This window comes from Enoplosus armatus, chromosome 6, assembly GCF_043641665.1.
Source record: "Enoplosus armatus isolate fEnoArm2 chromosome 6, fEnoArm2.hap1, whole genome shotgun sequence".
NCBI classification, from domain to species: Eukaryota; Metazoa; Chordata; class Actinopteri; order Centrarchiformes; family Enoplosidae; genus Enoplosus; species Enoplosus armatus.
Window position 1 is genome coordinate 6,894,727 of NC_092185.1, and position 121,896 is coordinate 7,016,622.

The following is a 121,896-nucleotide window of genomic DNA, read 5'->3' on the forward strand; positions in this document are numbered from 1 at the left end:
ATACCCTCTGTGTCACATCATATACTATGACAAAGGTCTGTGTACATCGATGTACGGAATAGGTAGAGGAGTATATAATAGCAGCCATAAATCAATATGACACAATGTCCAAAAGTGATTGGTTTTCTTTTTGTCCTTTAAATCCCCTTTACAACCCAAACATGGTCTCGTGGAGTATGTATTTCTCCACCCAAAGTGTATAATACAACACCACAATGAGAGGAGTGAAACAATGATTTATTTAAGTGAGAAACTTCTGCAGCCTGTGAGCAGAAAAAATCTGCAGACTGGGAAGATATCTGTGAATAAATAAGAGCAAAACATTAATCATGCACCAATTTAATCATATAAACAGAGAGCAAAGTTAATTTTTTCAAGAATAATTTGAGATTTATCTTTTTACCAATAGCTTATTTATAGTAAACACTGATACTGTGCTCTCTGTGTATGCAGCAGGTGGACAAATTATCATGGGCACATGTACAAATGAATGCATAATAAATACTGAAGCTTATTAAGTTATATTTGCCAGAGAGGTGTTGACTCACCTCTTTGGGAAGTTTTGAGGTTACTGCCATGCTATTGCTTTGGATGGCATTAGAAAGGATCCATGCAATGTTTTCAAAATGTCGCCTTCTTCTTTCAGTATTCTTCCCCTACATACATACATACCATGTAGGACAAAATGCCAGGAACACGTTATTGGCCAAGGCTGGTGATTTTCTATATTGTCTTAGTGTGTAGCCAAAGCCTGGAAGTCTTAATGTAGGGCAGTCAGAAAGTACTGAGAGGCTGACTAACACATTGTTGGTTTTGGTGTTTTCATGGGATACAACAACACCAGCCTTCTCTTTTAAAATACAATGCAATCCAATGCAACACCTCCACAAACTGCAGTCTTCAAAAATTACCAAAATTCACTTAACACCTCTCTGACAGAGAGAGATACACATGATATTGTGTCCATCCGAAATGAAATCAAGTGCTGTGTTATGTATGTACGGTAGAGTTTGTCTGGGGGGTTTTTTAATGGGGAGAGCTGTGGGAATGATTTAATGATTTCTCCCACAGCTTAGTGTATCCATCATGATATGCCCCCCTGACACATTGGTCAGCAGCAGCAGGTGGTATGATGTGGCTGAAGTGTAAGTGGCTTTCAGAATGCAGGATAGCCTGTCAGCCAGAGGCCCTTAGGGGAACAGCTTCACACCATGTCTGGTTGCAGAATGGCCTTTACACACTTCCTCTCTTATGCTCCCGTTCCCGGTGTGTGTGTGTGTGTTAGTGTGTGTGAGTGTGTCTAAAGTCGACAAAGAAGCTCATCTCTCTTATTTTGTGTGTGTGTGTGTGTGTTAAAGCGAGAAAGGGAGAGGGGGTTAGTGGGTGGGTGTAAATCTCTGTCCAGCAGCACGTTGGGATGGGTGTTTGGGGACTGGTTTGAGAGCTGGCTCACAGGAGCTCAGATTGATGAAGTGATGGTGATGGATGGAGGTAATAAAGGCCTGGATGTCCTGTCTGTTGTCAGTGATGAGGCTGGTATGAATCACCCGTCTGGGGCTGCTGAACATGACGTTGCTCAATCCCCAGGCCTTCCACCCTGCCACCCTACTCCGCCTCCGTCCCTCCATCTCTCCATCCCTTTATCTCTCTGCCTGTTGACTTACCATTAACATTCAATAGCATGCCATCACTGTATCAGTCTGTGCTGATGCATACTTTGAAAGATATTATGAAGCTTGTTTATCCATCTCAAAACACAGCGCACGCACAGTTCAAAGCGCCGCACGCTGTTCATTAATTTTGTGTCCAAACATCACTTGTTGAGTGATTGTGAGGCATGCGAGAAAAAAAATCCAATCAACTCAGTCAGCCACTCCTCATGGATAGGGTCATTTGAATAAAGAAGGGCATCTGAAATTGCAGTGTTTGTGTCAACATAACAAGTTAATGATCTCAGATGATAATTGGTAGTTGGATGCTGGGGTGCTGTGTTGTGGCCCGTGAGGTTCTGTGGCAAGGACCTCCTGTGATAAAAGAAGCAGCATGAGGGCTTTCAAAGTGGCACGATGCTGTAGGCAACACAATTCATCACCGCTCCATGAATATTCATCCGACTCTCTGTTTCCTCCAGGGCTGGTGAAAACACGTCTGTATTAAGTCTCCTCTATGTGTTGCGGTTTGAAGACACCTGAACCTTCTGGCCTCTCATTACCAGACTGCGGTCTTGCTGCCCCACACTCAGCTGCCTGCCAGGGAGGGAAGCCATGCTTCATTAAAATAAAAAGGAAATTCTCTCGCACCGTGCACTAACAAGGCAGAGGTCAGACAGTCAGATGATTGTGAATTCACCCCTCTGCACACGTTCACAGGGGTCAGAGCTGGTGATTGTGATTGAGCTTGCACCATATAGTGTGCACGGGGCAAGCGGGCAGATGGATTTGCCAGTCTGGGTTGTGTGGTTTCTGTGTGGAGTCTTGTTGTTAGCAATTTAGGAACATTTGCAGTGTCTTTTCCTCCCCCGCCCCTTCTCCCTGACAGGAGCCCGGAGTGCCACGGATTGAGTTCTGGGGCATCTTTTCAGCGCTTTATCAGACCTGCAGGCTTCTCAGCTCTGTCCCCAGATTACAGTTTAGGGAGGGGGCGCTTGACTGACAGGCCTTGGCCTCTGCAGTCCCTGGGGGGGAGGGGAGGGGGATTTGTGATGGCTGCACTGACTCGTACTTCTTTTACAATTTTCTCCAGGCTGGTTTCAGACTGTCAGGCTGAGAGAAAGCTCTCTCTGCATAATTCATTAGATCTCCTCTCTTTTTCACTCTTGGCTGCTTTGTGGCAGGCACCGTAGCCCCATTGTTTAAGAAGAAAGAGTAATGGAGCTTGTCACAATATGTTAACATAGTTTATTGTTCACAGCAACAGTTTGGAAACAACTTAACTTCATTTCAAACAGGCTATTCTGCATCTCCAGTGTAGCACAATCATGAAGGAAACAGAATATTCAAAAAGGGGTGTTAGGACAAAACAGCTAATAACACTTTATAAATCAATTCATAATTGGCTAACAGCACAAAAGGGATTAATTAATGATCATCATAACTGCAATGTCAATAAACAGCTTTGGCTATAAGTAAAAAAACAGGATACAGCTATACAGGTTGCCTCTACACCAAACATTGTTTCGCAGCCAATTATCCCAGCATTGCCTGCATGACACATACGGAGGCCTGTCCTTTTGAAGCTTGTATACTGTCTCTGGTTGTGATCTAGCAGGCATTTATTTCTTGGAAATCTGCAAGGGAAAATATCTCATCTTTGATGCTACATGACAATCCCGTTCACAGAATATGACTAAATAAGCACATCCTCCAACCACCAATGTTGAAGCTGCATGTGGAAGCCAGAGGACAACTTCTGTCGCTGTGGCAGTAAATAAGGGCTGGTAGGGAGGGACTTTATACAAAACTGTGCCAATACCGAGTCATGTTGATCTCTAAAACACCCAGCAAGGATATAACGTGCCAAAATATAGTACTATTTATATTCTTTCTCTTTGTGGGTGTGATTTTGTATTCAAAATGATACACAGAGCGGAAGATTTAAGGCAGCTTCAGTTTGAGGTTACAAATCACAACATTCAATGTACGGCTAAAATAAAAGGCAGCACTTTATACGTGTGTAAATTGTTTGATTTGATGAAGCTAATATTGTTTATTTGCTTTTATGCAAGTTAAGTGTGCAATATCAGCTTACTTGTAAGTACTAATAACTAATAAACACACAACTATATATATTTTGGACAGTTTTCCTGCACTTTTAACATTATCTTTATCTACTACAGGTAAAGGTCCGCCTTCCTTGTACTGTTGTTGTCTTTTAAATTAGATATTCTGAAAAGAAACACTGTCTGAAATATTACAAGTCATTCCCAGCAGAGATGAATTTCATTCATCATGAGTCTTGCTTTGCTTGACAGAATGGTCATAATGTAACCACAGCCAGCAACATTTTAATACAGAAATTGGACAAAAGATTGCCCCAGAGGAAGTTCTGTATGTTTGTTTACATGCAGGAAAAAGAAGCAAGAATTTGCACATTAATATGAAAGTGAACAGAACTTTGTAGCCTGATATTAGTATTCTGATGCTACTTTGCGAAACACTCTTCGCTTCTCATTCAAAGTTATGGATTACCTTCGCTGGCAGAATTAAACATCTCTGGAGCTGTTTCCTGTGTTGTTTAATACTGAAAATGAGTAAATGAGCTTGAGACGTTTTTGCAAAATAAATTGAAACCACGTCAGTCACAGACAGAAACAGTCAGAATGAAAGGCATGAGTTTTACTCCAAAGGGACCTTAAAACCTTAAATGTTCTCACACTTTCACAGAGGATTTCACAGAGGATACTGAACACTAGTTTCATGTTTCATACTAGACTGTCAGGGGTAAATCCCTGGTCATTAATGTTCACTTGAAACCCAGGTCTGCGACTGTAATAACACCACACATCACCTTTAAACCAAAGTAAACCAGATCTTGTATAGCAAATATCTATAGTAACATTAAAATAATACCAAAATATTCTTATAGTAGGTATACTCTAATAGTTACAGACATATTTACCCTTTCATACCAAGTTGGCGCAGTTTCAGACCTTTGTTAGTCCTGGTTCAAAAGCAGGGTCCCGAAGCCAGGTCAGATTATGCATGTTGACCCATTCAGAACAGCAACAAATGCAGGTTTATCTCTGCTCACTGCATCAGTCTGCACTCTTTTATGTCTGTTTCTGAGAGTTATTTGTACATTGGCTTTTTAGCTGATTTAGCTAATATCAATCCTTTTTGCACTTAACTAAATATTGAAATGATGAATCCAGCTATTAAGATATTATATGGCTATATTGAACCGTGTGCCATGCAGGCATAATAACATTAACAGTTCATCATGTTGAAGTTATACCAAAGAAGGACACGAGGTGCTTGGAATATAATATAAAGCTATGATGCATATAATTAAAGTTCACAACACAAACTTTCCCTTAATACCAAGGGTAACTTTAAACCAGCTGCTATTGGGCTTTTATTTTGAAGGTTATGGTCTATATAACTCAGACAGATTCTGATTTATCACATTATCTTACCTGCTGCATTTAAAGACAGTTCTGAATTATCTACCACCTGTTAACTTTATTTTGTCTCATTGTAATTTGTGGTGCAACATTTCAGGTCAAATATCACTGTTTTCTCCATCAGCTGGAGGTATTTAAGAAACAGCTTTTGCACACAAACAAAGATTATGAAAATGATGCACTAAAGTTACACTTCCATGGTTGCATTTAACATAAAGCTTATGTGAATACAGCTGATTACTTTTTTTAAGATGCTGAATCTCAATATCACTGTTGTTTTTAGGTGATCACTTTGTAAATATATGTTTAAACTGGTAATTTATTTGAATGGGTTTTGTTGCACTGGCTCCTGAATAATATTACAATTCTGGGATTTGCATAAGTTTAATGAGTCATCTAACCTTCAGTCCAATGATATAGCATTTATGACATATTGGTTAATCCGATTTATCGTTATCATGAAATTTAAGCTATTACAAACTTAAATGATAGTATTTAAAGGATTTTAACGTCTCAATAAATAAGTACTTTATCGGATTCCAGAGTCTGATTTTTCCTCTTTTGTGAAAGAGAGGAAGAGTGATTTATTTACAATAAGCCACCAAAAAAAACTGTCCCTTTGAATATCTCCTCTGGCCACTGTTATCCTGGTGAAGTGAAACTGTTACTTTTTGTTCATTTTGAAAATTCACAGGGATTCATTTCCTTTAAACCTCAAAGATAATCAACTTGACAATGCATTAAATTATTTCTTCACACCAAAAGTGACTGCCCATGCATTTTAAACAATATGAGCATTTCTGCTTAGTCTCTCTCTCTCTCTCTGTCTCTCTCTCAAATTAACATATTTTGTCCTGGTTTATTCTGGGAAACGTACATGACTTGTAAAAGCTAAATCTAGGCTCACTCTTTTCTGGAAGTGTGGGCAGCTGGAGAATAGCCCCTTCATACATTTGGTGGTCTTAAAGAATGAGCCCTGCCAAAGTGAGTGAGCAGTGCCACCTGCTGGGGAACAGTGATGTGATCCCCAGTGTCTTAAAGATAATTACAAGCATTTGACCTTCTTTAAGAAAGAAAGACAAAGTTAAGTTCCTCTTTACTTTGTTCTTTATTACACATTAAATAGGAGTGGTGAGATTCATGGCAAAAAATAGACTCATTTGAGATCACCACTCTACACTGCCCACAACAGGTGTGTTGTAAAGTGGTCATTCATTCACTTCCCTAGACCTGGACCCAGTCACACTCTCTAGTCACATACACAGAGCGGAGTGAAACTCCATTAAAGCAACATTCATTTAGACACACCAACGAAATGAAGCACAATTTACAAAATATGCACCTTTCAGTATCACAACTATACAAAGGTTGTTAAAATATGATCCAGGTATAAATGATACATTTCAGAAATCAGCTGTTGGCACGCAATAAAAGGAAGAGGAACATTTTAAACATTTCAGTAAAACTACTTTTGAAACAGTATTGTTAACAAGAGGGTTCCATAATTAAAATTGCATTAACAGTTATTATCTACTTCATGAGAAAAAAAAAAAAAAAAAAAAAGACTGGGTCAAAATTCATTACTCCTGAAAGCAAAATGCATCATGTCTGGATTTTCTGGGTCAATAACATTGCTCCCCGAGAACAGCATTTTGTGTGTCTCTTGAGCACACACACAGGACAAAGTAAATGTTGTCTCGGCTCTTTCTACCGTCTAAATGTAGCACCTAATGCAAACATAAAGGCAAATAAAAATCCCCAGGGGAACGGCTTGTAAATACAATGGAGAAGGTGAAATATGGGTTGACCTGGGAAAGAAACTAGGGCTTTTTCTTTTTTTTTATAAATTCAGACAATTTTCTCTAAAAACCAATTTTATGGCAATTATAGCCTCATTTATAAACATCAGTTCCAGTTACATCACCACGATACACAAGCTTTGTGAGAGAAAATGACAAATTATTTTGCTGGACAATCATTTCTGTTGAAAGGCAAGTGCACCAAACAATTTCAACACTTTAGGAAATGAATCCAAAAACCCTTTCAAAAGCTCCGTAAAAAAAGGAAGAATCTGAAGATCCATTTGGACAACATTTTTAACAACCTCTGTGACACCACACCAGGAGAAATATTCCTGAAAGCTGCTTAAAAGATGCATTCTGCTTTCTAGCCAGTCACAAGCCAAAGAGTCAACAGCTTAGGGAAAATGTGCAAGGCATGACACCTCTATGGCCGGCTACTAGAGAATCACGAACCCCCAAATTTAAAACCTAACCTAAAAAAAACACTGAATAATGAGCTGATAAAAAGGGTCCTCATACTGTTTAAATATGAATGACAGGGGAGCTCTTTAAATTGTTTTGTAACAAATAGCAATGACATGATTATTGTCAGCGTGAATTAAAAGCAATCCTGCAGTCAAGCCTTACAGTGAAGAAAAGCAGGAAATGTGTGACCAGTGAGGTCAAACAAGCTGATCGACATTAGATTGTGATGAGGCATGAATCCCTGCAACATAAAATGACTCTGGCCAACACAAAACCTGGCTGCTAGTCCCATTCGGTTATCATAAAATGGGTATCTTTGAATCCGTCATTGATCGAGCAAAAAATGGCCGATTTCTTTCTCACAGCAAAGAACTGATCACTTTACATAAACCTGAAAAACTAGAGTGTACGATGTCCACTTGGGTCAGAGTTCCTCATTGCTGGCTCTGCTAAAATGCATCAACCAGAGGCAGTTTGCAATACGCATGTCATCTAGGACACAATGCATGCAAAAAGAAATGACAAAAAAAACAAACGTCTCATGTAGGCAAGAAATCACTCCCCACACAGTACAAAGCATTGACATATTGCAAATCAATTAATAGCTAATTAGGGTGTTAAAACATTCGGAGAAGAGTAGGAGTTTGCATGCATACTTATATCAGTGACATAACTAAGTCATATCTAGAGATCATTAGAGATGGGGACATTACACAGTGGCTGGGACATTTGGATCTCATCTGGCTGAATGTTGGTCCTTTCTTCAAAAACTGTTTTGTCTACGAGAATTGGGATGAAAATTCATTCTTTGGCATCCCTTACTTAAAAAAAGGGCATTACAGAACTTTTGCAGGTCAAGACCTTTTAAGCAAAGGGGGGGAAAAAAAACAAAAAGTTGTTAATGAATAATTTGTCAAACATGAGTTGTGGTGCAATTAGCTCACAGCTCTGCAGTTGTATAAAATTACCCAAATCAACATCATCCTATAAAATCAAACAGGCTGTTGGACCAACACATGTGGGCAACTGGCACTAAACTGAAAATAAAGCTTATTGGTGTCCAGGTAGCAAATAAAAGAAAGGCAGAAAAATCAGGTCTGGTTTAGTATTCAGTATGGTGGGTATTGAGAAAGAGGCTAATAATTTAGTGTAATGTACAAAATGTATTACTTTAACTGTTCAACATAGTTCTTTTTTTTTTTTAGTCTGTCTTGAAAAGGGGTGATTATTCACATAAGTGTACACTTTGTCTTGGACTTCTTTTTCTTCTTTTTGCCCTCCTTGCTCATCTTCTCCTTATGCTTCCGGATTTCTCGCACTAATGTGTAAAAGGCATCATCAACGCCCTGGAGAAGAAGAAAAAAACCCAATGCATTAGTTACAGGTTTTCATTTTCATACCAGAATACCAAAAATCACATACATAAACAATAAAGACAAATACTATACAGCCTGGCAACATTTAAAAGGATTGACAATGTGCTTTGATTCTGAGGTGAAATTTCAAAAGCTGCTGAATTTAAAAAGGGTAATTGCACTCTAAAGAGATTAAAATCCAATCAACACCCCAACCTTTAATATCAAACTGATGTGTAGCCTTGACTTGTTCCACTGCCAAAGAAGCAAAACTTTGACCAAACATTTTCTATCTCTGGCAGTTTCATTTTATTATTTGAATTCTTTTTTCCCCAATTCAAAACCAGAAATTACACTTAATTCTCCAAAAATCCATTTGGATAATGTCAAAGTCCATTTTACATCAGTTTTAACCAAAGCTGTACTGTGTACATCAGAGTGCAGGTAAATTCATCAGTCCAGTTTAGGCTACGTGTGACACAGCTGAATTAAGTACAGCTCAAACAGAACTGTAATGTCATGTACTTCAGAGTAAACGTCAGCAGTGTTCCCACCGACAACACACAGACAGTAGCTGCAGTTAAATGAGCCAATTTCTTTCCCTCTGAATGTAATGAATCCTATTTACAACCCCAACAACATGTTTAAATGGCCACTACATAAAATGTCAGAACAAGTTGTCCTGTTTACGTTTGCAATAGTCTGTGCAGTCCGCCCACACAAGCAAACTGTAAAAAAGAAAAAGAAAAAAAAGATGGACCTGCATCGAGCACTTGGCACCAATACTGGTTTACTGCTGTGGGTTTGTACTGAAGCAACAGTTTTATAAAAATATTCTACTAACAGAGTTACTGAACAGAAGGCGAGCCTTCTGTTTATCTCCCTAAAACTAATAAACAAACTATTTGAAGATGGTTCCCCTGGGAAAGATGCAACACTCGGAAAAGTGGTATAAAACTCTCAAACAAATAAAAAGGAGAGAGAGTGACACGTCTTCCTCAGGTGAACTGCTTTGATTTAAGTAAAGAAGTGTGTGATATTCTGAAAATGAAAAGAAATGGAAAACACAGTTCATAAAAAAAGGTTTTTCATTTTTTTCTCCACCTTTGAATGGGCCAATTTATCCTGACTGGAGTTTTTAAATGAGGCTTTTATACTCTAACTGAGCTCTTATTCTTATTATTAGAGAATTAAACGGCTCCATGTAAATGCAGCTAGTGTCCGTTGATGCCAGACTGAGGCAAGTACACAAGTACTACAACAGTTTGTATGGTGCAATAAATGTGATGATGATGATGATTAATCTGCAAGGAGCTGCAGAGCAAAAAGCCTGAGGTCACTTCAGGTTGTGACAAAGACAGCAGGAAAGGAAAGAATAAAGACTAAGGGATTTGTGACCGCAAGAAAAACTCTCTCACCCACAAAACACACACAATTTTTGTTCACAACATATCTGCCAGTTCCTTAGACCACGTCCTCCTTGGAAACATTTCAGCACATGATTTGCTCCCAGATTCACCATAATCTCCTTTGATCACAAATGTTGGCTCACCAGCCCAAACCCCTTTCTTCACGTTGATTTCAGCAGATCAGGACGCTTTCACACTGGTAGTTTCGTCCGAATCCGGGAATGATTCGCTTTGATAATATGAACGATTTTTTCTGAACATGAGTGCAGACCAAGAATCCTTCGCCGAGTCAACCTGAAGGAGGTGGTCTGATTGGCTTTGGGCCAGCTGTGTTATTGCTTCCATACAGTCAGAACGCAATCCTGTTTTTCACAGTGAGAACTCTTCATTTCTCCTGTATTTTAATCAACAAAAGACGACGGATAAAATACCTCAAGGGTGCACGAGCAGCGAACAACAACAAGTTGTTGTCGTGTTATTTTTTTTTCCTCCAGTGGAGTTGTAATGAAGGTCTGCCTGTTTTTGGGGGTTTGTTTGGTTTTTTTCTGCCCGTTCAGATAGTTGCGTCGTACTTACGTGGCTCTGCCTGCCTGTACATCAGTTTCCATTTTTCTTGCATACGTCTAAATGCTCAGTCATCATTTCCTTGCGGAAACGAGGGTCAACGCCTGTGCCTTGATGAGGGAAAGAATTACGCAAACGTACGCCTGGATTAGAAGAAAACCAGACCAGCGGGGTTAGCGAAAGTAAACGAACCCAGTGTGAAAACGGCCTCAGATAATAATCAGCAATGATACACAGAGACACTGAAAAGGGAAGAAATCATCAGCTATTTCAGCCTCCTGTTAGAGCTTCACCACAGCCCCAGTAGAAACCAGCAGGTTAGCTTTGAGAACCCATGAAGCACCAGCTCTTATTGTGCGTCTCCTCCCATTGTCTTCTCCACAATCCCCACCAACAACACACACACACACACACACACACACACACAGATACACAGAGCTGGTGGGCACGCGGCTGCATACACTTACCCCTTTCACATCACAACACACTTTTTAAGCTTGACACAGCGAGGAGTCTTTTCTTCCTTGCTGAGCTTATTGAGCCGGTACAGCCTGATCTCCCGTACCAGAGTGTAAAAGGCATCTTCCACTCTCTGCAGTATGAGACACAACGTCCCTCAATGTTGAGGAATACAGGAGGACAAACTGTATGGGTGCATGTGTTACAGCTTACAGATACAAAAGGAGCAAAGCAGACCAATGTTTTGAGGTGGGTCTACCTGCAATGTCTGGCCGGCCCTGTCATCTACATAAACTGACACTCCACCCAAAATCTATGAATACCGAACACTCACCTAATGTAGACTTGAAAAAGTTTGTGGCTAGATTGAATTCCAATGGGGACGGTTTTCACGGCAGAAAAAAAAAAAGTATTGAAGCATACTTAAGAGATGTCCCACTCAGTATGTTCCAAATAGTCATAATTTTGCCAAAATGCAGCCAAATACACAGTTTCTGTGTAACGCTTTCGCCCTCGTTGAATCTCTGAAAGGAGCTGTGTATTTAGCTGTATTTTGGCAAAAAAGATAATTGTTTGGAACATACTGAGCACACACATCGACAGTGAAGAGGTGGATTATGGCGCACAAGTGGTTTGAGAATTATAATATTTCATTTTCATCATGTAAGTGTCAACGTTGAAATCAATTTAAACTGAACTATAAAAAAAAAACATGCTATAAAAACAGCCACTTTTTAAGCCTACAGTTGCAAAACAGATTAGAGTGGAGTATCTCTTTACCTGCCTAGCCTAATATAAAAAGAAGAAGTGCATGCATTAGGAGCATATTTTGATTGTGCCTTATTTCTTTTCCAGATTTCCAAGAAAAGCCAGATGAAATGAGATTTGGGAAACACTGAATGGTTTTGAATGCAAGAGACAGTTGCTGGTCCAACAGCAACAGCACCGTGTGGGATAGTGAATTATTGGTACACTCAGGTAGGAATAGGTGAACAGAGCTGTAAGAAATCAATCATTGTGGAATTAATTTCCCCGCACCAGAAGGAGCCGTGATTCACCCCAGGTCAGAGAGGCCAGGAAAGGGTGTGTTTAAAGATCACTGCGTCAGCCACCTAAGGCCATGCTCACAACACACACCATTTGATGCGACGGAGCCACAACAAATCTTCCAACACCCAGTCACAGTAACCGGTAAGCAGAATCATCAACCCCCCCCTGAGTAATTACCGACAGTTTGTCCTGTCATGCAGACTCCTTGACACACGTGTACTGATTTGCTGATTATTTATAATGCAGGATCCTTTGCAGATGGCCCTAATGACGATGTAATTTCAAATATCCATAATAAAGTAGCATGCAATGATTACATTATCACCCATAAATAAAACATTCAATTAACCAAAGAGGATTTAATGATGCGCAGCACATTGCCTGAGACATTTCCAAGCAATGTTATTATAAAAAAAAAAAGAAAGAAATTAGAGCCACTGAATGTGACACAAATCAACAGCACCACATGACTCAAGACTTTAACTTTTCTTGTGATCCAAGTGGCAAGATTATAAAGCCGTAGCAAGCACACTTAAAAATTACTATGAGCTTATCTGGAATCACAAAATTTGTTTTCAAAGTGAAATTTATAGAAGAACTGCAGTGTCCATCAAGCCAAATACCCCCTGAGACCACAAGCAACTTCTCACCATTCAGCATGCTCTACAGACCTGCAGTGGAATACTCCAGCAGCTTAGTGACAGACTGAAAAGTTCAACTGTTTGAGTCTCGAGGGCGTGGCCGACTCTGGCTGGACTCTCACCTGTCTGGTTTTGGCTGAGGTCTCAATAAAGGGAATGCCGTAGCTGCGTGCTAAGTCCTGAGCCTGCTTGGTGTCCACTGTCCGGGACGGGAGGTCACACTTGTTCCCCACCAGCACCATTGGGACGTCCTCAGAGTCCTTCACCCGCTTAATCTGTTCTCTGGACATTGACAGACACAATAGAAATTTCATTAGATTTTAATGCAACTGAGCTAATATTCTGAGGGCTTCTTACAGGGTTCGTACAACTTTTTAAGAGTAAAATTCTAGCACTTTTCAAGCACTTTCAAGGTCCCTAAAACTCTCCAGACTCTCAAAGCCTTTATCACCACATCTAAAATTGTTACTATAAATGCCATTGCGAAAAATAGGTTTACAGAATCCCTTTATACCCACAGCAATCAATGTACACTGTCACTTTGTTTATTTTACCAGCTGTTCATATTAACTTTGATTATATGTTTTGATCATTATCATTTAATGCTTGCTAAGACGCCAGGGGAAAAACAAACAAATATGACAACAGGGTTGCTTCATTTTTAATATTAAGAGATTTTTGGTTTACATGTGTGACAGTGAAGATGAAACACCAGATTATGTTAAAAATCAAGCATTCTTCAAGAAGTACATTCGAATTCAAGCTTATTCCTAACCTTGAAAACATAACTGTTAAAATTAAGCATTTTCCCAAACTTTCAAGACTTTGTACAAACCCTGTACTTAATGTGATGTTAAACCACTTTTATCTGTTCAGAGCAACTAGAATAAAAGGTCATAAACAGAGTAAGAATAAGGTCATCATTTATTGTGTGTTGCAGCCCCTTAGGCCATTTACACTTGCATATATTGCAATTATCACATATATTCTGAATGTTAAAATTCAGAGTTCCCATAAATGTCAAAAAATATAATTAAGAATTTAAACTTTGACCTTGTGACAGATTTTGGTAAAACTTATAGGTCACAGTTCTCATGTTTAAATAAATTATAAATAATAAATAAAAGTATTCTGTCACAGTAAAATTTTATGAGGATGCAATGAATGATGACATTTAATTATCACTCAGCTCTTCGTTACACTTTCCCAAATTGTGCGTGTCGAAAGGTCACATACACTAATCAAAAAAGGTCATCAGCCATGAACAACATGGCGCGGAGAAATAAAGTGACAAGGGATATGAGAATTAAACCACCACACGTAAAATCTTGTGACTTTTCTAATGTATGTATTTTTTTTTTTTAGTTGTTTGCCTTTTATTAGACAGCGGCCAGTAGAGAGCTTACAGGAAATGACATGAAACAAAGGTTCCCGGCCGGACTCGAACCAGGCATATTGAGAGGACATGGTCAGCACCTTATACCCTTAGGCCACCCCGAAATGGTATCCCTTCTAAACGTGATTAAATCTCTGCCTTCACACGGGGTCCAAAGACGGCAGACGTTTCATCTCTTAGCTCACCTATAGTGGTGAATGTCCTCGAAGGACTTGGTGTTGTTGATGGCAAAGACACAGAGGAAGCCCTCCCCTGTCCTCATGTACTGATCCCTCATGGCGCTGTACTCCTCCTGACCTGCAGTGTCCAGGATGTCCAGCAGACACGTCTCTCCGTCGATCACAACCTGCTTTCTGTAGGAGTCCTGGAAGAGGAAGAGAGTGACCAGAACTCTGGGATTAAGTGGGCTGAGGGTCCACATAGCAGCTTAATAAAAAAAATAATGGCGATGATTGTCGATGACATAATTAAATAATTATGAATTATACTAATTATAAGCATTTTTATATGTGGTATAATAGAGTGCAACATTTTTAAAGGTTGTTCATGATTTCATTTTACATGGCCCCTAGCTGTATTAGAATAACAATTAATATCACAAGAGATGGAATATTTATACATAACATACAAGAAAAACATACATGTTCAACAGAGTGAACTGTGGTTAAAAGTAATATCATAATGTAGTATAATGCCTTTTTTATTATTAATTCAAACAGAATTGTTTTTATCGTTCCATCATGACGTGATTGCATTGACATGATTTTCCTGAAAGATGCCACAGGACTGCATTTAATTGTTGCCCTACTCTAGCTGTAGTAGGGCACTCCATTTTCCAGCAGACCTCAAATTATAATGAGGTCCTAATTTCCACTGTGCCAAAGCACTCCAGCTTTCCATCACACTGATGGTCACACTCGGCCTGATCCAACACAAATAATTACTGTCTGATCCAGTGAGCGGCTATTGTTTCAGATGTTATCTTGTATTCAAATAATCTATAGTGGAGCTCTAACCTGCAACGGCACATCAATAATTGATTGAAATTATAGTGAGACGGTGTTCACTCAGCGTAGGCTGGCCCCCTGAGAAAGCAGACAGGCAGGCAGACACGCATGAAAAGTTATTAAAAACCTGTTTGGTGTCTTTTTAAGACTTAAACCAGAAGAACCTGCTGCAACTCCTTTTTTAGAAGAGTTTCTCCTTGTACTGCCCCCATACCAAAATACACACAAAACCATGGATACAGTCATGGACTTGAGTGCACACACATATTCACACATACGTGTACACACAAAGTTTCTTTACCTCAATGGTGGGATCATATTCATCCACAAAGTGATTCTGGATGAGTTGAATAGTAAGTGCGCTCTTGCCAACGCCACCAGCTCCCACCACTACCAGCTTATATTCTGTCATGATTCACCTGTGGGACCAAAAAAAAGCACATTATACTCAACAGACACAGACATCTCTCATCTGGCACAGCATCAATTCAACTGGGGCACCATCAAAGCCTTAAAAAGGTTAAAAGTTTAGAAGTGTATTTCACTGATGCTTAAACCTCTCTGCACTCTCAAGAGGTTATATTCTGTTGTGACTGGATAAAACTATTTCCAGTAGTGAAGTGTCACTTTAAACAATTTAGTCAACTAGCTCCATTTGCAGCTCCTCATTTCTGTCTGACACGCTGTCGGCTTGCTGGGAAATCTACGTCCTCAGGAGAGGCCGAATGAGACAATGTCAATGCATCAATATCACTTAGTCATAATGCCTCAACTATTCTTTTAATGACACTGCTGATTCAATGGAAAATTTCACACCATTATCTTTGCTTTCAATTTAGAAAAAGCTTGCAGTACACCTGCAAGAGATTATGTGTGCAAATGAGGGAATATAAACACTGAATGAATGAAAATGAATTCATCATAATTGAATTTTAAACTGTTCTGTGACACAAAAATAACTTCATATCACAAATGATCAGGTACTGAAGTAAAAAAAAAAATAGGATAGAGATAAGATAGTTGTGAATACCGTGTTTATGTAATCAAATGTCTAAATCCAGCAACACATTCAGTGGCATTTTCTGAGTAGCAGCCACAGAACAGAAACTAACCCCCGGCAGAAATCTATGACATTACATTAAGGCTCCAAAATTGACAAGCAACTGGGAGGCTCTCTGCTGTCTGACTGCTTTGTGGAGCAGCACCCATCAATAGTGGCAGCTGGCCTTTTCAGAAGTTACAGTACATACTGCTCACAGCTCCGCACAGCCTGCAGTCAGGGAGGAGCTCCACTGACTATCATTGCCTTTTCAAGACAAACAAAAACGAGAATGTGGTTTGATAGGTATTTGGCCGACAAAAGGTATACTTTTACCATGCGTGTTAGTGTTTGCAGCACTTTAAAATGCTCCCTGAAATGATCAAATTCTGTGATTTACACATATTACAGTGAGGCATTAGGAAACAGCCTTATCTTTACCTGAGCAGATAAGACTATGGACAATGTCACGGGCCGTTCAAGCAATACTTGTCTGCCACATGCTTGCCATGCCTGAAGAAATACTATCACTTTTCATCTTATAAAGCCATGAAAGTGCCTTTGAATAACTGAACGTAGTACAAGTGCAGTTAACTGTCAAGTCTATTCAGCAGCAGACAGGGATGTAATGGAGGAATACAGTTAATTAATGATGCAATAATAAGTAAACTGGTTTTCTAACCCTCACTGGTGTTGTAGCAGAGTTCAGACACACTGATTCATTCAATGTGTTGCCTCACACTGTGGTAAAGTTATGATGTTTAAATGGAAAAAAAACATTTCCTGACAAATAACTATGCCAGTCATAGTCGCCTTATGTTGACATCATCTGGATGGCATTGTGTATCCACCTTTTTATGTATTAAATCACTGACAACAGGGTTATACTCGAATAGCAAACTACATTTTTACATCAAACCATAGCACACCAGGAGAATCACCAACACGGCGAGGACTAATGGAGAAATGGGCGACTGATTAGCAGCCATATAAATATTAGCCTACTTTGTAACAGTGTGTCACCTATGTGAATTAGCCGAGATTAAAACAGGCCTCCACACTTTTCAATGAAAGCCCCTGCCCTGTGTTCAAGCAGGCAACAACACCTAGAGCTGGCTTAAAAGTCGACAGGAATTTGATTTAAATCCACTGCTCTGTGCCTGCGGGGGTTGCCAGATTGGTAGTGTGAAAACCTCCGAGCACTTGTGTTTAAATAACCAGGCTGCTGTGCTGTTAGCTAGCTTAGCATTGGTGCTCGCCCCACAGCCTCAAACGTAAGCTAACTAGCCCCTATGAGCTAACCCGGTGTGATTTACGAAAGGAATCAATTAAGGCAGCGTTGTCTGCACCGTGTGCCCCGGACAAACTCGGTATCATTCATTCAAAAGGGGAAGGGTGCAGATTTTGAAGCCGCCATTGACAGGCTAGCCCAAAGGTCTGCATTGCAGGGCCAGACGTTAGGTTAACAATTGGGCGTAGTTTGCACTCCCAACGAAAACGAATATCTCCACTATAATGATATTGCTCAGTGGTTACACAGCGGACACACCGACCTGTGCACTAAATTAGGGAGCACAACGTTGCAGCAAACCATAAAGCGAAACACACGTATGAATCGTATCCATTTGTTTTACCTTTTAGCGAGTGGAGTTCCGCGTCCGAAGTAGCGACCAAATAAGTCAAGCTGATAATCCTCTCGTTTCACACGATCTCTGCATTTCCTATTTCACACCAAAACGCCCGCATTTAAGTCGGTCTACCTCGTTTCAGAAGCCAAGCGGGAACATGCAAAAAAAAAAAAAAGTGGGCAAATTAATCGATTGAACTTTCCATTTGATCCAGCGTCCGGCCTAGCTGCTCAGGTTGGCCTCCTTAAAGCGAATATGGGCGGATACCGGGGCGCACTTTACCCAGAAAGCATAGCTGGAGACTTCAACCGGTTTGGGGTATATCTCTCGACTCCAGTGTCGCAATGTGTGCAGTAAAACCCCGTCTTTTGTCCTCTGTAAATATATTATTGCTGATTTAGACAGGTTTAATTTACAACTATAGATGTATATAAACCCGGATTACCACATTTAGTGATGTACAAGTTGTGTATGTGCAAATAATACTACTTTTCTTTTATTAAATCTCATTGGAAGCCAGACTGAGGTATTCCTGTTTATGCTTTAATGGTCACAAACAAATTTGTAACTATATAGGTCACATGGTGTCAGTTTCAGGACGTCTCCTTTCAGCATCCTGATCTCCTGCTCCTGCCTGCTGCAGAGTCAACAAAGCCTAGGGGGCGACTCCACTATATATAGGCTCTAAATATAACTGAACTGTGCTGGAGGGACGTCATTCCCAGGCAAGGAAATGATTTGCCAATCCCTTGTCAGTTTTCCAAAGTGTTCACTAGGCTGCGTCCTGCGCACTATATGTGCAGAAACACATGCGAGGCTGGTAACAAAACACCGATCCAAAACTAAAACCCACATTAAATAAGGATGAGCAGGAACATGTATACATTAATCTAATAGTTCACCCCCCCCCCCCCCCCCCCGTATATATATATTTATATTTTACTACGCGGGTCAGTTCGAGGGAATGTCTCTTTTAAATGACCCAATAACCCTACGATTAATATTAGACGGACACTATCCATGAAATCTAACAGCAGACAGCAATAAAACAGCAAACACAAGAGGTATAAAAGAGCATAAATACAACAACAACAACAACAACAACAACAACAACAAAAGACGATACACTATTTTCACTTCAATACAGCACAAACGCTAGAGGTCACTGCTGACTTCTTGTCTGGCAGCTCTCCAGGCTGCACAGAGACCACAGCATGTTTGTCATTTAAAAAGAAGAGTTGAAGGCCAATCTTACGTTCAGTGTTGTTTTAATTAGAAAGAAAATGTGGACAGGCCTACCACTTAGGCTAGAATTCATTTATCAAAGGTATTTAATGAGCACCTATTGTGTGCAGAGATTATAGTTTTTTAAGACATTGGTATTCACATTTTGTGAGAAGATACCTGCTTCTTTTATCTACATATCAAAGAAATGCACTAATTACATGCAAGACGACCAATTAATAGAATTGTGTATTATGCATTATTAGAGATCAAACTATCCAACAGGAAGCAAAAGTATGTAAAATAGAATGTACCATAAATGTTTTTACAGTTAAAGTGTTCAATTATTTCACATCAGGATGGAAATATTCTTCACAAAGTCTTCACAGACAGAAATTTATATCCCTATGGATATACAGTCCTTCTGTAGGTTTACCTGTAGATACAATGCACACAAAAACTTCAATGCAAGCAGGATTGAGTTCAAGATGTCTTCTTTAACAATAGTATTTGTTTGAAATTACTAAAACCGTCAAAAAATTCCACATCCTAGAATACACGTGAAAAATAATTGATTTAACAACAGTACACCTTTTATTACAGCAGACATTAGCAGTAAAATCACAAGTGCACCTGATAACAATAATGGCTGTATATCATTTAGGCAGGGTGACTCACTGGAATGGCTTACTGCAACAATAAAGAGCCATCATTAACGATAGTAGTTAGCTGTGGTTAAAATGTCTGCTGGGACAAAAGGTCAATAGTGGCATAGTTCTGAGAATGACTTGACCAAAGATTGAAATCGTAGTTATGAAAGTGATTATTTCGCTTTTGTAAAATGCAGACAGATATTTCATGTTCAGAGAATAAAACTGTAATCCTGACCTGTAGTCTTTAATCAGACTTGATGACTAAGAGCACTTAAACCTGCTGATTACGCCACCCCGAACTCCTGGAAACCCAGCAGATTGCTGAGAAAAGCCACATGAGGCACTACATGACAGTTCCAGCTGACATTTTAGCACAACAGGAAAGTCTGTTCTGTCACAAGAGGGCAGTAAGCCTCCATTTATACACAAACCCATTGTCAAAGGTTCATCAGATGTTCCAGTTGAATGTACTGTGTGTTTTAGTTCATCTTTTGTGAATAACTTTTGAATGCATTTCTGTGTCAGGAAATATATGTTTTTTGTACATTTTCACCTGTGTAAATCCACTGTTTAGAGTGGCCAAAGTAGTGACTGTTTTACATTAATTTCTTTCATAATGTGAAACAAAACAAACGGATTTTTATGTCACTATCCAATAAATTCACAATGAAAGACACTTTGTGTGTTCATTTTACATGGAAGTTATCTTACTTTGCCTTTCTGTGATGCCCAATATGATGTGAAACATGTCACTGTGTTTCATCTGCATGGTATTTTTTCACCATTTTAATTTCAGATGTATGTGTTGTAATTATGAGTCATAGTTTTTCTATTTTTATTTCTAAAGAGTAGTTTTTAGGCTGTTATTCTGCATCATCTTTGAATGGACGCACAACTGTCATTACTATGAACCACTTTCACAACATCTGCTGAAACAATCGTTCTTTAGATCCTACAGGAGATTCAACTCCTCTTGTTCATTAACTGTAAAAGTAAACTGCAAATTTATATTTAGTTTGATGTATTTCGTGATATTTCTGACTTTTGATGACTGGGTTGACTCTGCCTTGCTCACACATATCCACTGCTGATGATTTCCTATTCAAGTATTTCAATATTTTTAATAATGTCAGCATCTACATGGTCTCGTTCTGCTGTTCAGAGGTCCTGCATGTGTAAAAGTTGGCTCAAGGTAGCCCCCCCCCGTCGGAGTGTATTGCAGCTTTAAACAGTCCACAATGCCTTGCGGTGTCCCAGTTCCTCTGCGATGTATTTACCAGCAGGAGTAATGAAACGGGGAGAGGGGCTTTTTCCGCAGCTTGTTGGTGAGACCGCAGAAGAGTAGCGCACAGAGAGGGCACACACAAACTTTCAGACAGAGGACCAAAACGTCAAGTATCTGTTTTTAGTGGCGTCGGTCGCCATTTATTGTGGGGGGGGGTTTGTCCAGCAGTCAAACGTTACTTTGTCGCAGTTCGTTGGAAGTGATTTCCTGGGCAATGGTGAAGAAGGACACATTTTGCGGAATTCACGCCTTTACCTGTGCTTTCACCCTGAACTTCACTTCGGATAGGCAACACTGAGTAAAGGCACCGTAAAGGTAAGACCGTTACACGGACCTGGTGATGGCAGACTGTGCTGCGGCTGAAGCCCGTTGTAGTTGTGAGGCTGAGATAACGGAAACATTTCTGTAGTAGAAGAGTTGGGCTACTCTCTGAGCCCGCTACAGCCCATTATCGCCATTTCTCCAGCCTCGTCCCACTCTACACCAACAATATGAGGCAGAGGTGCAGTGTAATGCTTAAAGGTACTCGTGTAATATGTCTTTCAGCATGTAAAGTGCCGAAATGTCAAGCTAATGCTGCTTTTAATGATGTCTTTATCTGTTAGTTTGAGACAGAAGATCAGCTCAAAGCGTTTTTAGGTGCTCTCATGACTTTATTATCTTGCAGTGTTATCTTGGAAGGCCCAGATGTTTTGTTGAACATTCCTTTTTTTCTCCACACTAGTGCCTCTCATCAGGTTCAGCATCTTCTGTAAAAACAACGAGCTGTCGTTGTCTTAAAAATCGTGACACGTCAAATAATCATGAGAGAGTCTAGATATAAAATCACCTACAGTTCATTCTCTCTAAAGCTCCAGTGTCCTACACTGCTTACAAACACCAGGTGTAGCAGAACCAACCTGTGGAGTTGTTGCACTTCAGCCAAGGCTTTATGTCTCACAGTCTTCTGCTTTGTGATCTTAGACGACTGCTTTAGTCTAGAAATGGAAAAATGTAATTCAGTTATTTGTTGCATTTAATGTTGTCATTGCACCATGAAGACCAGGCAGCAAAGAACTACCTGCAGACGGGAAAAATACAAACGTTTTGTCACTTTTTGTATGTGGCTTCTATTACAGCTGCTGCTTTAAGACCATTTCAGTTCTATAAATGCTCATATGCAATAATGTGATTCAGCACCAGATGATGTTTTACAAACCACTATAACATGTAAACCTTGGTCAGAGGCCCCTTGTTGCCCCGCTGTGCTGCTGCTGAGCCTCTGCCCCCGCTGCAGGAGAGCTGCTGCCTGCCCGGCTGGCTCTTCAAAGCTGGCTAGTGAGCAGTGAATATGGCAAGGGAACAAAGGCGGCATTAATGCTGGCTGAACGTGCCGTCCAGATGTTCGAGAGCCTGCCAGCACTGACCTCCCAAATGGGGGAGGCTGCTCCAGCGCCTAATAGTTTAATATCAGCCAGGCAGAGAGAGAGAGAGAAGGAGGGGAGGCTTGCTCCAGGGCAGGGGCCACTGGAGAGCTCCCAGGAGCTGAGGGTGATGCCTGTAGCGTGACTGGACGAGGGTTTAATCCCAAACACCCCGATCTTCAGATTGGAGCTAAAGCGAACATTTGGAGTTTGAACTGAAATTCAGAGGAAGTGCTGAGCAGTGATTGTTCCATCTTTGTGTATATTTTGGGGTTACTTTGGTGCTTTAGGTAGCTGGGCTTCAACACACTTTCAAAACGCGTTCTCAAAATGGTTACACATAAAAAATGACTAAGATACACTCCCTTCTGCTAAGAAATGTTGCAACTGTCTGATAGCCTCTGATTAAGTGATGGTACAATGTCACCTTTAATTACTTATTGATGAACTGTATTGCAGGCATTAAGTCTTGTCATTGTGTAGAGACGCAACTGAGACTCTAAATTAAGGCTATTAAGAGACGTTTTTCAGATATGCCAACATAAGACTTGCACATTTCAATTATTCTGATTGTTGCAAACACACGTTTGCTGATCTTTTAATGATTATCCAGTGAAAGCACACTTCAGCTTGGATGCAGTTCGTTGAAGTGTCATTGCATAGCTGTTGCCCGTACCCATAGCTTTCTTGTTTCTTAGTCACGGCCCATTGCATTCTCACAGCCCAGGAATGCATACCCTGGATGTTATCAGTTTCCACTCTACAGGATCAAGGCAACAGTCTTTGCCCTGTTCTGTAATGTTTACATTTGCAGAGGGTATTGTACACGGTCAGCCTGGCATACTGATGATGAGGAACTTCTTTGTCTGGTTCCCACTGCTAGACCCTTAACCTTTAACCACAGGGGTCCCATCTTTTCAGTGTTGTGTCTTACATTAATGTTATACTGTTACCACCCCCAATGTGTTTTAGGCCCAGGGATTATACTGGGCTGTAGCACTTGATGACAATCTGGAGGAATTGAAAGCCAGGAAAGAGATTTCTCCAGTTAGTTCCAACCGAGTCACCACCAGTGCCTCCACAATAAACCAGCGTCTGTCTTTGGCTCCTCACCGAGATCCATTTCACAACAGATCTGTTACCAATTACAGCAGAGTATAAATCGCAAGTAATTACATGTTGCTCTACAGGGAGCGCAATTTGAATTAAAGTTTGGTTAGCAATAGGCAAGGAGGTTTAAGTACTAGAACAGACTGCTGTCGCTCCAGTCTGCAAGAAGTAGCCCATTGTCTTTAATTAACAGCAGTGTGGGGGAGTTTTGCATGTCAGAAACCTTCTATAATAAATTAGTCACTAGTTTTAATTAGCTACTTGGATATAAATTCCTTCAAACTCACAATGCCTAAACTTCCGAGCTTGGTTAAATGGCTTTATTGTTTTCCACCTTACTGAACAATGGTCAGCAACTTTGGAAAGGAACCAGGGTGTAATAGCGTCCATTCTTGGAGGTAGTACTTGTGGAACATTAGTGTTTTCCTGTGAGATCATTTCTCTCACTTGCTGCCCTACAGGCTTTCTCCTAAGTCGGGCTCAGTCTTGGTTTTGTTTTAATGTAATGAATGCCCATTTTGTTTTCCTCAAATACCCCCCTTGTTCAGCAAACTGCTAAACTGCGCGATACTCAGGCCGGTTCGTGATGCTTGACAGACTGTAAATCCCCCAAAGAAGGAGTGCCACACTGAAGCTCCTACAGTAAAAAACTCCTATAGTATTTTTTCACGGTGTTGGAACACCCCCAGGAGCATATGGTAGGTTGTTTACACCAGCAGCCAGTCGAAGCCTTTTTTCTGCCAGCTCGGTGTGCTCTTGTAGGCCTGGAGGATCGTCATCAGCAGCCGGGCGGGCAGGCTGCTCAGTCCTGCTCACACACCCCACTGCTCTGAGAGGAATGCATCTTGAGTCAACACCACTGAACCAATATGAGACCGAAACAAAACGTGCTCTGGACTCATGAGGAGTTTGATGTTTTGCTGCAGTTGATCATCTCTCAACTGAGCTTAAATAGAATTCGCAGGAATTTAAGGCCTCGTCCGTCCCATGAAATGCCTTTCTGGCACAAGGCGATCTGCACAAATCAGAGAGCGGGCATCTCCCCAGGCTGTGGCTCTGACAGGCCCGAGGAATGGAGCTTGCAGAGCTCAGATGGCACGCTGCCCTGCACCGCTGTGCCTGTATCATCAGTTGGGGTTTCTGGGTTAATGTTAATGAATATAAATGTTACGAGTCTGGACCAGAGCAGGTGACATTTATGAGTGCCCCGCTGAGTCTTGGTGAGCTTGTGCAAGGAAGACGCATTGAATCAGCCTGTTTGTTTTGTCTTCACGCCACGTGAAATGTTTTGGTTGAAAAGTTGTCACTGTGTTTTGATTAAACACGTTTTTTTAAATATACAGTTATACAGTTTTACAATATACAGTGTTCCAGGATTTACACGTGGTCCTTGTAAATCCCTCTGAATCAGTGTTATAGGTAGTATTTTTTTTAGGCACTTTCCCCTTCCCCCTTCAGAGTATCCAAACCTTCTCCCTGGCTGATCCACTCGGCCTGCTTTGCATCAAGACCTACTCAGTCCCTATTACTGTTTCCACATCCTGCTGGAAAAAGGGTCAAACAAAATGGTGACAGTGTTTTGGGTCACTGCAGAAAAATCTCGCAGTGTGCTTGTGTGTGACTGTTTTCCTGTTCCTCTCCATCCTTCAGCCCTTAATGCCATTTAAGGGCAGTCTGAATGAAGGACAAAAGCACTTTCCAACCAGCTGTGAATACGCCAAGAATAGAGTGATCAAGAGCCAGGCCACTGACAATGATGACTCACGCACACATACAAATGCACAAACTGTACATATTGGATTAATACAAAATGAGACATGCATACATTGCATTTGTGCACTGAACACACACTCGGATCTGAGTCCCTAAACCTCCAATAACCGCCGGAGGTTTTGTTTTGTTTGTAGAGCTAAAATGATTTATCAGTTTGGCAATTGACTGGAAATGAGAAAACTATTTTAATACTCTATTAATCCTCATTTCATTTATCAAGCAAAAATCTCAAATGTGAGGATTTGCTGCTCTTCTCTGCAAAACAAGCTATTGCAGATGTCACCCTGGGCTTTGGGAACTTGTAATGGGTATTTTTGACCTTTTTATGAAGTAAACAATTAATCAGTCAACTGGAAAAGTGATAGAATAACCAATAACAACCAGAATCATTAATTGCCTCTCCATCTGTTTGTCTAACTCGACAAATGTTACCTTGCAGCACAGCCTAATGTCTTAACCATATTTAGAAAAGCAGTTGGTGGAGGGTAGGACAGGCTGGTGTGGATGACTTTGTGAATGAGGATGGGGAGTACGTGGGCTGGGGGAGGAGGTGTAATTGGTGGGGGGTTGGCAAACAAAAGGACCTTTTGACTCAGTAGTGGAGGTGCAGTGAAGGTTAGATCCATGGAGAGTGATACAGATCTGGGGACATGCCATTCATTCTCTCGCAGTACACTGTCCTTGAAGAAGGTTTTGAAGGATCGCTCCCCTTAGATGGATATTTCATGTACTGTGTTTATGTCAGTAGTAGTAGAAATCAAAAATAAAACCGTACTCTACTCCCTCGTGTTAGGATACATTTTCATGCCTTTCATGCCTTTCATGTCCTCTCTCTCTGCGTCGCTGAGGCAATCTTCCTGCTGCTGTCTTCGCTGTTTCCATGTGATCCTCTGTACAAAAGCAGGAACTGGACTTGGGAATGTCTGCTGGCAGACTCTTCCTGCACCCCCAACAGACATGTACCTATTCATAGAGAAGAACAAAACAACAGCATTATGGCCAGCTGGTCCTGGCATGCCTGGTTGTACGAGTCCGTTCTCAACCGGACAATCCTTTTTTCATAAGCTACCGCTAAAATAGCCTGACTATATCTTATATTTTCTGCTTATTTGACTACTAGTAGGTGTTACCACTGGTGGAACTGCTGGCATCTCTTTATCCTTTGAGGCGACTGAGCATTATAACTGTGGCCTTGAGCACATCCTGACTAACTGCTTCCTGTTTCCACTTGTGTTTCCTCCATAGTGAAGTAGCCAGAGGGGCTTCAGCTGCCCTGCACCACTGGAGCCTTCAATAATGTCGGGGCCAACACACCACAACCGGCCCCCTCGCTTCTGACCCAACATGGAGCTCAAGGTCTGGGTGGATGGAGTCCAGAGGGTCGTCTGTGGGGTCACTGAGGCAACAACCTGCCAGGAAGTGGTCATTGCTCTGGCACAGGCCATAGGTAGATCATTCTCTACTATGAAAGCACACCTGAGATACAAGCAGACATGTCAGAACTTTCTACTGAGTTGTGTTTTTGACTTCCTCATGCTGGGAAATTGGATTCAGGTATTATTAATTCCAATAAACTCATACCCAGGTGATTTAAAACGATGCATCAGTTACTGGATTGACTGTTACACACAAGAATCACCTCATAGGTTTCGTTTGGTTTTAGTAATCCTCGTGTTTCCTGCTCACATGTATGAATTAATCAACTGCTGTCAGTTCAAATCCAGAAATATGTTCAGAACAGCTGTGTTTAATAACATTGGTAGCTAGCTATCAACAACAAGCAGTATTTCTTGTTGGCAAACAGTGTTGTATACTGTACACCCAAGGACTGTATACCTCTGGTTTGGTGGTTAAATTACACCACTGATATAAGATGACTTTCTGGTGTTTTGGTTTCACAGGGAACATTAAATGACATGTCTGACATGACATGTTTCCACAGCTGCCTTGCTAAAGTCCTGATCCAAAGCTTGAACTGCTTCTCCACATCACACTCATGGAGTGCCGGTGAAATTCAGGCAATGCATGTGTTTAGAAAAAGGAGCAGACAATCCAGGCTGTTGGCATAATTTAAACTGGTGAAATTCAGGTAGAGCGTAGATTTTTGTGTGCTAACTCTCTGTGTGTTGCCCTACCAGTGTGGACAAAATCTGCTTCATGTTATTAACACTGTATAATACTTCCATGTTGGCTACACCTCCATCTTAAAGTTGTTTGTACAAGAGGACAAAAGTCATTTGTTAAAAAGGACAGACTGCTAATCTAAAGTTGTCTCTTATGTAATGCTTCACAAGTTCTTTGTTAGTGAGCATGTTATTCACTTTCATTGCATTCTGGTAGTCTTTTACAGTTTTCTTCACACATAGACAATTTGAAAGTATAAAACAGTTGAGGCATCAAGTGCTTTTTTAAGCATTCACCACAACTGTAATAAGGCTCACCATAATGCCAAATTGCCTTTTGTTACCTGAAAAGAAGTCCTTTTGAAGTAAACAAGTATCTGAGTCTCCTGCCTACATGTTAAGCTCCTGCTGACATACGGTGGGTTATAGTCAGAGGCTTTATTGGTACTTTCATAGATACAAGCAACCCCCCTTTCCCATATGGCTCCTTCAGGAACGGGGTCTCTTGAGCAGACTGTATTGACATCACTTCCCACAAAGCGCAGGGAAGAAGGAGGGAAAGTCTGACTCATCCCTCAGTCTCCTGCCAAACTGAGAAAGCAGCACTTCTGAGCCCCCTCCTCCTCCTCCTCCTCCTTTTTCTATTAAAAACATATATACCATGTTAAGTGATCAGACATCAATATTGAATTAGTACTTTGGCATTTTACAAGGGTTTCTGTCTACACATGACCTCAAGTGTTTGGGTGTCTAGGTTTTCTCTAAACAGCATTAAGCAATGTATTTCTTATAAATATTGAATCAAATGTAATGTGAACGGGTTGCTCGGAGTGCTGAACTTACTGAGAAACACCCAACACTGCAGATCTATGCAGCTTTTAGCTGATTGTTTCCAGCCGGCATTTTTGCTGTATGTTTGAGACTTAAGGCTCTCACCTCACTTGTATAACTGAGCTGTTTTCAGAAACCACACTCAGACAAGCTGGTTGAAATGTGAACTTCTCAGTTGTTAGGTGGCCAGAAACATGAGTCCCAACAGGATGATAATGTTGCTCTGTGTTTGATAAATGTATAAGAAGACAGTTGTTTGCTAACACGTTATCTTAACAGTTTCATAAGTCTATCATGGCTGTTTCTGTGAGCTCATTTCTGAAGCTTTAAATAAAAGTCAACATCCATGGGATTTAGCATAAGAGTGTTTTTAATAAGTGTGTTGATTTGTTGTGTTGTTCACAGGTCGCACTGGGAGATACACTCTGGTAGAAAAATGGCGGGACACTGAGCATCACCTAGCCCCTCATGAAAGCCCCGTGGCTTCTCTGAACACCTGGGGCCAGTATGCTGGTGACGTGCAGCTGATCCTGCATCGCACAGGCCCCTCCCTGACCGAACGACCCCCCTCAGAAGGACCCCCTCTCAGGGGGCCTGAACGTGGGCTGCATCGGCAGAGCCTCCCTCCCCTTGCAAAGCTTCGCCATCCCAATGATCGTTCCCTTCGCCGCCGTGAACCGCGCCGCAAGTCTCTCACGTTCACCGGTGCACCCAGAGGCCTTAGAGAGATACTGAGCGGAGGCCGAATCGGCGAGGCTGAGGCTAAACGAAGACTCCTCCTGGGAAACGGTGGAAATCACCACCATGCCGGACCAGCCATTGGAACTGCATCGCCTGGCCTGTGGGCCTGTCGCATGGAAGATCTGGTCAGACTGGTCGGCATACAGAGAGAGACTCTCAATGTGCTGGAGAAAAAGCTGGAGGCCTATGAGGCCGAGCTCCAGGCCTGGGCTGAGGGGCGAGGGGGTCGAGGTGGAGGGGGCGTTGGGGACCCAGGTGGAGGAGGAGGGCTGATAGAGGAGATCGTGAGGCTGGAGAAGCATCTGAGGAAGAACGAGGTGGAGATGGAGGAGGAGGAGTTTTGGGCCACTGAGCTGCAGATTGAGCTAGAGAGTGAGAGACAGCTGGAGGAAAGACTGCAGGAGCTACGTGGACGCCTGCAGGGCTGTGAACTGCAGATTGATGAAAAGCTGGCAATGGTACAGGTGTGCTATGTGTGGGAGGTTTTTGGGATGTCAAATAAAAAAAACAGTATTTTAGTAGCAAGTTTTGGGAAAAGATAAAAATAACCAGCTAGTAGTAATAGTTGTTCAGCTATTACCAGTTGTTCTAGTGATGTTTGTATATTGTAGGAGGTGGTTTCCTTCTTTTGCCATCTATCCATCATCTATTTCTGTCTTTGTCCCTTCAGGGTGTAGAGGCAGGCCTGGAAGAGGAACGGCTACAGAGGGAGCGGCAGGAGACCCAGTGGGTCACTGAGGCAGAGGCCCGGGCTCAGGTCCTCAGGGTCAAAGCAGAATTGAAAGCCCAGGAGAGACAGGCTGTCCAGCTGGAGAGCAGCTGCAGAGCTGTGGACCGGTCGCTTGGACAAAGCAGCAAGAAACTGCAGGTGAGACATATGCATGCATTCGAGTACATATGTTTCATTGCCCCCAGAGTGCTGCAGGGTGAATTGTTCCTCACTGTGATGCTGAATCTCTGCCTGTTTAAAGGGCAACTCCACCACTGTTCTTATTTTTTTATACATCAAAGTCTGTTTACAGATCTTGGAGAGTGCTACTGCATGTGTGATTTAAAAAGTTTTGTGCCTCCCAGAGGAAGCTGCATGAACTCTGATAAACTGGTTGGGTGAAATGGAAAAAATCTGGGGGGTGTGGATTTACAAAGAAGTGAGTTCACCAGACCTCTTTAGCCCTCTCCTCACCTCTATTTGAGGCTACATTAGCAGCTACTAGCATAACACACCCTAATCTCAGGCAGAACTGTTGGTCGAGTTGCACTGTGGGAAATGTAGGTGCCAGGTTTTGACAAGGAAGAAGACTACATGGAATAAAAAAGACAGACTGAGTCCAACAGTGTTATAGTAGTGCAATGCAAAATTGGTGGAGTGCTCTTTTAAGTATCAGTCAGTTTAGAAACAATAGAATATCACAGAAAATGATAAGGTAATGGTCAAATAATGCTCATAATTTGCAGAGGTTTATGTCCGATTTGTTAGCTGTATGTAAAATGGGGTGCTTTCTGGTGCGTTTTTCAATTATTCAAACACTAAATTAGCTAGACAAATGTAAGATGCTCAGTTTGTTTTTTCAATCTGACAAACAGGGTGAGACATGGGTTAATAAATGTATGAGGTATGACACTGTATTGTAGTTGGGACTACGAGTGCCAAGTAGTCGATTTGTGTCTCACTTACATCACAGGCGGTGTCACGTGGGATTCAACAAAATGATGATAAATACAGTAGGTCATGTTCATGCCAGATGTGTTTTGATCATGTTCGTGTCTGGACACACGTCTCATACAAGCTGTTCCTGTTGATGTCAGTCAGTTTCAAGATGCTGGTAATGCTTTCGTGTTTCCTGAAGAATCACTCACTCACTCTCTGCTGTTTCATTGAAGGACATGCAGCACGAGCTGGAGCTGCTGACCAAGGAGCTGAGGCAGGTCAACCTGCAGCAGTTCATCAAGCAGACCGGCACCAAGGTCACGGTGCTGCCGGCCGAACCCACTGAGGATGAAAGTACTCACAACAGTCACGGTATAGGTAATATCATTTTGTAAACATTGAATGGGTGGATTTCTCTTGAGGAATATCCGTTGGAGTTAGACATTAACTCACGCCACAGGACATGCTTCTAATATAAGAGTACAGTCACATATAGCGTTATGTATCTCTTGCTCTTGACATAAATGACGAGTAGGGAATTGACCTTGTCGCTGCAGTATGTAGCCGGTGACATAGGGGTCAGTTGAGTCTAACTGATCTGAACTGGAATTAAACTTAATCATATGTCAAAGAACATGCTGTCTGAGGATAAATGTTGCTCTTTTGTTGCCGTTTCATGCAGTTTGTCAGAGTCTGTCTGTGCATTAGTAAAGTCATTCTGTTCCATCAAGGCGCTTATTATTTTTCTACCTCACGTCTTGACAGCCTGCTGAGAGAAAATGACTCAGCTTAGTGTTCAAGTGTCACTGTGTGTGTGTGTTGTGTGTTGTGTGTGTGTGTATGAGAAAGATTGTGATAGAGAAAATGGGGAGGGGGTGGGCGTAGTGGAGAGTAAAGTATTAGTTTTTACCCACTCCAGTGGCAATTATAGTCTCCATGCCAACAGCTGCCTGGATACTGGCAGACCTGGCGTCATTCATTCACCCTACATCTCTGTCCATCCCTCCCTCCTTCCATCACACTGTCCCTCTATCACATGCTCAGCAGTTTCTGTGATGGGCTCATTGGACCAAAGCTCTGTCACCCTACAGGAGGCTAGCAGAGAGCTGACACATAAACAAAGGGCGCTGGATAATGGGAGAGCTGTAACAATGCAGTCGAGGCTATCCACATCAACTATTGGCCAGCTGGTTGTTCAAAAACTTAACAGTAATATAGTACTAATGAAGTATTTAGTGACAAATAGTAATTAAGATTGACTTTCAGGAACAAGTTTGAGGTGAAACCACAGCAGTGCTTTATGTGTTGTAACCAGAGACATAACCACCAGCTTGTAAAATAAAGCTTGGAAGCAAAGAGCTGGATATCCAACTCGCAAAAAACAAAGTTTATAGGCAGAAACCAAAATGTACAAACTTAAAAAATAAGCCTGCCATGAATGTGAACATCCAAATGTACAAAGACTAAACATTTGAACATTACAAGTTAAGCCTGTTTTTCCAAGCGCACCTGTGAATAATTTAGTATTCCACATGCTCACTGCCTTAAAAACTGGTAACTTGTGCTAATAAATGAATTTTAGTGCGTAAACGCTGTATATTGGATTTCATGTTGCACTTGGATTTTAGAAAACAAAAGTTCAATCCAGTCTACTCCTAAATGAAACATGGAGAGGTCTGTGGAGAAACAAGTGGTAGCAGTAACCGTGATGGTTAACAGTTTACGCCTCCTTGATTGATTTTGTGTTCAAATCTGTAACCGTTAACACAATTGTAACTTTAATATTTAATACTTTAATATATACTCTCCAAAGATGACATGTACTTCATCATGGTATCGGTTAAAGCAGTAGTCTCTTTATTAAACATAACGGTGATAGATTTCAGTTGTGAAGAGTCATGAATTGAGTGTTGATGTCCTTCTAGTAACCTTCCAGTTCATGAGCGGAAAATCAGCAAGCGCTTTTGTGCCTGGCCATAAAATTCAGTGTCTGTTGATTCTCTGCATGGCTCAGTACTGCCCCCTGGTGGCGGAGACATCATGTAGCATGCACAGGGCTCTGTATTTAGATTATGTTTCTAATTTTCTCTCTTTCATGCGTTTTCTCAGATTTAGTTCCCCTGACTGGCTCCCTGAAGCGCCCCGTGTCGTCGCACCCGATGTCCAGTCACCTCCGGGTCCTCCACAGCCCCCACAGTTCTGGCCTGAACCCAGAGGGGATCTATGTTTGAGACAGTTCTGCTCGGAGGGGGCGCATCACGTGCCCCTTACAGAGCCCATTTCACTCCAGAACACATTTGTAAGTGGATATCTTTGTACAGGTTACCTCAGTAGCACACTTCTATGCACTGTTGTCTCAATTGCCTGAAGGAAAACGTTGAGTGTGAAGACTCAAATAGTGAAGGAACGGTGTTGATCTTTAAATGGAAATCATGGAGCACTTGATGGGAATGAAAGATGATTAGAATGAAGACAAACACATGGCAGCGGCACCACGTGTCATGGGTGCACCGTCTCCGAACATATTAGGACTCTAAACATCAGGCTGTTGTGGACTTACATATCCACTTAATGTACTTTTACTCTCACTTTAGTACCTGCTGAATGATTTGTATTGTTTTCTCACTAGCATCATGATTCAAAACTATTGCCTTCTGAACAGTATCCTTGAGAATCTTGGTATGTGAATCTATGAAGTATATCTCTAAAGTCGTATGTAATTTCTGCAGTGAATTCATTTTACCCAGCGTAATGACTGGCTCTTATATAAGTAATGAAGGATCCACTTGTGTCTATAGTCAAATCGTCTAGAATATATCATTTTGCATATCAGAATTTATTCCTGTAGCTCTGACTGTCTGCTCATGTTAAAACTATGCACAAATGGTTAATAGTTTTGTTACTGAAGAATGTTACTGTCTGTACGCACCAAAATGATGGCTTACTGTAAATATGTTTTCTTACTTTTCAGCTTTATTTAGTGAATTATTCTATTTTATTACAAAGCAGTGCATTCACAGTTACAAAAATGCAATGCCCTCATTCCCGCAGTAATATCTGCGTAATGAAACAGTGTTGATTATCCTCTTAAGCTGATTTTTTTTGTTGTTGTTAAGATGACTACACAGTATATTTTTGCCAAATGTATTATGCTTGTTTTTCTGCAAGGATCGGTGGCCAAAGATTAGCAGGTCTTGTTGCATGATTGTGTTTGTTAATATAGCCATATCTGGATGTGCAGAGCACCCACAGTACAGTAAATCAGTTAGTTGAGTCTAAAAATGGTGGCATGTAATAATGCAATGGGTGGCTTCAGCTACATTGCGTATGAGAGTGTGAGTGAGTCAGCGATTAAAGAGACTTGTGTGCACAGTCAGAATAGCCAAGGTATGAAGCCCCTCTTAGGTTGTAGTTCAGCTGCTAATCACATCAAAGTGCCTTATATTCATTCCACAGTTGGTGTATTCAAATAATGTACAGCGCAGCTTTAGTAGAGACATTGAAGCAACGATCGTAGTCACTTTAGATCAGATGACGCTAGATGTATTAGTGCCACATTGCCGCACAGAGAGAAATTGCAATAGCACAGCAACAAAGAGGAAACTATAATTATGTTTTATCCGTCAGTATTTTGTAGAAATGTCAGTGGAAAGAACATTATTGATAGTGCTTTCCACTTTGCTACTGTGTTATTGTCACCGTTATACTATGTGCTGTAAAATGCATTCACATTTAATCTGATTTATTTCATCATGCAACACATTCTGTATACTGCAGTCACCAGTTTTAGATCAGTACTGTCACCCAGGAATAAGTAGTTGATGTAATATAGGAGGGAAGTCCACCCTGTAACATTCAATATCAACAAAATAACATCCTCACTGCAGTTTGTCTCTCTGCCTTTCAGTTGAAGGAGAGACCTGTTTTAAATTTCTTCTATGATAGTCTATATACTGGGGTGGATTTTCCCTTTAAGAAACCACTTGTGTGCATTTTCCACCCTGGGATGAGGCGTAGCTGTGGTCACTGTTTACAACCGTATATGTTCTAGAGAACTGTAAGATGTCGACTGTACATAACCTGTTTTTATTTTTTTCCTGCCTTAATATACTGCAAGGTGTTGACAGATGTATGGCTGTATCTGGCTGATGATATGACATGGATTGCATGATTCAATAAACCATCTGACAAAATTAGACGTGTCACAACTGGTGCTCGTGGTAACTGTCTGTACCTGTTTGCCTGTGGATGTAAATGAGAAGGAACTTTTACTGTATTGCACTGCATGTGCGGTAAATGTTTTTCAAGCTTTTCACCAGCAGATGGAGACCTTTACCCAGTAATGGTAGAAACATGTACAACATGGCTGGGAGACAATAAATGCAAAACAACTTCTTTTTTTTTGCCCCCATAGAAAAATGAAATGGAGGTAGAAATGGGGGTCTGGACTGCACCTTAAGGCAACATGCATGGTCTCTCCAAACCTTGAAAGGCATGCGTTGGCAGTAATTAGACTTCATTGTTGCCAGGATCACTAGAAAGCATGAAGTCTGAAGTTTCAAGACTGATTCGATTATTCATAAAGATTAAAACAATATTGGTGTAGGCCAGTTAATGGCAACAACAAAGACTGGATTTGATCCTGCTTAAAGCTTTTGACAGGTTGGGAGGAGGCCCCTTGTTTTTCATCAGCCTGTACAGACTGAGGGTAATCTCACTTCATCATCCTTTTATCACATGACTTTTGTTTAAAGCCTTGGCTTACTGTACATTCCTCTGCTGTGACCTGTCAGCTGATTACAGTCTTAGTAACAGTACATTTCATCCACTGAACTTCCAGTATTGTTAATTCATAAATGCTATGAGTTCTACTGTACTCTGAACTGTTTGCCTTGTGCATACTTAACTCGGTGTCGTACAGCGTTACCTAAATATTACATATGTAGGTATTTGTTGGAACAGTTTCACACATGCCCGTTGAAGTTGTGTGAGACACAAACAGAAGTTGTGTTAAATAAGAAGAAGCCTGCAGAGTTAAGTTTTGATATTTATTTTACAACTCATCAGCAATAATTTAGAACAGCATATGTGTAAAGCATTAACGAAATGTGCAACAGTTGCTCAGTTAAATCTTTAAAAAAAAAAAATCCATAGACTTCTACAACATTGACATAGACATGTATACTTTATGGTATATTCACAAAAACCTATTTACAGACGCACATGCCACTTTATAGAACAGTTGATAACAGATTTGAGGCAAAACCAGAAAACTACAAAAGCAATGTCATGTATGCAAAATACAATGAAAATCATCTGTTTATTCAGTCACATGTGAAACTTAAAAAAAGCTGAACAACACTACAGTCGCAGGAATTAATCTCTTAGAAAACAGGCCAAGATAAAGTTAAAGTTCCTAGAACGGCAATGATCACCAAGTGATGGTCACATGACCACAGCTTCTTTCCCGCCTTTGTCAAACATTTGGGAAGTGAGGTTTTACATAATGATAGCATATAACACAGAATCGGGGATAGTCTGCCGTGTAGTGGTGGGGGTGCAGGGTATTCAAATCTGATTATGATTTGAATCATTTTGCCTAGACATAACCAGTGTTTTGTTAAATTGGGCAAATTACTTAATCACCACTTTATTGTGTGCATGAAATCATCACAAAGCATGTGGTGTCTCTGCTCTCTCTTTTTGAAATGAAGTCATATTTTTTTATTTTAATTTCAAGACAAGTCAACACAATAAAAAGGTTCAAAGAGAACTACAGTGGTAGACTTTTTAAAATGATGAGGTGACTGTTGGGGGGGGGGGGGGGGGGTAAAAGCAGAAAAAGTGCACTTTACGTCTCAAAGAGTAAAGATCGTTCTACATACAAACTTTAACAGCTGGGAAAATACAGGTACATTCAATATCAAAGATCTATAAGGTGCTATCCTACAATGTTTCCTGGAGGTACAGGTCACTGCATCTCTGTGCTGAAATGCTTCATTCAGGGGACGTACAATATGCTGGTCAAGCAGCCCCTTGATGAAGGGTTCCTTCTTTACGTTATTCTGAATGTTTTTTTTCTTTCCTCACAAGAACAGACAAGGAAACCAGAGTAAACTCAGATCTGTAAAAATGAGTAGGGGGTAGTACCTTCCCTAGCCCCGTTATTTCATTATTATCCATGTGTAATTGTTAAAGTGGCTGCTTTTGTATTTGTTGTTAATAATGTTGGGTCGAGGGGGCACCATTTCTTCTCAGGAGGGACAGTAATGTGCCTCCCAATAAGCCCACCCCATGCAAAGTTGGGGATGAGGTACTTTGGGGAGTTACACCTCCAGGTGAACTTCATTTATAGGCCCATTTAGTGCACATTTACATGTTCATGAATCAGACTGTCTTCCAGGTAATATTATTTACAGTCAGAGTCAGCCAAGCTCTCAATAACCTTGGCAGAGGTCAGTTGCAACTTCATACATCCAGAGAGACTCGCTGATTGGGATATTGCGCACTGCTGTAGTACTCAAAGTTTTGGCACCAATGCTGCCATTTCAAAATATTTTTATCAAAGAGGATAAAAAAACTAACTCCAGCACAACACGGCCGTGTAGTAATGTCAATCATTGTCGATAACCGTTTAGATTGATTAATCTAGCAGAAGTGCAAAAGGCACACGCCGTCACAACTGTCCCCTGTAAGATATTGTACATGAGAAACTCTTGATGTGAAACCTCGTTTTAAAATTCGCCTAATTAAAAAAAAAATGAAATACATAAACTCCTCAGCAGAATGCACGGAAAGGTAACACGGACAAATTAGCTCGTTTGACAAGAAGGGAACTGATCATGTGGGCTCTCCTCGGCTACGTCACCCTCCCCGTCGTCACTCGCGGGACTTTCCTCGAGCTCCTCAGGCGAGCCTGCCTCAGCCTCGTGTGACTCGTCGCTGTCTGGACTGTGGGAGTCGTTGGACTGAGAGGACGCTCCGAAGTGCGCAGGCAAGCCGGGGAAAGCGGCGGCGGCAGCCGCGGCCGCCGCTGCGGACGCGTGTGCCGGGTATAGCCAGGGGAAAGGGGACGCAAGAGCGGCCGCCGCAGGGTACATGTACTTTTCAATGTTGCTCTTATCGAAAAAAGGCATATAGGACGCCGCGGCCGAGGGGTTGATGAAGTAGAAAGGCATGCAAATAGGCGTCTGCTGTCCCACACTGCTTATTCCCATCAGAGAGTTCATAAACGCCAGCTCGGGCCTGGTGGCGTCTGTGCCCCCTAACCCGTTCCCAGGCCAGTTCATCTTTGGTTTTTTGGCAGCGTGATCGTCTCCAAACTCTTGCTTGATCTTCACTGCCTTGTGTCCCTGCGCCTTGTTGCGCTCACATTCTTTATCTTTGCCATCGCTCTTTTCAGCCTCGCCCCCGTATCCACTGTCCGTGTCTGTGTCATTCTCGTTAAGCTCCCCGCCTTGGGTCCTCTGGATGACCGGGACACAGTTAGCTTGGCTGTCGGCCTTCTGCCCGTCCTGTGCGTCCCCGGCGGGCAGCTGCTGCTGGAGCGGCGGCGCGCCGGGCTGGAACTGCGCCAACACCTTGTGAAGGTGGTTGATGAGCTGCGCGCACCTCTGCTCTCGTGTCGTCCAGTTCTCAAACTGACTCAGGTGCTGCAGGACCTCTTTGGCACAGGCCTGGAAGCCGGAGTGGAACGCATCCAGATCTGCATGAATGGAGGATTTCATCGACCGGTCCCCTGCGAGACACGCAGTTCAAAGATTAAAAGATCATTATTCTGTGAGGGTTGGCGCATCATAAGCCAAGGACAAGAAAAAACGGACGCGTGTCAGCTGCACGTTTCATTATTCTGTTGTGGTAGTCTCACAATGCGCATGATCTCTATAATATAATCACATGTAACACCTTGTATTTGTGCTATTCACGTACTTTCTCTGTACAAAGTTTCGTATAATCCAACCAGTTTAATTATGCAACCCAATCTGACTGAAATTGATCAAGTTTGTTCATCTCACCGTTCTGCAGAGCGATGATCTTTTGGTGCTGCTGCTCGGTGACAGCAGTCAGCGCGTTTAGATGTTTCAACGTCAACTCCAGGACAACCGCTTTCTCCAAATGGCCGAGAGTCTGCGGAGAGAGAGAGGAAAGCAACAAAGGATCAGTTGGCTGTTTACGAGGCGGCTGTCATGTCAGACCGGGTTCGCTGAGCACGTTAAAAACTTTTCTTTTTGCGGTGTCATGAGCTCACCGACAGCTTCAGATGTTCGGGTAACAAATCCTTCAGCTGGCCGATACATTCGTTGATTCTGTCTCTCCTCTTCTTCTCTATCAACCGGTGTGGTAACTTGTATGCGTCCTGCTGGCACAGAGAAATAAAAAAAGACAATCGTTTACTGTCTGAAAACACAAATGCATATGAACAAAAGTTACTGTATTACAGGCTACATGTGAATCCTGCTGAGCTCCGTGGACACACACATGCGGGTTAATGAAAACAACAAACTAAACATTTCAATCCTGTTAGTATAAAACACCGCGCGCACCTTCCCACCATCCTCGCGCTTTATTCCTCTCTTGGATTTGCACATGTAGAGAGAGGGGTAGTCCACCCTAAAGTGAAGAGGAAAGTGTCCGATTATTCACCAGGTTGTCACAACAGTTTATTAGACAGAGTTTGACAAGAGTTTGCCAAAAGCGACACTCACCCCAAGAAATCTGCGTGCTCCATGAACTGCCTGTCCTGTAAATGCGGTATTCTTTCATCCATCACTTCTCTGCTGCTGGTTATCCGCTTCTTTATTTTTTTTCCCGGGAAATGTTTGTTATTCCGCGACCCACAGACACGGACGGCTGAGGGAGATGATGCACAGTGCGTGTCCTCCAGTGGAGCTGCTCTTCAGACTGATGTCTATAGTTCCCTGAGCTGCCACTTCGCAAAGCCGTCGGTGCTGTGGTTAGAGCGCACGCGCGCCTCCGGTAGGGAACAAGCTTCCGACTCACGTGTAGCCTGCACCAGCACAAAGTCCGGTAATTAGACCTTCTCTGTGTTGTAGCAGCTATCGCCGCTGTTCCTATAGCGATGTAGTCCAAACACTGAAACGTGATTCATGCGCAAAATGTAGCAGAGGGGGGAAAGAAAAGGGCGCACAGGCGTGAAGAGAGACAGACAAGACAAGCAGCAGCTCACCGACGGCGGCGTCCCTGCGTCTAATATAATGTGTGGCTCCTGATCCTGATCCTGTCTTACTGTACTAGTGGAGTACGGGCTGGTAAGGAACCGGATAGGCTGTAAGATGCATAATAATCGCCAAACTATCTGGCGCACAGGCTCAGTGTAGAGGGAACCCACAGGCCACGAGTGCTCCTTTATCACGTTTTATTTTCTTCATTTAAAGAAGCACATTTTCAACTGGGAACTGAACAAAATAACATCCGTGCTGATATCAAACGACAACATGGAGGTTAATGTGAAGTAAAACACAGATCGTGAACACGGGACCCCTTTCAAATATCCAAGGTGTGTGTGTGTGCGTGTGCGGGTTGGTGCGCGTCTGTCACTGTGTGTTGTCGCCCGGAGCAGGGCAGGGCAACCTATTCACACATCTCCAGTCGTTCAGAGCTGCGTTGTCAGTAACCATGGCACCGGCCCAGCTGTGTGCTCAAACACGTGCGTCGCGGTTCTTTATTAATCTCAGCATGGGCGCTGCTCTCCCACCTTCGTCTGAGTGTCTTTGTCTAATCGTCTAATAATAAAAATATAATAATAAACAATACTGTGACACAGATTGGCCGGAGAATTTCTAAACGAGGTTCTGTCACTTTTTTTGAACAATTCCTATCCAAAGAATAAAAATAACTCTGATGTTATTGCTATATTGTTATTGCTATATTTACAAGTGATAAAAGTAAGCAAGATCCAGAACCTTCCATCAAAATACGATAACAATAGTTTTATAAATGACTGTACTAAGTGATTACTAAGCTAATCTGATTGTCGGTGACACCTGTTCCCCTCTTGTGAACAATAAAGTGCTCAAAAACACTCAAATCTGAGCCCCTATGATGCCCTCACATGCCTTATGATCACATTACCTCTTCCTGTGAGTCATGTGACTTTTTCTGGCTGGCAGCATATGGCTCTCTTGTGTAACAGTGCTGACAAAGAATGATCCAATCACTCTGGTTCTCAAATGAAGTGTGACCTCCTCTGCGCTGGCTTTTCATTAACTCGTACCTGCTGATCTGCCTCTGTACTTTTCCTGTCTTGTCTTTAATGTGACTACAAGTGAAATCACTTCACAGTCGTATGTTGGAGTCCCCCTTTGTGTCTTCCTGCCCCCCCCTCCCCTCTTCCCTCCTCTTCCTTTCCTCCACAGTATGCTGCCTGCTCTATATGTGGCACTGGAGCCGCTTTAGGAATCCAGTCCAAATGTTTTCCATATTAGTTCAGAGCCTTCCCTGTTTCCAAATAGCAGCCGAGCCGGGCTTATGGTGAGAGGAGGCCCTGGCAGGGAGGGGAAGAGAAGGGGAGAGAGGCAGACGGCAGGCAGGCTCATCCACCCCAAATACTGCAACAGTACAAGTTGAGAGTACAGAGAGGGAAAAGAGTGTAAAGAAAGGTGGAGAAATGGGGCAGGGGCAGAAAGGTTCCTCAGACAAGAAGGAGGGTAAGAAGAAGAGAGATGAAAGCCCAGCACCAGAGGACGGCCATAAGTGCAGAGTCTGTCGCTTCCCTCTGCTCGTCGCCCTGCTCCAGCTGCTGTTGGGGGTGGCCGTCACAGCCGTGGCCTTCCTTATGTTGGCCATCAGCCCCTCACTCCTGCCCAGGGAGACGCCACACTGGGCTGGGATCATTGTAAGCTCCATCCTTACGCTCTAACATCAGCAACTACATTTACATGTTTATGACATGCATGGACCCTGAGTCTCCCATTTCTGATGCGTCTGACCTTTGAGCACCTAAGTAGCATCTAAATACCTTGTTGTTATTCGCAAATGTGACGTGCATACTGCGCTTGCTTACACCTCGTCATCCTTACCATCTGCCTTATTAATACACACCCACACATAAATAGACCACCATTACATTTACTTAAACAAAAGTTTGACTATACAGACAGTTAAAGATCATTTGTATATTTTGATCAGGTTCATGTGTGTAATAATGTGTGTAATCTCACAACCGAGTTACCAGGAAATGTCATTTTAAGACATCTTGATGGAAGTTGCAGTTTAAGTTGATGCAAGAAGTGTAAGTGTTGAGAGGGGTCAAGGTGTCAGTTGAAATCATGAAATCAATGCAACTGCTGAAAGCGTGTAATTTCAGTTTAAGCCCTGCAGGAAGTTGAGTCGTCAGTTTGTTTATAAGCAAAGAGTAGTTAAACAGTGAACAGTAGAGGAGCAGCAGCTCAAAGTAGCTGAAGTGTAAGAGTTAAAGAAAGCTGAAATATCAGTCGATGTCTTAGAGTAGTTAAACTAACAGTTGAGGAGAAAGAGTGAAAGTAGCTGAAGTGTGAGAGATGAAAGAAGCTGACACTTCAGTCGATGTCTAAGCCATGAAAACAACTGAAATGTCATTTGACGTGTAAAAAATCATGGCAGTTGAAGTTTCATTTAAAGAATAAGAGAAGAATGTTTAAATGACACCTGTAAACAATGAAAACATATAACAGGTTAAAAGCAAGTTAAAGTGTGAGCAATAAAAGCACTTAGGACTTCAGTATAAAACAATAAAAAAGTCAACCTTATTTATCATAATTTGGGATAAGATTTAAGGTTACATTTTGGTGAAAACAAACGTGTTGTTCCTGTTTGGATCCCTCCCCGGCCTATCACAGACGCCATCTGCTCTCGAAAAACAACCCTGGACACCAACATCCCGAGTTAGATCCTCACGAGATTCAGCCGAGTGAAAAACACTGAGGTCATCAAGAACTTTCCAGAGACTCCTGAGTGCTTAAGAACCTGGGAAAAACATTTAAATAAGATGCTGCACGTTAGTCACAAGACTCCAATTGCACTGAAGAGATAGAGAGTGTGAGTGTGTCTGTGAGAGAGAGGGAGAGAGAGATCGTAATGTAATCAGATGACAGCTTACTTCTGAATCATGCAATATTAACAGACACCCCTGAAAACCTGCGTACAAAATATTTTCTAGAACAAGATTCTTGTTTCTATACTGAAAAACAGCAAACACGTACTGTACATCACATATGTGTGTGTGTGTGTATAAAAGCCACAAGGTGCAAATGTATGCGTTTATTGCATTGAATCTAACCAAACCATGTCAAATATTTTCTGATGTGTTGTTGCAGCTGTGTTTAGTTTCCATCCTGGGCTTTATCCTGTACTGTATCACCTACATCCCCGATGAGAGAACGTCTATGCAATTCATTTGCAAGGTCAGTCTACGCACACGCTGACACACTGTACGCAGAAGTAAACGCGAACAAATCACAGTGAATGATCAGATTGATCAGGGTACTTTCCAGCCAGAGAAGAGAACCTTTGCAGAGAACAATGTTTTACTCACTGTCTCATTGTAATCGTGAGATGGCTGTTGCTTAGGGAACTGTAACTGTAAATGGCAAATAGAGAAAGGCATTTAACTGCATTCTTGTTTAAAAGAGCTCTGCAGGGATTCCTATGAGTGGATGAGTGCATTCATTAATGTGACTTGATCATACAGCTTAATTAGCTGCACAATATATGCAGTTGGAATTTCGAGGCAATTAAAATCAGTCCACCATTGTTCGATACTGAGAAGCAGGTCCTTGGATGCAGCATCCTCTTTTTCTTGTCTAGCTCGTGTGTGCATACCAGGTTCAAATATGTACATACGCTGTGAAGAGAGTGTTTCAAAACATCTGAAAAGTATTTTACCCTAAGAAGTGCAGCTAATTTGCAAAGTGGTCTTTGCAGAAAGGCATGATAAAAAGTCAATACCAAGTGTGTCTGTATTGTATAGTTTTAAATGCCATCAGACTGTCTGAATCACCACAATTACAGGGGATTTTACATCTTAATGTACGACGTTTACAAAGCAGACAGTGGAAATATTAAATGGTCTTATAAGAAGTAGTAGTAGTAGAAATGATGCATATTTTTGAAATATGATAAGGAGTGTTACTCCGTAGTGTTATATTTGCAGTCTTTATCCTTTTTCCTCACTTTCTCATCCATAAGTGCTGTTGTATCAAAAATAAAGTCAAATAAAGTACTCATTTAGTTAATAATGTGTATGCCAGAATTGCTACAATTAGCCTGCAGTGACTATTTCTCTGGCCCTGAAAACAAATGTGCTTTAATTTATTAGTGCCATTAATTCAAACCGCTAAGCAATCTCATGGCCTTACTATATTCATATTTAGTTTAAGAATTTATGGCTTTACAGTCATCAGCTCGTTTATTTATTCAAATTGCCCTTGGCGCAAGACAAGCAACAAGTTGAGTGAGTAGAAAATGTGCTGTAAGTGGGGACATTTCTGAAGTTAAGTCTTACAGTGTTGTCAGATGAGGGTCCTGGCTCTCTGATGACCCCCTCACATAATTATTTATTGTGTCACAACACTCAGCTTCTCAAACATTAGTTCTTTTAGTTTGTAAGCGCTCACTACAAAGTGCTCAAGGACACCACATGGGCTGTAAACAGCAAAAATATGAGTGTTGACTCCTTTCAGTTTCTACCCACTTTGGGGGTTTCAGATCATCTCCATTTCATGAAGTAGCTGATAATATTCAACAAAGTACTTGTTGATGCTTTCCATGCATTTCCCCAAAACCAACCATACTCCAGATGTCACAGCTGTTCCAAAATTAACATAAATGCCATTTCAGATCAAGCACCCGCTCATCACTTGCATAATTCCATAAGCAGCATGTAACTGAGAGCAAAATAGACCAGCGAATGAGGGCTCTGGTTATATAAGCAATGGATTAAGATGAAGGTTTAGTGTTGTTGAGATTGTGCAATTGCATAAACAACACAAAGCCTCTGTCACATTTTACAACTGTATTTTTAGACACTGTCTGTTGTTCAACATAGTCACACAGGACATGCACTGAAGGTGGGAAGCGGCTGTAGCTTCAGGGCAGCCTTGCATGTGCTGTGTCTCCTGTGTGCTAAGAGCTGCTACTCTAAGGGTCAGACTTTCCCCGTAGTATCGTGGGTAATCTCTTTTCAACTTGCTATAGGCACCGAGCCAGCGTGTCTGTTCCTAAGCTACAGTTTTGGCACTCTGGGTTAATCATGAGACAACAGACTGAAGCAGGAGACAGATTTCTAGTCTGAAAAACACATCAAGTTTTCTGATCAAAGCTTTTTAAGGTAAAAGCGCGTGACGTTTGACTTGTCCTCTACAGCTCCTGTACTTTGTCCTGTGTACAATCGGCCTGGTCATTTCAGTGCTGGTTACGGCCTTCGCTGGACACCACTACTCACAGACTAGTAGCTTCAGCTGTGAGCAGATGGGAGAAGACTGCGTGTGCAAGCAGGATCAAGATGACCCAGTCGCCCGCATCTTCACCTACGAGGGAGTCAGCGACTGTGAGGCGATCACCGGGACACTCACCTTCTACTTCTTGCTCCAGATCGTGCTGAACCTGGTCCAAGCACTCGTCTGTGCCGTCGGTGCCTTCATCATGTGGAAGCACCGTTACCAGGTCTTTTTCGCTGGTCTTCAGATTGGCTCTCCCTCCTCCCGGCAGTGGCAGAAGGTTTAACGTGATGATGACAGAGTTAATGGGAAGACTCTGAGCAGTCAGATCAGGATGGAGGGTCACGCCAACTGTGTGATTACACTCTGAAGGACAGGGACATTTGCCTTGTTGGTGTGTGTTTTCAGCTTATATTAACCTTTTTTTGTGGTAGTTGTACTATTATGGCTTTTTGCACAAATTTTGTATACCATATAACCTATGTTATAAAAAAACAACTTGAATAGATGAAGAGGAGTAAAAAAACAACTGGTCTATTTTTGAAAAACTGAGCCAATCATTTGTGTTCCACGATAATGAATTTTTCACAATGTTTCTAATCATCTTGACATTTGCTCTTGTGACCTACAGCTCATATACACTTGCAATACTAAACAAAGCCCAACACTAAAACCAAACCAACCATTTGTTAAGGACATAACTAAAAAATGTACATGGTCTTGCTTTAGGTGGCACACAATTTTGTCAAATTATGGTTTGCAAATGCTAAATGACATTGTCCCACACAGTAAAAAGGTCAAATATTGCCTAAATGCAGTAGCAAATATTAGTAAGACATCCTTTTTTTAAATCTTCATTTCATGAAAAGGTAATGAATTCTTTGTTTATTGCTTTTCAATCAGAAAATTACATCATATTGAAGTTGTTAACTCTATAAAGTACCCCATTATCACGTTGCTCGACACAAAAAAAAGCAACCAGGTGGATTAACTCCTTGAATAACATGTTTTGTTTCTTTTGCTTTTATATAAACGTATGCAGTTCTGTAAATATTGCGTAAAATCCTTGATGAAAAACAATATCAAAGTACTTTTCAGCTGATAGAAGTAACCTCTGTAAAGCTCCAAACAGTCTAGTTATGTGCACTTAAAAACGGATCGTGACAGCTGTAACACAATCTGGGCAGAGCACACTTCATGAGACTGGATCCAGACTGAACTGGGCTGTGGCTTGCGAAGGTGGATGCCAGGCCAGTAGCCAGCATGACTCAAACAGCCTGTAGGAGTCAAACTACTGCAGCCACAAAGGGAGGGGGGGGGGGGGGGGGGGGCAAGGGGCCAGGGTGAGAAAAGGGGGACTCAGACAGGCAGCTGGACTGAGACAACGAAATCATCTCACTGTGTTTACAACGTTTCAGTTCTGTTCATTCAGGCAGAACAGGGCAAAAGGGATGAAACAACCGCAACATTTTAGGTTTGTATTTTCAAAATGCTTTGCGTTCTGCAGAGCTTCAGCTTTATTTTACTCTCACCTCAGGTGCCGACAGCAGTCACCTACAGTCTGTACATACTAAGCAGGGAATGGTAAACGTGAGGCACTTTCCGTAGCAAATTAGAAGCAACATGTGCCCAGAAGGAGAGTGTAATTAGTGTGCAATATTACATCTACTTTGACAATGATGGAAAACGATTTGTTGACTGAGGATGGTGTTTGTTATTTTTCACAGAAGCCTTAAGTGTGGTTTGAGAAAGGAGCGCTTCATTTCGATAAATGATTTTAGCCTCTCTTCACTGGTCAGTTTTAGAATTGATTTTAAGATTTTACTCATCACCTTGAAAGCACTTCATGGTTCAGCTCCCAGCTACATTGCTGAATTGCTGCTCCTCTATGAGGCAGGGCTCTGTTAGCTCTTCCTGAGTCCCGGCTCAAGACTAAAGGTGACCAGGCTTTTGCAGTCAAGGCCCCTCAGCTCTGGACCTCCCTGCCTGACGAGCTGAGGCTGAATCTTTGAAATCACTTCTCAAAACATATCTTTTCAGAGAAGCTTTTTATTAATTCTAGCACACAGTTTCATTGCCAACATGTCTTATCTGCTTCATCATTAGTATTTATCTTTGTTTATTCCATTTCATTTCTGTATTATTTTAATTGCTTGATTTTATTTGCCTCAGTCCTGAAGTGTTTTAATCCTGGTTCAACCATGTAAGGCACTTTGTAACTTTGTTTTGAAAAGTGCTGTATGAATAAAGTTTATTATTATTATTATTTAAAAAAAAAGCTGCCAATAAGTGCATTTCCTCTTTCAAGACGGTCACACTGTTTGTGGTTACAAATACAAGTCTTTGTTTCAGTTACATGTAGTTTCCTTTTTCCTGTTTTGTCACCACACATACAGTTAATACTCAGAAAGAGCCAATTCATACCCAAAAATGTCACTCATGTTCAAATGGATGGATTTGCTTCTGCATCTCTTAACTATGCATCGTCAAAGCCATAACCATTTAAGCTGCAGCAAACGCAGTATACCTAAACATGAGGCCAGCATATCATTAAAAGTGATGGGAAAATATGCATTATAACTGTATTTTTCATCCATATTAACAACTATGTAGTTCTCAAAATGAAGGCAAAATCCAAATGTATGACCAATCTGTGAAATCAGAAAGAGACAAAGTCGTCTCTGTCTGAGCCTGGATGTGATTTATTGAGATCACAGCTTGTAATTTATACAAGTTAACTGTGACCGCTCACGGTGATTAACTGACGGCATCCTAAGGGATCAGCTCCTCATGGCAACACATAACATAACATTCATGAATTCTTTTAAAGTTAAGAAACATTTTCACAATTTTTCCAGTCACCAAGGTATTAAAATAAGTTGTGTATTATAGCGGGGGGTGATTTATTAATTCTGTTTAATGATACATTTCACACAGTGTACGTACTGCATCTACATGTGATGGAGGGCAGGATCGTTTTGCAGTGTTTTTCCGTGCGCTTGCTTGGTGTTATGATGTTGATGCGTCATGTGACTACAAAGGCTCAATCTCGCAGCCAGACACAGGAAGTCACATGCCAGTCATCACGGGGGCATGTTTATTTTTAAAAATGACAGTGAGGAGGGACCTTCCACCCTCTTCCCAACTTCCTGTGTGGTTAATTGATCTTTCAAGGCAAAAACACACCCAATGATATGTGATTCTGGTGGCCACTGACGCTGCTGTGAGTCTTTAGAGGAGACTGCAGAAGACAGAAGATCAATACGTGTATTGACACAAATCCCAAGCATTTTCACAGCAACTTGACAACAGACTGAACTCTTACCCAGCATTTTAATTTATTCAATTATAATTTTTTTATTTAATTAAGCAGCTAATGTTTTTTTTGGTACATCTAGAGTATATATTGTTTAAATGTGGTAAAATACATTTCAGTTACAGTTTACAGTTTGAATCGAGATGTCCTTTTGGTCAGTTCAGTGCATCGAAGTCAAATCGCCTGACTCACTCACACTGGGTAAAGCACTGCCTCCAGGCCACAGAGGTGTTTGGGACATTGCCTTGTATTTATTGACCTTCTCAGGGTGTTTTCTCACTCTCACTACTAAATACACACTGGCTCAGCACGTGACTCTTGACTGTGGTTTGCAACGCGTGTCGTGACTGTGATCCAAATGTGTCTAAGGTTGCGTTCATAAAGTAAATAATACACTGCTCACGTGCATTATAAAAGGTTCAGTGTGTACTGAGAGGATGAAATGAAGCGGACCATCTTGTGTATTTTGTTTTGGAAGGTGGACACCAAAGTTAAATTCTCCATGCTCAGAACCATCAAAATAAATCTCAGCTGATAAAATGGTCTGTTTAGGAAGTGATGCAGACCAAAGCAGTGCATGTTTGTCTGGTATCAAAGTACAACTATAAGACTTTTGCCAGACAGTAATGATGGTCCTGATATTATCCTCCTCCCTCTCTGAGTCCAATACATTCCAGTAATGCTGCACTTTACCCTTCTTGTCTGCGCAGTGACAGCTGCTCACCATTACGGCACTGCGTGAGCTAATTTTAATGGCTGTCACAGGCAGCAGGAGCAAATGCAGGCCTGCCAGCGTAAACATGGAACTGAAGCCAAGAAGGATGGGCTTCTCTGTAGAGGGTAAATGACAGGACGGGATAAAAGACCAGTTGAGGCCTTTCTGTGATTCGTTTATCATCTCAAATATGTTACACAAACACAAACATACACACAATCAACCAGCCACAGCTTTGAATTATCCATTTCCACAAGTACTGAGAGCAAATGACCAACAATGTGAGTGGATGTGTGGATGACAGGCCTAAATATATCCAACGCTTCATACCTAAAGGAAATTAATGAATAAACACAACCTTTGAATAGACAGAAGCACTCAGTGACAGTAACTTAAGAGGCTTTCTGTTTCACATCTTCTAGAGCAGTGGCTCCCAACCTTTCCGGTCTAATGTACGCCCACAGCCCTCGTCAGACGAACTGAAGTACCCCTTCATCTACTCCATTGACTGTCAGCTGAGGTACAAGTACCCCTGGTTGGGATTCTACAAAACATTTCTCATCTCTTATTTCTTTATTTCATTTTAAAATGAGTTAAACTTGGGTAACAGCAAAGCTCATGAAGTAGACTTACTGAAGTAGTAAGAACAAATGTTAAACTCCAGAGTCTGGTCTAGTCTCTGTGCATCATATCAGCTATTAATTAGCTGCAATTAAATGTCAAGACGAGCTACACAAAAGCAGTACAGTGACGGCATGTGCAGCGCATTGGTTAACTTTGCTTTTAATATTCGATAACTATCCCTGCTGCATGAGCAAAAATATTATCCTGTCTGACTGAAGACAGGTCTTTTCCTAGGTCCTGTGCTCCCTGCATGGACAAGTACAAGTGTGAATAAACACTGAGTGTGTGGGTGGGTGCAGAGGGGGTCAAGGTGAGTGTGGGGGAGTGCTCATTCATCCCCAACAACAAGAACTGAGGCTGCTGACTCAAATCATGCAAATGTGTCTCGTTACAATTTTATTACAACATCCGACCACATAAAAACACTTTTCTCTATACACTTTGTATTACCAGAAAGTGTCACAGGACAGTTCCCACCAAGTGCATGCACTTATAATCTGCCATTAGTTTGTGCAAGTTTAAAAACACAAGTTCAGACTCCGATAATAAATTGCAGTCCAAGAGAGACTAGTGAGGATGATTTACACTAAAAAAAAAAGAAGAAACATTAAGAAACATTGGAAGATGAAGATGATTGGAGAAGATACAGTGAATATTACAGTATTAGCTGACATCTCTATAGCCATGAGGATGCTCATATTGTAATAAAGAACTGTAAGCTTACCATCTTCAGTCAGCACTACATTATGTACCAATATAAGATTTAGATTTAAAAGAAATTTCAAGTAAGTTCTGCACAGATAATCATTACTTTCATTCACATTTCTGTTACTTATATACTCTGTAGAAATCTGTAAAAAGGCAACTGAAATGGTGCAGTGAATGCATTTTTAAACATGGCACAAAGCATGCAAACATAATACCCCAAACTAACCACTGTTTTCAGTTACTGACTTAAATTCTTACCCTTTTTTTAAATTTTTCTTAAAAAGTGCACTTTCAGTAATTGCAATGTACTTTATAGTTTATAAAAGTTATTGAGTAAGGCAGCATGATTCCTTTTCCAAAATGCAAAATAATACTCCTGTTATAAACCGCACATTTTCTCATGAATACCATCAGAAATCTAAAAAGGTTAAGGGAAGAATACTTGATGTTTGCGCGCGCACACACACACACACACACACACACACACACTCTTCCCCTGGAGGCCAATCGGTGATGCAAGAAAAAAAAAACCTCTCAATTCTCTGTTCACCGCCAATCACTGACCTCAGAGCAGCCAGTCGGTCCGCTCTCTGACAACATCAGCGCTGAGACAGTCGAGGAACGAAGGCCGAGACATGGCCGTCCACCGACTTGACAGCACTTAACCATTAACTTTACCTTGACATTGCCCTCTGTCTGGCACACTAACACTACACTGGCAGATGTGTGCCGTGCCAGGCCAATCATTCACAGAGACCAGTTCCTCTGTACAGTAAAGCCTGCTCCTAGTGGCCGAGTGAGCACATAAGGCACAGTTTGTATCCGATAAGGCAGTGATTGTGTCATAAAAAAAAAGGCACTATGGCCTCTTCAGTAATTGTAAGTGTACTTTGAGTACATGTTGTTCTGTAGGCTGGAGTTTGTGTGTGTCTACATTTCTATCTGGTATCTACGGCGAGCCTGCAGGCGAGTGGCCCCATCACTGTGTCCCGTTTGAGCCCTGAACCCTCTCAGTGGGTTGGGATGTGATGGTTGGGCTGAGGAGGGCCCAGGAACCCAAGCCTCTGCTTGTTCTTCCTCTGTTCTGTCATCTGTGGAGGAGACAGAGAGAAAAAAAAAACATCAACCTGGAGTGGCTTTTAATTTTGCTTGTAGCCTACACATGATGCGCAAACCTGTATTTATGCCCTTACTGTTCTAGTGGGAACTTTATTATGCAAAACACAATGTTCCCACTATGTTCACATATAATTATTACATTTGAGCGCAGAGTGTTTATCTATTTGAACTTGGAGTGCAGGTGAAATGATTCTCTAAATCTCTGCTCGAAGAGCAAGTAAATTAATTCAGACGAAACAAAATGAATCTTTGTCTCATTACTTCAAGAAATGAATCTGGATTAACTGTGTTACCAAAAAAATGGAGTGAATGGCACAACAAGACTTCTCACATTAGTCGTTTCAAGCACTGCAAACAATTACTTTGTGAGAGTTCCTTCTCAACATTTGACTGAGATGTTATAAGAGATAAATCCTCTCCATGGATTTTACGCAAATCGCTTTGTTCACTGTTATGACTGGACACGAAAATGTCCCCTGGAAACTTCATTAGAGGACACCGTCATGTGTTGTGCAGAACTGTGACCTGCATGTTGGATGAAGTGTGCGTGGGGAGGGAGAGGTTCATGAATCAGACGCGGCTGGTTTCTCACCACATTTGCAGTGATTTCGGTGTTGACGTCATAAATGAAGGCCACTGGTTCTGTAAACCATAAACTATACATGCAGATTACAGGAAATTGAGTACGCTGTGCAGAACCCCAAAAACCCACACACACACACACACACAATCTCGGCTGTAAAGTGCCAAGGTCAGCAGAGGTTGTAATGAGGGAGTAGCTGCAAGAGAAACTTTCCTCTCAGTCACAGCTGGTCTGAGACCTGCAGGCCTCCCCTCATGACTGCAGAGCTGGGGTCAGGCCCGCATGAACACACTCACCTCTTGTGGTGTACACTCTGTTTATCATAAAGATGGAGTGACATCCTTGCCTACCCTATGGATACATGTTTGTCAGTTTCTGCTGTAAAGCTAGATAAGAATAATAAAAGGCCTGCAGTTGACCCAAGCTACAGATTCAGAGATAAGGTGTCTTGCTCAGGGGCGCTTCAACAGCACACAGACTTGGTTGTTAGAGGGGCCACACGAGGGATCCCGGCCAGCAGGGTGACGTTACAGACTTAACTGCTCACAGAGGTCGACAGAGGTTGTTGTTTTGTTTACTGGAGTGTGATCCTCCAGTAGGAGCTGTTTTCACACATCTGGCAGAAGAGGAACAAGGACAGGCCTGTGACTGGAATCACATGCAGGGGAGGCAGGTGATGAGAGTGATCAGTCACACTGCAGCAGCAGAGCTAGTCATCCAAACAGCCAGAGGCTCACTGGCGGCTCTCAGTTGCGTTGATCGCTGACGTGATAGTCACCTGTCATGCTGCATTCAGGAGCATCAAGGGTCTGATAGAATCCATTTAGATAACTGAACTCAGTACAGAGATGGATGGCAAAATGAGACTGCTGACGCCGCCTCTTCCATGTGACCTCTTGCCCCTCGGGTGTTTTTAGGTGAAAGGAGTCTCAAGGTCAGGTAGCACATGGAGTTCTCAGTCCATGTGCTACAGTTGGCTGAACGGCATGCATCTAAACAACATGTTACTATGATATACACTTTTTAAAAAACGGGAGGACTTAGATTATTCCTCAGGCATTCAGGTGCTCGGACCAGAGCTTTTCCCACCACAGCAATGAGAGATGGCCTGAAGTGGCACTTTACCTGTTCCTTGAGCTCAGCCAGCTGGCCAGACAGCTGAGTTACCAGAGTGACAGTGCTGTCCAGTTTCTCCTGCAGAGAGCGCATCTCATTCTGCTCGTTGTCTCCCTCGCTGCTCACCAGAGACATGGCTCTCATACGGGGGAACCACTCCAAGTTCTTCTCCTGGGGAGGACAGAGGGAGAGATGGGATGTGAGAGAAACAGTGAGAAAGGTGAAAGGAATAAAAGGCCAAAATAGAGCTGACTCAGGGGGTCAGAGAGACGGCAGCAACAGTATGTTGGCACAGACAACGACTGGGATGATTTGCATAGACATGCAGGGAGCATTACAGAGCTAAAGCCAGACTGCAGGAGGAGAGTAAACAGAGAAGTGTTGGTAACTGGAGACAGGAGAGGAGGTTTAATATTAATCATTCCATCAGAATGGAAGCCGCTCTCTGTTTCGCGCTTCAGAGTGTAAAATTTTTTAAGCAGCACTATCGTCTCTTGGATACTGCAGATAGCAATTATACACTAAATGAACAGTAACTGGCATTTCAATTCTCACCCACTCCATAAACACACTGTTGATGTGGGGATGAGTCACTGTCGTCTATCGAGAACACAACTGGGAGTATAGTGTGTGTGTGCGTGCGTGCACGTGTGTGTGTGTGAGTGTGTGTGTGTGCGCGCGCGCGCATGTGCGTGTGTGCGTGCGCATGTGTGTGTGCTCTCCTGCAAAACTGAAACATGTAGTTCATTATCTGTTTTTCCAACAGTGCAGTGGACAGAGCAGACCATCTGCAGCAATGCCATGAGAAAACATAGAGCAAAACGAACCTATAGCATTATGTAATGGACTTAAGTGCGTCTGTGTTTGTACACGTGTGGGTGTGTGTGTGTGTGTGTGTGTGTGTGTGTGTACTGTTGGTGTGCATCTGCATGGATATGTACATAGCAGACTGCGAGAGAGATAGTGTGTGTGTGTGTGTGTGTGTGTTTTGCAACACGCATGCTCTCGTGCGTCTCTGCAAGTGAGATAGGTTTCACAGAGACAGACTGCCATCAGCTGATCTTATGTAATATTCCTTTGCCAGTTCTTCTGATAAAAATTACTTAAAAAGGTGCTGAGAGTGGGATTTGACTGGCACCACATTAAGTCCAGTAGGAGGAGTGAGGTATTCTCCCACCTACTCTTATATAAGAATAGACTACAGGGATAGAAAAGCTGATCAGTGTGAGACGCTGAGGACAGAGAAGAGGACATGAGCAGAGGAATGCAGGGGTGTGTGGGTTATTTGTTTTTGTTTCCATAATTAATGAGTTTATCACACTTTGCAGAGTGCGACATTAATGGCCGAGACACATCGTGGGATTGCCAAAAAATCCAAATCCAAATTCATTCTGCCTTTGAAATTCATGAACAGAACCAAGAAACTAAGTTAAGCACAAAAAATTTGAATCATTATTGCATTAATGACAAACCCGTGCTTCATTCTAAAATGTAACTCAAGTCAAAATCTAAACAATTGTTCTAAATTCTGCTTTTGGCTATAAAATCACTTAACACCAGAAAGCAAAACTGCTGAGTAGAGGAGAAGTTGAGTTACTTATTTTGCCCCACTAGTGGAAAAGAAAAGATCTGTTTGGCAGCAGGGGAAATTATAACCAGTTAGTCACCTAAATGAACAGGGTTTATCTTCTGTGCAGTCTCATCTCATCTCATCTCCTCGCGGACTCAGCTTGTCAGGTTCAGCTCTACTTTGTCTCACTTCACTCAGCTCTCATCAGTCTAAATTGTACATTGAAGACTTTTGCATTTAGCTCATAATCCCTCAGCTTCAGCTGCACTTTGTCAGGCTTAATACTAACATGCTAACATTTAGCATCATTCCATGCTAAATGCTAACATCTAATGCGTTACCATCATCATTATAGTCAGCATATCACTTTTTTTTTGCAATTATCATATGTAACCAACATGAACACATTTCCTTTACTTCTTTACTTTTACTTCTGACTAGAATATGTTTTCCCTGGCTACAGGGGAAGCCGTTAGACTGATAAAGTGTGACTGCTGAGCTACACAGTATGAAAAGAGTCATTCTATAAGAGCTTGCCTGAAAATCCTGCACTAATTTGGGCCTCTGGCATGAAGCAGCTAATAAAAAAATAAAAATAAAAAAAAGAATAGCTTCCTTTCTCACAGCTTCGAAAACACAGCGAAGTCTCTGTGAGCTCAAAGACAAAGCTTCAGCATCACTGAAACTGAGGACTATCTACTGCTTGTTTTATCGAGTCATCCCTAACTGATGGATTAAGTAACCTCAAAGATTCAATAAAGAGACCTAAGAGACGTTATTAGGGGTGAAGACAATATCCTGTTTGAATGTACAGTCACTCGTCAGTTGAAGCATCATCTCTAGATGAATGAGATAAAACTCAACAGTGACTGTACAGAATCTGAACTATCCCACTCATGTCTTGTTGCTGTTCATTAGACTGTACAGTAGTCCACTGTGTGCTGCGCAGCACTGTCTGAATGAGTCAAGGTTTTAGTGTTGCTTCACTGATCCATTTAAACACCTCAGTGAGCATGAATTTACAGACATTCATGTGCCTCTCACTCTGCTGCCGCCGCCATGCTGCTGGTGTGTTTCCCCACGTACATGTACATACTGTACTTCAGCTGTGCAGAGAAGCTGCAAGGCAAACTAACCAAGTCTGGTCGGTGCTGTAAACATACTGTGGGAACGACCTCGGATGTCACCAATGTCACACACAAGAGTCAAATTCCAATTAGAGTTCCCAACTACTACATTTTTGAAAATGTCTCAAATTGAATTATATTCAGGCATCACTTTTATTTGAGTTTTTGAGATCAGAGCAAATGCAAACTCATGACAATACTATAATCCATTTCCCAGGTAAGGGAACAACTACTTCACTCATCTAGACATTTCAAAAAGGTTGTCTAAACATTTTCTTTAAAACCTCTCAATCAATTCAGTAAAATTTGTAATGAATCAATGAATAGTAATCCATTAGTTAATCAACAGTGGATAGTTTCGAGTCATTTATTAACTTTAACAATTTATTAACTCCAATAATACAATACAATACCTTTGGGCCTGTTGGTGAGAAAAAATAAGAAACTTGAAGAGATTACAGCGCGCTGTGACAACTTCTAACAGGCGGCTGTGATTGTTTTAAACCGTTTGGAGACTTATTTGTAAATAATGAAATTATTAAAATATAAATTATATTCATTCACTATGAAATTTGCTGTAGCTATAGAGGCATCAACTTTAAGCTTCTGATATTCTCACCATGCTTTCAGAAAACTACACTGTGTAAACAGTAATATACATTATTTACCTTATATTGCAGTACTGTGCACTTTGGTCAGGAATTTAAGTGTTTTGAATTTGAAATCTGGCTGTTGAGTGACGTAGCTGTAGCTATACAACAGTTGTGATCAACGCAAAGATACACAAAGATACAGAATATACAGAGTCAGGAGATACAATGACACAGCACACAGAGAGTGTACCAGAACGCCTGCAGATACTATCACTTACCACAGTTACCAGCAGAGACACACACACACACGCACACACACACAAAAAGCAATCTGACCTCTCCCCTCACTTTACATCAAAAGTGCAGGCTCTTTTTCTATTCAGACACTGAACTGTTGCTGCTTTTGTTACAGACAACTTGTCACATGTGTGTTTTAAAGTAAATGCAGGGTTCACAATGTGACGCTGTGTGAGTGTGTGTGTGTGTGTGTGTGTGTGTGTGTGTGTGTGAGTGAGAGAGAGACAGAGAGAGCGAGAGAGAGAAAGGGACAGGAGAGCACGTGCCAGGCAGGGCTGAGCTATTAGCAGGCCACTTGAGATGGGTTATGTAACAGCGTTGTGGCTGCTGCAGTACCTGCTAGGCCTGTAGTCGCTGTCATAATTTTACACACAAACACCCGCACACTGATTCACATCCACATGCACAACACACCAACAGACACTCTGTGTAACACGATCCTTCTCTTTTGCTTGGCACTACATCACTCTGTCCTACCCTACCAGATGCACTCATTATGAGAGTCAGTGTGTGTATGTGTGTGTGTGTGTGTGTGTGTGTGTGTGTGTGTGTGTATGTGTGTGCGTTTGAGGTCATCCGGTTTCAGCTCTTTTCCAACAAGGAGAGGGGAGGGCAGAGTTTTTATTAGTCCAGCAGCTTCATGTTGAGTTGTCGCTCCCAAACTGTGGTGCAGTAGTGCAGGACATTAGAATAAAGATGGGGCTTAACAAGTGGATCCCTAAACTGCAAAACTGCCCCCCTCCCACCTGCCCTCAAACACACACACACACACACACACACACACACACACACACACACACACACACACACACACACACACACACACACACACACACACACACACACACACACACACACACACACACACACACACACACACACACACAGATCCCTACCTTAACATCAAGCCAAACCCGTGTGTGAGCAGGTTAAGGTTTTGGCTTAAAGAGGGACTTTAGTATTACACTTCCATAAAGTTCACTTTTGTCACCTTCTGCACGTTACCTCTGTTTAAGTTGTTTATGTTGCATTTCATTTTTGGATGCCATTGTTTTGTCATTGTTGTATTGTACATGTTGTTTGTACTCTTCAATTAAATCAATTAAAAATCTGAACCTGAAAAAAAAGAAATGTCAAAATCGAAAGCAGCAATGACTGAGATATCCTGACTTTTAGCCACTAGTAGGGGCCAACTTTGAAAAACGCAGGAGCCTACGTTTCCCCATAATGCAACCAATAACATCTTTTTCATCTCCACACTTTCACTTTGTCAAAAAGGCTTTAAATTATACATTTGTAGTCTAGCCATAGATTGTGGTCCACTCCAAGACAAGACCCTTACAGAAGATAACCAGTAAGTTTGAAGACAAGGTAAGGCTCATTTATAGCCACGTATGTGTGAATACCCGTATCGGCTGCTGTGTGTATGTATGTGTTGATGTGATTGGTTGTCTTTAATCTTAAAACTCTAAATGTTTTTCTTCCATATTCATCATATTTAAATGTTCTTTGTAAAGTGTTGTTGACCCTGATGAAAGCCACAAGCCAATACATGCTGGATAATAAAGTTAATATTGTTACAAGTTTGGACTGCTTTCCCCTCTTCGTGAACCTTGCAAGTAGGTGAAGTTGTGTGAGATAAAAAAAAAAAAAAAAAAAACCCTCCAACCTGAATTGTTCCATATTTAGACGAGTATTTAATGTTTTTGAGAAAAGCTAAAAAATCTGGGACCAAGTTTTTAGAGGCTTTAAAACCTTTACTCTTCTGTGGGTGCTTCTGCTCTGCAGCATATTAGGAGGTGTTAATATAAACTCCTGACTCATCATTACCTCATCACATGGCAATACCTTGGCCTGGCATCACAGAACCGACCTGCTGGAAGACCTGCTGATGCATATTAATTCAATGTCTGTCACCTGTTTGTTATGCAAATTGTTCATTCTAATGCCACCATTCTTATGCCCATCATGGCCAAATGTTAATCACAAAATGTGCCATTGTGCTCCGAGGCTTCATTTGAATCCATTAACCTAACGGCAACACCTTTAGTTGCCCTTACATCCTTCAACTTCTTGTCTGTGTGTCAGTGCAGCAAGTTGGTGCATTGATGATAATAGAGCTGGACTGGGTTTAATTACTATTTAACCACAGTGTGTCCCAGCAGGTTAGGAGCTCAGCATAGTGAGGACTACCTGAGCCTGAGCACAGAGACCCATCTCTCTTCAGCAGCGGGGGGGGGGGAATAAATTGGGATGCTTGGCACAGGCCTAGAGGCTCAGTCTCATATTTCGATCGCTAGTCTGCTGTAGAGGCTCACGCTTCACTGGCACACTGTGCAAGTCTGCAAAGTCAAGAAGGCTGCGCAACTTCAAGACTCCAACACAGAGACATTTGTATGCCGATTGGTAAGGCTCGCCAGCAAAATATGAATTAGAGGGTGAAATGAATGTGTTTGTTTGTCCATATGTTCCTGGAATAATAAACAAAATCTCTGGGGCTGGGGTGTGTTTACGTATTTGTGTGCCATCTTAAAAAATAGTGCAGTGCAGTCTCAAATTCCTAAATTATTAAATTGTTGTATACACAGAAATAAAAGTTCTTCACTGAAACCTAAGCTACAGCATTTTGATGATAGAGCAGCTTGTGTGATGCAACTTCTAAGGTGCATTACAAAAGGTCCTGTGTGTGTACTGTATGTACGTTTAGTCAACTGACCGCAATCATCTGAGCCACGTAGCTCTCAGGGCCGGTGTACTCGGTCGGATCCTTCACCCTCACCAGGACCAGGAAGTAAAGGTAGTGCCACATGTTGTGTTCGGATTTGATATGCTCCTCGAAGGACACCGTCTTGTTGTCAAATTTGTCCCTTTCCAGCCCTGCAAGACATTGCCTCCATTTAATATATATAATATATATACTGTTGTGTCAGTTCACTATCGTTTGCGGACAGTATTGAGTGAACCACATAGCTGTACGCACCACAGATGAAACAGGTGGTTTTCAGGATCTCCTCCTTCCTTTGTTTCTCACTTCTCAAGTCAGCGAAGGTGTCGATGATGACACCAAAGATGAGGTTAAGAACGATGATGATGACGACGAAGAAGAACAGAAGGTCGTAAACCACTCGGGCCGCAAACAGAGGCTCCTTGATGGTCGAGTTAAAGGTAAAATGTGAAGAAAATGCATCATTTAACTTTCACCATCACTACGATTATTTAATTTCATCTTAAAGAGAAGATGATGCGACACAAATGCCATTTCTGTATAGTTTAAGTCTGTAATAAGTGAACACACTGATTCAGAGTCTTACCTCTTTGGAGGGTCTCCTGAGGATGTCTCCCACACCTCCTCCATTACGTAGTCCCTGGTTCAACACTGTGATTATACACATGAGCAGAGTGTCGCACACCCGCTCTATCCCATCATCTTCATCTATAACCAGACACATGGGACAACATGTGAGGGGCAAGAAGAGACAGAATAGATAGAATAGAGAGCGACAAAGAAGTTATTAAGATACAAAATATATATTATTATTATTAAGAGAAAATGCATACAAACAGTAAAGTAGACAACAAGTATAAATGTGCAGTATTCTGAATATCTACATTTGTGTTACAGCAAATGGACAGCCAGTAAGAAATCAACATCAAATCAACAATGAGCCACAAATGACACAAGATTGGCCTGACATACATAGAGATACAACATTTGAACTCTCACAACCACAACATCAGACTTAATTTTTCAAATAATTAATCTGAATTTAACTGAACTGACTTGAATGAAATTGAACAAAGAGTGTGTGGAAGATTTTAAGACCACTTAACACTCAAGTTCAAGATCGGGAAAGAAACTCATTCAAACACAGTCTGACCTAATTCAGCTCAGCTGACTTTCATAACTGATAATAACTGATGATAAAACACCTTTTCTTGGGAACAGCTGATAATGGTGTGACTAAAGATCAAATGGATACTTTCAACTCCTCAAATGTGAGAAGGCAACAGGTCAAAATGAAAATGATCCAGAATTAAGGCTCTATAAACTATATAGAAATGTGATATATTATTTATATCACATATGAAATGTACATGTACTGTAAATAGGAAATGGCATGCACAGCGTGACTGCTGAGGAGAGAGAGGAGGTGAAGGATGTGGATGAGATCACGTGTGTGCCCCTATGGTGCAGGTGATCCATAGAGACGCAGGAGAACAAACAGGAGTGTGAGTCACCCCCTCTGCCTCATCAAGTTTCTTTGTGTGCACACCTCTGTGTGTGTGTGTGTGTGTGTGTGTGTGTGTGTGTGTGTGTGTGTGTGTGTGCATGTCTCAGTGTGTGTGTTTGTGTGTGAGTAACCTTTCAGGAACTGACTATTGAAGGAAAGGTAACATGCACACCCACACATCGGTCAAACCACAAAATCTTAAACTTGTCCACTCAGTAATGACTTTTGTAATGAGTAGGGTGAAAATAAAATAAAATAAAATAAAATATTTAATCATATATAAAACTTACCAGGAACAGGTTTAGGTGTTGAAACAGGGCAGCTATCTTTTGTGCATGAGTCAGCAACTTCTTTGTTACTCAGTAAATTCCCTTTTCCTTTTCAAAGAGAAAAAGAAAGTAAAATAATATGAACTTGATAAATGATAACAGCACTGAGAATCTACAAGTGGAAGAAGATGATTAAAGTGTGCACAGGCATTAAAACTCCTTCCCGCTTAATTCTCATCAGCACCGGTAAAATCAGCAAGGAAGATATAGTCAGTCATTATGTAAACTGAGGCAGCAGCTGCTGGGTGGGCGGTGAAGTGTTGCTGAAAAAACCTGAACAAATCATTTGCACATCGGCAAAGCCCTGAGCAGCAGAGGAGCTGTACTTGAGTGTGATCAGCTCAGGCAGACAGGCAGAAGGGGAACTGTACACCTGGGCCAGAGTGGCACCAAAAGGGCCTTCTTCCCTGACAAGCTGGAGGACAGAGGGCAGGGCTCAGAGACAAGAGGCAGAGGAAGAAGGAGAAGAAGAGGAGTGGAGGGGACAGAGGGGGCTGAGGCGGGGCCACAGGGGTCACAGGCCCGAGGCAGCAGCGGCGTGGACACGGCGCTCCTCAGCTTTGATGGAGCTCTGGTTGTGCCTTGGCTCACCCCACAGCTAACAGACAGACAGGTGTGAGCCCAGCTGGTTACATAACCCACCACTGCTCTGCCGCGTCTGCTGTGCTCCACTCAGCAAAACACAGGATGGCGCGGCCACCAGGTTATGCAACAGGTGCACATGTGCTGGCAGGTTGTCTCCCTGACCATCCGTGCACTGTGCCGGAGCTCATTAACACTCCCACACTCTACACAGTGTTTTCAAAACATGTGTCTGGGTATGTGTATACACTGTACTGTACATATTCTACATTTCTTTTACGTGGAGAGCATATATGTAAACATTGATTCTACAGTTTTTATTGTTAAATCGTAATTCAAAAAGGTGACAAAAATCAGACAAAATACATACAATCCAACACTGTCATTCTTTTATGTTATTGTCAACAGTGTTAAAGTGTCTGACATATTGTATGTAGAGCCACCAACTGCCAAGTCAGCCAGTTATCTTTTGTTTTGCTTGAGGTTTGAAACTCATTAACTTCTTGGTTGTAAAATCTCTGAGTTAGTGATAAGTTTAGAGCAGAAAAAGAACACACAAACAGAACATAGACGTTTATGACAGCACTGTAAAAGAGTGCGGGTTAAGGACATGTTTCCAGTTAACTAAGGTTAAATTCAGGAGCAGAGCAGCCACAGCATAACTGAAAATATAGTATTGAGTCCCAAGCGCTGCCATGAGTCTGTCTTGAGAAGAAGTATTTTATGGACATTGAATGTTCTGACAGCAAACAAGGGGGGAAAGATGGGGGATGATATGCAACAAAGGGACATTGCAATTACATAGGCTGTCTGAATAATAGCCTTTTGTTTTGCCAAGATAGGAGTCAAGCTACAACTCAGGTAAAATCTACTTAACATTGTAGAAACTTTTCAAGACAGAGCGTCTGGTCCCTTACAACGGCTAAGAGTGTTTTAATGGTTCAGGAAGTTCTGACCTGGTGTAGGAAGGCGGTCCACCTCCATGCGGAAGTCGTCCTTGAGGAAGAGGAAGCCGATGATAGAGAAGAAGTAGACAAGGAAGATGGCCAGAACGGCTGTCAGGATGATAGAGCGGCCATTCCTCGTCACACTCTTTATCACGTTGAGCAGTGTCTCCTCTCGGATCACCAAGTCAAACAACTGTGGAGGGAGATCAACATCAGTGAGTCATCAGCAAATTGATTCTTTTCAGAGCAACTGTCCTCGCACGATCAGAGTGTTTGTCTCTGAAGTGCGACGCCGATCAATCGGTCACAATGTAATGGAAGCAAAATGTGTAAGAGATTTCTTACCAAAAAGCTGTAGAAGAACTCGTGCACAAAGAGGCCCAGGACACAGATGATGGCATAGCCCAAATGGTAGATAAAGAGCATGTCCATAACAACTGCTTTGTAGCCTCGAGTGAACGTCCCCTGGTTGCCCACAAAACTTACGAGAAAGACTAACTTGTTGAACAGCTGAAAGAGAAGGGAAAAAAAGGCTCAGGGATGAAAAAAAATAAGTCAGCTTTGACGTCTGAGGAGGCAAGAATGATGAGAAAAGATGTCCCCAAAAAACACTGGGTCAAATCTCATTACTTACATTGACAGTACCCAGCAACAACAGGGCAGGACCGAGGCCCATAGTGTAGATGGCACGTAGAATGAGGGACACCAGGAAGAACAGGATGCCCCACGGCTTGGGTAAGACAGGAAGTAATGCGGTGAACACCCCCAATGCCCCCCACAGAAAGATATTCCAGAACGGGGACAAGATGCCTGGACAGAAGAATAAAGCATCAATCAAGGTACCACACATCAATGCTCTGAAACATGGCGTATCTCTGATGAATTATTCACCTGAGCTAAGAGCCTAACTTAGCACAACACAGTCAGAGGCAACACTTTAAAATGTCAAACAGTGGTCCGTTGGGACCGTCAACTTCATCGCTCATAACAGCCGTCTCTTCTTCAGCTCGTGCTGTAAACCACTGAAGTGAAGCTCATGGCTCTGTAGGAAACCGTATATGGACTTTAAAACCCCCTGATATGTGACTGACATGGCTGACAAAGTGATTAATTGAACAAAACCTGAGATTAATCTCGCAACATAACCTGTCTGAATTACATGAGGTCACCAATCTGAACACACTAATGAAGATGATTAAAGTCTAAGTTGTCACGCCTCATCAGGTGCAACTAGAGAGTGAGGAGGATTTCAGTGAAGCGCATTTTGTCTCATATACTGTCCTGAATACATCTAATCAGGCAAATAAGTGACAACACTTGAGTGGGTGGACTACGGTTGTGTCGGGCCGTTAAATAAAAACAACCTCACCAATTGCCGATTTCAAACGGATTTCAAAAAGTTCAGAAAAACAACAGGTCTTAATAACATTAACGGTAGCTCTGTTCTATTCAGGTGTCCCATGAAGTCATGACAGTGTGACAGTGAGACAGCATGCACAAAACCAGGACCCTGAAACTGAAGCAGCTAAACTGTGGCAGGTCAACATGTCTTCAGTGTATTGGCCTGTGTGTTGTGATGTCGGAGACCTGAAGGCTTCATAGTTTAGTCATTCTAAATGATCTAATGCAGAAGCTGACAATTAGTTTTGGCCACTGACCACTTTCATCATCGCAGTCATTTGTCTGAATTCTTCAATTTGCTTGGAAATAAAAAAAAAGCCAGTCAGTGTGTCGTCTTTGGAACGTAAGAAAATAACAGAAACTTCTCATCAATTCTGTTTGTGAAATCTGTCAAATTTCTTTTGGTTGAATAACACTGATGACTGTGCTTGCATTAAAGAGATAAGGCATTGTTTAATTAAAATTAATTGCTTTTATTTTTCCATCTGTGAGTTCTCTGGTAAGTTTATTAGATTTAATTTCAGCACCAGGAGCTGTCCACACTTTGGCAAACAGTCAAGGCTTATTACTGGTTTCCACATGGCTGTGCTGATTATTAGATGGTAAATTTAGAGTTTAATTGGAATTTAAATGGGCATTTATATTGTCATACCAACAGTAGATTTCTGAAACATGTCTAAGGATTTAGATGTAGGGAAAGTAAGGGTAAGGGAAAATTTCAGATTCCATTGGGAGGTCAAATCATTTTGGTGGAGATCACACTGACAAGGAAATAAATACATGGGTTTGAGAAAGCACGAGACGAATTCAGAGAACTAACATGAACAACGTCTGTCTATCTAGCATAACCCAGACCAGGACAGGTTTGATCCATGCTCACATCTGTCAGTAAGTCAGTCTCAAGACAACATATAACACAGATTATCTGGGGAAAAAACAAAAAAACAGAAACTCTCACCCTCATCTCCATCATCACCAAAGGGGTAGAACACAGCCACAGCGATGTTGACCAGACAGGCCAGGTAGAAGGAGATGCTCCCCCAAAGAGAGATGTGGCGGGAGAACCAGAACAGAGCCTTGTTTTCTGCACAAACAGAACAGGAAGCATAAGTACAGGGACACAGCACACAAACACACAAAGTTGCTGCAGGCCCTTCAGTATATTCTGGAATAACAATAACCAGACACTCCGGATGATTATCATGATTTACCATCCTGCAGCCTGCCTCTGCTGCCACCATCATTATTTCTTTCCAAGCGCTGGATTCAGAATGTAAAGACTTACTGCGGATCTTCTTCTGCCACCTCATCTCATTGTAGAGGTTGTCAAACTGCTGGAAGAAGTCGTTAACCTTGCTGCCCTGGTCGTCTCTCTCGGTGGTGGTGAACACGCGCACCTTGGACTCCTCTGTGAGGTACTCGCAGATGTTAGGGACCGGAAACACTATCTGCTCCATGGTGCGGTCATGACGTACAATCTGGCAAATAGACATCCAGTAAATCCTCATTGCAGGTTTATAGTTATAAATGTTTCCATGGAGAGAGAGGAATAATGTGATCTGCTTGTTAAAGTTTTAGAGATTTAGAGGATAAAATGGATGACGTGATGCTGAGGTTTACCTCTATCTGAGCTGTGTGATTGGCATAGTAATGAAGGGCGTCATCCTTCTCATTGTCAGGGTCCACCCCTGACCCTGGCCCCATCCCCGACCCTGGTCTCAGGCTCTGCTGCAGGATCTTATTGTGTCGGGCCAGCTAGAATCCAAAAACAAAATGACTCATTCATCTAATTTTTAACTTATATGGCATTCAAGGAAAATATCTGTGTCAATCCAAGAGCGATTAAAGATCGCAAAGTCTTTAAGTAATAACAATATTTTTTCCCCAGCTTAATCATGACACACAACCATCTTGGGACACAAAGCTTTAAATATGGACAAGACAGAGAACTTCATGAGAATCGAGGTGGATGGAATACATTACACTGCAAAGACAACATTTTACAAGAAGATGATTATGTAACTTACTTCTATGTATATAATTCTGTTAATTAGGTAATATCGGATGCTTAAACCTGCAATAACTGATTTCCTGGCCAACTTGGGGGCAGCAGAAGTGTGACCACAACCTTGACATATTATCATGTTAAGTTGATATGGTGAACTTGATAACAAACAGTTGCTTATTTCCTGCAGTTAAGGCACAAGATTATCATTCATTTTGAGTCGTGTTTCTGGTCACCTGGCGAATGTAAGTCCGACATTCACTCTTTTAGCTCTGCTTTTGTTCTCTACCACCTCCTGATATCTGGCTCTTAGCTAGTCGCTAACTGTGTCTGCATGCCGTCTGGTGCTGAGCAGGTAGTGAGACGGTGCCTGCTGCGAGCGACCCCCTTTTAGATTGTCATTGTTTTCACATCTTCATTCTACACATTCGTATTATAAAAATATCGATTAAAGTGGCTGTAACAAATATGGCCAATCCCTTTTTTATTTATATTTAGCATGCAAGGTAAGATAATCTCCTACTTAAGCAAAACATTCAGAAGGTTTTTCTTTCCTTTTCTGTCTGATGCATTAAATATGGGCCACAGTGCTGTAGGAGGAAATTATAAAGCAACAGTAACAATAGAGATGGCCGTCATGTAACTGTGGAATGTAATGGACACTGTGACGTTAGATGATTTTAGTTTTTCTTCTCCTCCTTATTTTTTTCAATTGACTTATTTCTTTCAAATACATAATTGCCAAAATGTAATTCTTTCTGTAAATCTATCTTGCCTATAAATAAAATGTTTATGATCTACTGTTTATCATTCACTATTGTTTATTTACCTATTCATTATTTATTTCTTATCTCAAACACCAATTACAATTAATAGCAGTTGCCCTGAGGAGCAAATACCAGATAATATATTCCTAAATATACTTGATAAGCTCATGTTTGAGTTTGTGTCATCCGTGGATGAGTGTGTTTGTGTGTTTCCACTTTTCACCATGACACCTTTCCTTGTCATAATGAAGCAAGTACCCTGTTTGACACTTGCTCTAACGAGGCGGAAGTGAAACCCGCTAGACCCTGTCGGCTCCCTCCAACTGACATAAACTGTAGAGAAAGAAAGGGACACACAAGGTGCGCACACACGTACAATAAAAGCTACTTTCTCAGTGACACAACACACCTGTCTTATCTCTTTACTGTTGATACACTGGACCAGGCAAACCACATTTGTTTAGTATTACAGTGACTACTGCCGGCCCCAGTGAACACCTATGTCTGCAGAACCGGTGTCACATCCTGAAAGATAATTTTAGAAAAACTGGCAGAGTGATTCTTTAAGTCTTCCATCATTTAGCACGGAGGACACACTCAAATAGGAGCATGCACGTGGACACACACACACCAACGGCCCTGAGGTCGGCAGAAGGTCAGACAGAGACAGAGAGACAGAGAGAGAGAGACAGAGAGAGAGAGAGACAGAGAGAGAGAGAGAGACAGAGAGAGAGAGAGAGAGAGAGAGAGAGACAGAGAGAGAGAGAGAGAGAGAGAGAGAGAGAGAGAGAGAGAGAGAGAGAGAGAGAGAGAGAGAGAGAGAATGCAATAATGCCTCTATCACAGACAAAAACAAGCTCGGGCATTTTTATTACCTGGTGGGCCAGGATGTAAATGTTGTGGCCGACGTCTTTGGGCTTGATCTGGTCTCCAACACTGTCCTCATCCTCCTCACTCTCCAGACCCTGGGTATAGGCTTCCTTCATTACATCCACCTGATGCACAAAAGTTATGAAAAGTTACTGCTACAGTGTTTTCACTTGAAAAACAGGTTTTACATAGGACCTAGCTGTGTGTGTGTGTGTGTGTGTGTGTGTGTATGTGTGTGTGTCTACATGTTGACGCACACTTACCAGTTCGGTGGGTCTCATCTTGTAGAGAATCTTCTCTGCGTTCTCGCTGTCATGGCGGCTCTCCATGATAGCCAATAGGAGCTTGGAGGCATTGTTCTACAACACAAGGCTTCACCAATGAGCTTTTACATTTTAGGAATTTGGGAATTAATCACATTTTCTATCAGAATCAAAAGATTGAAAACCTCAGCAGTCAAACAGCTAGACATAATGTGAAGCCAGCAAACAGGCCATTTTAAACATTTTGGAATTGGTAAAAACTATAGAACTAAACCTCCATTTATCTTGTTCCCAGTCTCGAGCACCATAGGTAATTACTTCTATAAAACAACCCGTAAGTACTGCTATAGTAATGGGTGCCAATGGCTGTGCGTCATATCGAGCGGCCTCTTAGGGCTCTCAGAGACACCTGCTCCTCACCTTGAGCTCCAGCACCAGGTCCAGCCGATGCTTCCCCAGGGGGTTGATGGAGTTGACAATCAGTGCTATAATGATGTCAATGCCATTTGACTCGTGCTTGGCTATACAGGTCTGGGAAAATATAAAGAGGTATAGTTAGAGTGAAAGCACATTGGACAACAACAAAATTCATCAGAAGAAGATGCGTCTTGACAAGTCATGCAAACGCACCCAGAGAAAAGAACAGTGTAAGATCAATATTAAAGCACAGATAATGCTAATAAAACTCAACTAATGCTTACTAAGAGTTTTTTGCTTCTGGGTTTGATTTTCTGACAACATAGTCATGTCACTTTTTGACAGTTAAGATTCAGACATAAGATTGTGGCAGCACAAAATGTTCACTGTGATAGACTGCCAATCTGCCCAAATCTGAAGTCTCTGCAAGTTGATTTTCAATGCTTACTGACATGACAGCAGACCTACGACTCCCTGGAAAAGAATGAAATCAAACTAGATACATACAGTACACTTTGTTGGCACTAACATTAAAATATAATACCATAAAGTTATTTTCCTATAAATTGTATATCAAGTCGAGGAAAAGACAGAATACAAGCTATATCATGAATACATGACCAAAATCTCAGGTAATATAATCTCATCATCCAGTTTAATACTTACTTAATAATACATAACCTACTTAACTATTCACTAAACTAACTTTTCCGTCAATCCTACCTGGTTTTCATGGCAGGGGCCCTGGCAGTATTCTGTGATGGTTTCCAGGGTTTGGCGAACCAGGTCAACATTACTCTCGTTTATATAAAGGCCCAGCAGCCCGAGGCCTCCGGTGGTGCTTCCACAAATACAATCCAAGAACTGAAGAGTCTCACACACCAGATTGTAGTTTGTCTTGTTGTTCTGGTTGCGCAGAAAGTTCTGGATTCAGAGCAGGAAAACAACAGTCAGTCAGCAGCCAGTTTAACAGCAGTTGAACTACATGGTTCTTACTCTCAAATCACAAAAGGGGCCAGTACCTGCAGGTCTGAATTGTGGTTCTCACACAGCAGCTGTAGGTAACGTAGGATTGGTTTCATGATGGTGATGGCTGGGCTCATTTGAGTTTCTTCTAAAGCCTCTTCGGCCCCGACTATCTCATTGTTCTGGCCGAGGCCTTCCAGATCGGGATCCAGCTCCTTTCTGAAGGCACAGAAGGCCTTGGAGGTCACTGATGAGGCCTCCTTCAGCTGCCCTCGCATGTCCTCCCTCATATGAAGCCCAGAGTCTTTCCCTAGAGCCCAGCATGCAGGTATAAAGAGACGTAAAAAAAAAAAAATAATAATAATAATTGTTTACTGTTTGTTCACTGTTTAATTATTGGACAGTACAGTAATATTTGGCAGAAGATGGAGCTTTGTAAATGGATGGAGGAACATAAGTTTGCCTGAAACATGCAAAAAGTTACCATTTCAGGTAACGATCAATGGCAGCCTGCACTATGACATTCTAGACATATTAAAAAAAGAAATTCAGAGACCCCCCCACAGACAAGTGGGCAACTATTGAGTGGGATTCTGTTGCACCAAGTACCCGATCTTCATACAATGGCCTTTTGATAGGCTTGTGATGTGGGCCGTCACATGGCCTCTGACATGTGACTGCAGGAACAGGGAACAACAGTCTGCACAGAGGTCAGCAGAGAAACAAAGAACATTCTGGATTTATCCTCCACTTTTGTTTAAACTCAAGGCCGAGCTGAACGGGTAGACCACACCCATTTTCAACTTTATATTTGAGCCTATTTGTTGGCTTTTCACTCACTCCGGGCCAGTTTCTATAGAAATGCTCGGCTGTGCTCAGGAAATGACCCCACTTGCTCACCTCTGACATTATTATCCACCTCACTTTATATAAACCTCACTTACATTCAGCTTTCGTTTGCTGCATGTTCCAGACAGCCGAGGTGACAAATGTTTTTCGGCCTCACTTGGGAGTGAAGCCGAGGAGTAACGGTGTGTTGGTCACAGTACAAGCACAGAAAGGTTAACATGCATCATTATTCGACTGTACCTTTCTTGAGCCTGATGCTACTGACGTCACTGTCATCATCCCTTTTTCTGCTGCTGAGCTCAAACATGTTGACGGACACGGTGGCTCGGATCTCTTGCTGGGCCAAACGCATGCGGTCGTAGAAAACCTTGAAGAACCTCTCAGACTTCTTCTGCTTGTACAGTTGGTTATAGAAAGAGTTCTGGGTGGGAGACAGAGCAGTTATCAACATACCTGTAAATCCAAATCTGAATCCTTGAATGTGTGTGTGTGCGTGAGTTTTAGCTGATCGATGTGCATGGAAAAATAGGATCTGAGTGACTGTATCGCCCACCTGTATCTGCGTGTTTCCGCCTTGGAGAAGGGCAATGCCCAGCAGGATGCTCTCCTCAAACACCCGATCGTTCTTTGTGTTGACGATGAGGTCAATCACCAGCTCGGATGCCCCAACGTTGTCCAAGAGACACTGGATCTCCACCACACTGCAGCCTAGCTTGTCAGATTCCAGCATGGGAGAACCTCCTGCAGAGATTAAATATTGACATTTAACATAATTAAGCTCAGAACAGACATAACTGCAAACATTATTGATCTTTTTTTTATTCTAATCTCACTTTATTCCACGACTGTTTGAGCATAAATATTGCATAGACTGTATGTATATGAATGTGGTCCTTTAGGAAACAGATTCAAAGTCTGCCAGCTATTGTCAAACAGCTCTTCTCCAAAGAAGCGGAGTGCTGTCATGTTAGCTGCTGTTGTTTCCTCTGCAGTGAGTAGTTATTGCAGTGTCTACTGGGTTTATTTGGGGTTCTCAGTACCTCCGGATGACGGCTTGACAAAGCCGCCAGATGAGCTGTTTCCACTCCCAAGCTCTGACTTAGAGAGAAGCTTTTGATTTCCAAAGTAGCGTGTGAGGAGAATCTTTCTCAAATCGTCTCCCTGTGGAGACAGAAATCACGATGTTAAATCCATATCACAGTCTGAGAGAGAACCAGCCTCAAACTATGAAATTCACATTTTAACACACATATTGAAAAAGTAGCATTTTGTGAGCCATAACTATAAAAACAACATCAAAATGAAGGACATGTTAACAAATGTCCCATCCAAGAGAACATTTGTGGTGTGGTGTATTCACTGGAATGAAATCCACCCAATCATCCAAACAAGAGGGCTGAGCAGAGTTCATCTTACACCTAATAGGAATGATCATCGTCGTCCCATGATGCATTTCTTTCTTGATGGGAGTGATGGCTTCCAGGATGACAATGCTCTCATCAACAAAGAAATTGGAGCCTCTCATTGAGGAGCATGACAGTAATAGTGCTGTCCTATAACCAGATCCTAACTGAGCATTTATGAAAGATTCTGGGATGGCAGCCGAGACAGAAAAAAAAAGGTCTAGGGTTGTTATAATTAGGGATAGTCTTTCCTGAAATCTTTCGTGTTGATATTTTCTTTATTCTTGACCATGAGACCATAGCATGAAAGACTGACATCAACTTCAACAATATGATTAGTGTGATTGCGGAGATTGCATTCAGTGACTGGACAAAGAGCAGAGATGGAGATAACATAAACTCTGACAAAGTGAAGCCCAATTGAAAAAAAATACACCTACGTCACGCAGACAGAAGCCCTGTAGTGAGAAAGTGATAAAAGGAGGCTGCATGTGGTAAATTGTGCGTCTGATGAGGTTCTATGTATATGCACAAAACAATGCCTTACACAACACCAGTTTGCTTCCAGCTACACATTTATCTAAGGACTGTATTTATTTTCTTTCTATCTCCCACAAACATCTCTGTGCGTCTTTTGTGACATTTGACGCAGATAAGCAGGAATGAGATTAAAGGATTCATGGAGATAATCTCCCTACAGTGGGTTGTGTAATCGAAGTGCGAGAGTGACTGACAGGTGGGTGACTTGCATTGTGCTTGTCGCCACCTATTTTTATTGTGCAACAGGAGCGAGCGATGGATGGTTGGATGGATAGACGGCTTATAAAAAATGTATGGACACTAAGGGTGGTCAGCATCAGTTTCCATGGCAACCTAACAACTTCAAAATGGCCTTGTTTAGATGACAGCTCACCGCCGTCATTATTGATCAACTGAGAGGTGAATAGGTGGCTAAACGGATTGATTGAAGGGTGGAGCAAAGGGATGAATGGACTGTAAGGAGTCACCTGTTGTTTCCATGAAAACATATTAGTAGACAATCAGCCTTCCCCTGAGAAACAGGTGGTGGACAAAATAACAGAAACACCTGAAAATACTAGAGCTTTGCAGTAAATTCATACTGTGGTGACTATTTCTTTTAAGGCTGTAGTTTGAGGTGTTGTTAAGCAAATTAGTGCTGAAACTATTTGTTGATTAAGCAATTGAGTCAATTGACAAAATGTTTATAGCCGACAATTTTAATGAGTGATTCATAGTTTAAAGTAAATCGTCGTTTATCAAATAAAACTGCATCTACATCTTCTGGCTTCAGCTTCTCAAATGTGACTATTTGCTGCTGTCTTTTTTTTTTATATCATTGTAAATTAGATATCTTTGGCCCGCTGCTTGGACAAAACAAGAAATCTGAACATGTCATCTTGGACTCCAGGAACTTGTGATTGACTTTTTTGTTTTTACTGTGACATTTTATTTATTAATCAAAAATAATTGTAGTCAGATTAATCAATAACGACAATCCATTGTTCATCTCAGCTAATGTAGTGTGTTTGGCATACACAGTCATAACTTTTAAACCATTTCCCTTCATTACGTTACATCATTTTGCAGTGTTTGTGACAGCCACACCAACAATTCAGGCAGCAATTATCTGGCCTCTTTGTCCCTCTGCAAGTTCCCTTATTGTGATTGTCACACCTCTATTAAAGCTGACACATAACTGCTAATTGGTATTCAGCTTAATATGACTCACTTGAGTAGCTGCCTTTGTAAGCGTTGTTTACAGAAGTTGCTGCTTACAGTAAATTGCTGGTGCATTGCAAACATCGCAAAACTGAAATGTGGCACAAAAGTCTCCGTTAAAGACACTGAATTATCAAAGAGAAATACTGGTCGCTATTGATGATATATTTTCAACAACGCTCCAAACTGCACCCTTCAGATAAAGAACACTAATTTCTGACAGTAAGAGATCAGACAAATGAGGCACCTCCATGCCTCGCCACGAAGGCTGCCCAGGCTCAGTCCAGCAGAGGAGCCTCAAACTAAGTGCACTGAAGAGTGAAGATGTGGAGGAGCACGTGTAGCTGATGCTCCCTGTGTCAGTAAACACTCCATCTCATCTGCAGTCAGCAGAGACACTTGTCTGCCTGCACTGTCTGGCTGAGCTGTCTCACAACACACACACACACACACACACACACACACACACACACACACACACACACACACACACACACACACACACACACACACACACACACACACACACACACACACACACACACACACACACACACACACACACACACACACACACACACACACACACACTTCTTGAACTGAAGGTGAGGATCCATTGAGCTAGCCTTTCTCATTTCCACACAGCGATACACAGACACACTCTTGGTGCAGCTACAAACTCTGCACAACACTGTGAGGTAGCGCATCTCAATGCAAGCTCTTTAACTGATTGCTGATTGAATCACGTTTGACTTTTCCCTTTTCTGACAGAGGACGTGTTGGTTTTGCACTACTCTCAAACCAGTAAAAGAAACACTCCAGTTGAAAAAGAGAGGGGGGGGGGGGCAGGTTTTCACCTCCATTCTGGGCAATGCAGTCTGCTGGCTAGATCTGCAGAGAGAGAGGAGAGGAGAGGAGAGGGGAGGCAGGATGGCGGTAGAGGAGAGTCAGCCCAGCCTGACTCATCTGCTTGCTGCTGCATTGACGAGAAAAAACTCCAGTCAGGTGATGTAAGAGCCACGAGAAAGAAAGAGAGATAGAAATAGAGGTAGAAGAACTGACAGAAGTAAGAGAGGGGGGTGAGGGAGAGGGAGGAGAGGAGCAAACAAAACATAGCGAGGAGCAGACAGACGTGGTGTTTTAAAATGTGCACCGGCACGCCACACTGCGGCTCTGGTGTCCAAGCTGGGGATGAGCTGCCGATCCCCACCTCCGGCATTCTCGCACCCCCTTTCCTCCCCTCCCTCCTCCAGCCCCCTCGCAGCTCTGCTGTCTGCAGATCTCTCCGACTCCGGAGAGACGCATGGAGAAAAAGACAAAGACACCAGTCTGCCCTATGCTTCTTTAGGTGGTCTGAAAACTCACAAAGGCAGCGGAGGGCAGTACCAGCTGTGAACCAAGACAGACAGTTGCAGGAACGGGCGGGGGAGGCTTGAGCTGCTCGGGTCAGACAAGGTCGATAATAGCAGAGACTCAGGCCACAGAGGAGGAGAATGTTACCCAAACAAGGTTCAGATGGGGAGGGGGGGGTAATAGTTTTCTTTTCTGTGTTACTTTCTCCCACAACAGAAACCTGAGAGGACTCTGGGTGTGTGTCTTTTGTAAACAGTGGAGGAAACTGATCAAGTACACTGTGACACAGGCCATGTGAGGGCTGAGCAACATCCAACAACTTTAGCGCCAGCAAGCAACATTTAGGCCCCAACAGAAACTGCAGTCTTCGTTTCAAACTGAAACTCTACCTTCTGTACTGTTGTTGTCATTAGCACAAGATACTCAATACACAATCTGATCGTGTACCGTATAAAAAGGATGTGTTGCATGTTATCTAATAAAGACTTCAGTTGTCTCTAAGGAGTCAGTGAGCTCCTCCACAGCTTGGAACTGGAGGGAAAATGAAAAGCTTAAAGTGGGAGCCTTCCGTAACATAATACATATCCATATCAATGTGTTTTGCAAGGCGTTCTTTCTCACCAAGGGAGTTATTTCATGAATAGGACAAAATCTGGAAATCAAGACACATGCAGTCACATTATCCTGCTGTTTCAGTACAGACACTTTGGGAACATGTAGTGGGAGAGTGAGGACGGAGACGTGGGAAGACGCAGGCAGGGCTGTAGCTACCATTGAGGACAGTGAGGTCATGTCATCTGTTTTTTTTTAGTTTGGCTTTTTCAGTTAAAAGCATGCACATTTTTCAGGCAGACCCACATTTTTTAAATTACCAGGATTTTATATTTCTCGACCAAAATGTCACTTCACAGAATTTAGGCATTCATATTTGGAAGTAAAACAGTAGTGCTTTACTTTACTGGTCCATAATTTCCAAATAATTTCCTGGAAAAGTATGTAATCTGGTACTAATTATAGGGAAAATAGAGATAAAGTTATTGTAGTTATGCTTTCAAAAATTACCTTGATGAATAAAACTGAATGTGCGTTGGTGATGGCGTTGACTCATGGGCTCAAGATTTCTAAAACTCTGTTAATGCACTTTAACGCTGGGCTGTGCTAAACTTGGTTAGGTGATGCTGTTCCCTTCTGTAGGATATGAAACATTGTGTGACCCACAGTCACTACACACAGGGCCAACAGTCTACCAAAGTACATGCATCTGATAAAAAGACACACTCATGGGTGTTGACGAGCATCACATGTCGCCATTTACAATGTTTTTCAAGCTGCGATTCCACAGTACATAAAATGATTTTATCCGACAAACAAGCACATCAGCAAAACAAATTAAGCCCACATGTGAGAGCAATTGGTGAGACTGGTTCAGGGAAATACAAGACCAGCAGCGTAAACAAGCATTCAGGAAAAAGGCCCAGTGTTAGCTCACTATGGAAGTGTTACTTGTGATCCACTAACATTGTTAAGTGGTGATTGTGCTTGTTAGGAAGACTGTAGTGTTGGAGATAGGTTAGCTGGCTCACTGGTACCCGAGCATGTGTACAAGGCGGACAAAATAAGAGAAACACCCTACAATAAAACAGCCCAGCAGTTAATCAAGTTTTGCCGTGGGCTCGGGTTTTAGCCGTGCAAGTGGTTTTGTTTTTCGGGATGGAAATCACAGCCTGTCTGTCAGACAGTCCAGGCTGAAATATCTCCACAACTATTAAATGGATTGCCCTAACATTTTGTACACATGTTCATGTCCCCCAAAGGATGAATTGTAATAATGTTTGTGACCCCATGGTAAACATTATACCTTCTAAAAATCAGCATGTTAGCATTGTCATTCTGGGCAAGTTAGTAAGCTGACGTTAGCATTTGGCTCAAGGTGCCACTGTGCCCAAGTACAGCCTCACAGAGCTGCGAGTATTAACTGTTCATTTGAGGCATTGAATCATCTCAACAGTCATTTTTTGAGTCTGTAGTTTTTTCCATCAGTGTTGGTGAGAGTCTACTCTTAGCCACTGGCATATGTTGTCATGATTTCAGACTTTTTTTCTTTGCTACGCTGCATAATTTTCCAGTGTTTGTGACTGATGCAACAACAAGCCAATCACAATTAAATAGTCTACATTAGTGTGTCAAATTGAATATAGATTTACAGCTCTAATAGACACTACTTTCATAAATGCGTTACCACGGCAACATAAGGGAACTTGCAGAGGGGCACAAAGGCCAGATGGTTGCTACCTAAATTGCTAGTGGATCAGTTACAAACACTGCCAAATTATGTAATGTAAGGGGAAAAGTCTCAAACTGATGATGACAGTATGTGTCAAATGCAGGAAAACTGTGTTGGCAAAAAGGAACAATGGTCACAAGTAGACACTGATGAAAACTAACTGAAAGGCACCTAACGGGATATTTGCTTAATAGCACTACAAGCCTTCAGAAACGACCACCTCCGACAGTGACAACAAAGACCAAACGAAATTTTAAAAAACAGGTTCACTACATTCGTATTTACTGCAGGGCTATTGTGTGTTATTCTAAGATGTTTCTATTATTCTGTCCACCAGCTATGTGCATCAGTCCAAACACAAGTTTGCAATTCATATGATTCATCCTGTCGCCTGTCATGTGCCTCCCTGAACACAAGAGACCTAACTCACATGCAATCAGATTCAAATAACACGCTATGAACTGTGTCGAAACACTGTTCACAATGACAATTAATCTCATTCATAGAGGCCCTCAGATGCATGAAGTCAGGGCCTTTCGCATGTCTACTAGTGGTTTTTACAGGACGTCACTTTCCTCCACGGCTTGGAGCTAAAAGAGTTCGGCAGGCACTGTGCTCCTGGTCTGAAGGCATTTCTACACAGGGCACACAGACGTCCTGTGCCCAGTCACGGCCAGACCAGACAGACAAACAACATGTGCTAATCCCTAATCGCCATGGAAACCAAAACACAACACTCAACTAAGAGACACCTGACTGATGGATCGAGGGAAATGAGGGCGAGAGTGAGGAAGGAAGGAAGGAAGGAAGGAAGGAAGGAAGGAAGGAAGGAAGGAGGGGCCTTCTTAGCACAAACTCAGGTAGTAAAACGTACATGACAATTACATTTCCACACAAATAATTATTACTTTTTTGGCATTACATAAAAATGTATGAAACCATAAGGCATTCAGAATCCAAATTTAGGATCTACATTTCCTGACTCCAACTTCCTGACTTGACTCAGCATGCTGTGTCAGCCTGAATCCAGCCAAAGGTCAAACCATACGATGTATCCGTGAGCTCACCCCCGGCTCTCTGCCTGTCTGACTGACCCGCTCCCTGTGGATGAACCTAAGCCACGTTCCACTACTCCCATGAGATGACAGACAAACAGGGAAAAGCCCTGCAGGATGAGCTCACAGAGGGACAGCCAGCGTGGCACTGCATGCCTGCGACCGTGTGTGTGTGTCTGAGCAAAGCTTTGCGTCTACATGCGTCCGTGTGATGCGCTTAGCATTGAGAGGGTGGTAATCTGTAAATCTGCTTTTCCTTGGGCAGGTGGTGTGAAACTTGGCAAGCACGAAAGAAAGAGAGTGAGAGAGGGACGAGAAGAGAAAGAAGGACAGACAGACAGGCAGACAGACAGTGTGTGAATGACAGGGATAAGTGTGAAAGAGAGGGAGGAAAGAGAGTGTGAGAGTGGTTTATATTACATAACTGGCTTTTTCAATCCTCTGTAACGAAGAAGATACACATACATATACATATACATGCACATGTTCACAAAAAGCATCTAATGACAACAAAAATATGCACAAGTTAAAAAGAGACTTCAGCCATTGAAAGGTGTTACAAGTACAGTGATATTATATATTTTTTTCTTATTGTCCAACCGCATGAAAAGAATAAAACCAACAACGAACTGATCCTGCTAATAAGTAATGTCAGTGTATCAAAAGCCTGATATAACGTATTCCTCTGTGCCATAGACCTTCATTGTTGTCCAAAACTATAAAAAAAAGTTTATCTTGAGTCAAAGGTGTCCAGAGCATATGCAACAACATACACCATCCTGGTGCTTTAAATATTCAGCAACAAACGTGCTAATCCACAGATGAAAACAGTCCCCAACAAATTGCATTATTTATTCCTGTTTGAGAAACATTTGTGAAGTAGCCAGATGATTTAAGAAATTACTTAGCCTTTTTTAAAAATGAAACTATGTGTTTGTTTCCCACTTTTAAAGATTCATTTTCTTCAGTAGCAACAAATGTGCTTGCAGCCACGTGACAAAGTGCGCAAGGCAAGATAACTTAGTATCTTATGCATATTTTCTCCTATGTAATATTTGTATACAGTATCAGTATGCATGAAACATTCATTCAGGTATGTTTTCCCTGAAAAAGCCTCACCCTTGACATCTTGAGGGTAAGTGAGAGCACAAACATTTATAAAGCTGTCCTTATCTGACAACCAAAACAAGTGAAGTGCAGCAGTCGGAGCCAACACATTTCTATACTGTGACTGCTGCAGATCTTCCCCTCGCTGGCCGACCAGTGCTCCTGGCATGACCCAGGCAAACAGAGAGCAAGGCCTGGGTGGGACCAGAGGGGAGAGAGGGATGCAGAAAATAACTCGAGCGGGCAGACAGAATGCGATAGACTCAAACAAAGCATGGAGGGGGCAAAGGAGGTAGAGAGAGGTAGAGAGAGGCAGAGAGAGGCAGAGAGCGGACAGAAGAGTGAGAGTAAGGAGGGAGGGAGGGAAGGAGGGAGGGAGGGAGGGAGGGAGAACGTGATGGTCCACGTGACGCTAGCTCAGCCACTGCAGGCTGTTACGTAAGCGCACCCCCTGCCCTGTCTCCTCATGGACTGAGCAGACTCCGGTTCCCTCCAATCCCTCACCCTGCAGCCGCTGCCCACTTTTTTTTCCCTTCCACTCACATGGCTCCTCACATGGCTGCCTCCCTCCCTCCCTCCCTCGATCACTCTCCCTCCATCTCTTTCTCTCACTCTCCTCCACCCACTCATTGCACCCCAGGGGAGCCACCAACCTCTGCTGCCTATGCTGTCACTCTGTCTCTCTCTCCTTCTGTTTTTTGTCTGTCTGCCTCTCCCTCTCTCATCATTTCCATCAATCGTTTTCTCCCTCTCTCCCTCTCCCTCTCTCCCTCTCCCTCTCTCTCTCTCTCTCTCCTGTGCAGTGAGGCTGCAGCTCCACGCTCTGGGCTACAGGGATATGACAAAGAGAGGCCACAAATATATGCTTGAACACACTCACGCACACCTACACAAACTGACATTTCACATATCGTTACCGCACTGTCTGGCTTCTCGAATGTGTCGAGCCGCTTTTAAAAAGTGACTGTTTTTCCACTTTGAATTCCTCTGATCTTGTTCCACACAACTGTTGAATAATTTGCCTTTCGTAAAAAACAGCCTGGCTGACTGACACAAGATGCAAACACAAATAGGGAAAACAAAACTCTTACTCCTCAAGCAGCTGTAAGTGACACTGGCTGACATGTACTATATTGAGAAGGGTAGTCTTGACAGTATTACTAATGCAATTACACTGAAAGGGAGGGTAAAGGCACATACATACATTCTATTTTAGGGTGACGTTCTGGTGAGACAAAAACAGCCTTCAGTAGGACAGCATTGCCAGCCAAAAATAATCATGTCATGCATGAAATCCCACATCAGTGAACACATGCTCTCTCCCACTTTACTTCAGGACAACATTTAGTACAATAAACTGAGCTCTAAGCGATGCAAAACAATGGATGATTCTTTGGAGTTGTTGTGTTTTTTTATGCACGCTGATTGAAGTCTTGACCGCAGCAGCTCATTTTGTGTTGCACAGCGCCGCCTCCTCTCACCACACAGCTGGAACAAATTCTCCTAAACCTTCCAAAAAGGTGATTACAGAGCTGACTTTTCTGAACTTTGGCCCTCACCCTCCACCCCATTGGTGCGCACAAACATACACACATGCAGCCACCTCCTTAAGTCTCCTCTACCAACTCCTGTCATTCACTTTCAAGGCCTCTGGCTGAGAGGGGGTGCAGCAGGAGACAGGCTCCTGCACCCCCCACTCGCTGCAGTATTGATTTGTTTGTTCAGTGCTTGCCCCCCTCCTCCTCCACCTCCTCCTCCTCCTCCTCCTTCCCTTACTTCCTCCCTCCTATTCTCCCTCTCAGTGTGAGTGTGTCCTCAAGTGCCTCGCTGCCTTATGTAACATAGAAAGGCCCACAGCATACTGATGAAGGGGAGTCTGGGCTCTGGGCCGACAGACCTGGGAGAAAACAAGGACTACACTGCACTGCTGATAGGAGTACAGCACTGCTGGCGCTTGAAGACAGGGCAACCTTTGAGATGATTCTACCTAATTAATGTGTTTTTTATGCAACAGTGAGAATGTGAGGATCCTGAAATCTGATGACAAATGATTTAATGAAAGCCATGTTTCAGTGACATTACTCCCCATGCAGGGTCAAGTACTCACAGACTCCTGAATGCATTCCTTCTTGTCCAGCATCTCTCTGAGTGTCTGCAGGATCTTGATACACAGCTTCTCCTCTTTGTCCATAAGCTTCTTGGTGTGTTTGATCAGTCTGACAGGGTGAAGAGAAGTGCTATATAATTTACAGCCGTGTCCTGCTAATGCAGTCACTGGCTCACAAGTGAAAACAAAGCAATACTTTATTGATCAACACAGGTGAAATCTCCTTTTCTGCTCTCCAGGGAGGTCAGACAGCAGCAGCAGAGTAACAGCACCCCTGGAGGTTTGATGTGTATTAAACTCATTCCTTTATGAAATATCTAATACCTGTTCGTTTGAGGAGTCCCCTGACCACAAAAAGTACTTTTTTTCTTTTAAATAATTTTAAAGCTAAATGTTGGTTCATTTATGATTTCAATGGTTTTTTTTTGTAATTGTGTTTCTTCACTTTCAACTCTTTTCCAAAGCTTCCCATACTACCGAATAAATATAATAGTAACGGTAATAAATAGTAGTTCATTAGTGTAGGTTTTAGTTGATGCTTGAGATTAATACGTGTGACTTGGGTAAAGGGGCTTGGCACCCAGCAGTCGTCTTCTTTTCATCGTTTCACCTAAACACGCAGGTCGTGTATTTAGTTAGCATTAGCTAGGGCCTTCAAAAGTGAGGAACGTGTTCTTTGTTCCATACACAGATTATGGACTTACTTGGACATGAAAGCTCCGCTCTCACAGCGTAACCGAGCAGCTTCTGGAAACAGCAGCTCGGGGCTGTGAAGAACATCCACCAGCACAGAAAACTCTGCCTGGACCTTCGGACTGAACTGCTCCTCCAGAAGGGACACAACCCCCTGTACATGACAGACAGACACACATAAAGGCTCATACAATACCATACAATAAAGCCCTCATAAAGTTTTCAACTTGGACTCTCCTGTGACTGTAATATTTTAGCCATGCAAGCAGCACGGGTCCATGGATGGCTGTGTCAGTCAGTCAGTCCACCGCTTTGGTCAAGACTTAAATATAACAACAACTGTTGGCTGGATTGCCACAACACTTTGTACAGACAGCCACAGTCCCCAGAGGATGCAGCCTAGTAACTCTGGTGATCCCCAGACTTTTCCTCTCGTGCCACCACGAGGTTAACAATTTGGACTTTAAAGTCTAACTATTGGATGGATTGCCATAAAAACTGGTCGAGACGTTTACGTCCCCCTCAGAATGAATTACAATAACTTTGGTGATTCCTTAACTTTTCATTTAGCTTATGACCAGGTACCTGCAAAATAATGACACGCTAAACAAAGATTGTGAACATGGTAAACATTATACCTGCTTAACAACTGTCATTGCGAGCATGTTAGCAAGCTGATAGCACCACTGTGCCTGTGTGCAGTCTCAGAGCCGCTAGCATGGCTTTTTTTTTTTTTTTGTTCTCCTAGTCTTGGTATAAAAATGTGCACCTGCAGCTTCTCAATGATGTTCTTATAGTCAGGGCCACCCAGGGGCTCCTTGCGGGGTCGTGTGCGGGCAGAGGTCCTCCAGTCCTTGGCTGCTCGCTGCACCATGTTACTATGGACCTTGAGAGACAAAGTGTTGACCTGACTGTCCAGGTCCACTGGGATGGCTATGGCCCGTGCCTTAGCTGGGGAAGAATACGAAAGGTTAGATGTTGATGTGAGTTCATTTGTTCTGCTCGGACAGCAAACACAGCTCAGGCACCTCAGTGGTCAAACGTGCTGTGCAGCTCAGACTTACACTGTGACATGAAAAACGACCCATCTCTGAATAAATACTGGTAAAAATCTAAATCAACACAATCAATACATTTATTACAGTACATGTATTAGCAATTTACGTTTTGATACACTTACCAACGTCAGCCAGTGTTTTGATACAGCTCTCAATATTAGCCTTCTGAGCTGAGACGATCCAGGTGCAGTTGTAGATCCTGAAAGAAGACTGGAGCAGCTTGATGAAGACAGACTGGTTTGTCTGTGAAAAGAGGAGAGAGAGCAGGGAATACTGTTTTTTTTAAAGGGCATAAGTGTAGAGAAAGACAGAGACAATCCTAATGGGAACACTTCAGTATTGTCTCTGATAGGAGACATTAGTAGAGACTTCTGCGTAAAACACCTCAAGCAGCTGCTTGAGGTACTAATGTCTGTAATGAAACAAGATGGTCCCAAGCGAAGGAGCCACTGAAGGAGGCAGTCTGCTGTCAAATATTTTTACTGTAAAGTAGCTAAAAGTTGTCAAAGGGTTTGGACGTGCCATGAGTGAGCCTCCCTCTGCGGGCACATTTCACCAGCCTGTCAGAGGTGACAAACAATACCTGCAGGTTGGAGTGGTTGACGGAGAAAGGTGAGCTGAAGAAACCCTTGACAATGGCCATCACTGTCTCCGTCACATACTTCTCCAGCGCAGAATCGGCATGGTTACGGTCTGTGGTAGTGTTGCACACCTTAAATACAAAAAATGAAATAGAGAAAAACTTCTGAACAAGTTCAACCTCACATCGTATCTTTTTCATTTCTTCTGCACATGCGGTATGTGAAGGAATTTAACACACAAGTAAGCCTCGATGTATCACATAAACTGCCTCATTAAAAAAAGTGTCCGGAAGACATGACAAGACAAGACTGACAGAGCCTTACACTAGACATGTCCACCAGGAAGTTGTCAAAGAGCTTCCAGATATGGTTGGAGGTGTAGATCTCCTTCATTTCTACCTCTGTGTCCACGTAACAGTGATTTACAAAGTTCACATAAGCAGTTTTCACCTGGGGGGGGGGGGTAAAAAATAACATTAGATGAACATAAGATGCCTGGTTAGTTTCAGATAAAAAGAGCGATAAAAGAGACTTAAAATTGTACCCAAAAATGAAAACATTTGACAAAATATATAGTATTTATCTATACAATAAAACCCAAGCCTTTAGCCTTTACCTCTGGTATACAGTGGACATCAGTGACAACTTTGACAATGTCGTCCAGTGGTAGCAGAGAGTTGCATTTCAGCTCAGTGTAGACGTTCTTGCCCTCGGTGCAGGCAGCCAGTAGCTCCACGAGCGTGTTGTGGTACGCCAGAGCTCCATCTTCATCCGTCCGCTCTCGCTCAGAGCCCATCATCTGCAGCAACACCGGGAAGGAGGAGCGGTCGTTGTAGAACACCAGTACGTCCTCGCCTCCGTTCACCAGCTGGACACACAAACAGAGAGCCACGGAAAAGTTACACGAGGTATCACCATAACATGTAAAAATAAAAAATGAATGCATGAGAGAGTGTTTTCTTTTGCAAATATTTCTTCACATAACACACGGCTGTAACACAATGAGCTGCATATAAGCATTGAATTTAACTAATTTTAAGAATCCTGATTAATATGTAATTTAATGCAGCACACTGCTCCTGCAACTAAACAATAAACGTACTTTAATGACTGTAAGGTATCTGTGTAAGATGACATAACCTTCTAATAACTCTGTACTAAAGAGAAAACAAGTCATTTAGACCTCTTCAGTAGTATTCCCTACAAAGACAGCGTTAATGTTTATACTGTAATAATAGTAATTATGAGATTTTTTCAGGTGATCGGTGGTTGCAATTTATTCAAATGAATCCTGTTAAAGCTTTAGGAGAACTATTACGTGGATCGATGCGATGTGAAAACATTTCATTCTCACCTCTGTCATGACTTTGTCCTGACTTTTCTTCACATACTTCCCATCAGCTTTCACAATGGTTTCCAGGAACTTGAGGTACTGAACATGTCTTCCGTGTGTTTCAATGCAGTGGACAAAATGATGGACCACGCGGTCGCTGATCTCATTGCACAGCTGGTAGTTGTTCATAAAGATGTGACGCATTGTCTCAGCTTCCAGCAGCTGGTGAAAAACAGAAGTCAGGATTCAATCTCGAGCGTCTTCATGAAAACAGTGTATTGATCCATTTGTATAACAGAGAAAAAAGAAAACTGTTGTTGCTTATAAAAAACTAAGACAACACATCACTTCTGTCAGGCTGCTGTTGTTTTGGACCTTGTATTTTTCATTATAGGCCAATTCTGCTGATGCTACTGCATGCTGTTCTAGAAAAGAGGACATCTCTAATAACAGTAACAGCATGCCAACGAGGCAAAAGTAAAGCAAGGTCATATCCACATACCCCTGGAGTGAGGAACAGGTTCAGGTGTTTATGTAGCAGAGCTTGGTTCTGAGGGTTTCCTCTGCAGAAGTTTTGCAGAAATGTATGTGCCAGCGTCATGATCTCGTTCATCTTCTCATCACTCTGTGCAAAGGCAGAACAAAACAAATAGAAGGGAAGATTATTATAGAGAATGTAAGACATCAAGACATCAAGAACCCATGTTACACAAAGATTTCACAGAAACATTGAGTGCAACGAGTCGTTCAGTCGACTGTTTGCGTTGTTAGTCACCTTCTCATAGGGGATCTGCAGCAGGTCCAGCACTACAGTATGGGCCCCCATGTTCTTCAGCAGCCTCTGCTGCTGCACACGGCTCTTCTTACTGGGATAACACAGCTTACTGAGCCGCAGTAGAATCTAAATATCAGACACACACATCTATTGTAGACACACTGCAGAACAAAAAGACCTGAACAACCTAGAAATAGAAGACGTGGAGTTCACCTCTTTGACGATGTTGTAGTTGTTTGCTTTGTTGCTGTCAATTTGAGGTTTATTATCTCCATCCTGTACTGGGCTCAGGACGACCTCCTGGCAAGAGACACACATGAAGAAAAATGAGTATGTGATACGGTATATAAATTAACGGTATGCTAAAAGTTTATGACTTTAACTAAAGCCACACAATTCTTATATATTCACTCCAAAAGGTTCATCTTTGGCGTGCAACAAAGTCTACATCCAGGCTCTAAGTACCAGGCGTTTGTCACAGTGTGGTGGGAAAAGTCCCTGCACTGATCCTTGTATCAATGTAACAATAATGATGTGAAAACACACTGCATGTTACAGGCCTGACCAATAAAAACTGATTTACAGCAGGTTCCTGATTATCATTCATTAAGTACTGAGCTAACAAAACATCTTTCCATCAGCTTTCATCAACAATAACAACAGACAAAAGAAGCCGTTTACAGTGCAGCTGAATGACTGGTGGGATGTTGAAGATAAATATAGTAACTTCCAGTGAAGAAATACATGTCACACTAAAATCTGAAGTGTGAAATTTTGCTTTTAGAAGCTGGATGCCATTACATGATGGTACAGCACCTCGGTGTTCTGCTCTTTGCCCGGTCTGACCCCCAGGTCCTCACTGCTGTAGACTCCACTCTTCTCCACCCACAGCTCTGACTTCTCAACAGTCAGACGCAGCTGGTCCAGGTCTGCCTTGATCTGCTTGTAGTTCTCTACATCCTGCTCTGACACTAGCAGCTGGACCTGGAAAACACACACACACACACACACACAGGCAGACACTGGATGAGAAATAAACCAGACATAAAGATATTAAAAGAACAAATGTGTGTGAAAGCATATCTCTGCCAAGAAGTCTCAGTGCACCACTTTGGAAAGTCAGCGCGTTGTTAAAATGGGAGCTTGTGCAGCTCTAGATTCCAGCTGAGGAAGCTCTTAGTGAGACATTTTACAGCCGCTGCTTTGGCTCTTTGGAGAACCCTCTTAATTCAAACTGATTACATCAACCATGACAAAAATCACTTAACTCAGGAAGTGCCTAATGCCACACTCTGTCTGCTCAAATGCTGGAGAACTGCTGTGTCGCTACCTGTTTGAAGGCCTGCAGCACCTCAGCTCTCTGGCTGAAGTGTTTGAAGATGAGCTGCAGCGAGCCGGACACCAGCGGGGGGTAATCTTGCATGATGAGATGGATGAGAACCCTCAAAAACGTCCGGCCACCCTCATCGTCCAGCTCCACCGCACTTAACTCTGAGCTGAAATCACACATACGCACGCAGTCAATCCACATGTGCACAATAAAGCTCAGACAGCAGTTGTTAAGCAGATGCAATAATTTCAAGATCAATCAAGAACAATCTGCTTACATCTTTAATCAATGTGAGTGTATTTCAGTACAGCTTCACCTACCTCCCTGCGAACATGCTCTCTGCTTTGGTTGCAATCTCATCTATGTCTGGTTCAGAAGCTGGAGACAAAATAAAGTGGACAACAGTTCAGTAAAGTATGGCAGGCTGCAGTGGTAACCACCTCATTCAGAGCGTTAAAAGAATGCTTTAGTGTTTGCATTAAGAGAGAATGAAGTCTCACGTGTCACTAGGGGCATATCAGCCAAAGAGGCAGAGCTGTCAGTTATGCTCTTGTCCCCAAACTCTTTCTTGTAGATAGACAACAAGTATGTGATCCTATAATCCAACCTCACACTCAGGATGAACTAACAGGGAAACAAAGATCACACAAAACGAGAATCAAACAGATGAATGAAGCCAAACTGCACCAGAAATCACTAAAAGTGCATCCAGTAGGTGGCGCTTACTTGCAGGATCTCGATGATCTTCAGCTTGGTGTCCATCACCATGACATCCTCGTTGTCCGGCAGGAAGTGTCCCTTCCCATAGCGCAGAGAGGGGGAGGTGTCAGGGAGGCTGTGTGGCACACCTCGACTCATCACCATCTGAGTCATCATTTCCCCAACTCCGTGGATCGTACGCAGGACATTGTTGCCTAAAGGAAACATTTGTCTTCACACATGTTGCATTGTGCTTGTGTAAAGCCTGTCATTTACATCCACTTACATAGTTGACATGTGTCAGCTCAAGCATGTGAGACATTTGACTCTGTGTCATAACTGCTACAACAACTACCCTGAATCATTTCCAAGAGCAGACCGGTCCTTTCGCTGATCCGCAGAAAGTCATCTTTAACCTCATATGGACATTTCTGTAACTTCATATTTTGGTTCCACTGACAGCTAGGTTTCTTTATTTGGTCCAAAAAACTGTATAGATTCTTCTCACAAGATCTAAAAAGCAAGACTATTACCCCAACTATTTTCTCCCTCTATAAGCTCCCTGTTATTTTCACTTGAGGAAAACTGATGCTGGGCTCTTGACTGTCCTTCACTCAGAGAAGAAAAGCGCTATATAAGTGAGATCATTTACCATTTACCATTTATCATTTATTAAACAAAATTTTTACTCATTAGCTTTAAACTTTCTATCTAGTTTTTAAAGCAAACCATAGCTGACCATCGCAATGAAATAATGCACTTAATGCTGTGTAACTGCACTGACCAGCCTCTGGGCTCTTGTTGAGCTTGTTCATGAAGGTGAGTGGGTGCTGGACAATATCCAGGATGGCCAGCAGAGTGCGCGTGAGACGCAGCAGCTCACTAAAGCTATAGAAACCGAAGTAAACCAGGTTACGAGCCAGATTCACCACCTGGGAGAGAGAAGTAAAACAAGCACATCATTGAAGTAGCGTATGTGAGAAAACAAATGTGGATGAAAACACATGAACCATGTTGAGTTTATTTTACCTCTAGCGTTAGTTCATTCTTGTCTTTATCCCCAAATGGAAAAGGCTGGCTGACCACGTCTCTAAGGTATTCTTCCACAAACTCCATGGTGTGAGCAAACGTCTTCTTCATCTCCTCTTGTGAGGTGTCAGTGGACTCATACTCAAACCTGTGGATGAAGCACAATCACAGTCACAATCACAATCGCAGCCTGTACATAAGACACGTAATCACGCAGACGGACGCTCACTCGTGGATGGTGATCTTGGACGGGATCTCAGTCCAGAGGCGGGCATAGCGCACGGGCACCACGGCCTCTTGTGGGTCCCGGTCCACGTGCATGTGCAGCATGAGGCGGCAGAAGGAGGCCCTGAGGTTGTAGGGCAGGCAGTCGTCAAACATGCAGCGCAGGATCAGATCCACAGGTAGCTGACAGGAGATCTGGTTGATGGCAAGGTACTGACGGTCCAGACACATTTTAGCAAACAGGTTGAGCTGGTACCTACAGAGGAGGCGAGGGACACGGGGAGAGATTTTGGTTTTGCGGATTGGACATGGGAAGAAAAGGGGGAAAACATTAACTCATGCTTGCTTGTTTCAGCAATTACAGGGGAAAGAAGGTGTCGTACATGGGGGAACTGAAGGCAAGAATGCCACAGTCACCTGTAATAGGTGATGATGTCTACATCCATCTTGTGGTTGCCCTTAGCATCCTGGGCCAGGTGGCGAATGGATTTGCCGTGAGGCTCTTTGTGGCTGTCAATCCAGTAAAGCCAAACCTCCTCCTCCTCCACCTCCTCCTGCAGCAGCGAGGACTCCAGGGTGGTCTCCGTGTTAGAGATTAGTCTGGGGGGGAAGTGTGACATAAAGCAGTTACTAGAAAAATTGCACTCTGACGAAGAGCTGCTGCTGCTGCTGAATTTCACAAGAGGCACACTGGAGGAAACATGCTGTAGAGAGGACTGCATGTGCGTGTTTATACATGTTTAAAAATGAACGACTGAAATATGACAGGATCAACTTGTGGATGTTTTAAATATAGATAACACAGGGTGTGACTCACTTGGTCTGGATGAGGATATCTGCGTTGGTGGGGTTCAGCATAAATTTACAGATAAGCTCCTGTGTGACGGGGATGGCGGTCTTGTTGGACACGCAGAGATCGGAGAGATAATCCAGGAATCTGGAAGAATAGACCAGACATGAATCGCGACGTTTAACGAATGTTTCACACACGAAGTTTCAGCATAGGAACACATGAACTGATTGTACACGTGTGTCTTACTGTTGCATTGGATATATTTTTTTGGCATTTTGCCTTTATTGACAGTGACAGTAGAGAGAGACAGGAAAGGCAGGGGAGAGAGAGGAGAAGACATGCAGCAAAGGCCGGAGTTGAACACAGGCTGCTGCAGTAAGGACGCAACCTTAATACATGGTACACACTATACCAGGTGAGCTACCAGGGCGTTATGTAAGATTCACATATTGTATTGGATTGCATTATTCTGCATTTTAACACAGTATACTGCAGAGTTCAGCTCCTGTTTCACACAATTAACCATTCACAACAAAACAAAAGTCATTTTCATGAACTTCTATTATTAAATTGTCCTGTGTCTTCTAATCTTTGGGAGGTGTACATGTCTGACCTGGGCTCTCTGTTGCGCCTCAATAGGCTGACGAACGTCTCAATCTCTCTGGCTGTGATGTGTTTTTCCAGCAGCTTGCGGTTGTTGTGCAGCAGGGCAGTGATTGTGTCCTCGGCCAGGATCTCATACCCAATCTGAGACTGCATGATTGAGAACTTTTTGGCTATATATTCCTGCGTGGCACAAGAATATGGTTATATACACCTCTGATGTAAGTGGTAGTGAAATGAGGTTGAGAGAAAAAGACTAAATGCAGAAAGCATAAAAATGTGCTGAATCACTGCATCTAGTGTGTTCATTTAACCATTATCCAGGGAGACCTTGTTGAACAAGATAACTTTGGAAAAAAAAAAAACACCCTGATTCACATTCATGAAGTTGCCCACAGTCACACCTGAGAGCTGCCTGTCACATCCACCGCCTGTTAGCCACTGAGCAGCTCAACATGAGTTATTTGTGATTAGTCAAGGGCTGCAAATGATGACTTTTTTCATCAGGGGGCTTGGTCCTATCAATTAATCTACTGACTATTATTTTCAATTAACCGATTAATGATTTAGCTTATAAAATATCAAAAATAATAAGCATATTTAAAACGTATCCAAGCTCAAGTGAGGTCGTGCAATTGAGTGAGTTTTATTCCTTAACTAAAACTTCAATTTCTCAATTCAAATATGATATGAGCTCACTTTCATTATTAAACTTGCCATGAACTATTTCTGTTGATCAACTAATCGATTAAAAGACTGAGCACTACTTGGGATTCTTGATTAAGGGCATTATTACAGCAGCATAGATTTACCCAGACAATCTGGCAGACTCTATACAGATAAGCTCCGAGTCAAAAGCCACCTCTGTATCCTTAAACTACCCCACAAACCCCCCCCCCCCCCCCCAGTGATAACGAGCCTGGTGACAACTCAATGTAAAATACTTGACTTGTGTGGAAGGTGGAAACATGCCTGGTTCTTGCGATAGTCCTGTTGGGAGTGACGTAGCACCCTGTAGCAGAGTCTCAACATGTACTTGAAGTGAGCATAGCGCTGGTCTCCCAAATCCTCCAACTTTAGCATCGGACCGTCACCCTGATCTGTGAATGGAGCCTTCAGGATGCCAAAGATCTGGGGGAACAGAAGCCCGCATACAATGATGAAGAGCCAACCGAGCGTCTACAGCTGGAAAATACTTCAATCTGCATGCTGCCCACATAAAGGACAGAAAGAAGTGAGTGTGTACTCGTGCTGACCTGGGCGAGGATGTTCTGTTCCCTCATGAGTTTCTGCCTCTCTCGGTTGGGTGTGGAGGTAACCACAGACAGAACATCCTGGCCGTTATTTGGTACCACACACACAAAGAAAACCAGGTCCTCCAGGAGCTTAGTCACGAACCTGAAATATGTATGAGGGCAAAAAATAACATGAAATCATAAAACATGCACACCATCTTGTGTCACCTGTGTCGTCATGTATCTGTACCTCCTCTCATTCTGAGCGATGTTGCCGTACTGAAGCTTCCTCACAGTGGACTCCAGGACCTTGCTGGCATCGTTGGCAAAGTCCAAGTCTCGGACCTCCGACAGCGGAACAGATACGATGGCAAAAGCCTCTTTGTCCTCTTTGGTGGGACAGGTGCCAATCTATTGTGACAGCCAAAAGACATGTTCACATAATGCATCCATGTTTGTTTCACTTGAGTGTGTGTGAGACTGTGTGTGTTTGTGTGTGTGTGTGTGTGTGTGTGTGTAGACCTTGAGCATAACCGGACGCTCCTCTTCTGCATCGATGGGGACGTTGGTGCTCGTCACCCAGGTGTTGGTGCACAGGTGCCTAAGTCTCACATAGGAGTTTCTGAGGACGGATGGGACAAGTCATTTACACCACATATGATTTTTTTTTGTTGTTGATTGTATTCTTGCAGCCGTTATTGAAATGAAAAGTATCCATCTTGGTTAATCAGTTAGTCTCATATCGAGTATTTTTTTTAGGGATGGCAATGTCGGCCTGTCATTTGATCCACGACTTTGGTCGTTTTGGACAGAAACATCTTAGCAACTATTGGATGGATTACCATGACATTTTGTACAGACAATCATGGTCCCTAGAGGATAAAACCTACTGACTTTGCTGATTCTCTGATTTCCTCTAGCGCCACCATGAGGTGAACATTTCTCTTTTTTTGTTTGACAACTATGGGATGGATTGCCATGACAATTGGTACAGACACTCATGCCCCCCTCAGGATGAATTGTAATTGTGATCCCCTGATTTTTCATCTAGTGCCATCATCAGGTCAAATTTTAATTTGTCCTAAGTTTTGGTTTATGACCAGATACCTGCAAAACGTATGATATTCCCATCAGCCTCAGCTGTTCTTTGTGTTTAGGGCGAATGTTAGCATGCTAACACGCTAAACTAATTTGAACACGGTAATTATTACACCTGCTACACATCAGCATGCTGACATTGTCATGTGAACACGTTAGCATGCTGGCATTAGCATTTAACTCAAGGTACCTCTGGGCCTAAGTACAGTACAGCCTCACAGAGCAGCTAGCATGGAAGTGGACTCTTAGTGTTGTTATAAAATAAGTGTATATTAAATGTATGTCATGCCAAATTAATGAGAAACTTCTATTCGCTTTTATTTCAGTTCTTCTTGTTTGTGAAATTATCCAGTAACGAGTGTCAGTATATTTCAGGTTGTTCTTTCACTAACAACAAAATGACACTTAGTTGAAAAATATTCACAAAAGCAGATGTTTGGTGTCACAATGAGTGACAGTTTCTCACCCTAATGGCAGATTTCCTGACAAGAACTGCTGTGCTCTGTGCTGTGAACTCTAGTGAAAAATGCCCCCTGTGGATTCAACTAGAGCAGATATAACTTGTTATTGTTACTGTTGCCCCCATGTGGGTGACTGACCTGGGCACCAGACAGTCGGCCCGCTGCAGAGTGGTGGCATCCAGCTCAAACAGAGAGGCAATGTCATTCCCATGGGGAACAGACACCAGGGTGAAAGCAATCTTCTCTGCTGCTTGATGCTTCCTCTTAGAGAACACAGTATCCGTCTCATTCTGCAGCGCACACACATGAGGATACACACAGAAACACACACACAGAGGAAGTAGAAATTAGTGTCGATCTAAACGCTTATATGGACAGACAGTTGAGTCGTTTGGCCCCTTGTATGTTGAGTCCATATTCAAGTCTATAAAAGACAGCTGCAGAGCAGGTCGCACGACTGTGTTTACGCTCTTGCAAGTCAATGAATCACATGTGATAGTAGATTTAATATCTTTGGATTTTTAACTGTTGGTTGGATAGAAGAAGCTAATTTTCACTATTTTAACAGATTAATGATAATTATAGTAATTCCAAATAATTCTGTTTCTAATAATAAAGACACATATGATATTTGCTGCAACCAGCAAATATTTGGTTTATTACTTTAGATGATGACACACAGGATACTGCAGCACAAGTGTTCCAATAACTTGATCAATTACTTTTCTGTCCACTGTTTGATTAATTGATACACCACAAGGCAACAATGTTAAACTGCACTCACACACTTCATAGACTTCAGACTCATTTAAGTGTTTAACAAAAAGCTGAGTTTTGTGTGAAGCTGCCAAAACTTTCCACAAACATAAATATATAGTAAATACTGATAAATGAGCCCAATGGTTGATAAAAATCTATAATTGAGGACAGACGGATGTGAGCCAAACTATACTGTCACAGCTTCTTACACTAATGAGGTATCAAATTGCACAGAAACGTAGCCAGAGAGCCATGACTTCTCTGTGTGGTGTGTTAGACACTGCAGTACGCAGGATGCTACAGTCTGCGCTGTGCAGATGCAGCAGATAATGGCAAGGGTTAATTTCTCCCACTGTTCTCTGCATGTCAATGGGAAGCTCCCCAGAGCTGCCTCCATGCCTCAGCTTCTCTATCTTCCCACTCCTCCCCCCCCCCCCCCCCACCCTCCGCTGGTGACTCACCCCACCAGCTTAGCACAAGCGAGTGGAGCAGAGCAGACAGCACGTCTGCCTCCCCTCCATCCCCTCTCGCAGGGCACCCCCACACCCAGACGTTATGTAAGGAGCCCCCTGTGTGTCTGAAATTCAGCATGTGCATGAGAAAGTGTGTGAGGCTGAGAGAGTTTGTGTGCGCGCTCCGTGCGTTGCCAGAATACAAATGTGCAAGGTAGCTAAGAGCTGAAAGAAATGTCTAGATATAGATTCAGAGTTTGTGTGTGTGCGTGTGTGTGTGTGTACTTTGTAAGTGTGAGAGAACTGGTGGTATTGCATAACCAAAGGATGAGGAGACAGAGAAGAGCCTGAGGTTGGACGTATAACTACTGAGATAATCGTTCTTTCCACTAAAACTCATATAATCGTCTCTCCTGTTCACCAAGTCATTCTCTCTTTCCGAGAAGTGCAATGTGACTCATATATGGTGTAAAATGACAAACTATGTGCATTTCTGATGTCTTGAATTATAAATATCAACTTAGTATATAACTTGATGTGAATCTGTTAGTAGTAGCCAGTCTGAAGTTAAGTGTGTGTGATTTTGAAGCTGAATGTGCTTGTTTGACCGGCTCACCTCTCCTTTGGGCTCCACTGTGTTGTCTTTGAATTCAGGGTTCACCTGCAGAGAAAGTGAGCGGTCAGTGACCTCAAGTCTGGAAAGCTCTGATGATAATCGTGTCGTTATCATTCCCATCACCCATATCCACACTATTCAGCTGCAAAAGATGGGTGATAGCGTCCATATCAATGGGAATACTGCCACCTACAGCACATCGCCTAAAATCCCCCTCAACTGTGCTTATTCAGAAACTATAAAAAGTGAAATAAAGGAGAAATGATTGTGACTGTTATTAAACACAATGATAAGCAGCTACACAATTAAATGGATGGAAGAAGCACTGCAAAACCATGACAAAAGCTTGAAGGGTGAAAACTCACCTCAGCTGCGAGGTAATTCCCAGTCGCCAGGTGTTTGAAGCGGAAGAGACTGTTCCACTGGCCGGCTCCGCCTCTACAGGGGTCATAGTGCACAACCTGGCACGGAGAGACACAAAATAAGGGACATAATACACCTAGAAGCATCAGTTTTCGTCCACCGTTTATGATGTTTCCTGTCTCCTGCAAGTATGTGGTTTATTGTCAGTCTGCGCTTGCCTCCAACTGGTCTGATAAAGTTTATGCCTTTATGAGGGTCACAACACTGCTCATTTAGTCTGCGGTTTTGTTCAGTAGACAGAACAGCTCTGTGGTTTAACAGCAATCGGGGGATGATTTCTGTTGTTCAAAGTGACAACAATTCACAAACAAAATGAAACAGGGACGCGTGGCTTCATTTTCAGCACTCGTCATCAGTTTATCACTGCGTGTGTTACAGCGAGTCAGAATGAGAGTCGCCCTATGTGCCAAGTACAACAGGAATTTGTGTTCGTCATACTGACACAACAACATGTCAACAACTGATATGGTAGTATAAGTACATTCTGGCACGAACAGCAGAGGGGCAACAGGAACTTCAATTTAGTGCATGCTGATAAAGAGGAACATACAGTATGACAGACAGTGGATTACAGAGAAGTAAAGGTTAAAGTGGCAGACAGGCAGACATCAAAGGGGAAATGGTGGCTTAAATTTGTGAGAAATGCTCTTTATATATGACAAAACTGCACATTTAAGTGCTTAGAAATACATAATTTGCTGATTTATGTTTATTTCAACTGGCTTTAGCTGGGTCTTTATTTTATTGATGTGTGGCTGCTTGTTACTAAAAGCCACACTCAAGCCAAGAACTCACCAGAACGTGACTTCTTTCTAGAAACAATGATTTTAATGAAGTAGCATGAAAACATTTAAGAGAGATATTGTTCATTCCTGTATGTGTTTTACCTCGATCTCCCAGAGAGCCTTGGAGCTGGTGGCGGAGGTGGCAGACTGCCGCAGCGTGGTCCTGAGGAAGACGTGCTGCTGCTTCTTGTACTCGTCACCGGTCAGAAACTTCTCCTGCTCGGCGTGAAACAGCCTCACCACGTCTCCCTGACAGAGGACACGGACAAAACATGAGAGTGCTGCAAGATAACCACATGATGTTTGCTCTAAAGATAATCAAAGCTACATGTGGTCCCGCTAAATAAAAAGATACACTGAGGAAATGGATCTAAAAGCGATAAAGCAACATACCCCCTTCAGCACATCTTCCCTGTAGTCGCTAAACTTCATGAACAAGGCGACCTTCCAGCTGGTGTTACAGTTAACAGCATTGACCTGCAGCATAAAGCAGAGAGTAAGGGGCAAACACAACATGAAATTAATACATTTTTATTGTCACATGTTGCTTCTTGAAATCCTTGAAACATCACCCTCTTTAGTGATGTTTATGTTTCAACAACAGTTAAAGGATCACATGTTCTTCTGTGGACTAAGACAACATGAAAACTATTAGATAAACTACAGAAGACAAGCTGCAGGTTTGTCTTGGTGAAAAGTTGTTGTAGGATTTTATCTGGCCACAGCTATATATCGTTTCCGCTCCGATACAAACAATATAAATGAAGTAGTCCCACCTCTTTGCAGCCGAAGTTGTCGAGCAGCTCGATGTTACTGGCATGAAGGGGCTGCCCTGCATTCACTGGCATCAGCACCACCTTGTCTCCAACCACCACCTTAAATCCAATTGGAGACAGTCATATCCCAGTGGGAGAAAGACCAGCAGTGTTCAGATGGATCAAACAGGAAGTAAGAGTGTGTCCATGCAAAGGGGTTTGTCTAAGGTCTGCAAACATCTCATTATGTGCTGCGCGACAGGCTGAGCTTCACATGACAGAGTGGTGGAGCTGTTCACACAAAACAGGTTTATTCATAGCAAGGCCAGTGGACGTGAATGCAGCATACGGAGATATACGGTGACAGAAAAGTACGCTGCCTGTTATTGTATCATCGCTTGCATAATGCATGCTCTCTAACCCAATCTGAGTGATGATAGACCCTAACCAGCCACACACGAGCACACTGCGGCTTCAGCAATGGGTGGCTCGTCACACTTATTCCAATGCCATGTTGGAATATTTAAAAAAAAAATTTTTTTCAAATACAGTGAAGCAGTATCAGTGACATGACCGGATGCTTTTAAAACTCAACCTAAGAGTCTACATGCAATGAAAAGGGCAGTGCATCCATGCTGTTTACATGATATTCTGTGTCTGACTGAATAATGCACAAACACCATGCACAATCAAGAGCAATACCTTTAACCATAGGATGCTAAAGCCAAAGGGGAAGGACAAAATCAGAAATGTTACCGGAACGGGACAAACAATGAACTGTCAGTGTATAGGATGAAAAAGTCGGCTCACACACCAATCTGCTGTACTTGTAACAGAGAGGAATGTGAAGTTGTGGTACAGTACTTCTTGTCTTTAGAAATGTGCGTGGCGCTCAGTAGAGGGAAACCTACATTATCTCCTTCGCTGCGGAGCTTCCAGAAGGGTTGAATGTAGAACCAGGAGCCCTCGTTCCCGGCCGGGTCCAAAGAAACCCGCATGGCGTTCTTCTCAAGCAAAGCCGGGAGACGCTTGTTCACCGTCAGGTACTTATTACTCTTAATGTGCAGGAGCTGAGACAGAAGAATCAGGGTGTTCAGATACTACAAGAGCAGCGGTGGAGGAAGTATTCAGATCCTTAAGTAAAAGTACTAATACCACACTGTAAACATATCAATGTCAATAATTAATTACTTTTTACCATTATCAAAATAGTTGCTCATTCATTTTCTATCAGTCGACGAATTAACTAATCGTTTCGGCTGTACTTGTATATACTGTTGGGTAGTTTAATCTATAACAAAGCATCGTATTTTATAAATTCTTCATATGTTTTGGTTGGAAAAAATCTGTGACGTAACTAGTCGCTAAAGCTGTCGTGTAATTGCAGTGGATTCAGTACAATATTTCCCTCCACTCCAGTGGAGTAGAAGAAGAAAATACTCCTAAAGTATGTCAAATGTGTATTTAAGTATAGTACTTGAGTTAATGTACTTAGTTACCTTCCACCACTGTACAAGAGTAAAAGCAGCTCAAGGTAAATTCTTGTAGCATTAAAAAGAGTTAGTTTATCTTATTCAACTTGAGCTCATTTGAATAAGTGTGTGTGTAATAACACACAACATATTTCCTGATTCCATTTAACAAACAAGGGCTAAATCATACCAGTGTTTGACGTCATAACTAACAAACTGCTTCTTGATAAGGCCTGTTTACAGAAGCTACAGAACAATGGAGACTGTATTTTGCAACAGCAATTAAATATGTTGTTGTTTTCTCAATTTGACCCCTAAAACAAAAGTTTAGCAATCAGTGAAACCAAATACTAAAACATTGTGGACTTTCCCAAAATAGCCTGAGGTGTCAGGGATCGGATGACAGTAACACAACCTTGGTAAACAAGAAAACAAAAACAAGGCCCTGGACTCAAGACAATCTGACGCCGCAGGTGTTTGCTGAAGAGACGGGCTGTACCTGAATGACATTACTGTATTTGACAACTTCTCCAAGGAGCTTCTTGTTCTCCGACTCGTTCTGCTTCTGCTCCAGTTCTGCTGCATGCTGAGTAAAGAAACAGAGATTTACCAAAGCTTTGTGATGCAAATGAAAATGAAGATCTAGATGCAGACTGTGATAAGACTCTACCTGTAACTTCTTAAACAGGTCTCCCTGTGTGTTGTTGTTTCCTTGTTTTCCTTGTTTTGCCTTCCAGAACTGCTTCTGGGCCGAGTATCTGTTCATGGGACACACCTTGAAGAGGCAATCTGGAGCGGAGGAGAAGCATTCAGGCACACAGGAGTCACTCTCTGCGAGTCAGGTTAAGTGCCACTTGAGGGTCTTAATGTGGTGAAACTGCATTTTTGACGTTAATGGTTATTTGCCCACCAGAGGCCTCCAGAGGTATTTAAACAAATACAAGCCTCTCCAAAACCACAATGTTGTGTTACACAACATTGAGCGCAAAGGACCTGGTCAGCCTTGACAGTTTAAAAATAAAAGTGTGTGTGTGTGTAACCTCGGACCAGTGTGACTAGCATATTCATACACACCTCTGAACTTTTTGGGTGGGTTGGCCAGGTCTCCAGCATCAGGCTGGACCACACACCTGTCATCGACAAGCCTGCAGAGAAGAGCAAAAGATGATAAGAATTAAATTTCTTATGTTGTCACTCTTTATGTACAAATAGTGCAATTGATTTGCAACTGAAACTGTCCTGGTCAGTGAATCACTCTCCTTAAAAATAAAGATTTACATGGCCCAAACTGTTTAATTGTGTTATCACAGTCAAATGCGAACACACAAAGCAGAGTCTCAGACTACTATTACAACCCATCCATTTGAAAAAATAAAGCGGGTGGCCAATCTACAGTCGATTGGCCACCCGCTTTATTTTTTCAAATGGATGGGTTGACAAGCTCAGCTGGCAACACAAGAAAGAGTGACGGCTCTGTTCACCATCATCTCTGTCTCCTTAAAGCTCTCCCAGTTATCTGAGCGGATGCTCTGAACATTTCTGGACGGAGCTCATCTAATTTAACACCGCTTTGATCTCCACTTTCCAGCCCAGCAGGAGGAGATCCGCTCAGTGTTGTGGTTTGTATCGAGATAAGAGAAACCGCGGCCAAATGACGTCCAAGTTTCTGTGGCTTTAACATGAATGAAAATGGAGGGATACGAAATATACTTAATTATGCATAACAAAACCAACACGGTGTGTGTAAAAAGCAAAATGAAGCTTTGAGAGTGAACATTGTATTGGTTGTTGAAGACTGAGCTTCACTGTAACGTCTACTGTGGGTTACTAGAGCATGCATAGGCTGCAGAGGACTGCTGCCACCAGAGGAAACCATGTGGTTTCTGTGCAGGGTTGATTAGAGGGCATTCGAAGAGAGTCATCCAGTTAATAACTGCCTCATTTCCCCACATACTCGCCTTTTATTTGGTAGTTCCTGACTATTTTACACACTAGAGATGTTTTATTGACAGATTTAATAATGCACAGCAGGTCAGTGAAATTCACACATTTGACTGACATTCGGTTATGAAGCCGATGACAGATATCAGGAGTAAATGATTTGGTTTGGAAGAGCTGACAGGCCTGAATTAATGTTTCTAAAGAGCATTAAGTAAACACTGTGCCAAGTGTGCACTCGGTTCATTCATACAGCCAAATTTACCACATCCATTAAAAAAAAGTATGCATGTATTCATCTGTCACATCACATCATATAACAGTGGGAGGGGTAAAGATGAGTAATATCGGATGACATGAAGTTTGTCTCGTCATTGGGCGGTAAATAAATTCAACCAGAAGTGGGTCTTTATCTAGAATATCTAACCCTGGTTTAAAAATGGCTTTCTGAAAAACATGTTAAACAAGTTGAATTTCAGCCACCTGTGTTGGTAGTCAACACTGAGCAGACTGAGGGTGACGGTGCTCATAAAAGCTAGAATGGCAGAGAGCCCATTATTTAGTGGAATTGGAGGAGAAGCAGGCAAAACAATGGAGATGGAAAAAAAGAGCAGGATTACGAGCAGAATACCTAAAACATTAAAGGGAGGGGATACAGGAAAAAAGAAATACAAGTATAAGAAAATGATTTTATCAAAACTGGTTGCTCCTGTCAGTAAACCCTTGTTTAGCGGGTGCTATTCGCTGGTGTTGTAATAATCCATTAATCTGAAGTTACACCTGTCTTGAAAGTTTTATTCAAGACGTAATTTAGTGCTAGATTAACTCTAATCCTCCTTTAGGAAATTGGTTTAGTTAAGCCAAGGCTCAAGCCAGCCAGACCATATCTGAGAAAGATAATTTCAGATAATCTGGTGTAAAAGTGCAATTTGGTCGAGAACTAGGTTGAATTCATGCGCGAAAAACCAGCTCTCTGAGGGCAAGGGTCACAGCGGTCCCAGTGTTTGAGGTTTCTTGTGAGTAGTTCAGGACATTGTTAGCAGTTTTTAAGTCACAGGCGGCTTTAAGCAAGAGAAATTGTGTGACTTCAACCTGCTGAAATATATTCTATAACGCCAGCTATGAATTTCTATATCATCGCATTCCCTTCATCCCATTTGCACCAAAGGCCGAGGTGCACAAGCACATCCATTCATCCCGTCCACTGAGGAGAAACATAATGCAACGCACAATTCCTCCAATTCATACAAAGCTGGCTGCTCTGCTGAAGTGAGCCGAGCAGCTTCCTATTTATGCGACGGCACTCGATCAGTGTCAATCCACAGGCTGTGTACTATTTCCTCCGACTCTGTATCACAGTTACATCTAAATGAGAAACAATAGATCCCGACAGGAAGCAAAATAAAGTGCTAAATGGCTAAACAGGAAGGCTCTCTGGAAAAGTACCTCGAGCTCATAAATAAGTAATCTTAAAGTCCGCAGAGAGCCAGGCTTTAGTTCAAACAGAGAGGCTTTGACGGAGCCTGACACTCACAGCCAGAGTTTGCTCTCTAACGGAGTTAAACATGAACCAATGATAAATCTACCAGGCTGGACAGAGACAAGCTAATTTTAGCTCCATTGCTTGTGTTGAGCAGACTGAGACAACAACACAGAAGAAATACAGTATGTAATGTAGCAGCAGCAGGTCTGCGTTTCTTTTCTGTGAAAAGTTTTGTAATGAAAAAGTAAAAGGAAACAGCAGAATGACTCATCTGTAAGAAAAGTGCACATATGAGAAAGATTTTACAACCAATGTCTGTTATTGCATGTTTCAACCTGCTGATGAAGCAGCCCAGTAATGTAATTGAGTCACACACTTCCTCATTAACTGTATCCTGTCATTATTTCACTGCTTATGGAGCGTATAAATCAAAGGGAATATAATCATATACAAAAACACTTCAATAATGGATACAGAATTATTTTATCTTTGTCTTATAATGCATCTCTTATCTTAAATATGCACTACAGGTCCTCAATAAAGTGATTTTCTCGATTCCTATGAACTGAAATATATCACGGCTCTCCAAAATGAACCTTTCTGATCGTAAAAATAAATGTCATGAAAATGTAGGACAGCACGGGATCCAAGAGGTCAAGGTCACTAATAGATCTGGATCAGCCAGATGACCTTATAAGAAACTCAAAAGGTCCTTTTGGCTTTTGTGTGTTTGCAATGCGAGGCGTGTGAGGAACTCGCAGATTTAATGTTATCCTGAGCAAACACGGGCAGTCCTTGGCTGGTCGAGGTTACATTGTGCTCACAGGGGCTGCGGCTCAGGGAGGTTCCTGCAGGTTCTCTGGGCCTTGGTGAGCTCTGGCACAGCACAGTCCTTGAGAAAATACTCCTGTCAAACTACATGAGTTATTGAATCACTGATAAGAGTTTCACTGCTTTGCTTCCAACAATAACAACATCAACAGGAGCTGTGAACAATCGCCGCTGCGCACTTTTACATTTTGAAATTTACTGTGTGTACTGCTGCTTACATTTGCATTGGCGCGGGCCTTTACAGCTAACGGAGCTTTTCAGCAAAAGAACGTAGGCTTGGCTGTGTGCACTCCTGCAGATAGTGAGGCATTGAGCATTGTTTTGTAAATAAGCAGGTTGTAAGTCAAGGTATGAGCATGTTTCATTGATCCTCCCCAGCACAAGGCGTTAAAGAAGAGGGTTTAACATCACAATGTGCCAGCTGTTGTAAAGTTACTGTTTGCGAGAGGAATTTAAGGGAGAAAAAGGAAAGAGCGAGAGTGAGAAGGGAGAGGAGGTGGGTGGGGCAGACTCATTCCTCGGGGCCAGTCGATATTTCCACGCTTGTTCTGCAGGCTCAGAGGCCAGAGTGCACCCGGAACCACTGAGGCATTTCACCTCGCAATGAAGCTTTCAGCTGAGGAGGAACTACATCCACACAAACTGCCCGTGGCACTTTTTGCACTGCCGTGTGGAGAATGACACTATCAAAAGAAGTTTCCATCACACCTACACACAGGCTTAAACATGAAGTCAGACTCACAACTACTGTCTGACTGACTGTAAGAAAGATTAAAACTCACATCACACTTGAAGGCAGTGGTTCCCAAACTCACTACAGTTGCGACACCTTAACATGAAGCAGTGTCTGCTTGCAAAACCTCATCACAAGCTGACCATGCCCATGGGCAGTCCCTCAAGTATTTCACATGGACATTTGATGTTAATTCTTCTTTCATGTCCCATTACTTATCTTGTGACCCCTCAGGTTTATCTTCCCAACCCCCAGGTCGGTAACCACTGCTTTCAAATGGCAGGAAACTTAAGATTTTGAGCTCCACTTCACTTTCTCCCAAATCAAAATGTGGCTCAGATCTCAGAGTGGCTGTTATATTAAATTACACAATATGGAGGATCACGAGGACAACTCAGAGTGTATGTCAAGTGAAAAATACATATCTTTGTAGGACAGTGTTTTCTAGGGTCAGTAAACTGATCGTACGTCCTTATTTTAACTTCAAATGAATGAAAACATAGAGATACTCCTCCCTTATTTTGCTGAAGGGCCCCCTTACACCTCCTCGTGTCGCCCTCCGGGTCCCCGGGCCCTACTTTGGGGACCAGAGCAAACAGATCTGCTTGTAACCAGTACCACTTGTGTACCTGGGTAACACGCTGCTTTGCATTCCTGTTACATTTGCATAAACGTGAAGAATTTCCTGAGAAGCAGCGTTTTGCGCGCTGACGGGCCTTGACCACAAGTCGCACACTTTAAAGTTTGCTTTAAGTTCACAGTGAACGTATAAAGATGAAGAGGCGCAGAAGTGGCGTCAGATGTAAAGTGAGAGTAATAAGATATGAGCATTAATCCATATGGACTCCCCAGTGAGGAGAAAGTAAGAGGCAAGACAGGAGGAACATACCCCAAAGTACTGATGAAGCCATTCACCGAGCCTTCCGCGTACAGAGACACAATGTCTCCGATGTGAAGAAAGCTGGATCTGTGCTCTGACATTTTCACTGAGTAAACGTGTTACATTTGTCCTGGTTCCCCCATTTAGAAAGCGAATGGTGCTTCTCCTCGGCTGAAGTGATCCACGCGTTACAGCGCCTCCAGTCAAGCAGCAGTCCTCAGATTCACCTCCATTCCTCCCCCTCCACACTTCAGCAAGTCGATTGAGAAAGTTAAAAAAAAAAAAAAAAAGAAGAAGAAGAAGAAGAAAAAGCCAACGTGCAAAAACTGGTGGCGCTTTTTAAGAAGGCGCTGTGTTTTGAGACTTATTCAACTTCTTCCTGTATGTCAGACAGACCGGAGAGAGCTCTTCTTCACATCCACTTCAGGGGGAGGAGACTGCTGCTGTCAGGGCTGCGAGCCAGTTCCGTTCAATGACATGTTTCTGTTTGTATTCAGAGAAAAGTACAAGGCAGTCACTTAAATCACAATATACCTTTAGCTGTAGGTGTAGACAACTGATAGATATTACATTTAGATAGACATATTTTGGGATGTATCATAAAGGCTGCTTAATAGACTACAACAGATTCTTGTTGTTTCTATTGGAATATTGCATGATTAGACTTGTGAATATGGACATAAACATATTCATGTATCCTTTATGAAACTTTTACTCAGCTTATACTCATTTCCATGTATATCTGCAGGTAGACAGATTCATTCATGCAATACAGACAAAATATACAATATAATATCATGTTATTCCATCCTGCTTCTTTTCACAGTAACACCTTTAAAATTAAAAGACAAACTTTGGAAAAGTGGACATTTTGAAATATAAACTGCTGAAATCAAATAAAAAAATGACCTGCAATAAATGCTGTGATTGTGAAATAACATAACATGTCATAATAATGAGTTTTAACAACTGAATCCTATGAATTGTTACGTCCACTAGGATTATTTCATAATTTCATTTCATATCACTTTGGGTCTCCATAGCAGTGAAGTGCAAACCACAACATTTCCAAAAAAACAAATGTATTTAGGCAAAAACAACAACATATCACAAAAAAATAATAAATACATCTACGAAACGGAAATCACAGCAACATTTCACATACTGCATACATCATTTTTTGTTGATTTGTTTTGTGTTGTGCGCTCCACAGGTCCACAGTCCTCATCCACTTTCTTCAGCTTCCAGCCTGAAATACACAACAAGTTAGTGAAAGTAAATAAATATATACAATTCAAGTTCTACTCTTAAATATAATTCTGAGGCACTTGAGCTTTACTTGAGTATTTATAGTTAATGCTACTTTACACTTCTACTCCACTACATTTCAGAGGGACATATTTGCTGCACTACATTTATTTCACAGCTATTGTTACTTTTCATGAATTTACTCATTAAACGTATGATAAGTTCATGAGATACAATGCATTGTCAGTGATTGAACCGGTAGTTCCCAACCTTTTTGGCTTGTGGCCCTTTACAAAAATGGGGCCCCTTGTCACCTTTCAGATGTCTTTGACTTGTTAGCAGCTCCACCCAAGAGACATTTAAACAACTGTTTAAGGCTAAAATTTAAATTATGCAATATTTCACACACAAAAAAAGCAAAGACAGAGTTGAGTATCTTACTTTTTATATCATACTTTTCTGCTGCATTAATCCTCTCACCACCCCTCAGATTTATCTTGCGACCCTTTGGAGCAGCACAACCGATAGATTGGGAAACATTACACTAAACTACCAAATTAACTGCATATAAAGTGAAAACTAGCTCCACATCGACCAGCTGCAACAGTAAAATGCTGCTCACATATCGATGCATCAGTATTAACAATCTCATAATATCATTTATAATAATATCGGTCACATTTTTCTATAGAATGAATACATTTATTTTTTGATTCTTTTAGCCGATAATACTTCTGTAGTTTTACCTAAGTAGGGTTTTGGATGCAGGACTTTTACTGGAGTATATTTACATTGTTGTATTAGTACCTTTCCTTAAGTAAAGGATCTGAATCTGTAATACCTGTACTGAAGCACCAGGAGCCGCTAAAGAACAAGCCTCGAAGGGCTCAGGCTCATACAGGGGATCCCATTATTCCATTATGTGACCTATATCGCCCTCTAGTGTTCACTTTACTGAGTCAACGGGTGATTCAGCTGCTCCACTGACTTTGTGTTAAATACAAACAAATGGACCAGAACAGGTTAATTCAAACTGGTTCTTCACAGTCTGCAGGTGAGACACAATGACACACATTTAAATTTACAAATACCACTACACATTGATAGATTTGATGATGAAAATGTAACATAAAAAAAAACATATATACACTTTACTTTATATACTACAGAATTAGTGGAACCAGAGGAGATGATATAGCTGTATAATGGTAGACTCCAGAAAAATGCCCTGGAGTACTTTGACAAAGTGTAGATTTTTATAGCCTTCTCTTGCGTCATGACCTTTTAATGCTGTAAAATGATTTAATGTTGGCACACAAACTGGTTCATGTCTGAAGCGACATGCTTACATGATGTGCGTAATAGTCCTTTTGATACAATGCCTCTAACAGAAAGTAGGAGGCACAGTACTGTAGGCCTACTTTACAGACATGCTTTAATAATTCAGAATGTAAGAAAAAATATATAACTAATGGTTTTCACATTACTCCACACACATATACATGATAATACACATGAACTAAGTACATTTACTCAAATACTGTATGCAACTACAAATTTGAGGTACTTTTGTGAGTATTTTCATTGTATGCTACTTCACATCTCTACTCTACTCCACTACATTTCAATTGTGTACTTTTTACTCCTCTACATTTATTTGCCAGCATGATCAAAAAATAAAATATCATTTTTTATCATTTATTTATGTGTCGATTTCACCACCCAACATAATATGAAGGACTTATTATAATTAAATAATCAACTGCAACATTAAAATCTGCTGCATCAATAATGATGTAATATAATATATATCATCAATAACACTTTAGCTGCTAATACTTGCAGGACTTTTACTTTAACAGTATCCTGACACGGTGGTATTATTACTTAAGTAGAGGGAGTACTTCTTCCACGTAGGCTGCAGTAGATGATCAGATGAGATATATTTTAACAGTTGGATGTTAACGGTGAGAGGCCAGTGGTGATTCACTGAGCTACTTGTTGTTGCTCGTGTGTATTGTGGTGGAGAGAGAGAGAGAGAGAGAGAGAGAGAGAGAGAGAGAGAGAGTATTGATGTTCCCATGCAGGCAGTGCAGTCGCACCTTTCCACCAGCTCTGGACAATGAGAGGCTCCGCTCCGTCCTTCGCTCCGCACCGCACCGCACAGACCTGTTTCCTGGCTCTCGTGTTTTGACAGAAAACTGAACCCCGCCGGTCGGACACTTTCTCCCTCCTCTTCTTCTTCTTCTTCTTCTTCTTCTTCGCATTGAGCCAGCTCAGTTTGCCTCCGACACCGGCAGCAGGACTCTCGCGGTCACACTTCGCGTCACCACCAGTCGGTCAAGTCGTCGCGAGGCACCGGTGGATGTAAGTAAACCGGACTTCTTCAGTTTTAATGAGTTTGTTTCCGAGAGCGTGCGGCTTCTGCTTTCACGCAGGCGCTATCTTCAGTGCGGTTTATCACCGCTGTGAACTTTCGGCTGCGTTGTTTCTTCTCTTACCTTTGGTGCCTCGTGGATGCGCCGAGTTCACAGCTCGCGCGGCTTTGAATAAACAATGCAATTAACCTGATATGGTGGTGAAGCGGGAATCAACACGGCAGTGTAATATCTGTGGTAGGCTACCAAAGGAGAAAATCAATATCGGTGTACAAACACTGGACCAGACAATAGTCTGAGACAGGAGAGCTGAAACAAGGTGCGTGGCTTCCTCTGGTTCTTTGTGTCTCACACCACATTGTCAAGACTTCTATTGACAAACTATGCAGTTACTGTACACTGAAATATGTGCCGTAGTATGATTGTTCCCCCCTTGACTGGTTTGCTCCTCTTCACGAACACAACGATGTGTTCATGCACACTAAGTTATCCTCATACTTTATCTGTTTAAGGCTACTTTACTGCCAAGTGACCATTCATAACCCAGGTTAAATCTCCTTTTAGAAGATTAGGAGGTGGGTTTGTGCTCACTCTGCTTCGTTTTGCTTGTTGGGTATTGACACTTTTTTTCTACTTTCCCCCCCAGAGGCTTGAGAGGTGAATGCTGTGAACAGAGTTGGAATGCAACAGGATTGTCATCTGACCTTAACTCAGAGGAGGCAAAGCAACCCGACCATTAGATCACACGTTTTCTGATCTTTGCTGCACTACGATGCCTTTGAGGTTATAATGTCTACACTGAAGCACGTCATTCTACAGGACAAAGACCAGGACGTTGAGAAGAAGCTGGACTGGAGTTACATAGAGTGGGCTGAAAATGAAGTCGTCCCCACAGGTGTGGCAAATGCACAGACGCAAACGGACTGGGGGCCTGTTGAGCACAAGGAGAGTCAGACCAGCAACCCGGTCATAATGCACATAGATCTCACACGGACAAACTCCAAGCTGAGACATTCGTCCCTGGTGGACACCGACGGCTTGGCAGCACCTTTCTTCCAGTTTGACCGGCAGGCCCCCGGGCGCATCTCCACGTCTCCCACATTGAGGAGGATGAGGAGCACCCGACGCCCTGTGATGGATACCTGGATGGGGAGCACTCTGGAGGAGCCATCCCCCATAAGGCCCCTGTCCCCGGTACACAGAGTCAAGTCTCCTCTTGCAGCGAGCCCCCTCTCTGATGGAGAGATCTGTCACGACGATCAGCCCATTTCGTCCTCGGGCCGACAGAGAACCAGATCACATAGATCAAAGACTTTTGACAACGGCATCGCTTCCAAGAGACAAGAATGTCGCAGTTCTCATCCTGCTCATGTTAAAGATTTTGGATTTCCTGATAGTGAAGTACGGGTGAGCGTCTTCTGTGTCATTTTAATTGAAGCATGTCTGTGTATATATATATAGTTGGGTAGAAATCATTTGATTCCCTAATCATCTTGCAAACCTCTTCCCACCATCACCACAAGTCATGTGCTGCAGTCTGGTGAGGATTTTTACCTCAAGCCTATCATTTAAATGGTTACACATTCCTTCCTTGCGGAAACCTTCTCTCCCTCTCCCTCGCCTTGCCTCCTGCGGTGGTCACTCACAATGCGAGCTTTTGACAGCAAATGAATCAGCAGTTACATGCACTGACAGCTCTGACCAAACCCACTGCCTGGAGAGCCCTGGGAAGTGCTCTCCTTGGGCCCCTATTCACCGCAGTCAGCAGTCACCCAATAATGGAGGGGTCAGTGAGCGATGGAAAAAGATAATGGGGAGATCTATTCATCAGCTCGTGGTATTCAACCGAGCACATTCTCAATAGAGTCCCGACATTCTCCTCAGATATCAGAGGCTTTTCAATCCAAGCGGCCACTTAAAACACTGATTCAAATTTGAATGTCTTTGAAAGTGATATAGTGGTGTCGTTAGCAGTAGGAGGTCTTTGCATCCTCTATTTAATGCTGAGTGCACAGGAAGATGGTGTTAATATGGCATGTAATTAGTATAATAATTACAGTTTTATGAAACTTGAGAGCACTAGAAAATAAAGAGTGCTCTCACTGCGTACAATTATCTGATTTGAACTAGTTTTGATTCATGCTGTAACTTCAAGGTCTAAATCTCAAGGAGGTGCTAAGAAGTTCATCACCTCAGTACGTTTCCTCTAATGTATGTTTTCAGCGAACCGTGTTAGATTAAGAGTGGTTACACTTGAATGTCTTTCTTTGACTGATGAAGTATTTTGCTCTTTTTGCAGGAGAAAGAGCATTGCCGTAATAGGTAGGTGTACCTTGGACTGTTTTGCATGTTGTGTGTCAGCGTAACACACCAGGACTTCACTCTCACGTTTGCCAGAACATGTTTGCATATCAGGAATGTGGTAAAACCTTTCCTGTAACTGATAAGCTGGACTCACATTTGGTTTTTTTTTTGTCACTCTCATTCATCTCTAATTTCCGCAGTGAGCCGCTGCTGCTTCTGTTTCCAGAATATCTGCTTAAAATCATTTCACTAACACAACAATGTGAGCTATGACATGTCACTTCGGCATCATGAGTGCCAAGCCCCCTTTTGTGTTGGCAGGACACTCATAAGCGAGGGTGATTGGACCTTTTGGTTTAAGGAGCCCCACTGTGTATTCATTGTCATTCATGTCTTTGTTAATGGAGCATAAGCTTGATGGGTTAAGTTTTGAGAGTCCCATGGTTATGTACAGACTAGACAAACCCTCATTAAGGCTGTTTTCTCTTACTGCCACCCACACCCCTCCTAATGGGCTGCCGGGCTCTTCCCCTCACTGGATAATTAGGCAGCTATTGTCCCTGTAATTGCACCCTGGCACTGTGCCTCTTACAGCGACCAGGCCCTGGCAGCCATTGGTCGGGACTGTTTTGTTTTTGTGCATCATTATTTCTCTTGTTGTGCGGGAACAAAACACCCATTTTTTACAAGTGTTCTCGCTGGCAGAGAGGCTGACACAGAGAGAGCTTTCCGAGCGGTCACAAAGCAACAGGATGTCATTGTGAAGATGCTGTGGAATGAACGGCAAGGAGGCACTGACCTGGTTTAGAGGAGTAGTCGTTCTTACTGTCCCATTAGCCACGTCTCCTCGACAGCGCTCAGGTGCTGTTATCTGTTTTGCTGGTGATTCAGCACTGCCTGTCTATACATTGATCGGGGGGGGGGGGGGTTTGTATCAGTTTATCAAGGGGAACACGACTCCGGTGAGAGCGGTGAACAGTCGGTGCTTTCACAGTTTCCTCCTGGAGGAAAAAAAAAAAGCCATTTACTCCTGTTCAGTTGTAGGCTAACTTATCCTTCAAGTGCACAGGTTGGCCCTGCAGCCATGTGGCCTACATGTGCATTCGAGTTAGTCTCGTTTGGCGCTTGTGCAGCGGTGCAGGCACAGCAGCAGAAATGCAGCTACTGTTTGAGGGGGAATTATGAGCTTTAAGAGGAAGAAAGTAAAAGAATAATCATTGAGTCTAACAAAGCAGATTTTACACACAATAGTGGACCGAGACAAACCAGCACCAGCATTGTTCCTCTTGCTTGTACTTCTGCTCTAGTTTATTGTATTGTTATAAACTGGGTCATTAGGCCTGATCAGTAAATCAGGCTTCCTTATAGTCTGATCATGTCCTTTATTGGGGAGAAAGGGTGTTGATATACCGCGATGTGATGGGGATGTGATTACAATCTGCTAATGGTGTGAAGTGGATTCTACAACAATGTTATCTCAGATTTTGTGTGATTATTTCTCCTTTATCAGATCCTCTTCTATCTACTTCTGAGCTCTAAACTGTTCTTTCTGAAGCCAAAACCGTGAAACATTTAGAGGTGAAACCGCCGCATGCTGACGTGGGTCACTGACCAGCTGTCGATCAGTGTCGACGTGCTGAAAGCGAACCTTACCTTTTGGCAAAACCAGTCTGTCTGGTTGCTGTCCTGTTTATTTCCGCTGACTGTAGCCACGTTAAATGACAAGAAGCCTCATGTAGGCACAGTTTGGATTGTGATTGTTGGAGTCATCGATCAGTTTTACAAATGTTCAGTTATTCTTGTAACACATGAAAACATCCATGTGGCCACGCCATTTCAAGATATTTAATCTGCATATTTCAGCCGTACCTCCATAACATCGTCGAATTACATTTATTAGGCTCTTTGGTTTTTAATTTAAACACGCGGATGTCCATTTTTACTCTCAGCGGTAATCCCTGAAGTGCAGCAGCAGAGGATAAGTCAAAACACTTGAGAACAGTGGCTGTTTGAGCTTTGCCTGAGGCTAAAAGGCCGGTCTGTGTTTTTCCAGCCGCAGCCATGCCTCGCTTTCAAACTATGAAAAGGAGACCAAGAGGATTATAACTGGCACACACTGGCAGCTCGCCTCCTTCCACACAAATAGAGTGATCTATTAATCAGCAGCTATACACGCATAAGCCAGACATATAACACTTATCCTTTATGATTTCTGCTACTCATGTTAATCGCCAATTTGCTTGCACAATGCAGATGGTATTTCAGTGGTATTTCAACCATGTAAGAGGACAAAAGGAATTCTGTTATTTCCTGTGGCTTGTGTTAAGTCTATTCTCTTTGCGCTGTACAACATTTACAAAAGAATAATAAGAACTCTTAACAGTGAATCTCAGATGTCCAATGAGGCTGTCAATCATTACTACCAGTTTTAATCTGAAGGTGTTTGGCCACCAAAGAAAGAGGAATACCAGCTGGAGACGTTGACCTGTTCACTGTTCCCTCAGGCTTCAGGAGAGGAGGCGGAGCTCCGTGGTGGTCAGCTTGCCTGGATTGGATGTTTCACCAGGAGACCTTTTTGTATCCAATGGAGCAGCCGACATATTAAATGGTTCAAACTTCTCTGGTAAAGTCCTATGTTATATTACATTATATTATGTATTATATTGTTTCTTACTTTGTGAACCAAATGGCCGATTTAACCCTGTCAGTCCCAGCAGAGTGCTGGTGGTCCGCTCCCTGTTTTAAGCGATGCTTCCACATGAACCAATTGGTGTATCTTGCTAACACTCACATATAAATACGGCCCTTAAGAGCAAAATGAGCTATCATGCTTAGCTGTAACCCGTCCTTGCGTGGGAGTTGAGGCAATCCAAGCAACATGTGAGCATCAAAGTCTGGTTGTTTCCCCCGTCTGCATAATGAGGGCAGAGGCTGTAGAAAGTTCACTAAATAGTTGCCTTTGTTATTTGTTGGTTATGATGCTTTTTTACCACACACAGTCTAGGTGTTGACCCTTGACCCCTATGAAGTCAGAAGGCTTAGTAACATGGTTTGACTTGAGGAAAACCAGAATAAAAATGACTTTGAGTAAATGTTTGTCCTTTCTAAATGTTAGCCTGTATTCTTTCTTAGTTTAAGAGGATGTTGTGAGCTGATAGTTTCACAAAAAATCTCTCAGATTTCACTCAGTTTAATGAGATGGTGAGCGTTCATACTAGTTTCATCCGAGAATGTTAATAAATTGCATCTTGTAACATCACTTTTTCAGTCTAACCTAAATTCTGTATATAAACCAGCATAAATCATGAATGCAAATGAAATGATTCACATCACAATTATATTCATTTTATAACAGCCCTGGTTACTCTGAAAAAGACATTCATATTTGACGCTAATTAGAGTCTTTGAGAGGCAGATAAATGGAAGTGGCACTCAGATTGAAAGGTTAAACAGTGAACAGTCACGCATACAGTACACTATTTATGTGCTACTTCGTATGTGATTTAACCTCTCACATTTGCAAAAATAATTGAACCATTAGTCCTTCAGTAAGTCTCCAAGTCCACAAGTTTTTATCCTAAAACACTGTTTTGTTTGTTTGATTCTAATCCCGTCTATTGCACAGCACACATTCCTGCTTGTTCTGTTGTTAATGACCAGTATTTTATGTTTATGACTCTTACAGATACTAAGAAGTCAAAGTGGCCTTTTTCGAGGCGTAGTACGGTAAGTGTGTTGTCTGTTAGTTTTTGTTGTTGTTGTGTGTGTGGCTGGTGCCAGTGGTGTACTCGTGTTTTGTTTTTGATGTGCTTTGTTGTAGCAGTGGGCAGTTAATTTGGACATTGTTCTCTGACCCACTTCTCAAAGCAGATTAATGTGGTTCCTCTTATCCCTTTTGGTCCAAAGTTTTGTAATTGGTCAACACTTTGAAATGCAGAACTTGAGCCAAACTAGTTTTTGAACACATATGGAGGGATATTTGAACAAAATAACAAATCTGTAAACACATCCTTTCCCTTGATCAACACACATCATAACTGAAAGTCCTTTTTAAATGTGTGTCTTTTCCTTCACCTTTCAGACTAAAGGGAAGTCGCAGACAGGCACAGCATCAGATGTTGAAAAAAATCTCTCAACCTCACAGATTCAAGACTGGAGAAACTCTGACTTTCAGAGGTATAAGGTGAGAAATGAACGCTGTCAGCAGCAAAAGCCCTTAAGCATCCAGGTTGTTTGTTATGTAAATCATCATGTTGACTCTGACTGTGCAGTGACTTCTAATCCAAGCAAAAGTCAGAATTTGAACAACCAAGATCCAGATTTCCAATTCAAATAGATCTCAGTGTTTAACAAGTGACTCAGAAATAACAGGACGGCAGTTAGAGGGAAGCTCCTGCGACGTTTAAGTGACACAAGTTGTGCAAGAACCAGAATTTCTAGGCAGTAACCAGTCAGGTAAACCCTGCACACGTACATAAACAAACACTGACATGCGCTCGAGTGTCTCAGGATGGTAGGTATGAGTGGTGACAGTGAGTTTTTATACACACACAAGTTCTGAGGTGTAAATAAATATCCCATTTCCCTGGTTAAGTCTTTCTGAAAATTTTTTTGAAAGCAGTCTTTTGTCTTTTTTTCTGCCCGTCTGTGTGCAGGACTACTCTCTGGCGGAGTTCCTGCAGGACCAGTCCTCCCAGGTGAGCGCCGCCTCTGACCCTCAGGGCTTCAAGAGACACGAGGCCATCTGGGAACTCTTCACCAGCGAGTGTGTTTACTTCCTGGATCAGCTCATGGTTCTCAAAGAGGTGACTGTCCGTACAAAGCCTCCTAATGCACATGCAAATACACACACACACACCAATAAATAGACCAAACTCAAACGAAACACAACACCTGTGGCTTTGTGTTTTTCGTCCTGTCAGTGGGGTTCATGTAAAAGCCCATTCAGGTTTTCCATTCTTTACAGCAGTGGATTAGAAATTGAATGCTAGCACAACAGATAGCCTGAGCCTTTTCTCTCTCTGACTTTCAGGTGTTTTTGGCTACACTCACAAACCTGCAGATGAGGAACTGCCTGACTGATGTCGACTTCTGGAGGCTTTTTGCAAACCTCAATGAGCTTTGTCTGGTGAGAAATTATGCAAATAAATAGCGTGAGGCCCGCTAGTTTTAGGTGTTTTATGTAAATAATCATAGACAACGGCAGTCTTCATAGCATTATAATAATGCTGTTTATGTAGCACCAAAAGGTAAAAGACAGCAAATCTTAACTCTAACTGAATAAGAAGATGATGAATTATTTATTGCAACTTTTATTTAACCAGAAGATTAAAAATCCCTTTTTCGAGAGTGCCGTGTCCAAGAGGCGCCAGTAGCAATGTGTGAGAGACAAACGACATAAGACGTATCGCACAAGATACAGTATGCCACAAAATCAGAATCAAACCGAGAAGTTATGGATAATGTTTTTATTAAAATCATACAAAAGATTTAATCCTAGAAAATAACAACCTAACATCTAAAACCATGAAAATAAATAAGACAAAACAATAACTTAATATGTGACATGCAAAGTGTTCTTATTGTTTATCTATTCATTCATTCATTCATTCATTCATCACCCATTCAGCAGGTGTGTTACAGTATATCTTACACACAGCTTAATAGAGAAGCTTTTTAGTGGGAAATTAACTCACTTTTGTTTTTGTCTTTAATTGACCAAACGTCAGAGTATGGCGCATCCCTCAGTTACAGTACAGTTACTGGTGAAAACAAGGGGAAATTATATATTTGTATTTGTTGTTTTTGGTGTTCTATATTAGTAGAAGTATTACTTTGTGATAAAGCTGCAGTGTTCTGTAAATTCAGTAATTTAGAAGAAATGAAAGAGGGAAATACATTTAAAAGTGTGGAAAGCTTGTGTAACTTCATGTAGCACATCACGTTAAGTGGACGGCTGTCTGTTGTCTTTCGTCTACTTCTCTGTGCTGTTAACCGGCTGAAAGTGACTGAGATGTAAGAGTGCTGCATGGCTGCACGGTGACACTTGACACGGAGTGTTTTCTGCTGCAGGTGAGCTTTGGTTTCCTGAACAACCTCCTCCGCGTCATCAAGGACACGTTGGAGATTACTGAGGGTGGCGGGCCCACCCTGCTGGAGCTGCTGAGCAAGGCGAGTGTGGCTCTCTCACACACACACACACACACACACACACACACACACACACACACACACACACACACACACTGAGTCTCACTGCAGTCTACAGCCACAGTTATTCATTCAATTGTAAAAACTCCTCTGATAAGAAGTTGGAGACGAAGGAAACATTTCACATTTGAAGACAAACTTGTGTGCACGCACATTAAATATCACCAATACATTATTTTATTTGTCCAATTTGTCATTGCTCAACACTTATATTGTCGCTAATAATTAATTTGTTTTGAATCAAAGAAATGTATGCATATATTTTTGGAGTAGCACGACCACTATCTGCTGCTAGTCTGTTCTCAGCCTCATCTCCCACTGCAGGAGCCTCTCCAGAATAAAATAATAATAATAAATCATATTCATAGCTTTGATAAGGATCAGGTTGTGTCGAAGAGCTCACATTTTCTCTGACACACAAGTCTACAACAATCCTAGTTTCATATTTTGTTCTTTGTTAATAAATCATTTTGAGCTCCAAAGATCAACAAAAAAAAGAAATTGTCTCATACTGTTAAATGATGCATCACCAGAGGCAGCAGAGAGGAAATAATTCACCTCACAGTAGCTGGAGAAAATATTTCACTCACAGGTTTTTCTGCTCGTACCCAGATTGGCATCTTCTTCTTGCCTTTTTTTTTATGATCTGTTTATCTGCAGCTTAATGGCTGATGTGATCCAGCAGTCTGTGTCCTGATGTTTGTGTAACACTCCTATCTGTTGGCAGGCTTTCCGGGAGAGCATATGTCACTGCCTGCAGAAGTACTGCCTCAACTACTCCACGGCTCTGCTTTATCTGGACAGCCTGAAGCCCAGAGAGGACTTTGGATCTTACGTGAAGGTACAGGAGGGAGGGAGCTGACTTAAAGCGGTGGCAAGGACGGCGTGTACCTTGACAACGCAGTACAAGTATAAGAGGGGACACGAGCAGGAAACAGAGTTCAGTGTCACAGAGGAATGTGACCATTTGCCCCTTCTGTAACCTTCCCTGTCATCATGCTTATGTATTTGTTAGGCCTTTTATTATGTTTTGGTCTCAGATCTCTTTTCTCTTCACCCCCCCCCCCCCAATACCCCTCTGTTCAAACAAACACTGTGACGAGCTCTTTCACCCCGCTGACCTCCTCATTTTTCCTCCTCTCACCGTCCTCTCTCTTTCTCCCCTGCTCTCCCCAGTGGTGTGAGAGGAACGAACAGTGCCGAAGGCTGCAGCTGCGTGACCTGCTGGTGGCGCCGTTGCAGAGGCTAACTCGATACCCGCTGTTGTTGCGGAATATCGCGAAGAGATGCCAGGCGGAGGACGAGACCAGAGGCCTGCAGGTTATAGCGGAGCAAGTGGACACATCTATATGTGAGCAGCATACACCGCCCTGACTTACTTCCATTTTAATGAGAAGTGAATCACTACAAAATATGTTCTTATTTACACAAAACCAGTTCTTCGCCACCTGAGCATTTCAGCACGGCCTTATCAGCAGACTGATTGAGTACACGTACTGTGGGGGGGTTAGTCACATGACTTTCAGCTCTTCCCACAGATCTTTTCAGCTGCTGATGACAAGCCGACGTCTCAGGGACGTTATTCAGCTGATCATGACTCAAGTGTTTGTCTGCGGGTGGTTTACGATCATATTAAGGTACAAGAAGCATGTTGAGCAGATGTAAATGAGGTTATCTCCATCAACACAAACAGACCAGTTTGTGCCTTTCAGAGCGAACAGGCTACATGTCTTGGTCGGCAGCCAGGAGCCCTGACCGCTTATTCATCACAGCATGCCTCTGCCTGCAGACCTGTTGTGGCAGTTTACTCTGTAACTAGATGGACGGGCTGTGGGAAATGTGCTGCAGCGCTGCACCTCAATGTCACTCTGTGGTATTGAACAAATAACCAAACGAAACCAAACTGCGTGGGCTCACAAATCTTTAGTGACACACTTTCCCATAGCCATTAAAAAGGCGTGGCAGGGCTACACATGTGACAAGGAGTGTTGTAAACACGGCTACGATGTGTTGGGCAATGGGTGTGGGGGGGATATTTACTGTAAAATAATCTGTCACGATAGGGTCACGCCTGTGTTTGGCAGGCAACCATCACCATACAGGAAAACATTTTCATGATAATAAAGTAGTGCTTTATTAGCCACGTTGTCACACTGTAAGGAACAATGTATCTGTCATTTAGAATAAAAGGTGTTATTAATATAAGTACATGATTGTTCTTAAAAGGAATCAACAAGGTTTCAAAGTCAGAGGTTTTTGTCCGTCTTGATTGAAATGATGCCTCTCTGTTTACAGGTGATTTAGAGGGAAAGGTCAAATGGCTGGATAACTACCAGAAGGTGAAACAGTTGAGAGATGCCCTGGTGTGGCTGCCTGTGTGGGAGAGAGACAAGCGTGCCTTCGTCCCTGAGGTCTGTCTGCTTATGTGCGTTTCCATATATATATATATGTGTGTATATATATGTATATGTGTGTATATATATATATATATATATGTATATGTGTATATATAAATATTTGTGTGTGTGCGTAAGAGCTTTGTTGACAGAGCAAAGCTTAAAGTCACAGATATGCACCAACACGTCATCCTCCAATACCTTTTGTGTGCAGATAAGATGATCCAATCATTTAATCAGATATCATGAAAAGCAAAGAAAACAATTTCAGAGTGTTCACAGTGTTTCATTAGCCGTTACGTTGGTACCAGAAACGCGGATCTCTATATCCATATTTATGTGTCAAAAGGTGAAACTGTTTTCGTCTTACCTGACTGACTTCTTCTCTTTCAGAATCTGAAACATCTCTTAAAGGCCGTCACTCTGGAGAATCTCATTTCTCACAGAAGTCTGCTGCACGAAGGGAAACTGGTGCTCACAGGTGTGTCCAGCTGGAGTAACTCCCAACACTTTTTACGTGCTTAGCGCTTCGATTTGCACAAAATCTTACACCATCTTTCTTTGGTTCATTACCAGAGAACACAAAGCTGATAGACGTTTATCTGTTCCTGTTCGACGAATTCCTGCTGATCACAAAGATAAAGAGAAACAAGAAGGTACGTCTCTCCGCCGTCCTGTCCTCTGTCTGATCTGGACCGCCGTAGATATTTAGTATGAGGCTGTTGTAACACTGTTGTGCATATCGTGTTCATACTGAGTCCTGTCTTCCTCTGTAGCGGTCCATCGGTCCAGACCAGAATCCTCTGAGGCTGCCACAGAACCTGGAGCTGGATCAGCTGCTGAAGGAGGGATGCGTCTTCACGATTCTGGACCAGCCTGTCTCTCTGGACCGGCTCCAGCTCAAGAACATCGATCAGCTCAATGCCTCAAGTAATCATTTTTAGACTTTCTTTCTTTCTGTCATCTTCCATAATAAGGACACATTTCATGCTTATTCAATCAAATGAATAATGAATAATGATTTATTTTAATTATTGGATTATTTATCTAATATCAGTGAGTGGATATGTTAAGAGCACTTGATAAAGGTCTTGATTAACTTCCCTGTCTATGTTCGCAGCCAGTATTGTGTGTTATAATTGATGTTAATGGAGGAATTGTAATTTTGTGCTTCCTTTGCAGCATCTGGGCTGCCTCACTCTTTCATAATCATGCACCAGAACCGCTACCAGCAATGTATCGGTGCATTCATCCTGCAAGCTGCGTCAGAGTCTGCTAAGGTAGATTCACTTCAACTATGAATTTCTCAGATGTTTCAAAAGGCATGCAGTCTTTTAAAAGCTTGCGGAGCTCCGATTGTTTTCTGCCCATGAAAATACTGCGTACATACCATACAGATGTGCGACATCGTGTGGATTTGTTAATTATATCCAAACATTTCTGCTTTCTGTGTTGTAGCATCAACAAAGCATTTTACGGGTAACATTCACAGAGATAATAATCTTTTTAAATGTATGTTTTGCTCAAGGCAGTTTTGCATGTGAGTTTAGAGGATTCTCAAATAAACCCATTCGTCACTTACACAGTTAATTAGATTCACCTCATGTGCTTGCAGTTACTTACTGACACAGATTATTATTAGAAATCAGGCAGGGTTTCCTTTTGTGAAGATGTATTATGTCTTTAAAATGTGCATGTGTTTTAGCTGCAGGTTAGTCTGACACTTTATAAATTGCCACACAGTTAGGAACTCGGATTAGTTTAAAGATTTATGCATATTACAGTTTAATTTACAGTAATTCCTACAAGTGTGCATCTCTTAGGTCATTTTGTCCTTTCTGTAAATTAAGGAAAATTGTTTAAGTCACTGCTCCGGGATGATCTTATACATGTTTTTATGATCTAGCACAGAATTAGTGATAGTGGCTCACATGAACACACTTTACAAATTTAAAGTTATAAAAATAAGTAAATCAATATCATCTGAGCAAACCGTCCAAATAGCTGCTCACTGCTGGATATTAAACTTAATTAAACATGTGTGACTTTTTCCAGAGAGTGTGGATGTCAAAGATAGAGGGCGCTGTGACAGCACTGCTGAAGCTGGACTCTCAGCAGCCACGACTCAAGAGCGCCTCCCTGTGGCTGGAGTCTTCACAGATATGAGCCACCAAACAGTACTAGAAGCCGTCTGAAATGTCTCTACTGTCAATGTGCACTTCACTGTCTCCTGACGTCTTGTAAATGACTGTACTAGCACTAGGATCATTTTGTAAACTAAATGTTTGCCTTTAAAGGCAGCCGCTGCAGTAGAGGACAATAAATATCTGATTATGTAGTAAAAGTTGTTCTTCAGTGTTTGTTTTTTTTAAAGAACACATATTTCATCTTTCTCCTTTCTCTTCTTAAGCTTTTGATCATATCACATTTTGTCTACGTTGGATTAAAAATTGAGACAACTGAGCAAACTGAAGCTGACTTCATCTGCAGATGAAGAGAGCAGATTGCTCAGAAAAGCATTATGCATTGCTTAAATGTACAAAACTGGCTAATGGTTGGCTAAGAGTAATTCTTGTCTAAACAAAAACACAACACACGAGAAGATAGAAACATACTGTAGGTTTTATTTAGGTTTGTCATGACGATGAATTAGAAAATCAACTGGTGCATGTGAACATAAATTACATTATTTCTCTCTTCCCTTCAGGTGAG

The 121,896-nt window shown here is 42.2% G+C and overlaps 6 protein-coding genes across 8 annotated transcripts; 3 read left to right on the top strand and 3 right to left on the bottom strand.

Annotated features, from left to right (window-relative positions):
* Nucleotides 1-6,211: 6,211 nt before the first annotated feature.
* Nucleotides 6,212-18,171, bottom strand: kras (v-Ki-ras2 Kirsten rat sarcoma viral oncogene homolog). 3 transcript variants are annotated; one of them, XM_070908068.1, is made up of 6 exons: nucleotides 17,944-18,171; nucleotides 15,572-15,689; nucleotides 14,449-14,627; nucleotides 12,990-13,149; nucleotides 11,185-11,309; nucleotides 8,647-8,735 (listed from the first exon to the last, which is right to left on the bottom strand). In XM_070908068.1, exons 2-5 carry the CDS (start codon nucleotides 15,680-15,682, stop codon nucleotides 11,190-11,192), a joined length of 570 nt encoding a protein of 189 aa, XP_070764169.1. In that variant the 5' UTR covers nucleotides 15,683-15,689; nucleotides 17,944-18,171; the 3' UTR covers nucleotides 8,647-8,735; nucleotides 11,185-11,189. The 3 variants fall into 3 exon arrangements, 2 of the variants coding, with proteins under 2 accessions (XP_070764170.1, XP_070764169.1); XR_011597395.1 differs by lacking the exon at nucleotides 11,185-11,309 and adding an exon at nucleotides 10,730-10,827 and having other exon boundaries at nucleotides 8,703-8,735; XM_070908069.1 differs by lacking the exon at nucleotides 11,185-11,309 and having other exon boundaries at nucleotides 6,212-8,735.
* Nucleotides 18,172-21,222: 3,051 nt separating this feature from the next.
* Nucleotides 21,223-33,304, top strand: LOC139286912 (ras association domain-containing protein 8). The gene is made up of 8 exons (XM_070907850.1): nucleotides 21,223-21,414; nucleotides 26,631-26,832; nucleotides 28,745-29,128; nucleotides 29,201-29,305; nucleotides 29,345-29,544; nucleotides 29,751-29,948; nucleotides 30,962-31,094; nucleotides 32,838-33,304. The coding sequence occupies exons 2-8, from the start codon at nucleotides 26,730-26,732 to the stop codon at nucleotides 32,957-32,959; spliced, it is 1,245 nt and encodes a 414-aa protein (XP_070763951.1). The 5' UTR covers nucleotides 21,223-21,414; nucleotides 26,631-26,729; the 3' UTR covers nucleotides 32,960-33,304.
* A 4,114-nt stretch (nucleotides 33,305-37,418) lies between these two features.
* On the bottom strand, nucleotides 37,419-39,505 carry bhlhe41 (basic helix-loop-helix family, member e41). The gene is made up of 5 exons (XM_070907923.1): nucleotides 39,434-39,505; nucleotides 39,272-39,338; nucleotides 38,977-39,087; nucleotides 38,744-38,855; nucleotides 37,419-38,466 (listed from the first exon to the last, which is right to left on the bottom strand). Exons 1-5 carry the CDS (start codon nucleotides 39,493-39,495, stop codon nucleotides 37,541-37,543), a joined length of 1,278 nt encoding a protein of 425 aa, XP_070764024.1. The 5' UTR covers nucleotides 39,496-39,505; the 3' UTR covers nucleotides 37,419-37,540.
* A 1,850-nt stretch (nucleotides 39,506-41,355) lies between these two features.
* sspn (sarcospan (Kras oncogene-associated gene)) lies at nucleotides 41,356-45,600 on the top strand. Its single transcript, XM_070908042.1, has 3 exons — nucleotides 41,356-41,583; nucleotides 43,043-43,129; nucleotides 45,090-45,600. Exons 1-3 carry the CDS (start codon nucleotides 41,356-41,358, stop codon nucleotides 45,447-45,449), a joined length of 675 nt encoding a protein of 224 aa, XP_070764143.1. The 3' UTR covers nucleotides 45,450-45,600.
* A 4,588-nt stretch (nucleotides 45,601-50,188) lies between these two features.
* On the bottom strand, nucleotides 50,189-104,749 carry itpr2 (inositol 1,4,5-trisphosphate receptor, type 2). Its single transcript, XM_070908014.1, has 57 exons — nucleotides 104,658-104,749; nucleotides 99,858-99,928; nucleotides 99,454-99,572; nucleotides 99,283-99,369; nucleotides 98,223-98,381; nucleotides 97,333-97,431; nucleotides 96,950-97,033; nucleotides 96,659-96,805; nucleotides 95,714-95,809; nucleotides 95,349-95,393; nucleotides 93,660-93,805; nucleotides 92,485-92,584; nucleotides 92,213-92,373; nucleotides 91,984-92,125; nucleotides 91,700-91,858; nucleotides 90,738-90,910; nucleotides 90,149-90,268; nucleotides 89,749-89,931; nucleotides 89,336-89,587; nucleotides 89,107-89,254; nucleotides 88,862-89,009; nucleotides 88,105-88,292; nucleotides 87,879-88,002; nucleotides 87,699-87,756; nucleotides 87,379-87,544; nucleotides 86,865-87,032; nucleotides 86,262-86,324; nucleotides 86,037-86,174; nucleotides 85,776-85,889; nucleotides 85,295-85,495; nucleotides 84,557-84,808; nucleotides 84,265-84,390; nucleotides 83,943-84,071; nucleotides 83,482-83,602; nucleotides 83,071-83,252; nucleotides 82,313-82,455; nucleotides 81,609-81,717; nucleotides 71,600-71,720; nucleotides 71,113-71,300; nucleotides 70,800-70,980; nucleotides 69,767-70,020; nucleotides 69,468-69,668; nucleotides 68,748-68,858; nucleotides 68,328-68,423; nucleotides 68,070-68,189; nucleotides 66,043-66,177; nucleotides 65,708-65,900; nucleotides 65,399-65,506; nucleotides 63,656-63,831; nucleotides 63,367-63,531; nucleotides 63,031-63,214; nucleotides 61,454-61,540; nucleotides 60,243-60,364; nucleotides 59,912-60,077; nucleotides 59,648-59,808; nucleotides 53,354-53,515; nucleotides 50,189-51,617 (listed from the first exon to the last, which is right to left on the bottom strand). Exons 1-57 carry the CDS (start codon nucleotides 104,747-104,749, stop codon nucleotides 51,537-51,539), a joined length of 8,025 nt encoding a protein of 2,674 aa, XP_070764115.1. The 3' UTR covers nucleotides 50,189-51,536.
* A 3,266-nt stretch (nucleotides 104,750-108,015) lies between these two features.
* Nucleotides 108,016-121,516, top strand: plekhg7 (pleckstrin homology domain containing, family G (with RhoGef domain) member 7). Its single transcript, XM_070907622.1, has 17 exons — nucleotides 108,016-108,263; nucleotides 108,921-109,681; nucleotides 110,574-110,596; nucleotides 113,083-113,201; nucleotides 114,264-114,304; nucleotides 114,660-114,761; nucleotides 115,234-115,383; nucleotides 115,611-115,706; nucleotides 116,651-116,749; nucleotides 117,516-117,629; nucleotides 117,965-118,139; nucleotides 119,084-119,199; nucleotides 119,578-119,665; nucleotides 119,761-119,840; nucleotides 119,961-120,114; nucleotides 120,367-120,464; nucleotides 121,240-121,516. The coding sequence occupies exons 2-17, from the start codon at nucleotides 109,064-109,066 to the stop codon at nucleotides 121,348-121,350; spliced, it is 2,184 nt and encodes a 727-aa protein (XP_070763723.1). The 5' UTR covers nucleotides 108,016-108,263; nucleotides 108,921-109,063; the 3' UTR covers nucleotides 121,351-121,516.
* Nucleotides 121,517-121,896: the final 380 nt, after the last annotated feature.

Bases quoted from the DNA above. Each gene is read 5' to 3' on its own strand.
- kras (XM_070908068.1), bottom strand. From the start codon at position 15,682: ATGACAGAATATAAGCTGGTAGTGGTGGGAGCTGGTGGCGTTGGCAAG. The intron at 13,150-14,448 runs GTGAGCTAAGAG...GTCAATGTCCAG, and splicing joins GAGGACATTCACCACTATAG to AGAACAGATTAAGCGGGTGA. The intron at 11,310-12,989 runs GTGAGAGTCCAG...CTCATACTGCAG, and splicing joins CCTCAGCCAAAACCAGACAG to AGAGTGGAAGATGCCTTTTA.
- bhlhe41 (XM_070907923.1), bottom strand. From the start codon at position 39,495: ATGGATGAAAGAATACCGCATTTACAGGACAGGCAGTTCATGGAGCAC. The intron at 39,088-39,271 runs GTGCGCGCGGTG...TCTCTGTGCCAG, and splicing joins AGCGCGAGGATGGTGGGAAG to CAGGACGCATACAAGTTACC. The intron at 38,856-38,976 runs GTGAGCTCATGA...CTCTCTCCGCAG, and splicing joins CCGAACATCTGAAGCTGTCG to ACTCTCGGCCATTTGGAGAA.
- LOC139286912 (XM_070907850.1), top strand. From the start codon at position 26,730: ATGGAGCTCAAGGTCTGGGTGGATGGAGTCCAGAGGGTCGTCTGTGGG. The intron at 29,306-29,344 runs GTCGAGGTGGAG...CAGGTGGAGGAG, and splicing joins CTGGGCTGAGGGGCGAGGGG to GAGGGCTGATAGAGGAGATC. The intron at 29,545-29,750 runs GTGTGCTATGTG...TTGTCCCTTCAG, and splicing joins AAAAGCTGGCAATGGTACAG to GGTGTAGAGGCAGGCCTGGA.
- itpr2 (XM_070908014.1), bottom strand. From the start codon at position 104,749: ATGTCAGAGCACAGATCCAGCTTTCTTCACATCGGAGACATTGTGTCT. The intron at 87,033-87,378 runs GTAGCGACACAG...TGTGTTTTCCAG, and splicing joins TGCTGCAGGCCTTCAAACAG to GTCCAGCTGCTAGTGTCAGA. The intron at 68,424-68,747 runs GTGAGGAGCAGG...CTTGTGTTGTAG, and splicing joins ACCTGGTGCTGGAGCTCAAG to AACAATGCCTCCAAGCTCCT.
- sspn (XM_070908042.1), top strand. From the start codon at position 41,356: ATGGGGCAGGGGCAGAAAGGTTCCTCAGACAAGAAGGAGGGTAAGAAG. The intron at 41,584-43,042 runs GTAAGCTCCATC...GTGTTGTTGCAG, and splicing joins CACACTGGGCTGGGATCATT to CTGTGTTTAGTTTCCATCCT. The intron at 43,130-45,089 runs GTCAGTCTACGC...TGTCCTCTACAG, and splicing joins CTATGCAATTCATTTGCAAG to CTCCTGTACTTTGTCCTGTG.
- plekhg7 (XM_070907622.1), top strand. From the start codon at position 109,064: ATGTCTACACTGAAGCACGTCATTCTACAGGACAAAGACCAGGACGTT. The intron at 116,750-117,515 runs GCGAGTGTGGCT...ATCTGTTGGCAG, and splicing joins TGCTGGAGCTGCTGAGCAAG to GCTTTCCGGGAGAGCATATG. The intron at 120,465-121,239 runs GTAGATTCACTT...GACTTTTTCCAG, and splicing joins CTGCGTCAGAGTCTGCTAAG to AGAGTGTGGATGTCAAAGAT.